Source organism: Mercenaria mercenaria, chromosome 14, assembly GCF_021730395.1.
Source record: "Mercenaria mercenaria strain notata chromosome 14, MADL_Memer_1, whole genome shotgun sequence".
In the NCBI taxonomy this organism is placed as follows: Eukaryota; Metazoa; Mollusca; class Bivalvia; order Venerida; family Veneridae; genus Mercenaria; species Mercenaria mercenaria.
In genome coordinates, this window is record NC_069374.1 from 53,179,092 (window position 1) to 53,300,987 (window position 121,896).

The 121,896-nt window shown below is 36.4% G+C and overlaps 3 protein-coding genes across 3 annotated transcripts; 2 read left to right on the top strand and 1 right to left on the bottom strand.

Moving 5' to 3' along the window:
* The first annotated feature begins 6,449 nt into the window (after positions 1-6,449).
* On the top strand, positions 6,450-28,915 carry LOC123527584 (uncharacterized). The gene is made up of 10 exons (XM_053523513.1): positions 6,450-6,640; positions 10,835-10,969; positions 16,018-17,239; positions 17,499-17,543; positions 19,189-19,496; positions 19,985-20,161; positions 20,918-21,137; positions 21,655-21,768; positions 22,429-22,538; positions 23,141-28,915. The coding sequence occupies exons 2-10, from the start codon at positions 10,835-10,837 to the stop codon at positions 23,276-23,278; spliced, it is 2,469 nt and encodes an 822-aa protein (XP_053379488.1). The 5' UTR covers positions 6,450-6,640; the 3' UTR covers positions 23,279-28,915.
* Positions 28,916-37,462: 8,547 nt separating this feature from the next.
* On the bottom strand, positions 37,463-45,776 carry LOC123527583 (uncharacterized). The gene is made up of 5 exons (XM_045307149.2): positions 45,573-45,776; positions 40,799-40,882; positions 40,077-40,406; positions 38,485-38,574; positions 37,463-37,832 (listed from the first exon to the last, which is right to left on the bottom strand). The coding sequence occupies exons 1-5, from the start codon at positions 45,700-45,702 to the stop codon at positions 37,528-37,530; spliced, it is 939 nt and encodes a 312-aa protein (XP_045163084.2). The 5' UTR covers positions 45,703-45,776; the 3' UTR covers positions 37,463-37,527.
* A 21,733-nt stretch (positions 45,777-67,509) lies between these two features.
* LOC123527581 (transketolase-like) lies at positions 67,510-120,205 on the top strand. Its single transcript, XM_045307148.2, has 12 exons — positions 67,510-67,678; positions 76,071-76,188; positions 91,404-91,517; positions 92,169-92,266; positions 94,131-94,322; positions 96,515-96,642; positions 101,604-101,803; positions 103,618-103,731; positions 111,612-111,819; positions 114,191-114,405; positions 116,643-116,859; positions 118,244-120,205. The coding sequence occupies exons 1-12, from the start codon at positions 67,572-67,574 to the stop codon at positions 118,432-118,434; spliced, it is 1,902 nt and encodes a 633-aa protein (XP_045163083.2). The 5' UTR covers positions 67,510-67,571; the 3' UTR covers positions 118,435-120,205.
* Positions 120,206-121,896: the final 1,691 nt, after the last annotated feature.

Below are 121,896 nucleotides of genomic sequence, written 5' to 3' on the forward strand. Positions count from 1 at the left end.
TAATGATCATATTATTTTTACCCAATTCAAATTTCGAATACCCAATTCAGACGAAAAGTGATGGGTAAATACCCATTTGCACCAAAAGCTTATCTGGAGCTCTGGGTTTAAGTTTAAGGTGAATTCTGATGAAGTCTTACTTGCTATTTCTTTTTCAACAAAATTTGAAATTTATGTAAATGATCCTTAATCTCTAGAAAATCGGAGGTCCGTACCCCTAGAAAACCGCTTAAAGGCTTGTAAGTTGTCTAGAGGTATGGATCCGTACCTCTAGAATCAGATTCTAGAGGTACGGATCCATACCCCAAGACACTTCATTTTTGTTTACAGGTCAGGCAGATGTATCCAATATTCCTGTTCTTTTACACAGTTCTAGTTCTAGGATGGATACAGTTATAGAGAATATTACACAAGTGTCTTTTCAGATTGAGTTTATTTAACAATTTTAAAAAAAATAAAAGAAGTGGCTATCCTTATGGTCCCTTAGGAATAGCCTTGCAGGCTATTCTTATGGCTCTCCCGTAGGAATAGTGAAAAACCCGCAGGTGTCTATTCATACAGCTGTCCCGTATGAATTATGAAGAGCCCGCAGGTGGTTATTCCAAAGAGCTATGAAAATTAAGTATAAATAAAGTATTTTCTACTTCTTTGCTTATTCCAGTTTTGTGTTACACATCGTACTGAATTTATTTGACTTTTATAATTTCACCCAACTTCTCTACTTTTCTGGTAAGGAAATCAAGAGAAGACAAAAAAGGGAAGTGATTTCCTCTAGTATTCCATATTTTATTACTTCTATTTGTTACATAAACAAACACAATTTTAATACAAATCTCTTACCACTCTAAACGTGTTTATTATACGCCCGGACGGCGTCCACAGACTTTGTCCGGAGCATATCTTCTACATGCATGGAGGGATTTTGATGAAACTTGGCACAGTTGTTCACCATCATGAGACGGAGTGTCTTGCGCAAGAACCAGGTCCCTAGGTCTAAGGTCAAGGTCACACTTAGAGGTCAAAGGTCAAATTCAAGAATGACTTTGTCCGGAGCATATCTTCTTCATGCATGGAGGGATTTTGATGAAAGTCAGCACAATTGTTCATCATCATGAGACGGAGTGTCATGCGCAAGAACCAGGTCCCTTGGTCTAAGGTCAAAGTCACACTTAGAAGTCAAAAGTCAATTTCAAGAATGACTTTGTCCGGAGCATATCTTCTTCATGCATGGAGGGATTTTGATGAAAGTCAGCACAATTGTTCATCATCATGAGACGGAGTGTCCTGCGCAAGAGCCAGGTCCCTAGGTCTAAGGTCAAGGTCACAGAGGTCAAAGGATACAAAAATGAAAACTTTGTCCGGAGCATTTCTTCTTCATGCATGAAGGGATTTTGATATAACTTGGCACAAATGTTCACCACCATGAGGCGGAGTGTCATGCGCGAGAACCAGGTCTCTAGGTCTAAGGTCAAGGTCACACTTAGAGGTCAAAGGATACAAGAATGAAAACCTTGTCCGGAGCATTTCTTCTTCATGCATAGAGGGATTTTGATATAACTTGGCACAAATGTTCACCACTACGAGATGGAGTGTCATGTGCAAAAACCAGGTCCCTAGGTCTAAGGTCAAGGTCACACTTAGAGGCCAAAGGTCAGATACAAGAATGACTTTGTCCGAAGCATTTCTTCTTCATGCATGGAGGGATTTTGATGTAACTTGGCACAATTATACACCATCATGAGACGAAGTGTCATGCGCAGTTCCCTTCTTTAGAATTACTTCCCTTTGTTGTTACTATAAATAGCTTATATTGTAACTTTTTCATTACTAGTCGTAGGGAAAAATCGAGACCACTTTTCTGTAGTACAACATGCATGCTACATCCAATTTTGAGGTGTATTTTGACCAATCTCTACCTGGTAAAGATTTTTGTGTGGACTTGTAATTTTTTTTTTTTATTTATTTTTTTTTGATTTTTTTTTTTCTTAAGATTAACTTCCCTTAGTTGTTACTATAAATAACTTATATTGTAACTTTTTTATAATTGACCGTAGGGAAAAACCAAGACCACTTTTCTGTGGTACAATATAGAACTTACTTTCCAATTTTTGGTGTATTTTAAGGTATCTCTCCCTGGTAAGGAGTTTTTTTTGTGGACTTCGAAAAACAAAATACTTACAGTGTTTACTAAACAACCACAAAATTAAAATTCAGTTTGCAAATACAGGTGCAAAGTAAAGAAATTTGCTGTGACGGGCATATATAAGTAAACTTTGAGGATATTTTTTGCTACATCTTGACTTAACTACAACAATGTTTAATGATAATCTGCAATACTTTTTTTATTCATTTTCTTTGTTTAGACTTGAAAAAAGGATTATCTAAACACTACCACCATGTAGCATAATGGCCAATACCCCCCTCACCGTAAAACCGGGAACAGGCGTTTATTGGTGGTTAATACCGGAAAACTGGATTTATTCTATAATGTCGATATCGAGAATAATAATCACCTGCGGGTTTTTCGCTATTCTTCAGGGTTTGCAACTACCCATCCAGGGTAACCTGCTCGGGGAAAACCCGGGTTGGGCAATGCTCTTAAAAATGAATGAAGTGGGCAATGCTTTATAGAGATTTAACTTGAAGTAAGGAGATAAATTTATGTTATAAATCATACACCGTAGAAGCAGGTAAGAAGTTTCGACAAGCTAAAATGCATCTGTTTTGCATATAAATAAGCATTTTGATAATTATTTTCATCAAAAATTAAACTTAATGCTCATAAATGTTATTTTCACGCATTATATTAGTGTTAGGAACTATTTGGGCCGAATCAGCCATGGTCCGAGTCAGCCTGTATTCCTAGAGGTTCAATTACCAGACCTCTAGACAACCTGTACTTGGCAGACTAGAGGTCCAGAAATCAATATGAATACTGAGAATCGTATTACATAGAGCAGACTAAATTATCTTTAAAATGGGAGATTATTTCAAAAGTTTTCATATTTTTTAAATAAATGGATTAGTCACAGGAAACAGAAGTATTTTTATTTCTTTAATCCCCGGAAAAATACGTCCACAAATTCAACAGATAATTAATAGTAATTTGTACGCTTTTATTATTTTTCTTGTTTTTAGCTCACCTGAGCAATGCTCAGGTGAGTTTTTGTGATCGCCCGATGTCCGGTGTCTGTCTGTCATCTGTTTGTCAACATTTAGCTTGTGTAGAGGCTGTATTTTTCAACTGATCTTCATGAAATTTTGTCAGAATGATCACCATGATGAAATCTAGGCCGAGTTCGAAAACAGGTCATCTGGGTTCAAAAACTAAGTCACTATAGGTCAAATCAAAGAAAACCCTTTTGCATGTTTGTATGCGATAGAGGCTGTATTTTTCAATTGATCATCATAAATTTTTGTTTGAATGATTATCTTGATGAAGTCTAGGCCAAGTTCGAATATGGGTCATCTGCGGTTAAAAACTAGGTCACTAGATCAAATCAAAGAAAAACCTTGTGTATGTGATAGAGGCTGTATTTTTCAATAAATCTTCATGAATTCTGGTCACAATGATAACCTTGATGAAATCTAGGCCGAGTTCGAAAATGGGTTATCTGAGGTCAAAAACCAGACCTGTCACTAGGTCAAAGCAAAGAAAAACCTTGTGTATGCATAGAGGCTGTACATGTATTTTTCAATTAATCTTCATGAATTTTGGTCAGAATGATTGCCTTGATGAAAGCTAGGTCAAGTTGGAATATAGGTCATCTGGGAACAAAAAGTAGGTCACTAGGTCAAATCAAAAGAAAAGCTTGTGTATGCGAAAGAGGCTGTATTTTTCAATTGATCTTCCTGAAATTAAGTCAAAATGATAATCTTAATGAAATCTAGGCCGAGTTTGAAAATGGGTCATCTGGGATCAAAAAGTAGGTCACTAGGTCAAATCAAAGAAAAACCTTGTGTATGCGATAGAGGCTATATTTTTCAGTTGATCTTCATGAAATTTTGTTAGAATGGTTGCCTTGATAAAATCTAGGTCAAGTTCGAATATGGGTCATCTGGGATAAAAAACTAGGTCACTAGGTCAAATCAAAGAAAATACTTATTTGTACTCAAGACTTTTGCTCCAATTTTAATGACAATTGGTCAGAATATTTTTTCCATGAAATTGGTAGGTCAAACATGTTTACAGTGTTATGGTGTATTATGGTGTGTTTCTCAGGTGAGCGACTTAGGGCCATCTTTGCCCTCTTGTTTTTTCTTGGGACTGATGATTTAAAATAATAAACTTAGTATCACAGATATGGAGTTTTGCTCATGACTTGTTGAATTTGTTTTACTGCTTGAATAAATAAGTTACTGGAAATTACTGTTAAAATTTCATTTTCAATATGCATCGAACCAGAGTGATAGCTAATTATCATAAGCATAATATGCTGTAAACAATATTTACAGAAATTAAAAGTAATAAAAGCAGTCTTATAAGAACTACATGTAATCGTAACTGTTACCAGCAATTACCTTATAAATGTAGTTGTAGTTGGCATTACAGTTCATAATACATGTAGCAAGTACATGCAAATTGCTAGACTTCAGGTCTTAACCGTTATCAGTTTTCTCAAACAGTAAAACAAAGTCAGCAATTCATGAGCACAAGCTGTTTGTTAAATACTAAAGAAAAAATAAGTTTATTATTTTAATTCATCAACCCTGAGAAAAAAACAATAAAAGCTTCCGATTATGGCGTAAAATTGCTGTTATTTATTAGTCAAAGTTGCAATTGTTTTTTTCCCATGGATTAAACAATTATAAATACTTCTGTTTCCTGTGACTTACCATATATTTAAAACGAGAAAAATATGAAAACAACTTTTTGAAATCATCTCCCATCTTTAAGATAAAATATAGTCTCCTAGCTCTTTGTGAATACCATTGTCAGTTTTTGCACGGGTAGTCTACAGGTCCAGTAACCGGATCTCTAGACTCGGGGTCTAGAGGTCAAGTTATCGGACCCCTAGCCTCTTCGTGAATCTAGTGTCGAAAGTCACAAAATTAATGTAATATTCTATTTTAGCTATTCTGATCACTCGTCGTCCGTCGTCGGTAAATTTTTACTTTAAACGACATTTCCTCATAAACCGCTAGGCCAATTTCATCCAAACTTCACAGGAATGTTCCTTGGGTGAAGCTCTACAAAAATTATTCAAAGAATTGAATTCCATGCAGAACTCTGGTTGCCATGGCAACCGAAAGGAAAAACTTTAAAAATCTTCTTCTCAAAAACCCAAAGCCCTAGAGCTTAGATATTTGGTGTGAAGCATTGCCTAGTGGACCTCTACAAAATTTGTTCAAATCATGACCCCGATTTTACATAGGAAAATCTTCAAAAAAATTCTAAAAATAAACCAGAAGGTCTAGAGCTTAGATATTTCACATGTAGCATTGCCTAGTGGACCCCTACAAAATTTGTTCAAATCATGACCCCTGGGGTCACTTGATTTTACATAGGAAAGTCTTCAAAAAATTTCTAAAAATAAACCAGAAGGCCAGGATCTTAGATATTTGACATGTAGCATTGCCTAGTAGACTTCTACAAAATTTGTTCAAATCATGACCCTCGGGGTCAAATTGACCCTGCCCCAGGGGTTACTTGATTGTACATAGAAAAATCTTCAAAATTTTCTAAAATAAACCAGAAGGCCTAGAGCTTAGATATTTCACATGTAGCATTGCCTAGTAGACCTCTACAAAATTTGTTCAAATCTTGACACCCTCCCCCCGCCTCCTGGGTCAAATTGACCTAGCCCCAGGAGTTACTTGATTGTACATAGGGAAATCTTCATAAATTTGCTAGAAATAAACCAAAGGGCCTATATCTTAGAAATTTGATATGTAACATTGCCTAGTAGACTTCTACAAACTTTGTTCAAATCATGACCCCCAGGGTAAAATTGGCCCTGCCCCAGGGGTTACATGATTGTACATCGGAAAATCTTCCAAAAAATCATCAGTTTGACATTTGAGACATGTAGCTCATATTACTCAGGTGAGCGATCCAGGGTCATCATGACCCTCTTGTATCATATGTTAGCTTTTCCTGCTGAAACATCACACTTTCTACTTTCTTTCACTATTTTAAACAAGTTTATAAACAACTTTTCTGCTTGATAAAAAATTATGAGGCAGTTGTTTGTGACATGGGCTTTTCTAAAAAGCATCTCTAGTTTTTCTAGGATTTGGTGTCTTCAATCTTTCTAGTGGTAGTACACAGGGGGATTGTGCTATAGTGTTGACACCTTTCTCAATTTGTTTCAGGTTCTTCTGTAGAAGTTTTCCATATAACAGCAGGCCATTCTCAGCTTCTCACCAAGATGAACTTCTCCAGGATTTGGTGTCTTCAATCTTTGTAGTGGTAGTACACAGGGGGATTGTGCTATAGTGTTGACATCATTCTTATTTTGTTTCAGGTTCTTCTGTAGAAGTTCTTCCATATAACAGCAGGCCATTCTCAGCTTGTCACCAAGATGTTCTCCAAATTAAAGTCATGAAAAGCCATTCTTTGATATGAATAAGCCCAGAATTGGCCTCAGCAGATAGTTGTTACTAAGCAGTACCAAGACGGTTCAGACTGAAAATCAAGGTAAATTGAATGTATGAAAAGGTTAACAAAAGGCAAGTTTTCAATATCATTTCGATGAAAATCATAATGCTTTTGCAGTAACCTCCCTCTGTGGGCATATTAATCTGTTCTATATTGTTGCTGATACTATTTAGAAGTGGGATGGTTACTCGGTTAATCAGATCCAATTTGATTACTGATTTAAATCAATTTCAATTTTGCAAAACCACTAATCGCTCTCAAACAATTAACATCACAAATCGTACTTTATACATTTCTTGGACCAGCCCATTACCGGTTGTGATACATGTAAATTCAAAATGAAATACACCAAAATATGACCTATTAATTATGTCTCCCCCAGGAGACATATTGTTTTTGCCCTGTCCGTCCGTACGTCACACTTCATTTCCGAGCAATAACTGGAGAACCATTTGACCTAGAACCTTCAAACTTCATAGGGTTGTAGGGCTGCTGGAGTAGACGACCCCTATTGTTTTTGGGGTCACTCCGTCAAAGGTCAAGGTCACAGGGGCCTGAACATTGAAAACATTTCCGATCAATAACTAGAGAACCACTTGACCCAGAATGTTGAAACTTCATAGGATGATTGATCATGAAGAGTAGATGACCCCTATTGATTTTGGGGTCACTCTGTCAAAGGTCAAGGTCACAGGGGCCTGAACATTGAAAACCATTTCCGATCAATAACTAGAGAACCACTTGACCCAGAATGTTGAAAATTCATAGGATGGTTGATCATGAAGAGTAGATGACCCATATTGATTTTTGGGTCATTCCGTCAAAGTCAAGGTCACAGGGGCCTGAACATTGAAAACCATTTCCGATCAATAACTAGAGAACCACTTGACCCAGAATGTTGAAACTTCATAGGATGATTGGTCATGAAGAGTAGATGACCCCCATTGATTTTGGGGTCACTCCGTCAAAGGTCAAGGTCACAGGGGCCTGAACATTGAAAACCATTTCCGATCAATAACTAGAGAACCACTTGACCCAGAATGTTGAAACTTCATAGGATGATTGGTTATGAAGAGTAGATGACCCCTATTGATTTTGGGGTCACTCCGTCAAAGGTCAAGGTCACAGGGGCCTGAACATTGAAAACCATTTCCGATCATATAAAGAGTAGATGACCCCTTTTGATTTTGGGGTCACTCCATCAAAGGTCAAGGTCACAGGGGCCTGAACATGGAAAACCATTTCCGATCAATAACTAGAGAAGCACTTGACCCAGAATGTTGAAACTTCATAGGGTGATTGTACATGCAAAGTAGATGACCCCTATCGATTTTGGGGTCACTCCATTAAAGGCCAAGGTCACAGGGGCCTGAACATTGAAAACCATTTCCGGTCAGTAACTTGAGAACCACTTGACCCAGAATGTTGAAACTTAATAGGATTATTGGTCATGCAGAGTAGATGACCCCTAACAATTTTGGGGTCACTCTGTGAAAGGTCAAGGTCACAGGGGCCCGAACATTGAAAACCATTTCCGGTCAGTAACTTGAGAACCACTTGACCCAGAATGATGAAACTTCATAGGATGATTGGTCATGCAGAGTAGATGACCCCTAACGATTTCAGGGTCACTCTGTTAAAGGTCAAGGCCACAGGGGTCTGAACATGGAAAACCATTTCCAATCAATAACTTGAGAACCTCTCGACCCAGAATGTTGGAACTTCATAGGATGATTGTTCATGCAGAGTAAATGACCCCTATTGTTTTTGGGGTCACTCCGTTAAAGGTCAAGGTCACAGGGGCCTGAACATTGATAACCAGTTCCGATCAATAACTTGAGAACCACTTGACCCAGAATGTCGAAACTTCATAGGATGATTGAACATGCAGAGTAGATGACCCCTATTGATTTTGGGGTCAGTCTATTAAAGGTCAAGACCACAGGGGCCTGTTCATGTAAAATCATTTTTTGGAAATAACTTGAAAACAACTTGACCTACAATGTTGAAACTTAATAGGATGATTGGACATGCAGAGTAGATGACCCCTATTTATTTTGAGGTCACTTGATCAAAGGTCACGGTCACAGGAGCCTGAACAGTGACTTGAGAACCACTAGGCCAAGAGTGTTGAAATTTAGCGGGATGACTGGACATGCCAAGTAGATGATCCCTATTACAGCCAACCATCAGTGTCTCTTTGACTTTCGCTCCTGACCCCTATTGACGTCTTGCCAATAGGACTTTGCATTGGGGGAGACATGCGCTTTTTTACAAAAGCATTTTCTAGTTATCACACTGCATGCAAACGAGTCCGTAAGTTCCTATATAGAAGTCAGCTTCTGGAAGTACCTTAATATGGACGTCAAGATAGAAAACAGCATTTTCAGTATGGCGGTCAGTTAACTGGTTTGATTCGATTTTATACAAATGATTAGCAGCTTTCAGAATTTTGAAATTGTTCCAGTCCTAATATTGTTGGTACCAGTCATGAAAGTAAATCCAGTGCACAGTGTCATGTATAAGTAAAATGTCCTTCCATTTCACGTGTAAAAGAACCCATTTAACATAGTACACATGTGCGTAATGTAAAAAATTCCAGGAATGTTTGTTGCCGAAACATTGTCGAAATACAGTCGAAACTCGGTATCTCGAATTTCAAGGGACCATGCTTTTTATTTCGAGATAACCGAAATTCGAGTTATTAGGAGGGACGCATATGACATTGATACACATATCAGTCCCACTATCCAAAGCGTGAATCTTTCTTGAAATACTAGTTTCCTGTAATTATCTTTTAAGTTCCTTATAACATCTTGATCCATAGGTTGCGTGACGCTGGTTGAATTCAGAGGAAGAAACACTAGCTTTACTGATTTCAGTCCATTTATCTTTGGATACGCAGGACAGTTGTCCACAGCTAACAAGATTGATCTCTGGTTTCGACACAATACGAAAAGATTTAATAAAAAATAAAAAACTTCTTCCTTGATTGTTGTATACTCCGTGCTGTTGGCACTTAACGCATACACGATTCCGTACAGTTTGTGTTTATCAAAGTTTTAAGTTTTTCGAAGGTCCCAACTGTTCAAACTGATAAATTCATTATTTTAAATCAAAAGCAATTTTCAGAACATCTCAAAAACAAATGACCGCTGAGTAAAGAAATCTAATGTTTACAGCAAACAATTACCATTATGGCACGTGCAAACATTAGTATGACATCATCTTATTTTGATAATCACTGCACCTTTGATATGTCTGCATCACGGGTTACTGGTTAGGTAACAGACATAGACATGTGTTAAAAACCAACCACATTCACAATGACATGTGTGAAATTTTATCGCATATTTTTCTCACTTCGACTTAACCGAGTTTACAATGCGCTTGAATTTTACTAACGGGACTAAAAATCCGTTTCGACACATCCGGAGTCTACCGTGTTTCGACTGTATTGACCTTTTGATTGTTGGAATTCCGCTTTAATTATATGGCACACAATGTGTCAAAATGCACCATTTTACCATTTTTATGCCCCCGGCATCTACTGATGCGGGAGGCGTATAGTGAATGTCCTGTCCGTCAATTTGTTCGTCCGTCCGTACAAGGTTAACCAAATGGGACCGTTTCGTCTAGCATCAATGCCCCTTATTAGAATGACTTGATACTAATGCAGATGTAACCTGTGACCATTCCTCATCTTCAAACATCACCTGACCTCAGTTTGACCTTGACCTCGTTTTGGACTTAGGTTGCTTTGTATGGGCCATCTCTTGGTTAACCAAATGGGACAGTTTCATCTAGCATCAATACCCCTTACTAGAATGACTTGATACTAATGCAGATGTAACCTGTGACCATTCCTCATCTTCAGACATCACCTGATCTCAGTTTGACCTTGACCTTGAACTTGACCTCGTTTTGGACTTGGGTTGCTTTGTATCGACAAGAATGCCACCGGGGGCATCAAGCGTTTATTGAATGCAGCTCCTTGTTTGATCTAAGTCTCCAGAATTTCCTGGAGGAGGCCCCGACCCCCTCCAGCAGGTGGGGAAAATCCCTTCCTCCACTAGGCACTTTGTGCCTTGTTATGGGTATCATTTTTTAAGCTTTAGAGCTCTTGCTTCGCCTATGCAAATGATTTTGACCCGCAAAATGACTGTCAGTAATACAAAATGTAACCATTGATAAAATTTAAACCAGTAAAAAACATTGATTCTGCGGTTTCAGATGGAGAAAAGGCATAAAGAATTGTTGATACTGCAGCGTGCAAACTTGGTAGAGGACCTGAATATGAGGAGTGGGCTCTTCACACAGCTTCTGTGCAGAAAAATAATAGATCAAAGGATGGTCAGAAAGATCAAGGTAAAGTTCAGCATTTAGAACAAGTCATAGCCTTATATGCTCTGTGTACTCAAAGAAATAAAGGACACCATCAGGTTTGTTTGTTTTTAAAGAAGATGGATAGGGGTTTGTTACTTTTCTTATGTCTCCAACCGCACAGGGGTGGGGGAGACAAATTGATTTACTCCTGTCTGTGTATGTCTGTCTGTGTGTCTGTCACAAAATTTCTTGTCCATACTCTAACTCAAACATTTCTCATCCGATGTTCACCAAACTTGAGCAAAATTTGTTTGCCAGTAAGTCCTCAGCCAAATTTGATAAATAGCCAAATCAGCCAAGGCACTTCGGAATTATGGCCCTTGAAACTTGTTTTTGGTAATCAAGCTCTGAAAGTCTGATAAGGCAGTTGAGGTCTTGGTGCATGGTTGACTCATATGCTACTAGGACTGGGAAGATTACACAGTTTATCGGATCCGATTCTATTATTAGTTGAAACAGGTTTCAATTTTACAAAACCTTTAATCGCTCTCAAACAATAAACATCACGAGTCATCCTTTATCTTTTTACATTTCTTTGACCAGCACATAAATCCACAGTATATTTCCGCTAAAACACATCAACTGAACATTATCAATAATTCTCGGATTTGCATGTCATGATATATTTAAAATAAAATACACCAAAATATGACTTATTAATTGTCACACTGCTTGCAAACGATAAAGTTGGTAAGTTTCTAATGAATTCAGCTGCTGGGAGTACCTTGATACAGTCGTCAGGAAAGAAAACATCATTTTTGGCTTGACTTTTCGAAGAAAAAATGGAGCAGCTATTGCACTTGCCCCGGTGTCGGCATCGCCGTCGCCGTTGGTTAAAGTTTTTGATAAAGTCAAATATCTCTGTTACTATCAAAGCTATTAACTTGAAACTTAAAATACTTATTCACTATCAAAGTCTACACCAGGAGAAAGAATCCCCATACTCTGATTGAATTTCGACAGAATTATGCCCCTTTTTAATTTAGAATGTTTTGTTAAATTTTTTGATAAAGTCAAATATCTCTGTTACTATCAGAGCTATTGACTTGAAACTTAAAATAGTTATTTACTATCAAAGTCTACACCAGGAGAAACAATCCACATAACACTGATTTAAATTTTTTAAGAATTATGCCCCTTTTTAACTTAGATTTTTTGGTTAAAATTTTTAATAAAGTCAAATATCTCTGTTACTATCACAGCTATTGACTTGAAACTAAAGAATACTAATTTACTATCAAAGTCTACACCAGGAGAAACAATCCCCATAACTCTGGTTTGAATTTTGACAGAATTATGCCCCTTTTGAAAATTTTTGATAGTCCAATATCTCTGTTACTATTAAAGTTTTTGACTTGAAACTTAAAACAGTTATTTACTATCAAAGTCTACACCAGGAGAAACAATCCCCATTACTCTGATTTGAATTTTGACAGAAGTATCCCCCTTTTTATGCCCCCCTTCGAAGAAGGAGGGGTATATTGTTTTGCAGATGTCGGTCGGTCGGTAGGTCTGTCGGTGGGTCGGTCGGTCGGTCGGAATGTAGACCAATCCGTTTCCGGATGATAACTCAAGAACGCTTGGGCCTAGGATCATGAAAGTTGATAGGGAGGTTGGTCATCACCAGCAGATGACCCCTATTGATTTTGAGGTCAGTATATCAAAGGTCAAGGTCACAGTGACCCTGAATAGTAAAACGGTTTCCGGATGATAACTAAAGAACACTTGGGCCTAGGTTCATGAAAGTTGAAAGGGAGGTTGTTAGTGGCCAGCAGATGACCCCTATTGATTTTGAGGTCAGTATGTTAAAGGTCAAGGTCACAGTGACCCTGAACAGTAAAACCGTTTCCGGATGATAACTGAAGAACGCTTAGGCCTAGGGTCACGAAGGTTAATAGGGAGGTTGGTCATGACCAGCAGATGACCCCTATTGATTTTGAGGTCAGTATGTCAAAGGTCAAGGTCACAGTGACCAGGAACAGTAAAATGGTTTCCAGGCAATAACTCAAGAACGCTTGGGCCTAATATCAGGAAAATTGATAGTTAGGTTGGCCATGACCAGCAGATGACCCCTATTGATTGTGATGTCATTAGGTCAAAGGTCAAGGTCACCTTGCCAAGGAACAGTTAAACAGTTTCTGATCTTCTTGTCCAAAATCATAGGGCCTAGGGCTTTGGTATTTGGTATGTAGCATAATCTAGTGGTCCTCTACCAAGATTGTTCAGATTATTACCCTGGGGTCAAATATGGCCCCACCCTGGGGGTCACATGGTTTATATAGACTTATATAGGAAAAAACTTAGAAAAACCTCTTGTCCAAAACCACAGGGCCTAGGGCTTTGATATTTTGTATATGACATCATCTAGTGGTCCTCTACTAAGATTGTTCAAATTATTTCGCTAGGGTCAAATATGGCTCCGCCCTGGGGGTCACATGATTTACATAGACTTATATAGGGAAGAACTTTGAAAATCTTCTTGTCCAAACCACAAAGACTATGGCTTTGATATTTTGTTTTGTAGCATCATTTAGTGGTTCTCTACCAAGTTTGTTCAAATTATCCCTCTAGGGTCAAATATAGCCCCGCCCCAGGGGTCATATGGTTCATATAGACTTATATAGGGAAAAACATAGAATCTTCATGTCCATAACTTACATCATTCAAATTTGGACCACATGTATAGTTTTGAGTGGCAAGATGAGCCTTGACACGAGTTGACCTTGATCTTGACCTAGTGACCTACTTTCACATTTCTGTAGCTACAGCCTTCAAATTTGGACCACATGCATAGGTTTGTGTACCGAAAAAAACTTTGACATTGTTATTGACCTAGTGACCTACTTTCACATTTTTGAAGGTACAGGCTTCAAATTTGGACCACATGCATAGTTTTGTGTTCCAAAATAAAATTTGACCTTGATTTTGACCTAGTGACCTACTTTCACATTTCTCAAGCTACAGCCTTCAAATTTTCACCACATGCATAGTTTTGTGTACAGAAATGAACTTTGATCTTGAGATTGACCTAGTGACCTACTTTCACATTTCTGAAGGTACAGGCTTCAAATTTGGACCACTTGCATAGTTTTGTGTTCCGAAATCAAATTTGACCTTGATTTTGACCTAGTGACCTACTTTCACATTTCTCGAGCTACAGCCTTCAAATTTTCACCACATGCATAGTTTTGTGTACCGAAATGAACTTTGATCTTGAGATTGACCTAGTGACCTACTTTCACATTTCTCAAGCCTAAGCTTTCAAATTTTGACCACATACTCGTTGTTTTGTACAGAAATGAAATTTGACCTTGATTTTGACCTTGAACAAGTCTTGAAATTTGGAACATTCAAAAATGGCTCAGTGGATGGCGCCAAGGTCACTCTGTAATCTCTTGTTAGGTTAATAGGTAAAGGGTCAAGGTCAGATTAAACCAGAATGGTAGAACTCTTGTTTATAGTGAGCATATAATTTCTGTTCCTTGTGCAATTACTGAATGCATCAAGGGGGGCATTTCGTGTTCGACGAGCTCTTGTTAACTTAGATTTTTTTTGGTTAAAATTTTTGATAAAGTCAAATATCTCTGTTACTATCAGAGCTATTGACTTGAAACTAAAGAATACTAATTTACCATCAAAGTCTACACCAGGAGAAACAATCCCCATAACTCTGATTTGAATTTTGACAGAATTATGCCCCTTTTTAACTTAGAATTTTTTGTTAAAATTTTTGATAGTCCAATATCTCTGTTTAGTGTTACTTTTAAAGTTTTTGACTTGAAACTTAAAACAGTTATTTACTATCAAAGTCTACACCAGGAGAAACAATCCCCATTACTCTGATTCGAATTTTGACAGAGTAATGTCCCTTTTTAACTTGGATTTTTTTTTACTGGCAAAGCTCTAATTCAGAGTTTGCACTGAGAAAAGTCGAGCGCGCTGTCTTACAGACAGCTCTTGTCAATATGAGGCCGATTAACTGGTTTGATTCGATTTCAAACAAATGAATAACTGGTTTCAAAATTTTTAAATTGTCCCAGCCCTGTATACTACTGTACAGATGATTAGGCAGTTGTGGGAGACATGCACTTTTCTCAAAAGCAGAGCTCTGTAGTTTTGGGGAAGAAATAAGTTTGGAATTTGGGCAAAGGGAAAATAAAGTCTCAATATACAGGTAATATCACTTTTAAAATGGGAAAACTGCACAGTTTGAAAGATTGTTTTTGAGTAAAAAACCCTTGGAAAAGGTCCATGCTAAGGAAGGGGGAAAATGCGTTATCATCAAGAAACTTTTCTGCTTGATAAAAAAATGACCTGGTCACGTTCATTTTCTCCTGTTTTGGATGGTTTTTATTCATGTATTGGTCAACATCCATACAGGATTTTGATATTACTTTTTCAATGTTTTTGTGACATATATACAAGACACTTTTCATGTGTTTCTTGTAAAATAGGGCTGTCATAATGACATTGATTGAAAACTTGTCTTTTGGAATCTAGGTCAAATTGGAAACTGGATAATCTGAGATTAAAAACTAGGTGGCTGGTTCCAAGAACAGAAAATATTTGTTACATATGTAATAATCAGTGGCAGTATTTTACTTGTTTTGGATGAAACTTGGTCAAAAGATCAGTCTTTACAATATCTGGGTCAAGTTTGAAACTCGGTATATGAGTTCATAAAACGGGTGGTACATTTATCTTATCATAGACAAAACTTATCACACTTGTTACCATGTTTTCCAGCTGATTTACTTACTCCCTGTCATAAAGTATTTCCAGAATATTAGTCTTATAAATGAAATCAATGGAAATTGCTTAACTGGGTCAGCTTGGCATAAAATGATATTAAAATCTGTGTCACTACATGTAGGTCCGATAACAGGAAAACATTACTAAAAACCGTTATTTCAAACATTAAAAAGTTTATACTTAACGCAGTAGTTGTCTCTATTTTACTTGTTGACATGACGTATTTTAAAGCTCAAACAGTCAATGTCAGGTAAATGGCCTGCTTGTTTATATTTTAGAATGGTAATACAGAAGATGAACAGGCCGAAGAATTGTTAGATTATTTGCCAAAATCTGATCAAGGAGCGAAGACTTTTGACCTTTTCTGCGAGGCCTTGATAGCAGATTCTCAAAGCAATGTTGTTAAGTCTTACCTCAAGCCTGAAAACAAGAAGGAGTCGGATGAAAACAAGACTGTACAGGAGGCCACGGAGAGTATAGGAGATACTTCATCTCAGGCTGGGGGACAGACATGTGTGCATGTAGCAGAGGGTGTAGAGTATAGGGACGGTGATCGTTCGGTCGCAAGTCCGAGCCATGTACCAAACATTGCTATCCGAGAAGAGTTTCAGAGTCAGATGTATAGGCGGAGTATTGAACCAAGAGATTTACATCATTCCCTGTCTTCCCCGAACTTGCCAAACAGTTCTGAACATGAAGCCAGATTTTTCTATCAAAATTCGTTAAGAAATCCAAATGCTGTATACACTGTTTTAAATGACCGGTGCATAAACAAAATGGAAAAAGAAAAACAGCTGTTCAACATGGGCTTGCCTGTTGCTTCTATTTCACAAATTATGAACGATTATCACATGCAAAACAATAATGATCCATTGTTAGTAAGAGATTCGGGAAGTAAAATACTTCCAAAATGTGCGTCTTCCAAAGATTTTTCCCAGAATGCATTTGCTCAACCACCACCTGTGTTCGGTTATTCTCCACATAAAGAGATTAATGTGTCTTCCATGAATTCTTCATTCGGACCCAGTCCTCAAAAATCATTTGCCTTTCATACGAGGGATCAAACTTATTCACCAGTATTACAAGAAAGCAACTTTCTAAGTGCTAAGAAAGGGTATGGTATAGGCACAATTAAGGAAAGAGAATTAGAAATAGAAAATATTTATAGTTCTAGTAAGCAAAACGAAAAGCTGTTTAATGAGAAAATCGGGTCATGCTATGAAGGATATGATGAAAGTATGCGTCATAAAGTTTCTGCACCACAAGTCAGTGAAATCCATTCCAGTCCATCCAGATTTTCTGATGCTCGTAATGTTATGGAGATGGACAGGTATATTGAAGTAAATAATAGCAGTGATGGTAGTCAGCATCGCAGCATGATCTCGTTTCCTCGTCATGTTACAATGCTGCCAGTTTCTCACCATCCAGACCTCCGCAGTGAAGAGTCATTCAGGGGAGACGATAGCAGATCACCAAGGCTAATGAGAAATGATAGTGTTGGTATGTACAGATTTATGATTAGGACTTGCAGTACCATTTTTGTAAATAATGAAAATTATTTTTTTTGATAAGTATATTTTTCCATATCACATACATGTTCAAGATAATGCACTACTTTTGTGTATATGCACAAATACTGTTCATTTAAGTGATAGTTATAATTCAAATAAATAGGAGTACTCTAAAGCAGTGAAATTACTAGACATTATGGCAGTACTAAAAACATGCACTTTGAAGAAAAAAATCCTTTATTTTCCAGATACAATGCAAAAACGACCATTAAGTGAAGAAGTCGAAACTGGAGGTAAATTTTTCAAACCAGTTCTAGTTCATTTTCTAGCCCGCCCGCTTAGCTCAGTAGGTTAGAGCGTTGGTCTATGGATCGCAAAATCACGAGTTCGATTCTCGGGCGGGCCACATGTTCTCCATGACTATTTGATAAACGACATTGTGTCTGAAAACATTAGTCCTCCACCTCTGATTCATGTGGGGAAGTTGGCAGTTACTTGCGGAGAACAGGTTTGTACTGGTACAGAATCCAGGAACACTGATTAGGTTAACTGCCCGCCGTTACATGACTGAAATACTGTGGAAAAACGGCATTAAACCCTAAAAACAAACAAACAACAAACAGTTCATTTTCTTAGAAGTAGTATTTAGAGAATATGCAAGTTACTAGCTTGTCTAATTGAAAAAATGTACTAGTTACATGTATTGTCACTTGATTGTCGGCATTGGGATTCGTGTCGATGTTGGTTAAGATTTTTAGTTCAAAAGTCCACTTTTTCTCAAAAACTATAATAAGAACTGTAGCTTTTAAACTTTAAATATCAATATTAGGTGAGTATGTATGATAAGAACCATAATTCATGCCTACCTAGCTGGGAAAGTATACATTTATCCGAGCACGCGCCGGGGACAGATATTCCTATCTTTCCCTAGCGGAAAACCTTGTCTAAAATAGCGTGCACTAAGGTGACGTCACATAGTACTGGTACCATTGTGACGTCATAAACTTTATAAATAATGTGAGGAAATACCAAAACCTATTTGTTTTCCACGATCTATTTTTAACATGATGGGCAAGAAAAATGATCTAACATGTCTGCCTGTGTAAGACAGTTGTTTTCCCTACCCTCGGGACAGCATGGATAAAAAACCTCTCTAACGCTCGGTTTTCCATTCCACACTGTCCCTCGGGTAGAGAAAACCCCGTCTTACACAGGCAGGCATGTAAGATCCTTATACTCTCACTTGCATTTTGTCAAGATTATGTCCCTTTTTGTACTCCGGAAAGGTTGAAATTTTTGTTTACATTCACTTTTCTTCTTGAATATAAGAGCAATAACTTAAAAACTTTGCAAACTTGTATATCATTAGTAAGTTAGTGTGTTGGCCAAGAATGATAACTCCAGATAATACTATACAGTTTATCAAAACTATGGTCTTTTATGTCCTTAGAAAACTGAAGTTTTAAAGTTAGGTTCACTTTGCCCAAATACTGTAACTTAATTTGAAACTTGATACATTTCTTTTTCACCAGTAGGGGAGTAAGAAGACCAAGAACGATTACTCTTTTCTTGTTTATTGCCTTACATCAGTCACTTACAGACGGGCATTTAACCCGCAGATGGTTCTCTTTTGTTGTTGTGACAAAAATGTGGATTCTTAGATAACATGTACAAGAGATTTTTCATGAAATTTGATGAATAGGGAGAAACAATGTGGAGAATTTGCCCATTATTTCATTTTGTCTATCCATTTGTCCATCTGTTCTGTAAGTCAGAAATGTGGATTTTGTCATACATATATACATTGTTAAAGTATAAGATTTTTTCATGAAACTTTAGACACAGATAAAAAGCAAGATGTAAAACATACAGACCATTTTTTTTTTTATTCCTTTATCCATTGTTGATTGAAAACTACATTTTGCTAATAATTTTCAGCCAAACGCTTTAGGGAAGATGTTGATACATGCAGTATACCAAATTTAGTAAAACCAGAGAAACTCCCTACATTACGAGTGCTAGAAGCCAGGGAGCAACAAACTATAAACATTCCAGTCATAGAAGAGCCAAGAAAACAGCATTCCATGCCAGCAGTTGTTGTAGAAACTGACAATCACCTTGAGAAAAGTCAGAGGTCGTCATTACTAGGGGCAATGGATGATCCAGAAATTGACCTTACTGATGGACCAATCAATGTGAATGTTGAGCTTAGTACAAGACAGTTCTACATGACTCACTATAAACAGGTGACTTTACTTAGCTGAAATATGAGTATTAAAAAATTTGCTCTGTTATCTTGAGGAAATTGTATGCTTGTATAAATTATCTCGAGATGTTACTAAATTCTGTTTATGAAAGAGTTGCTGTTTCAGAAATAAGAATACAGTTGAACTTGCCTTTGTGGCCACCTGTATTTAACAGTCAGTTAAATTCGCTAATTAAAAATCGTAAAAGCGGCCACTTGCAGCTGCCTTGTCTGGCTGCCAGGTAACGTTTGACTGTCGTATTAAACATGAGAACTAAAAACAAGATTTCTGGTCATATATGGCCGATATTTCATGACAGTATATGAAATGTAGTACATTTTACTTCTCAGGTTTTCTGGATGACATTTTGTGTTGTAATTTCATAGGCAAATAAGATCAGCAAATAAAAAAATTATATTGTAGATTTATAGTTGTCTTGTAGTGATATAATGTGGAATTCAGTGGTATTTTCTTATTTAATGTTGTAGGCATATGCAATGAGAAGAATTCCTCGGGGTAAGGCATTGATCATGAATGTGAATGAAGTTGTGGGTAAATCTGCTCGTAGAGGGACAGACATCGACCGAGACAATCTGCATAATCTGCTCTGCCAGATGCACTTTGATGTCACAGTTTACAATGATACTGATGGACTGACAGCCATGGTATGGTTTTTCTCAGATTTTGAATATGTTATAAGAAAACACTTTGATTTTCATTGAAAATGCAGTAGTTTTGCCAAAAATGCTTCAGTTTTGCTTATGAACCGATGCTGTCCTGATAATATTTGGTCATAATTACCATTCACACAAGCTATCTTAATTCATTTTTGATGTGCAAAGTATTCTTTGGATCTTTTTTACTACTCTCTTCAAATTACTGTAAAATCACATAGTAACATAGTTTCATGAACTTGAAATTTCATGGTTTTGGCGAAAATGGCTATTTCTAGGGGATAAGAACTTGTGAATTTCAAAATATTATCATTACATGTAAATGAATGGAAATTTTACTTGTTCATTTGGATTAAATTTCATGGATTGACTCAACGATTGAAATCCACAGAATTTAGTCCCCACCCCCCTCCCCCCCCCACCCCATGACAGTGATTTCACAGTATATGCATTTTGTTTTCAGATATTGAAATCCATGAATTGCTTATAGTAAAACAGTACTGATTAAAATTGCAAAAAGGAAGAGATAGGACAGTTTGGTCTATAAATTTTGGTGAGGAAAAAATAGGATACTACAACTGTTTAGGACATTATAATGACCATGATGTTAACCTGTCTAGAAAATCTGTGACTTTTTGTTAATCAAAGACTTCCATCAGGATTAAGTACCTAAATGAAAAACCTGTAAAATAAGAACATTCATTGATTCCGTATCCTTAGTTAATACGTCTGGTATAAATTTAATAGGAAATGGTTCAGAAACTACAAGATTTCTCACAACACACAGGCCATGCAAGCGGTGACTGTGCTGTAGTGTGTATACTCAGTCACGGAGAGGAGGGATATATCTTTGGTGCCGACGGCAAGAAGTTTGAGCTGGATGCAGTCTTCTCATTGTTTGACAACACATGTTGTCCACATCTTAGAGGGAAACCTAAACTGTTCATTATACAAGCTTGCAGAGGAGGTAGAGTATTTATGAAATTAAGACAAAAGCCAGTTGCATATTTTATCTGTCTTGGAGACTTTTTGGCAGGCATGAGTAAAAAAAAGAAAATGATTGCTAAAAAACCCAAAGTGATTCAATGAGTTCTAGGCAGTTTATATATCTGAAAACAAATTAAATCTGTAGAAATGTAGAAAATCTAGTCACATACCAGTAGTACAGTTTTGATATAGAATTGAAAATGATTTGCTAAATATTTTATTTGCATAATTGTAATAAAATAATGACTTACAATTTAAGATATTTTATACCTGTTTCTATCTGTTCAAAAATAATGATCTAGTGTTGGATGTATAGAGCATGCCTCTTTGATGGATTGTATTTTAATACATAAAGACCTTCATATTTTCAAAACTTGATCTTATTCCCGAACTTTTTAGCTTAGTATATTTTGGTACAAAAGAACCTAGAGAGCAAACTTTATGGATCAAGTTGTGTTTACCTTATCAAAGTTTAAATGTTTTTTGTCATGATTTAGGTGCACTTGATAGAGGTGTACAGTATTACCCAGATGAGCATGACGGGTCAGACGCTAGAGTTAGACAGGTTCCCTCAATGTCAGACATGCTAATTTGTTACCCGACGCAGAATGGTAAGTTCATTTGCAATTCATTACCCAGTTACAAGTAAATTATTTAGGCCAGCTAAGTGTTGAAATGTCGTGTTCTGAAAAATTAGGTGTTAAATACCCAGTCCATTATTTAGATGCACTAGATGGAGGTGTTTGTTTACAGAGCCCAGTATGTGAAGGCACTAGATCATTGCTTTCAGAAAATCTGTCCAGTATCTATAATTTGAGGTGTGCATTTACTCAGTTTGATTAAGGTATTCAGTAACCCAGTCAATTATTCAGATACACTTTATTTAGGTGTTCAGTTTCCCAGTATATTATTCAGGTGCACTTGTGCGCAATGTTTTCCATTACCCAGTACAATATTCAGGTGCGCTATGTCAAGGTGTTCAGTTACCCAGTTGGTTATTTCGGTGTAATAGATGGAGGTGTCCAAAAGTTCAGTCCATTGTTGAAATTATTTAGGAGCACTTGATGGAAGAGTTCAGTCGCCCAGTAGGTTATTCAGTGTATTATTGTATTTTACTAATCATGGTGTTCATTTAGCCACTGTGTTACTCAGGTGCATTAGGTCAAGATGTCAGGTTATCGCAGTTTGTTCAGCTAGTGACTGTTCTTGTAGATATCATGTTTACATTGAGTTATTTTTAAGTTTTTATTTGACATTATGTATATTTACAGGTTACTATGCTTGGCGGAATCGTGATCGAGGAAGTTGGTATGTGGAGGCCCTGGTACAAATCTTTATGAAGTATGCTAGATGTGAGGATGTATGTACCATGCTGAACAGGGTAAGATTACAGTAGCACCTTTTCACTTGGTGTCTCTAGTAATAGCTGAACTTTGTTGCTTTTGTATTAACATACGTTATTCTTTAGCTGTGAAGCTCATATTTTGCTTTTAAAAGTGCAGCTTTTATTTTCATGCAATACATTATAAGGCTTGGTGTGAAGTAAACGATTTCATATGCTGAACAATTTACCAGCCAGTTGTTCAAAATTTACTGTAGATGTGGAATAAGAAACCAGTCAGTTGTTCAAAATTTACTGTAGATATTGAGTAAGAAACCAGTCAGTTGTTCAAAATTTACTGTAGCTATTGAATAAGAAACCAGTCAGTTGTTCAAAATTTACTGTAGCTATTGAATAAGAAGGTAAATTTCTAGGACTGTTTTGAATGTAGGTAAATCTTCTTGTTTCAGAGCTTCTTGTTTCAATTTTCCGGTCAGTTGTTCAAAATTTTCTGTAGGTATGAAGGAAAAAAGTAAATTTCTAAGGGTGTTTTCGTTGTAGTTAAATCTTCTTGTTTCAAAGAACAATTTTCCAGTCAGTTGTTCAAAATGTACTGTAGGTATGAAAGAAAGGAATAATTTCTAGATTTATATTTATTTCAGGTAAATCTTCTTGTTTCAAAGAAAGTATCTCACTGTCCAAACATAGACATGGACCAGATGAGCCAGATGTCGGAATACAAGAGTACCTTGAGAATGCCTCACCTGTATTTCTTCCCTGGAATTGGAGGCTGCAGCTGAGAATTACTGCCAGAAATATCTTTTAACTTTGTTAATGGTTTTTGGTTAGAATCTGGATTTGATCTGTATATGCATTTAGAGAACATTACAATAAAGGGATATGTCGTTAGAAATACTTTTTTCTTTTCTTTTTTTTTTTTTTGCTTTTGGCAAAACGTAGGAACTACTGTCATATGTATTTGTAAAATAAATCCAAAAAAGGTATCTAGTGTATTATAGGCTGTTTATTTATGAAAACACACACATGTGGTCACATGCATGTAGTCTGTAATATATATAAAAAAAAATGTCAAAAGTTATGAATTACAAAGTAAATTTGTGCATGTAATGTAATGGGCATTTTACTGTAATTTGAATTGTCATAAACATCAATTTAGATAAATATTTTATGATTTTTAACATGCCATAAACTTAATCATATATGTTCAGAATTTCTGATTTTCTGTAGATTTCCCTTTAAGGCAATGTTTTTATTGCCTCTTTTTTTGTGTGCTAAACTACCATATATTTCTAAGATTTTATGTATCATAAAGAAAGCTGTGGCCTAGTGCAGCTGCTTAATATTTTTTAGGACAGTTTCAGGCATGTAAGATGCTCCAATTCTAGAAACTTACCAGGGTCAATTACGTGCAAGATGTGAAGTGCCAATAAGGACTTTTATGCAAATTTTAGTTGAAGGGGGTGTGGGGAGGGTTCAAGCAGACAACCGTTAGCTTGCTAGCCTGGTTTCTTACTACACTAATCTTCTGCTGGCTTTTTGGCATTTTTGTTCTGCTGGCTGTATTTGAAAAATACATGTATTTGTAAGTTTCTCACAATAGATTGTCATAAAATGTTTACTACTTTAGTATTGTTATATTGTATACAAGTTTGAAATTGAGAATGTTTAACTTATATAATCCCTCCGTTGTTTTATACATTCCGTCCCAAAAATATGTGTTCAGTTTTGTTAAATCTCAAAAAAAAAATATGTCTTGGTATATTAATACTGTAATTTTTATATTGAATTTTTACTTGCACTATTTGTAATGTACTGTTTTAATAGCATTTTATGAATTTTTGGGGATTACATGTATTTTTTGTATATGTACAGATTTTACGAAAGTTTACCGTATGAGCCGTGCCATGTGAAAATCAACATAGTGGCTTTGCGACCAGCATGGATCCAGACCAGCCTGCGCATCCGCGCAGTCTGGTCAGGATCCATGCTGTTCGCTTTCAAAGCCTACTGCAATTAGAGAAACTTGTTAGCGAACAGCACGGATCCTGACCAGACTGCGCAGATGCGCAGGCTGGTCTGGATCCATGCTGGTCGCAAAGCCACTATGTTGGTTTTCTCATGTCACAGCTCATTATAATTGTATATTTGTGAACTGGTATGTTTTTAGGTCAGGCCTGAATTTTTCAGGATTGGACCAGATTTCAACCTGTTGGCTGCCAGAAATTCCTTTCATAGGTTTATTGAAAAAGGACATTTCAGGCTCTAGAATGTAGATTTTTAGGCTTTTGAACATTGACTGATCCCATGCCGTACAGATGTTTATTTGGCGAGATAGTTGTTTATAAAAGGGATGCGGAAATGAATTCCTTTTGTTGGTCTTTTTTTAATGCCTACACTGTAGAAATTGTCTTCCGATTCTGGAAAAGAAATGAGGAGTTACATTACTCTCCACAAATGAATGGAATCTTTCTGATGGGTAGGATATATTTGTACACCATATTTTGTTCATTGGTTGTTGGTTATACAAGTTTCTGTACTGATTGTGTTTTGTAGAAGGAATAGATAAACAACATTTCCACATTTTGTTTCATGATTGAAGAGCTAGAGCCATAAGAACTTCTTTTTTTTTATCAAATCATACAGTTAAGAAATAGTAATGAAAGTTAAGCAGTGTTATCTATTCATTGACCCTTTGAAATTCTTAAGGTGTCAAGAATGATAAAAAAAATTCTGTGTCTTCATATATAGAATAGAAGCCATGAAGTGACACCTTTTAGATGAAGAAATGAAAAGGAGAGAGCATAGTAACCAAATACAGTTCTATAACACAGTGCTCTTTAGGCCAGGCTTCGTTAATTTCTTCAGGTGTTACACCCTTCATGATTAACTACAATATATTTAGAAAAATTTGAAAATGTTGGGTAAATGATTTACAGGAAGTTTATGCAATTTATGAAGTTCATCGCTAATTGTAAATTGTTGTTATGGAACTTTATTTACTAAGAACTTTAATTCACGTGGAAAGAAGGGATCCTAAATGTGGAGATGTTAGGTATTTTGAGGTGTACCTAACATGAGGTTGTTGCTTATTGTTCATTGTAGAAGAGATAAGTTCTATTCAGAAGTGTTGTAAACAACAGGTCATATTTAATTAGTACATTTTAGAGAGATGTGTGCTCTTGAGAGGTGTCATTGAGACGTTTTGTAACGTTCATTGAAATTTTATGTGCAGCGGGATTGTTAACAAGAGGTTATTTTGTTTTGTTCACTGTAGAGAGATATGCACTCGGCGGGCGTTGTTAAGAAGAGGCTATTTTACATCATTCATTGAAATGCTTGAAAGCTTAAGAGTCATGTTGTCAATAAAACTAGAAAGATCAACATTTCTTGTAATAAGGATTTTTGATAAAGGGCTATAAGATAGTATATATGTCAGAGGTAATTGTAACAAGAAGGGGTTAATATTTACAGATGTATCATTAGAATGTGTTTGGTTCTGTTAAATTGTGAAGAGAAAAGTTAACTTGTATCATTATGAAAAAAGATTGTTCAGCGTTTGCCAAAGATGTTATCTTTGTTTACCTTTACCCTGCTGACGGCAAGTGATTCTGTCATTTCTGCAGGCTGATATTAAATTGCACTGTTCGCTACTCAGTCAGTAAATTTCCAGTGAACACCCCTTGGAATAATTAACGGTACTGTCCAAATTGAATGATAGACCAGTCAATTTTAAAAATTTAGCAGGGTAAAGGTTAATTGTGTTATATTTTCTGTTATGTTTGAATGGTACCAGTAGCTCCCTTGCTTGTTGCTCAGCATTAAAAGGGGAACGGGTTTCTCTTCTCTCATACCCTCATGGTGATGGATTTTATCCGGAATGACGTGTTGAGAGTGATTAATATTAGTGTAGAACTTGATTCACAATTAACATAAAATAAATTAGTGTAAACTAACATTCCTCACTAATGATCGGGTATTAAGATTGTTAAAATATTTTACATGTGCCTATGTCTAGAAAAAAAAAAATGCCATTGCTTATTGGGTCACACGTTTTTTTCTAGTTATATTGTTTAAGCATAAAAAACACTGTTTTTTTCTGATTACCCAACTGGTCTAGTTTTTATGCTGCCAACCCAGAATGTTTTAATCTGATTTGTTTTGTAACATTACGGGAGATCCATTTTGTTAATTTTTTATTACCGGTATATATTTTTTTTTGCTGTTGCAGGGACAATACTTTAGATCTTTTAGTGCCATGTTTGGGAACAAACATTTTTAGACCTTAGTATTAGATAGAAAATTTGTAAATGAGCCGTTCCATGAGAAAACCAACATAGTGGCTTTGCGACCAGCATGGATCCAGACCAGCCTGCGCATCCGCACAGTCTGGTCAGGATCCATGCTGTTCGCTAACAGTTTTGTCTAATTGCAATAGGCTTTGAAAGCGAACAGCATGGATCCTGACCAGACTGCGCGGATGCGCAGGCTGGTCTGGATCCATGCTGGTCGCAAACGCACTATGTTGGTTTTCTCATGGCGTGGCTCAAATGTAGAAATTATGGGTGGAGATATTTAATACACTGTTAAAATAACTTATTTCCCTTGTTAAAAATTTGTTCATTGTTGAAATAATTTAAGTTTTTGTGTGTTTGTGTAAATTGTTTAAACTAATCTTGAAAATAATTCTTCAAAAGGACTCGACTGACTGTAGAGAAATGTTCACAGTTGAGTAGATAGAATGTTTGCTACACTCGTTATTTCCCTTTGTAGAAAACAAGTCATTGTGTAAATTTTATAGTAGGGCTTCCTTAGATTAGAAGATATAGCTTTGATCTATGGATTATGGGGTCAGGAGTTTGATCATTGATGAGGCAAGTGTTCTGTATGATTTTTATAGAAGGCATCGTGTCTGAAATCGTTTGTCTTCCATCTACAATTCATTTGAAGATATTTTGGCAATTACTTTTGGAGAACAGGCCATTACTAGTACAAAATATAGGACCACTGGTTAGGATAAGTGCACACTGAAACATTGGAAAATGGTGCGAAAACCTAAAACCATCTACAGTAGAGCTGCCGGGTACACTTACTGGCTACAACTAACAAAATTATCTGTATTTTCAATAGAAAATGAGTATGCTTATTATATTTACATAATCTTGCAGAAGATTTTCCATTTTTGTAATTTGAGTAATTTTGACCAGGAATAAAATTAATATCTCATTTTAAAGATTTGAATTTCATATTTATGAGTTTCAGATATATGCAGGTTCAGCTTATCTTTAAAATTCTGTAACAATTGTTAACTTACATTTTAAGGCTATAGCATGCCTTTAAATATTTTGAATATAATAAGGTTCATCAATATTTAGTTTTACTGCCAGCCTTTCTGGAAGATGAAATTTGAATGTATCAGAATTAGACAAAATATTATATTTGACTGTAAAAGATACATCAAAATATCTCCAGTGTCTATAACACCTATTCATTAATTCAGTTACATATCTGTTTCATAGATTTTAAAATTAACATTATACTATTCAGGGTGGACTATCTTTCATGGATGTGACAACCTGCAAAGTTAAATCTAAACAGATAATTTTCATATAATTTTAGATATAAAGTATGGAAATAGTACACACTATTATTGTGTATTACAATTTTAAGTATGTGTTTAATACAGCAGCAATTTTTTTCTGTCACTTTGGGAAAAGGTCGAGTACCGGCTGAATTGGGAAGAATCGTGGCATAGGCCAGTATTTATTATAAGATTGCAAGCAAGCAATTATTAATATCTGCAAAGTTAAAATTTCTTTTGCATGTACAAGTTAGTTAAATACCAAACCACTAGACAATTTGACCAGTTTTCTTTGCCTTTTTGGTAATTTTTGCTTGGAAATTGGGAAAAAAATGTCATTTTTTGAATTGAAAAAAGGTCCTTTTAAGAAGGAAACAAGTGCTGTACAGTCCAATCATTTAATTTTTTGTGGGGTATGAAACTTCTTGATTTTGGCCAAAGTTGCTTTTTCATTGGAGTACATGTGGAATTTACATCTTGAACATAAAATGAATGGGAATTTTGCTTGTTTGGATTTTAACTTTGTGGGTGGAGTCAACCACGGAATCCATGAAAATTAATTCCTCTATGAATATTAATGATTTCAGTATTAACTAAGTACATGTAGTGTGTGACTCAAACTAAATATGCTGATGATGCAGTATGTAAATTCATGTACAGAATGGTTTGAAATTGTTAAGTAATACCAATATACCATGACTAACCTTTATCATAGATTTATTTTGCTGTGTAGTTTAACCACTGGTTGGCAGTTGAAATCCATGGAATAAAATTTGAAGTACAGATCTTTTGTGAAACATTCCGTACAAAGTACAAAATAAAATATATTTTGCAAATATGTTGGAGTATTTGAGTCTCTATTTTTCCCTGCCATTTTCTGGGATAACAGTCATTCTGTAGGTGTAGACTGAGAAGGTTTCCAATAGAAATACAGGAACCCATTTTCCCCAATAGCCATTATATATCCTTGGATGGTTGCCTCTAGTCTTCAGACAACTTGTTGATTTTGGGGCTATAAGATCAAAGTGACTTTGAGCCTAATGAATAATTTATCCACAATTTTTTTTTTTTTGGTCAAGTTTAAGAATGACACAACTACAGGTCATAAAGAGACTTTCCAGATTTTGATTATATGGTAAAAGCCTGGTTGCCACTCTGGGCATTATTTCATCCCAAGTTGCCGCTTAGGTAGAACCAGATGATGATTTTGAACCAGGTAGAGCAAGACGAAGGTTTTGAACCAGGTAGAGCCAGACAAAGGTAGAGCCAGATAAAGGTTTTGAACCAGGTAGAGCCAGACGAAGTTTTTGAACCAGCTAGAGCAAGACGAAGGTTTTGAACCAGGTAGAGCCAGACGAAGGTTTTGAACCAGGTAGAGCCAGATGAAGGTTTTGAACCTGGTAGAGCCAAACAAAGGTTTTTAACCAGGTAGAGCAAGACGAAGGTTTTGAACCAGGTAGAGCCAGACAAAGGTTTTGAACCAGGTAGAGCAAGACAAGGTTTTGAACCAGGTAGAGCCAGACGAAGGTTTTGAACCAGGTAGAGCCAGACGAAGGTTTTGAACCAGGTAGAGCAAGATGAAGGTTTTGAACCAGGTAGAGCCAAACAAAGGTTTTGAATCAGGTAGAGCAAGATGAAGGTTTTGAACCTGGTAGAGCCAAATGAAGGTTTTTAACCAACAGCTGTGATCTTAACCAATCCACCACAGAGGCCTCCCTTTCATCTTAAATCTTGTGAAATTCAAAAACCATTTCCGAACATTATCTACAAGGCAGCATTAAAGTTGTCATGATGCTTGGCCCATCCCTACTGACATGGGTTGATATGACTGAGTTCAAGGACATAATAAATTACTGAAAAAACAGAGCTGTATTCAGTAGAAATAAGCGTAGTTCATTGAGTTGACTGCTGTTGTGACTGGCTGGTGGTTTCAACATTCAGACTATAGTGGTTCTCTTGTTAGGGACTGGAAACGTTTTCCCTGTGACCTTGAGCTTTGATTGAGTGACCCTAAAATCAATAGGGGTCATCTACTCTGCCTGTCCAATCATCCTATGAAGATTCAACATTTTGGGCCAAGTGGTTCTCAAGTTATTGACTGGAAATGATTATTTTCAGGCCCCTTGATCCAGTAACCACAAAAATAATAGGGGCCATCTACTTTGTAATCACCCAATGAAGTTTGAAGGTTCTAGGTCAAATGATTCCCCAGTTATTGATTGAAAATAAAATGTGACAGACAGATGGCCACTGTGGCCTTGACCTTTGATGGAGTGACCCCTAAAACAACAAGAGCTGTCCGTAAGACAGCCAAGCTCGACTATTCGAAATATTGTCACAGAAGCAGGAAATTATTACCCAAAATGTTAAATATCAGAAGAGTTTTAAGCTCGAAAGGGGACATAATTTGACCAAAATGCATATCAGAGTTATGGGACGTGATGCTATCAACTAGTTTTATAACCCCGAAGAAACATGTTAAGTTTCAATTCAATATCTGCATTTTGGAGATAGTAACTTGCATGTAAAACTTAAACCAGAATTTCAGAAGTCCAAAAGGGGGCATAATTTGCTTAAAATACATGTTAGAGTTATGAAACTTGACCCAGTGAGGTTGGTAATTGACCTAGAAAAAATAAATAAGTTTCAAAGCTATATGCCTTTAAAAGTTGCTGTATGTACTTGCATGCAAAAACTTAACCAAGGTGTGACGCCGACGCCGATGCCAGGGTGTGTAGAATAGCTAGACTATTCTTCGAATAGTCGAGCTAAAAACTTACTTTGTAAGTCCTATCACCCTTTTAAATTTGAAGGTTCTGGGTCAATTGATTTTAAAGTTATTGATCGGAAATGGATTTCCATGTTCTGGTCCCTGTGACCTTGACCTTTAATAGAGTGACCCCAAAATCAATAGGGGTCATCTGCTCTGCATGTCCAATCATCCTATGATGTTTCAAAATTCTGGGTCAAGTGGTTCTCGAGTTATTGATCAGAAGTGGTTTTCCATGTTCAGGCCCCTGCGACCTTGACCTTTAACAGAGTGAACCTAAAATCTATAGGGGTTATCTACACTGCATGTCCAATAATCCTATGATGTTTCAACATTCTGGGTCAAGAGGTTCTCAAGTTATTGACTGGAAATTATTTTCCATGTTCAGGCCCCTGTGACCTTGACCTTTGATGGAGTGGCCCCAAAAACAATAGGGGTTGTCTACTATATAAGCCCTACCTACCTATGAATAAAGTCCTAGGTCAAATGGCTCTTGATCAGAAATAAGAGTGACCGAAGGACAGACAGAGCAAAAATAGAGACAGAACATAAAATGTTCTATCTCCAAAGGTGCCAATGATCTTGGAGCTAGGTGTCTAGGTCTTGCACATCATATATTAACACATGGGGAATATTTGTGCCAAGTAATTCTAAAATCCCTTTTTGAAAGAGGTATGGAACGGACAAGAAACAGACCATGTTTACCTTTAACCTCTAAGTGTGGCCTTGACCTTGGTGCTAGGGGTCTGGGTCTTGCACATGACAAGTCGTCTCACTATGGGGAACATTTGTGCCAAGTAATTTCAAATCTCTTCTTGAATGACAGAGTTAAGGACCAGACATGAAGTGTGACAGACGTAAGGAAGGACAGACGGACGGATGCAACCTATTTCTATGCCCCCTTTCTTCTTCGAAAAAAGGTGGAGGACAAAATGACCTCGATAAATTATGAACCTAGTTTGATCAAGATAAAATTCGTAAAATTTCCCAAGGCTGTCTAGTTGTTTATCGTAGTGCTGGGTTAAATTTTCACCAGTTTCAATGTTGACAAGAAATATTTTGGACTAAAGCAGCTCCACTAACTGTACCCTCAACTGCTTTATTGTATATGTGTGTGCTGGTGGAAAAGATGAGGATTGTAGAAGAAACAGTTTACACAAAATATGAACTGGTACAAAAAACTTAACACAGTTTTGTAAGTTTAAAGGGGCAATAATTCAGTCAAAATCATTGACAGAGTTAAGTACTCTTGCCTTAAACTGGACATGGTGATGGTACTGGTGTTGACAGTTTCAAAGCTATACAACAAAAGATTTGTCAAAATGTTGACTGGTAAGAAAACTTAACCAAGGTGTGACGCTGACGCGGTGTTGAGTAGGATAGCTCTCCTTATTCCTTGAACGGACTAGCTAAAAATCACCCTGTGATACACGTTTGCTGAATAAATAAACAAAATGTAGGGGAGTCATAATGACGGTGGTAATTTCCATACAATTTATTTATTCTCTTCTGTAATTTTGGCACTCTCACTTTAAGCTCGCATGTGCAATGGTTTCAGTAACAGAGAATGCTGAAATCAAATATGGATATAACTGGAGAGAAGAACATTATGTTTTTACAAGTCAACTAAACCCCACCACCCTCCACCCTCAAGAACAGCATGCATATAAGACACTGTCATCACCAAATCAATGTTCAAAACAGCAAAATGTTTAAAATATAATTATAATTCATAAATCACTATTACATGTACATAAAATTTTCTGAAGTAATCTCCAATGTTTAGATCTAGCTAACTTCTTATTATCCTTAAATCCATCACCATTTTAATTATTTAATGCATGAATATTGTAGTAGAAAACTCCATTTTTGCTGTTTTCATAAATACCTACCTAAGAGGCAGGGTTGTTAATAATTACTTGCAAAAGTAATGCATTAAATTAGCATTATTTGGAGAAAGATGGCATTAAATTAGCATTAGCATTACTCATTTTTATCAAAATAATGCATTAAATTAGCATTACATAGGGTGCATTAGCATTAGCATTACCATTACTTTTTGAGAATCATTGCATGTTATTATCACATACACTGTTTGTTTTTCATTAAATCATTTTAGTTTACTTAGTCATCTACATGAATAGTTAAATACATGTATGACTTCCTTGTATTATATCTGATTTTTTCTTGTACCATTATTTTAAAGGTGCAAGATAAAGACAAATGAATAGACATAAATCTTAAAAAAAGACTTCACATTTTGTAATATAGTACTAAACATTATGATAGCCGTGCAATATTCCCTTGAAATCAACACAAGAACAGAGAAACAAATGATTGTTTCTGTATTTTCTTAGACTGACATGGGGGGTCATTTTGTCCTACTTTCATGTTTATCGTTTTTCCGTAATCGGTCGGAAATTCTTCGGGATCACGTGATTTTAAAATTGTTTCAAATGAATATCCATTTAAAGACGCGCGACAAAATAACTGTATTTCCATGATGGTAATTATACATGACTTGCACGAAAAATAAGAAATGTACAAAATTTATTTTTAAAATTGACAGTGACATATATTAGGCCAAGACAATGTGTTTAATACATATGTCTAAAATCTTATTAAATTAATGTAGCCATATGTACATAAATCAGTGTATTTAGGTAAATTTCAATCACATTTTGTTTCGGCAGTGTAAGACAGTTATTCATTTATATTCTTAAAACTATACTGAAAAGAGATTAACTGAAAAAGTTTGCAGACGAAGTTGTAAAAACACTTTTATTCGGGAAGGGCCTGAATTGTCTTGTAGTATAGCTGTTTATTACCTGTATTATAAGAATGATTTTCATGAAGGTTTTGTGAGTTACAAAATTGTTGAATTCCATGTGCTAAGTTTGTAAAAATCACGTTATTGTTTGGGCATATAGTATATTTTGCATCTATTTATAAATACACCTTATGCTGTATGTTGAAGTACAGCATGCATGAGCATTTAAATTGTTAGAGAAAGTCAAGTACCTGTTTAATGGCTCCCTAACAGCCTAATTTAATATGCCATGTAAAAGCTAGCTGCCTTAAGGTCTTAAACATTACTATCAGTGGCATAGTGTTAATTGATAAAAAGGTGTCAAAAGATAATAGGTCCTGTTTGATATTTTGGGTGACAAATCTAATTATGTCACACTTCTGTGGCTATTATAAATATGCACTTAGGAGTTGTCCCAGGTTTTAAATGTATTTTTAAAAATCTTTCAGGTGTACATTGAACAAAAGGCAATTATACCATTAGACAGTTTATTAAAATCAAACAACAATCTATTAGAGAACTGCTATAACCTGTGTAAATAACAGCATACATGTGTAAATTATGTTTTCTTCCAGTGATACAAAAATAATGCCTAAGTAATGCTAAGCATTAGCATTAGCATTACTTACTTTGGCATTAAATTAGCATTATTTTCAATGCTAAAACTGTGGCATTAATCATTACTTGGCATTATTTGAAAAAAATAATGCATTAATAATGCAATACCATTAGCATTAGCATTACTACAACCCTGCTAAGAGGATATCTTTTTTCTTCTTTACACAACAGATAACTTCCTCAATTAAAAAATTCACATGCTTTATACCAGTATGTGAATGTAATTGATATTTTATTTAAGGCAGTGGGTACAATATATTTTCACATTTGCTATTTGCTACTTCGGTATTCTTTGGCTACAATGAGCATATGTCTCTGTAACAAACTGGGAATGCAAAATCAGTATACTGAGAATGGAACAAGCAGATTGTTAATATGTGTGTATCACCTTAATTCATCTAGTGAAAATTTAACAGTATCTGTCCTGTTTGCCAGGAACCCACAGAATTGCTTTCAATTTCTTTCAGTATAAGCACACATTATAGGACCTTTTTGACACTTAGCCTGTTGGCTGCTAGTAATTTTGCCTTTGTAACCATCTGTGCAGGCTGATCATGGTCTGCAATGTTCACTGTTCAATCAGTAAACCAAGTTTCGCAAGGTTTTTCCATTTTTAGACCTACTGACCTAGTTTTTGACTGCACCTGACCCAGTTTCGAACTTGACCTAGATATCATAAAGGTGAACACATTCTGACCAATTTTCATGAAGATTCATTGAAAGATATTGCCTCTAGAGAGGTCACAAGGTTTTTCTATTTTTAGACCTACTGACCTAGTTTTTCACAGCGGCTGACCCAGTTTCGAACTTGAACTAGATATCATTAAGGTGAACATTCTGACTAATTTTCATGAAGATCCATTGAAAGATATGGCCTCTAGGGAGTTCACAAAGTTTTTCTATTTTCAGACCTACTGACCTACTTTTGGACCACAGTTGACCCAGTTTTGAACTTGACCTAGATATCATCAAGGTGAAAATTCTGACCAATTTTCATGAAGATCCATTGAAAAATATGGCCTCTAGGGAGGTCACAAGGTTTTTCTAGTTTTAGACCTACTAAACTAGTTTTGGACTGCACACGGCCCAGTTTCGAACTTGACCGAGCCATCATCAAGATGAATATTCAGACCAAATTTCATACAGATCCCATGAAAAGTATGGCCTCTAGAGAAGTCACAAGGATTTTCTATTATTTGACTATTGACCTAGTTTTTGATGGCATGTGACACAGTTTCAATCTTGAACTAGATATCATCAAGGTGAACATTCTGACAATTTTCATGAAGATCCATTGAAAAATATGGCCTCTAGAGAGGTCACAAGGTTTTTCTATTATTTGACCTACTGACCTGGTTTTTTGCAGGCATGTGACCAAGTTTTGAATTTGACTTAGATATCATCAAGGTAAACATTTTCACCAATTTTCATGAAGATCTCATTAAAAAATATGGCCTCTAGAGAGGTCACAAGGATTTTCTACTTTTAGACCTACAGTTTTTAACCGCACATGACCCAGTTTCAGACCTGACCTAGATATCATCAAGGTGGACATTTTGACCAACTTTCATACAGATCCCATGAAAAATATGGCCTCTAGACAGGTCACAAGGTTTTTCTACTTTTAGACCTACTGACTTAGTTTTGGACCGCACATAACCCAGTTTCAAAACTGACCTAGATATTATCAAGGTGAACATTCTGACCAATTTTCATGAAGATGCCTTGAAAAATATGGCCTCTAGAGAGGTCACAAGGTTTCTCTACTTTTAGACCTACTGACTTAGTTCTGGACCGAACATGACCCAGTTTCAAACTTGACCTAGATATCATCAAGATGAACATTCTGACCAACTTTCATAAAGATCCCATGAAAAATGTGACCTCAAGAGTGGTCACAAGCAAACGTTTACGGACGGACAACGGACGCCACGCAATCACAAAAGCTCATCTTGTCACTTTGTGACAGCTGAGCTAAAAAGCCTGCCAGCTTAGCTGAATAGGGAGATTGGTCTACGGATCTGGGCAGGGTGTATGATAAAAGACACTGCGTCTGAAATTATTCGCCCTGTGCTTCTGATTAATGATTAATGTGGGGAAGTTAGCAGTTAACAGGTTTGTACTGGTACAGAGTCCAGGAACGCTGGTTAGGTTAACTGCCTGCCGTTACATAATGGAAATACTGTTGAAAAACAGTGTTAAAACCCAAAACAAATAAACAAACAAGAGCTGGTAGAACATAAAATGCCCCTCTTGATGCATTCAGTAATTACACAGGAACAGAAATTATTTGGTTATTGTATACAAAAGTTCTACTGTTTTGGGTAAATGAACATTGATGTATTGGCCTTAAAATAAACAGAGGTCATCTGCTGGTCATGATCAACCTCCCTACTAAGTTTCATGAGCCTAGGCCCAAGCGTTCTTCAGTTATCATCCGGAAACCGTTTAACTGTTCCGGGTCACTGTAACCTTGACCTTTGACCCACAGACCTCAACATCAATAGGGGTCATCTGCTGACCATGATCAACCTCCCTGTCAAGTTTCGTTATCCTAGGCCCAAGTGTTCTAAAGTTATCATCCGGAAACTGTTCAGCTGTTCCAGCTGACCTCAAAATCAATAGTGGTCATCTGCTGGTCATAATCAAGCTCCCTATTATTTTTATGATCCTAGGCCCAAGTGTTCTCGAGTTATCATTCAGGAACCGTTTAACTGTTCAGGCTCACTGTGACCTTGACCTACTGACCTTAAAATCAATAGGGGTCATCTGCTGGTCATGACCAACCTTCCTGTCAGCTTTCATGATCCTAGGCCAATGCATTTTGGAGTTATCATCCGGAAACCGTTTCACTGTTCTGTCACTGTGACCTTGACCTTTGACTATTGACCTCAAAATCAATAGGGGTCATTTGCTGGTCATGACCAACCTTCCTGTCAATTTTCATGATCCTAGGCTTAAGCGTTCTTGAGTTATCATCCAGAAACAGATTGGTCTACATACCAACCGACTGACAGACATACTGACATCTGTAAAACAATATACCCCTCCTTCTTCAAAGGGGGCATAATAAACATTTAAGAAAAAAATCCGTGAAGTTACACCAATTCTGGAAAAATAAAATTAATTTGTTTGTTTTGGATTTTATGCTGATCCTGTCTTTCAACAGTAATAAAAATATTACACCCTTTATCAAAACTGTATCATTTAATAAGTAAATAAAAGAATGAAAATTTGACTATAAAAACATTCATTATCTCTCTGTCTTTGTTCCAGACATTTGATCAAAGTCATTATCCTCATCAATATCATTTTCTTCATCATCATCTTGATCTTTTGACAGAAGTGAAGAATAATACACTGGATTATTACGAACACAACCAATAAAATTTCCAATAATAGTTCTTCCTTTCTCTGGGATTTCTGTGTCATCCTTCACGTTCCTGTGTGCTGCCACAAATGCTCGAAACTCACGGAACTCTATGTTACACGGTCCAACTACATCCTTTTCAATGCATGTACAAGCCCAGTTAATTTCTCCGTTTGGTAAAACAGGTCCTGTGAAAGGTAAGGTGATAAATGTCTATCAATGTTGTTAATAAACGTGAAGTTACAATTCGTACACTTTTGAATTCAATTTTACATAAACATTACAGTGCTAGTTAGGAAACCCATACTTACAGTCAAATCTATACAATCAAGGAGTTGTGGAACAGTTGTGGAAGAGTCAAAAGCTAAGGCCTTTCACATGTATTTATACCTAAATTGGTCTTTTATCAACCCTTACCATGCTAAATATATAATGTACTTGTTCATCTTCCAATTTGGACAGTACCACTGACTGTTTAAAAGGGTGCTTACTAAAAAGAAACTGACTGAATGGTAAACAGTGCAGATCATGATCAGACTAACAGATGTGCTGGCTGATCATGATCTACACTGGACGCAAAGGCAGAATCAATCATATCCAGCATGATAATGGTTAAGTTGGTTTCTGTTCTTAAGTATTTTTTAGCCCAAGCTTGATCATATTTATAATTGTGATATCATACTGTGTCTTCTCAGCAGACTTCTTATGTCAATATCCAAACTGAAACACTGCACAACCAAGCCTTCACATCAGTTTTGATATACCAGAAAATAGGCGCAATTGAGAGAGTGTATAAAGGTCAAACAAACAACTACTTAAGTGATAATGCAAGATACCCACCTCTATTTTCCTCCACCTGTACTTTAGGTATCATCACTGTACTAGGTTTACTATTTTCCTCCTTTGTTATAAATACTACCTCATCTTTGCCTGTAAAACATGACTGTTATAATATGAGCCGCACCATGAGAAAACCAACATAGTGGCTTTGCGACCAGCATGGATCCAGACCAGCCTGCGCATCCGCGCGCAGTCTGGTCAGGATCCATGCTGTTCGCTTTCAAAGCCTATTGCAATTAGAGAAACTGTTAGCGAACAGCATGGATCCTGACCAGACTGCGCGGATGCGCAGGCTGGTCTGGATCCATGCCGGTCGCAAACCCACTATGTTGGTTTTCCCATGGTGCGGCTCATATTATACTTTTGATCAATGAGTACAAAGTTTAAAATGGCCACATCAAAACTGTACAATTCATTTAAGATGTGTAACTAAGGTGCTAAATAACAGTCTTTTATTTCTAAATATGATACAGGGAGCCGTGTTTGCACAACATAAAATCATGCCCACAGGTGTATGACCAAAGATGATGGGGTTTTTAGATTTTAAGTTTATTTTTTGGTAAAGATCAATATCTTTTTTTTGGTGAAGGTCAAGATCATCTGTACTTAGGGTTACATGTAGTTAGTAGGTCGTGCCACAGGGTATGTTGAGTGGAAGTATGAACTAAATTTGGTCATTTATGTGGACTGTAGGACCATAAATGTTGTTTATTAAGGTTCTAAGTTTGATGGTGAAGGTCATATGAGGGTCAAGGTCATTTATGTATAGGTCAGTTTTTAGGTCTTACCATAAAGGATTGTTGCAAGAGAGTATGAATTAAATCAGGTCATCAATGTAGGCTATAAGCAATCTGGTTGGTACGGACAAAAAAAGGCCACAGACAAATGGACAGACAGTTCCAATGCTATATGCCTTAAGGCATAAAAAGCAAACAAACTTTTGAAGCTTTTAGCAAATAAAAAATTGTAAAGCTTTATACACTTCCACAATTTAAGTAGGTGTCAAAAAGTATAAAACTTCAATTACAATTTACCTCTATGAACATTTCCAAATGACTTTCAAAAGCTATGAATTCAATCAAAACTGAGCACTGACATGTGTAAACAAATTTGGTATTAATCATTCCCAGAGAGCCAGCCAGTTCATACAATTACAAAGGTGCAAAATCTCGTGGAAATGGAAAAATTTGTTTTTTTGTTTTTTTTTATATTAAATTTACATTATGGTCAAACAGTTAAGACAATATGTGGTCCTAACAGCAGGTTTATAGAAGTTAAATTTATTTGGAGATTAACTTTAGCACAGGTATGAGAACTTTATACTGGGAAATCATTTAATTTCATGGCCATGAAATTTCATGGTTTTGGTCAAAATGGCAATTTCGTGGGGATATGAATTCGTGGATTACAACTTTTGAACATACAGTGAATGGGAATTTTACTTGTTTGTTGGGATTAAATTTTGTGGATTGAGTCAACTACGAAATTCATGAAAATTAGTCCCCCATGAATATTAATTATTTCACAGTATGCTAAATATCTCAAAGCAAACAAAACATGATTAAGGATATATCTAAAGTGGTAATATATACCAAAATGTCTTCTGTTAGCTTCTTTCTCCTTTCTCTTCCTCTCCTCAAGTTCTTTCTCCTTTTCTTCTTTCTTTTTAATTTCTTCCCTCTCTTCATCCAACATGCTGTCTTCATAATATACAGGATGGTCCATCGTACAAATTATAAAATCTTCAAACAGTCTGTCAAACTTTTCTTTCATTTCAGCATCAAAAGCCTCAATATCATCTTTAATGTTTTGAACATGCATAAACTCGCGTAGATTTCGGAATTCAACATTACACGGTCCTATAACATCTCTTTCGATACAAGCGCAGGCCCAGTTGAGATCTCCATTAGAAAGAACTGGATCTAAAAAGAACACCAACATGGTTAAACATGAAAGCTAACATAGCATTCAGAAAAGAAATTGTATTCCTTAGGAAATAAGATATAAGTTTTCATGTCTGATTCCTTAAATAATTTATGACTATTACCTAAACAAGACTAAAAGTTCGAAATAAAGGTCTGTTCTGTTCTGTTGTGTTCCTGAGAAATTAGAACTATTAGCAGTAAGAAAAGGAGTAATACCTGCCATTAATAGCAGATTTTTAAATAAATTATATTACATTTGTAATGCTAAAATCTAGAATATCATCATAATTTTATGTAAACTTGTACTACAAATAACATAGGAACGTGTTGTCTAAAAGACAATTATCTAGCTCCGATGATCACACATTTAATAATAGGCCAACATATACCTCTGTTTTCGCCAATCTCCTGCATAACGATCTTTGCTGTTGATGGTACAGCATTATCTTCTTTACTCATGAATAATATTTCATCTGTAACAAAAATGGAAACAACTACTATATCAGGTCTACATGTAGCATAATGTAATTTTATATAGTCTCTTTCAGTCGTTTGATATAAAATGTTATGCCTGCCTGCTTGAACATACTTCTCGAGATCCTTAGTGGCATCCTCACTAGATGGCACAATAGACTTAATAAGATCCGAGAAACTAGCAGTTACATACAGTTGAAACTCGACACTTCGATCTGGCGTATCTCAAAATTCCAGCTATCTCGAAGTCCCGTCCCGAAAACACGTGCACAGAGTACCATATTTTAAGTCAAAATTCCATTATCTCGATCAAAGTAAAACGCTCAATCATTTGGAACTCGAGATACCCAGTTTCAACTGTACAAATTAATTTGCCTGAATTCTTCCAATGAACAATCACACTACAGACAACAAGATGACTGCTGAAAGGGAGTCTTGCCATCCCGTGTCTAAAGAATTTAGCTAACTGACTGGTCGTTAAGGTTAATCTTTGCAAGATTTCTCCACTTTCAATGAAGTTGCTAAAATCTCTGCCAAATCTGTTTCATATTTAGTTTGACCCATTGTAAAATAGAAATGCTTTCTTTGTCTTAGATCATAATTCTAGTACAAATCCTTTTGCTTTTACCCTGTATACAATTAAACTGTTGTGCAGAAAGGAAGATGTTAGTAGGGTTAAAACAAGAGCTGTCAGAGGACAGCAACGCTCGACTATTCATCAGCCTTGTCAATTGAATGAATACAAATATCGAAAAAGGGGCATAATTTTATAACAAGAGCTGTCGGAGGACAGCCACGCTCGACTATTCAACAGCCTTGTCAATTCAATGAATACAAAAGTCGAAAAAGGGGCATAATTTTGTAACAAGAGCTGTCAGAGGACAGCAACACTCGACTATTCAACAGCCTTGTCAATTGAATGAATACAAAAGTCAAAAGGGGGGCATAATTTAGTAAAAAAGCAAAACAGGGTTATGGAACCTGCACAGTGCTTATCAGCTACTGACAGTGGACAAGTGTGTGAAGTTTCAATCCATTCACATTAGTGGGTACTGAGATACCAGCTTACATATAAGAATTTAACCAAAAGCTCCTAAGTTGAAAAAGGGGCATAATTTTGTAAAATGCAAAGTAGAGTTATTGACCCTTTGCACTGCATGTCATATCATGACAGTGAACAAGTGTGTGAAGTTTCAATCCTTTCCCATTAGTGGATACTGAGATACCAGCTTACATAAAAAACTTAACCAAAAACTGTTAAGTCGAAAAAGGGGCATAATTTTGGAGGGAAAAAAATGAATAGAGTTATGGGACCTGCTTTGTGCATGTCAGATCATGACAGTGAACTAGTGTGTGAAGTTTCAACTCATTCCTGTCAGTGAGTACTGAGATACCAGCTTACATACAAAACCTTAACCAAAAATTTCCAAGTCGAAACAGGGGCATTATTTTATAAAAAAAAGCAAAATAGAGTTATGGAACCTGTGCAATGTAAGTCAGTTTATCACATAAAATAAGTGTGTGAAGTTTCAATCCATTCCCACAAGTGGTTACTGAGATACCAGTTTACATACAAAACCTTAACCCAAAATTTCTAAGTCAAAAAAGGGGCATAATTTTGTAAAAAAGCAAAATAGAGTTATGGAACCTGTGCAATGTAAGTCAGTTTATCACACTGAATAAGTGTGTGAAGATTCAATCCATTCCCACAAGTGGTTACTTAGATACCAGCTTACATACAAAACCTTAACCAATCGGGATGCCGACACACAGGCGAGTTTAATAGCTCTACTATTCTATGAACAGCCGAGCTAAAAATGGGAAACTGGGTTATGGAACCTGCACAGTGCTTATCAGCTCATGACAGTGGATAAGTGTGTGAAGTTTTAATCCATTCCCATTAGTGGGTACTGAGATACAAGCTTACATAAAAAGAAACTTAACCAAAAACTGCTAAGTCAAAAAAGGAAAATAATTTTGAAAAAATGCAAAGAAGAGTTATGGAACATGCACAGGGCATGTCAGATCATGACAGTGAACAAGTGTGTGAAGTTTCAATCCATTCCCATTAGTGGATATGAGATATCAGCTTACAAACTTTACCAAAAACTGCTAAGTCAAAAAGGGGGCATAATTTTGAAACAAATGCAAAGTAGAGTTATGGGACCTACTTAGTGCATGTCAGATGATGGCAGTAAACAAGTGTGTAAAGTTCCAATCCATTCCCATTAGTGGGTAATGAGATACCAGCTTACATACAAAACCTTAACCAAAAATTTCTAAGTCGAAAAAGGGGCATTATTTTCTAAAAAAATCAAAACAGAGTTATGGAAACTGTGCAGTGTAAGTCAGTTTACCACAGTGAATAAGTGTGTGAAGTTTCAATCCATTCCCACAAGTGGTTACTGAGATACCAACTTACATAAAAAACTTAACCAAATCTGGACACAGACGCCAACGCACGGGCGAGTCAAATAGCTCTACTATTCTTTGAATAGTCGAGGTAAAAAGGATAATTAAGCAAAAAGATTTGTACTGGAATTATGGTGTAAACATCAATGTTAACTTAAGAAAACAGTGCTGATTTGATTCCAGAGACCATTTAAACACTGACTACATGTAATGGTAAGGTGTTCCCATAAGATCAAAACAAAATACATCAAAATAAGAACTTTGACGGAATTAGGACCTTGAATACATAATTTGCTGGGAATTATTTTTTTATCACAACTCACTGTCACTGACTGTTACGAAGCACTAGGTGGATTGAGTAGTCAACCTAATCCAATGTATACAGTTTGTTTTATATTGTGACGTCAAACTGTAACGTCGCGATGGCTGCAAGTCAGAAATTAAAAAGCAGCCACTTAGCGACAGTAACTTGAGTAAGCTTGTCTAATGGATTGAGTAACCTAGGACATCTGGCAGTCAACTTCAACTTTATACTGCCATAAAATCAACACTTTTACTTTCTCTTATCCTATCCCCTCCCCCCTCCCCCTCCCCCATGCAAGGCCATTATGGATCAGTATAAGTTAATAAGTGATGATGAAATGAAGGGAAAGATATTGTTAACAGGTCCCAGAAAAGTCACAAATTAGCTATATAGCTAAATCTAGCTATATATAGCTAGAAGTAGCTATAAAACCAGTACCAATATGGCAAAATATGTCAAAATAAGATGCAAAATGGTCATAATCATGTCCAAAAGGGTTGTAAGATGTAAGACAATGATACAAAACCAAGATCTTTGAAGTCACATTTTCAATAACCAGGTCAGAGAGATAGCCTGTTTGCACCAGCTGTTTCATTTGAACCAGGCTGGTCCAGTTGACCCATAACAAGGCATGTACAATGGGCCTAATGAACCATATTTGTCATAAATATTGCATTGTGATTAAAAACTTGTAAAAATATGCGAATAGAAACCTATTCGCAATCCTGTTTTGACGTGGACGCTTATTTTTTAGCATGAATTTCGTGCTGAGACAAGCTACATGAGCTGCATTGACTAGATTTTTGCCGCAGAACAAAGATAAAATGGAACAGATTTATAACTGTTAAAAAAAGCAGGAGTTATTTGCATCAAATTTACGGTATTTTTCAACTTTTATACGTTATTTTGCTGTGCTTCATCAGTTCGCCGCCATTTTGCAATTTTCCTAGCTGTATCATGTGACTGAAAGTAGCCATTTGATGAAAGCGAAACTGAAAGTAGTATAAAGGGAGCTAAATTTTGCCATATTTAAGTTACGGATGCAGGGAGATACAAATATACGGCTGCTTCTCAAATCAGCGGTGGTCAGTGTGTTTTCTTTCTCCTTTATCTCTTGGATTTTACAAATGACCGAAATTAAGATTTTCCAACAGCTACAGTATCATTTTTAACAATTTTGTAAACTTTATGGTGATCTAATTATATAAAATAATGTACCTGTTTGCAAAGCGATTCGCTGGTTGTTGTGTCAAATTTATTGAAAGTTAGTTGCATTGCATGAGTAAAAGTCCAATAAATCATAAAATATCCATACCATGATGCGAATATCAACATAAAGATTGTAAGTCTTCTTTTAAAACTAGAAAAACGTGTGTCCTGTGATTTATGGTTCATTAGGCCTATGTATACATGTCTTAATATGGGTCACTTGAACTAGCCTGGTTCAAAAAGGCCATCTCTCTGACCTGATAACTGCGGCAGTATTTTGCGATAAATCATTACTGAATTTTTCACTTTTGATAATCATCGTATATATGACAAATTTATAAATGACTAATCGCAGAAATTCGCAACATGTATTGAAACTAAAACTGCATATATCTCCATTCTTTGTGATTGTCTCATACTCCACTTAAATGGGATAATAACTATTTTATGTTCGATATTCACATATTTTGAACAATTGTGGGACACTTCCAGTTTAGCGGTCCCCGGTCGGAAACACTTCATGACCTCGCATTACTTTGGGTCTGCCGCCCCCACACCCCTGCTTTTTCCATTAGTGCTACTGGCCCCATATTTTAACAACAACTTAAACACAACCCTATACTCAAATAAATAGTAAATGTCAGTAGGGACCGCTAAAATGGAAACTACTCACAATTGTTATTGGTTTTATAGCTAGAAATAGCTAGATTTAGCTATAGCTAATTTGTAACTTTTCTGGGACCTGGTAAGGCTGGTTAAGTTACCTTTTCCGTCCAATTTTCTCTTTGACTTGCTCAAACTTGTCGCTGTTGCGGTGACAGCTGCTGCAGACAACAGTTTAGCACTACTTTTTAATGATTTAATGTTGTTGATAAACTTCCATCCAGCAGACATCGTTAATATTTTGTTGCATTAAATTTGACACATGTGTTTATAACCGGATGTACATGTCCGAAGATAGTGTTAGAGAATGGAAAATTCTGTTTTGTCACGTTCTCTTACCGGATTGGACAATGTTTAATGTCGAGGTTGAAAACCACTAAATCAGACTACTATTCACAATAAGGGGACAAGGGACAGTAGATTTGAAAATTCAACAAATCGGCGCTGATATGTGTGACGTGATTTCAGTACACTATGGTGTTCAAGCCGGAACAAGTAATAGAACATTTTACCAGTTAGTTTGGACATGGTTATCTCATTAAGGCTTATAGTCACTTATATATAAACACTACGGATAACTTATTGTTTGTTTCTGGTTTAAGGTCGTTTTTCAACATTATTTCAGTAATGTGACGACGGGCAGTTAACCTAAACCAGTGTTCCTGGATTCTGTACCAGTACAAAAAAAAAACAAAGACAAATATCAAACAGGGAATGTCACGTACCAAAAACGCAGCCTCCTCAAAACGAAACCCACAGCACGCAGACGCGTGCACCACACACACACACACACACACACACACACACACACACACACACACACACACACACACAGCCAACACATAGGACAAAACGAACGAACAAAGGAACACAGTGGGGCACCGCCTTGGAACGGTCAGTGGCAAAAACACCACTGGGGAGCTTAAACCGGTTTATGGTGCGCACCCAACCTCACTCTTACCCCCACCATGTTCCAAAGACACGGGACAGTGTAAATAAAAGTAATCCCCTCCAGGTGAATCTCTTACACACGTAAAGGAAACAAAAAGGCATGGCATGTAAAACACAAAAATGCTCGTATATAAATATATAAAAAGCAAACCTTAAGAACCAAAAACATATGTACTCAATGCCTTTTCAGAAGACAGAGCAACAAGAGAAACACCCTTAAGGGCCCGACGAAACAGGCCAGAAAACAAATATCAAAACAGTTCAGTCCTGGTAGGATTTATAAACTGCTTATCATAGAGTCCTCCCCCTCTTCCGTCAGACACAATCAAAGAGGGAAGCGTAGTGTCCAACTGTAAACGGGTTGAACACTAAACATGCGGTATGTCTCAAAACAGTTGGGTCGTAACCTCTTTTAATAAAACGTTTTATAATTTTACCAAATACATTTGGAAAATTACCATGACCCAATATCTTACGAAGTTTGTAAACCACATCCCCATAAAAAGCGGGTTTAGAAATACCTTGTTCTCCGCAAGAAACTGCCAACTTCCCCACATGACTTATTAGAGGTGAAGTACGAATGATTTCAGACACAATGTCTTTTATCAAATCGTCACAGAGAACATACAAATAACTTATTGTACTTGTACTGATTTAAAACGTATTACGTATTTATCATAGAGCCCGATCGGTTTTTTTTGTTTTTGTTTTTTTTTTCCTTTTGTTGGTTCGTTTTGGGTTTTAATGCCACTTTTCAACAGTATTTCAGTTATGCAATAACTGAGTAATAGCGAGTAGTTCACCGAACCAGAGTTACCAGAGGTACATGAATCTGTACCAATACTAACCTGTTCTCCGCAAGTAACTTCTGAATCAGAGGTGGACAAAATGAATTCAAGCACAGTGCCTTTTATCAAATCATTTCAAGAACAAACTTCTAGATGAGCGATCAAACTCACGATCCAGCGAAAAGTAGAACTGCTCTCTCCCATATTGGGCTAAGCAAGTGGACATCAGATCCTTAAGAAACATAAATCCTTACCTCTCATGAACAGACTCTATGCAATTGTTATTGTAGATCCTTTGAAGCAAACGAGACTTTTCATGAGAGGTAATGAAATGTTTCCCTTACGCCCCTACTAATCGCCTCTTTAGCCTTCCGCACGTTTGCGTTCTATTATGCAAAAAAAATGCATGTACTCTTTGATCCCATGTTCATTCCATAATCTCCGGGACGAGAAAATATAACGAAACTTAGACAAATACGGACAAACTATTATCTTCGGCTTGGATTTGACTTACAACAAGGGAACCATCTATAGTGTTGTCCTTTCTTTAATTAAAATTAAACATACAACATAAACATAAAATTCAAGAACATACATGTGTAAACATGCACAACAATGTTATGATTACCAAAGGTAACACATCCTGAGATCCTTAAAAATCTCTTTTTGTCCGTCTGGCCGTCCGACCATTTATTTATAATATATCGATCTTTGTTAGAAAAATACAATGTTTTATGCATCGAAATGCTTTAAAGTACTAAAATTGTGTCAGAAAAAATAATTATATTAAGATCTTTATCATGAAAAAATGTTAAAGAAAAAAAAAACAAGGAAGAATATCCAACAGGGAAAGCCACGTTCAAAAAGCGCAGCCTCCCCAAAGACACACACGAACAACTCTCGCACACCACACACAAAAATGAACACAAAAGGACAAAACAAACAAATACAGGAACACAGTGGGGCACCGCCTTGGAACGGTCAGTGGCAAAACTACCACTGGGGAGTTTAAACCGGTTTATGGTGCACCTAACCTCACTCTTACCCCAACTATGTTCCAAAGTCACAAGACAGTGTAAATAAAAGTAATCCCTGCCAGGTGAAACCCTAACATAAGTAAAGGTAACAGAAGGTATGTAATGTGAAACACAAAGAACAAAAGTCCTTTGGAAGCATAGAATGCGACCGAGCAAAATAATAGCAGATTCTGTTTGAGTCTCCCCTACTGAAGATTTCATTAGCCTTTCACTTGCTTGCCGTTCCTAAGCAGTGTATACTTTTCTTTTTCGAGCTGAAGATTATACAAGAGGGCCATGATGACCCTTAATCGCTCACCCGTGTACGATGAGCCACATGTTTAAAATGGCAAACTGATGCTAAAATATTAGAAAGTAGGTCAGTAGGTTACATTTATGGTCACTATATATATAAGTCAGTTTTACGATCGGTGTGCAAAACTGTACATGTAACCCAAATTTCAAGGCTGTATCTTTTAAAAAACAACAGGAAAGTCGGTCTGTAGGTCAAGGTCACAGTCAAGTGACCCCTTATCGCTTGGGTTCATCAGGTAATTACATTTTAACAGTTTAGGAAATATGATCTGACAATTTTGAAGTATTTATTTCTACATAACTCATATAACAAGTGACTCCCAGGGTAGGGCCTCTTTTCACCCCACGGGCATAATTTGAACAGTATTATTAGAGATCAACTAGGCAATGCTACATACCAAATATTAAAGGCATAGGCCTTGAACTTTCAGACAAGAAGGTTTTTATTGTTTCCCCTATATATGTCTATGTTAAATTTGGGACTCAGGACAGGGCCTCTTATCACACAGGGGCATACTTTGAACAATTTTGATAGAAAACCACAAGGCAATGCAACATACCAAATATCAAAAGCCTAGGCCTTGCAGTTTCAGACAAGGAGATTTTTTTTAAAAAGTTATTTCCTACATAATCTATGTAAAACTCGTGACCCCCACTGACAGGGCCTCTTTTTACCCAAGAGTTATAATTTGAACAATTTTGGCAGAGGACCACATGGCAATGCTACATATCAAATAGCAAAGGCCTAGGTCTTGTGGATTTTTAAAAGCTTTTTCCTATATACGTCTATGTAAAATTTGTGACCCCCGGGTTGGGGCCTGTTTTCACCCCAGGGGCACAATTTGAAAAATCTTCGTAGAGGACCATTAGATGATGTCACATGCAAAATATCAAGGCTCTATGCCTTGCGGTTTTGGACAAGAAAATTTTGATTTTTTTTTTCTTTCGGTTGCCATGGCAACCAGCTAGAGTTCTGCATGGAATTCAATTATTTGAACAATTTTGGAAGGGGGGCACCCAATGATCATTTATGTGAAGTTTGGTGTAATTTAGCCCAGTAGTTTTCAAGAAGAAGATTTTTTAGAAAATACTGACGGACGGACCACTCATGACGGACGACTGACGACGGACATTGAGCGGTCACAAAAGCTCACCATGAGCCTTTGGCTCAGCGGAGCTAAAAACACAGCTATATTGTAAGAACATAGAATCTTGATTTAGAAATGTCAAAATAAATGTCTGGAAACGTGACAAAATCGTTACCGCTCGTGAACAGACTCAATCAAACCGAGTCTGCAATTATTTTTTTGCTTGTATTCTAGCTATGCTTCCAAGGGATCTTTTTGCGGATCTTATTTATTACACGAAGTATTTATCGATGGGTTGTTCTTATTTATATCCAACTTTCCTTTATGCTATCGCATCGTTTTAAATAAAATCTGGAAAGTAGATCCCTCGGAAGCACCGAGAACGATGCAAACAGTGAAAATTGCAGACTCGGTTTAATTGAGTCTGTTCATGAGCAGCAATGGAAAATGCAACACTGCCCACGCCCCCTAGCACCGGCTTAAGCAGTATTCAATCTTCGAATCTAAATGAGTTTAAATCAATGATCCCGAAGGACCAGAAAATATAACAACACTTAGCTTAGTAGCGTCGTATAAAAATAAAAATTGCTGGAGACAGAAAATAAAACTTTTCGAATAATTTTCTCCCTGAGATTTCTTATACGGAGACTCGAGCCATTTTGGTTTCGGTGGCAGTTGACTATCTAGTTCCTTTCCGATTTGATCATCAACATGTTCAACGGTAAAGGGTTATAAGAGTGATTATGAAAAGTATCTGACAAAATAAGGAAATTTCGACCTCTTTTTATTAAGAAAACACTTTTTAAAAAGGTTTATCATGACAATTTTAACAAGACAAATTAGCCACGCTGAATAACATGGTTACAGGACTGTTCATTTCCATCTCCATCAACCCAGATCACATCATCACATCCACTACAGTAGTCCGCCCTGAAAAAGATATAAAAGAGTTCATGGTTTGGATGCGTTTAAAGCTTATAATTATATCAGTATTATGTCTTTGACAATGCTTTTTGAATATCACTGAAAAGCACTGAAACGCTCTAAATATGGAAAATATTATTATTCAGTTTGTGTTGCATACAAAGGCTTTAAAAATATGTGTGTGCATAATTGCGTTTTATTTCCTCTCAAGTAAATTTACTTTTTTCTAATATAGACTATTGCCCTCCAAAACATGATACCGCCTCGGTAGCCTAATGGTAGAGCGCCCGCTTCGAGTACTGGAGATCGTGGATTCGATCCCTGGCCGCGTCATACTAAAAGACGTAAAAATAGTACTTGTAGCTCCTTCGCTTGGCGCTCAGCATTAAGAGGATAGTGTTAGGACTGGTCAGCCCGGTGTCAGCATAACGTGACTGATTGGGGTATCATGTGACGTGTCTACGTCGTAATATTCCAGCGAGGCAGCACTATAAAGTTGAGCATTGTGCTCACTGCTATAAGCAGACACCGTCGTTTATATGATTGAAAAATTGTTGAAAAAGACGTTGAACACACACGCACACACACGCGCACGCGCACAACTTTCTAGAAACGTTGTTGCGTTTGGTTATATATATACATTTGCCTTTTATATACGACGTCATTTTACTGTTCATTGCTTATGTCCTTTTTCAACTTTTTAGTTTTTAGCTCGACTTGTCGAAGAAAAACTAAAGCTATTGCACTCGCCCCAGCGTCAGCGACGCCGTTGGTTAAAGTTTTTTGATAAAGTCAAATATCTCTGTTACTGTCAAAGCTATTGATTTGAAATTTAACATAGTTATTTGCTATCAAAGTCTACACCAGGAGAAACAATCCCCATAACTCCGATTTGACTTTTGACATGGTCATGCCCCTTTTCAACTTAGAATTGTTTGGTTAACGTTTTTGGTAAAGTAAACTATCTCTGTTACTATCAAACCTTATGACTTGAAACTTTGAATAGTTATTTACTATCAAAGTCTACACCAGGAGAAATAATCCCCATAACTCTGGTTTGAAGTTTGACAGAGTTATGCCCCTTTTTAACTTAGATTTCTTTTTTGGTTAAAGTTTTATAAAGGTTTTACTGGCAAAGCTCTAACTCAGAGTTAACCACTGAGAAAAGTCGAGCGCGCCAGCTATCACCAGACATCTCTTGTACATTTTTTTTTCATGAAGTTTGCTAAAACATATGTCTAACATATTTACCAGAAATGAAATGTGATAAACGCCTTTTTAATTTGGATATAGTATCATCAAATTGTAATCATAATAGCATTTCTGAAATAACATAAATTTATAAAAATGTGCATCATTTTATCATCGGACCACCTGGAGAACTTCGATATAGACAAATTGAAAACATTTTTTTAAAGAAGTTCGATGTTCTCTGCGATATAGATTACACACAACAGATGTATATGTTTAACACGGGTTACTGCATATTTCTGAACACAGACACTTAGGGACAGGGCCACTTCACCAACCACTCCTCTATCCCTGTCAACTGTGAGTCAATATCTCTCAGCATTTTAAAACGAACTGAGCATTGATGGAGGGTATAGACAACGTTTGATAAAATTTTAACATGCTTAAAAATGCCATTTTTACATGAAAAGTCTTTATATTACAAGATAGGAAAGTGCGAATATGACATTTCAAAACAATAGTCGATGCAACATTTAAATTAGCACCTACTTATCAATTCTCGGTAGCGATCGGCGGGTCTGAAGCCATTTCATCAAATGACACCGGCACTGACAACTGACTTTTGGGTTTCGGCGAGAAACTGATAACTAACATAAATCAATCAACTTTATTCTGTGAAACACTTCTGTGCGAATGGACATCAGCTTTATATATGCCACAGGCCAGCAGTCGCGTACTTAAGTTGAAACAATTTAACCGGTAGCTACTACATAGTGACTGTTTACTTCATGTATTAAATCTGGTACCTGGGACATGAGCAATGCAGAGTGGGTATCCAGCGCAAAGAAGCGTTCCCAGCTTTAATTTTACACTTTCCAATCTTTTAATTTAAAGGGAACTAATGGTAATATAAGTGCATTTTTGTAATGCGGTCATTGTAACAAACACAGTCTAAGAATATGATCTCTACCTATATGTATACTCAGTCCGTTCTAAAATGATAAAATATATTGGCTAACAGTTTGCAGAGACGAAGGAGAGATGTGCCCTGACCCTATATGTGTGTTTATGTTTCTGAACACAGTAACCTCGTTAGAAAATATTCCAAATTATTTACTGTTGGTTTCAAGTATTTGAATCGAAAAAGCGTACTGAGTTTATCTAAAACTATACTTTTATACGTGCGTTTGTGAGATAAAATGGCGGTTAAATAAAAATTTCAATGGGGTAAATGATAAGACATTTTTCATTGGTCAATAGTATCAGTTTAAATGACCGGTAGGGTCTATTATTTACTTGTAACAGTGATAGAGAAGATCTGTTTTACTATTGGTATACGGTTGTAATATACCTGCAAGACAAAGATGAGTCCTCGCACACCTTCCCGAGGCATGGGTCCGCCCAGCATCTATATGGTTGAGAGCATGGTGGCCTCACTGAAGCTGAACAAAAATAAATCTGAGTGTGACTGGTTATATAAGAGTTTAAGTCCTTTTTTCACTTCAAAATATTAAAAAATCTTCAAAATTAATTCAAACGTAGATATTCAGTAATACATGCCCGTGAGGTCAATTTGTAACGCATTTAGAAATGATTGCAGTACTCCAGTAGCCATTTACGAAAAGTCTGTTGCGAGAAAAACAATAATGCTTCAAGTTATAACTTAACTCATTTAGCCTGATGCAAACTTGTTCTGAAAACTAAAAGCTGGAACTAAAACGAAATTTGAAAACAATATCCTATTGTACTGTACTTACCAGAACTTACAGCAAGTAACGAAACAACTGTTAAGAATATCACTGTGCGTTTGCAATCCATCTTGTTTTCAGCAACTATTCCAAAATAAAATACTTCACATTATTGTTTTCGAGGTCTTATATTTTACCAGATGAACGCAAGTCCTTCTATTTCAAGTGGATACTTTGCTAACTTGAACAAGCTGGTATAATTAAATGTATAAACAGCACAACAACAAGCATTCACTCTGGCATAATGATGCCAATTATAACGATTCTGTAAAGGTCATTCAATCTAAATACTTATGCAGATCCGTTATACATATATTTGAGCATAACCATCCGCTTCCACTTCATCAGTATCACGTTCACCATCATCACCATTAACAGCAGCAACAACAACATCATTATCACCATCATCAGTATCATTATCATAATCGTTAGTGTAGTTAACGTCCTTGTCGACAGTGTTATTATTATTATTATTATTATTATTATTATTATTATTATATGCGGCAGCATTACTAGCAGCAGCAGCAACAGAAACAGAAAAACAGTACCGACAATAGATTTACACGCATCAGAAAAAAAAACTAAACAAGAGCTTTCAGTTAATTTATATATAATCTCCGAATAAATATTTGACACAGAAAGTGTACCAATATTTGTATAATAAAAATGAATGAATATTAAAATACAACTGCAAATAAAGAAAAGAGAAAAGAGCATTTTATAATTCATCCAACTGTGGTTAATTTGTTTAAACATTTTCTATATATATCTATGTTTATTAAACTTCCAGTTTTGATAAAATTTTCATATAAAATAATAAAAAAAAGTCGTCGCAAATGAAATGAGTTTGGATAAAATGATGAATATCTACGAAAGCACTGGTGGCTTGGGTTTTTGTCACTTTTGTCTTTCAGGCAAATTTATTGAACTTTAGAGAAAAAGAAAATAAAAAAAAATTTCAAAATGAATTCAACATCCGCTTTTCAATTATAGCTCTCATGTATAAAGTGTGCCATTTACTGTAATAAGTCGAATATCAAAATAGTCATTTATTTCCAAAAGCCACTACAACGAAAACATGAACAATTAATGAGAAACAAATATAAGTATATTATATTTGTAACAATAATAAGATTTATGTCGAATACTGGGCAACCTCACACCAAGATTAAACATTATCTAACAAGAGCTCCACCAAGTTGGGCAATATACGGAGGAAGACGGAAGCAAAATTTAAAGAAAAAGAACAAGCAAAATTCAAATACTTTTGTGGGAGGAGTGTGAGTGTGTTGGGAAGGGGGTGTCAGGGCGGGAGCGGGGTATGTGTATGTGGGTGCGGTGGTGGTGACAGGATACTAAAAGGCAACAAACTAAATGATCTTTTTCTTTTTTGTGCGGGTGGTGTAATGTAGAATCAGCACATTGTTTCTTCACCACCTGCCTATATTCCAAGTTTGAAGTCAATACCTTTAAAATTTTAAGTAATGCTCTGGACAAGAAATATGATGGGCAAATTTAACCTCGACCTTTGACCTACCACTCTACACATCGTCCCATCACAACACACCCACATCTCAAGTTTGAATTCAATACCGTAAATGGTTAATAAGTTATGCTCCGGACACTAAATATGACGGATAGATTTGACCTATCAGTTCCAATTGTGACATTGACCTTAAACCTACAGACTAGGTTCATGTTCCCTGTATATTGTATCCTCACTACCTTCCCACATACCAAGTTTGAAGTCAATACCATGAATGGTTGATTAGTTATGGTTTAAGGTTCACTCCTCATATCTAAAATAGTTTATCACAAGATTTGTGCTAATAAGCTCCCTTTGGGCCGTGCAAACAGGTTTTGGAAAATACATATTTACTTGCTACGGTCATAGGTTAAAGTATGAGAGATATTTCAGTAGAAAAATGAAAGAGAATGTTCTTTTTCGGTGTATGAAAGGTATAGTATCATGTATCAGGCTGGAGCATGATTCCGTAGTAAATCAATCTGACGGGAAAATCTGTCTTAGAAGATGTCATCTCATTTTCTCTTCGCTTTGTGACCATCGTCGTCACATTTTTAGTTTCGTTTTCTTATTCTGTTAAAAAGAACTGGGATGACGGATAAATTATTACAGCAAAAAATGTACCATGTACTGTCTTTAAACTGTTGATATTACATTCTTTGATATAACGGTATTGAAAATGCTAAGACTTTCTTTTGACTGCAATACAAATCAGTCGGGGAACTTTCCCGTTCGGGAAAGTTGGGGATTCCCCTTTTCACTTTCCCGATCGGGAAAGAAAATGCCCAGTTTTTTATATACCTTGGTGTATGGGCTCCGGGCATCACAGAATACGTTGGAGGTACATATTTATTGCTTGAATCCATTCTAAAAACAATTATCTAAAATTCTACCGAGGGCAAATATTTAAAACATTATCGTCTTTGAGATATTCAAGGTCAAAGTTGAAGGATATTTAAGAAAACTTACCATTTTTAGCACTTTCCCATTATTTCCCGAACAGGAAAGTAATGACAATTTCTATTATATACTCACATATATGTATTTCTAGGTTTGACACAGTTTACTTTCAGTTTTATGCAAGAACTCGGTGTTGATAATAAACCTTTTCACCCTGCATTCATATATTACAAGACATACCACTAAAAACTGGTGAGTTAGATTTACAGCATCGGCTTGAAATTCTGAAAACAACTTTTTAAAAGAATGTTTGATGAAACAGTAATCACTTTATGGGAAATGATGTAACTAGGAAAATGAATGGTGACATCGATGTTTTTTTTATTTCAACAATAAAATTTAGCCACCTTTTGAATCACTTCACAGCGTTGAAGTAGAAAAAAATAATACTGTCTTCCCATTTCTCACTTCTCCCAAATCAGATTCAGGGAGAGACCCCTGACCCATAATCATCAAACCTCACAGGATTATTATTCAGCATGAGAAATTGTGCACCTAATGTTTCAGTTTGAATCTTACATGGCCAGACCAGAGTTATGGCCCTTGACAAATAGTAAAAAGATGCATTAAAAGGGTCTGCAAGTTTTTGTTGCATGTATCTTAAAAAGCATTTGCCCTAAGTGTTTTAAATATTACCGAAATATTGTTCAGCATGTGAAATTGTGCATCTGTGTTTTTAGCTAACCTGTCACAAAGTGACAAGGTGAGCTTTTGTGATCGCGTGGCGTCTGCCGCCCGTCAGTCCGTCCGTGCGTCCATCCGTCCGTAAGCTTTTGCTTGTGACCACTCTAGAGGTCACATTTTTCAGGGGATGTTTATGAAATTTGGTTAGAATGTTTATCTTGATAAAATCTAGGTCAAGTTTGAAACTGGGTTAGGTGCGGTCCAAAACTAGGTCAGTAGGTCTAAAAATAGAAAAACATTGTGACCTCTCTAGAGGCCATACTTTTGAATGGATCTTCATGAAAATTGGTCAGAATGTTTAAATTGATAATATCTAGGTCAAGTTCGAAACTGGGTCTCGTGCCTTTAATAACTAGGTCAGTAGGTCAAATAATATAAAACCTTGTGACCTCTCTAAAGGCCACATTTTTCAAGGGATCTGTATGAAAGTTAGTCTGAACGTTCATCTTGATGATGTCTAAGTCAAGTTTGAAACTGGGTCATCTGCGGTCAAAAACTAGGTCAGTAGGTCTAAAAATAGAAAACTCTTTTGGCCACTCTATAGGCCATATTTTTCAATGAATCTTCATGAAAGTTGGTTTGAATGTTTACCTTGATGATATCTACGTAAAGTTGAAACAAGGTCGTGTGCGGTCAAAAACTAGGTCAGTAGGTATAAAAATAGAAAAACGTTGTGACCTCTCTAGAGGCCATATTTTTCATGAGATCTTCATGAACATTGGTGAGAATGTTAACCTTAATGATATCTAGGTCAGATTCAAAACCGACCACGTGCCTTCAAAAACTAGGTCATTGGGTCAAATAATAGAAAAACCTTGTGACCTGTCTAGAGGCCATATTTTTCAATGGTCGGATTTTTTACCTTGATGATATTTAGTCAAGTTCAAAACTGGGTCACATTAGCTCAAAGACTAGGTCACTATGTCAAATAATAGAAAAAACGACATCATACTCAGTTCAAAACTGGGTCATGTGGGAACAGGTGAGCGATTCAGGACTATCATGGTCCTCTTGTTTGTTAGTGATTTCATTCAGCCAGACAAGAGTTGTGGCCCTTGACTTAATACAAAATATTCATAAATTAGCATAAAAGTTTGTGTCGAAAGTATCTTAAATTTATTTTGGATCAAGTGTCATAGAACATCATAGGAGTATTATTCAGGCTGTGAAGTTGTGCTTCTGGGAATTTGTTGGGGCTTTCTTCAGTCAGACCAGAGTTATGACCCAGGGAAAAACATGCACTAAGAACATACAAGTTTGATTTGTATGTATCTCGAAAAGTATTTGAATTAGAGAAATCAAACTTTAGAGGTTTTATGCCATGTGAAGTTATGCTACTGCTGTTCTGTAGGATATCACTGAGCTAAACCAGAATTATGGGCCATGATTTGAAACATACACAGTGCTTTAAAGTTTGTGTTGTGCAAATCTTAAGAAATATTTCACCTGGAGACAGTGGCAGGAAGTGGGGCACTTGTATCTTACAGCACATAGTTTTCCATTTAGAATTCTAATATAGACTGAATTTTGATCCAAGCCACAGGCTGAAAGTTTGTAAATTGGAAAACTTGCGGAAAAACATGACCTTCTTAACTTTTTCGGGTCAAATTTGGTAACCCAACTATGATTTTTTAAAGCATGTTTTGTTTCTGATTTTGTTTAAACTTCTTTGTTTGGTTTCCCCGCACATTTGAAATGGCCCACTGTTTATAATCTCAAATTTTCAAAGATAACACATAAAAATAAAGCCTAGAAATTGATTACTAAGTCCTTCAAGTAACCAAAATTCTGTTACAAAATTGAATTTTATGATAGTTTTGTTACGTATCGGTGGTTGAATTTTGAGACTTTTTCTGTACTGAGAATGCCAGGAGTGTAGGTTATTATTAGGCCATGCGTTTGTTTAAAATGTGGCTATCCGTTATAAACATTAAATACATCAACTTCGTGTTATATCCTATTTACCATAATTGTTTCCTCTAATTTTTGTTAAAAGTTTGAATATTGATGAGCAAAATAGAAAACCTTTGGAACTTTAAAAACATTGATTTCAGTTGTGCTATCACAATTAAGTGAAAAATAAATTCTAATTTAGACCAAGTATTATTGTAGTTTTCAAAGTAAAGACAATTAGGAAATATTTGTAAGTGTGCTTCTCTGGTTCTGATGTTGTTGTGTTTTTTTTTCAGTTTATTTAAAAAATATATACAAATGTATAATAATTATTTGGTAATAAAGTGAAGTATCTTTTTGCATTTTTTTTTATTAAGGTTACATTTTTAGCTGGACTACTTGAAAGTTTTAAAGTTTTATTGGAGGTTTCTCAGAAAGTACTTGGCCAAATACTTACAAACTCACATGTCTTTGGCATCATGAGGTTACATAACTCTAGCTTTTATTGTGTCTAAATTTTGCCCCTTTTTAAACTTTTGAATTTTGGGTTAAAGGTTTGCATGTAAGCAATATGTACAGAAATGACTTGGCCAGATGTTAAAGTTTTGCATGTAAGCAAATTTCTCTAAACCTACAGTACCAAATTCTTTCAAACTTTTTATATGTCTTTAGCATCTTGAGATGAAAGGTGAGAACAAGTTATACAGCTCTAGGTTTCATTTTAGCAAAGTTATGTCCCTTTTTAACATAGACGTGTTTTAAAAGTATCGCATGTAATCATGCTTTTCAGAAACGTTTTCTTAAACATACATGCGTGCGTGCGTCCGTCCTGATTATTTTATCTGGACCATAACTTCAATATGCATGAAGCAATCTTGTGCCATGCGCAAACCCCAGGTTCCTATCTCAAAGGTCAAGGTCATAGTTGGAGGTTATATGTCATATCAGATCTTGCCCGGCCCATAATTTTGACATGCATTGAGAAAACTTGTTAATATTTGGCAGGAATGTTTAACTCAGTGATACGGAGTGTCCTGTGCACACTCCAGTTTCCTATCTCAAAGTTCAAAGTCACAGTTAGGGGTCAAAGGGCGGGTTCGATATGTTGCACATGGGCATCTAGTCATTTACAAATAGAAGCAGGACCTATTTTACTGAATGCTTTCGAAGTTGTAAAATGTCAGCATATAATAGAAATAATCATCACTTTCCTGTTCGGGAAAGTATATGTTCAAAACGGGAAAGTGCTGAAAATGGTAAGTTTTCTTAAATATCCTTTAACTTTGAGCTAGAATATCTCAATAATGATAATGGTTTAAATATTTGCCCTCGGTAGAATTTTAGATAATTGTTTTAAGAATGGATTCGAGCAATAAATATGTACCTCCAACGTATTCTGTGATGCCCAGAGCCCATACACCAAGGTATATAAAAACTGGGAATTTTCTTTCCCGATCGGGAAATTTTTCAATCAATATTTCCCGATCGGGAAAGTGAAAAGGGGAATCCCCAACTTTCCCGAATGGGAAAGTTCCCCAACAGCAAATACCAGTCCGACATTTCTATTTCATTTGTCAGAAACAAATCTAAACCGAAAGGTAATTTCAGTGCGTAAACAGCTATCCCACGACTGCTTCAAAATGTGTTAACTTTCAATCTCTCTTGTTAGCGCAACCAACCTAAGCAAAAAGGGTGTAATATATATATAATTAATATCATTAACTTTTTAATCATTTTTGTTACCCACAAGTTCGTTGGAATCTTTCTTCGCCCATGTCAAAACATGGTTGATCTCAGTGTGACCATGCCTGTTTTTCCGATCTTAACACATTTTTGAAGGAGAAGAATTTTCGTTCCTAAATATTTTTTCTTTATCATGTAATTTTCAGTACAAATATTTCGACAAATGTTTTAAAGTAGAAAAAGTGGAAACTCCACAGTCGCTCAACACAACAACAAAAAAAAAAAACGAAAATGTCGCAGACTCGGTTTGATTCAGAGCCTGTTCATGGACGGTAGTGGAAATGCATGCTACCGTCCATGCCCTCTAGCCCGGGGTTGACCAGAACTCAACATTTACAAATGCTAAAAGTACAAAAAACAATTTAGAGACATCCGCAGTGCACATGGAACCTATAATGTTACACTAATGTGTAATTCCATGAAAAGGGGCGTATGGTCCCCAATTAAAATGAATATAGTTCTTATATTCAAATTACTTATTATCATTATTTATGCGAAGTGTGTGCATCAAATTCATACTTTTAATGAAAATCCGATTCTACTTTGTGCGAACGCATTGGTCGAGAGGGCTAAGACGCTTTCCTACGGAGGTGAAAGCCATGGGTTTGATTCCTAGCTACTCCTATTGCGGTGTATCCTTCGGCAAGGCACTTTATCATAATTGTCTCAGTCTGTCACAAATTGACATATGGGCCTTATTTTATCTGTAGTGTAAATGCAGGTATTGCATCATCTTTTTGTAAATTTTTGAGTTATTGAGGTAAATGTCAGATTTCACGCATAAAATACCTCTCATGTTTTTCTGTATTTCATAACTTAAATTTCCATGTAAATTTCATTAAATTCGGTTCAGTAATAAGAAAGTTGATATTTTATAAACTTCAGTAATTTATGTTTTTATCCCCAAAACCACTTTAATGGGCCTCAAATTGTCAATTTAAATCCGCGCCAAAGTAGTTAGATTTCCCGGCTATATCGTGAATCCCGTGGAAACACAAATAGTCGGAGTCCACGGCTTAGCCGTGAAGCCCATGAAATTTAGTATTTGGCGGGACATTACCCTTTAAATAGACTGGACTAGATATGCCTTGCGCACACCACCTTCCGACTTTATAGACGAATCTATGTCTGATTAAATTTTCTTGCTAGAAATTTATGCTCGATCGAGGTAAGAAATTTATTTGTTAGATTTTTGTATGATTTTTGCATTACGATTTTTATTTGGTAAATTTTTGTTCATTCTACAGAATTCTGTAACATTTACTTTTTGGCACATGATTTTGGCTAGTTTCGGTATGTCAGGATGATTTATTAAATTTTTCAGACTTTTGTAAATTATTTCGAAAGAGGAATCTAAAACGTTTCGTTTATATAAGATGTTAGATTTATACTGAAATTTGTATCGTGATAATTGTAAAGCACTGTTTCAAAAACTTATGTCAAACATTTTGTTAATTATGGAACGCCATTACTGCATTGTATGGTTATGTATAAATCTATATGGCAAGTCTAGTGCCATGTTTGTAATATATTATTGTAATTTGTAATTGTGTGCCAGTCTATAGCACATCTAATTAATGTCCGTTGTAGTATATGGCATTAGATATTATATGGATGCCAACTATGATATAACGTTTGATTTATATTGAATTTTGTTAATTTGTAGTTGTAAATAATAGCTGCAGTTTATCATTTCCATATCTATAATGTTTCATCATATACTTTTCATATCATTTCATACTTTAACTTTAGTCTTTTAAGTAAGTGATTTTTGTAATAATGGAAGTAATAAGTGACGTATTTTAATCATGTGACGTTTGAACTTAGTAGCACATATGTTTTGTATAAGTAGCACGTATTATTTATGGGAGCCTACGGAGGTATGGTGTACCCAAAGGAGCAGTTTTATGCCCTGACTTATTTGTTTTGCTATGGTGCTTACCATATGTTATATATTTTTAGCTTCTTCCGCCAGACGATTTTTCCTGGTGATGTCATAACCCGGAAGTACAATGCCCGAGGTTCACTTGTCTTCACTCGCCTGGATGTGATATTCCCAGCGCAGAGCTTTCGTCCCATGGTTGTGCCGTAAACCGCAAAGACGATGATTTTTGTTATCCTCTGAAGTCAGCTCAGGGATGCAATCACCTACCACCATAGGGAGCCAACACGGAATCAACGTATTCACGGTTTAAAGGGACTGGATGAGAAGATATGTTGTCATATATTGTTTGTGCTACTTAAAGTTCGCAATTAAATTAAAGAACTGTACCACGTCAGAAGTAGAAAGGAACTATAAGAACTTTTGTATCTAGAGATACTGAACTTTCTTTTTTTTTTTCTTTCTTATAATCAGTTTTTTTTTCTTCATATCATCTATTCATTGTAAATAATCATCTTATGTAAATAAATTTGTAAATATTGTAAAGGGTGTTGATTTGTTTTGATGGTTACTGTCGCCGGTACGGCCTTTCCTGTCACGCAGTCGATAGAGCTATATATGTATAATTGGTTTTGAATGTTCTTAAAATATGGTCGCTCAAAAGCTCTACAGAGCTAATGTTCATTGTTTCACAAAGCGACGGTAAATAAAATTTACGTTTACCTTTTTTAGCTCGTCTGATTTTTGAAAAAAAACCACTACGAGCTATTGTCGTCACTTGATCGTCGGCGTCGGTTAAATTTTTTGTTTAGGTCCGCCTTTTCTAAAAAAAACCATAAGAGCTACAGGTTGAAACTTTCCACACTTTTTTGTTATCATATGGTGACTTAGTAGGCCAAGATCCATAGCTTTGATATGCAAAATTATGGCCTTTTTGTACTAAGAAAAGAGTTTCATGGTTAATTTTTTTGTTTAGGTCCGCCTTTTCTCAAAAACGACAAGAGCCACAGCTTTGAAACTTTACACACTTGACCCTTTTTGTGCTTAGAAATTCTGAACTATGCCTCTTTTCTTACATACTGACCAGCACTTGCAGACGAGCGATAACATCCGTAGGCGGTGCTCTTGTGTACCTTTACTTTGGTTTAGCAACCAGGACAAAATATTGAAGCGAAAATGCCTATTGAAAGTGAAAATTTAACATCGACTCTCAGTGTTGTTATATTTTCTGGTCCTTCGGGATCATTGATTTCAACTCATTTAGATTTGAAGATTGAATACTGCTTAAGCCGGTGCTAGGGGGCGTGGGCAGTGTTGCATTTTCCATTACTGCTCATGAACAGACTCAATCAAACCGAGTCTGCAAGTTTCACTGTTTGCATTGTTTTCGTTGCTTCCGAGGGATCTACTTTTCAGATTTTATTTACTTCACAACAGCGGGTGTTAAGTGCTGTGTGGCGGCCGTAAAAAGTCGCCCCGACTTCATCTCAGTGTTATATTTTCTGGTCCTTCGGGATCATTGATTTCAACTCATTTAGATTTGAAGACTGAATACTGCTTAATCCGGTGCTAGGGGGCGTGGGCAGTGTTGCATTTTCCATTACTGCTCATGAACAGACTCAATCAAACCGAGTCTGCAATTTTCACTGTTTGCATTGTTTTCGGTGCTTCCGAGGGATCTACTTTTCAGATTTTATTTACTTCACAACAGCGGGTGTTAAGTGCTGTGTGGCGGCCGTAAAAAGTCGCCCCGACTTCATCTCAGTGTTGTTATATTTTCTGGTCCTTCGGGATCATTGATTTCAACTCATTTAGATTTGAAGACTGAATACTGCTTAATCCGGTGCTAGGGGGCGTGGGCAGTGTTGCATTTTCCATTACTGCTCATGAACAGACTCAATCAAACCGAGTCTGCAATTTTCACTGTTTGCATTGTTTTCGATGCTTCCGAGGGATCTACTTTTCAGATTTTATTGTATTAAGCGCCGGGTGAACAAAAATTAGTGTAAATCACCATTACATAAACAAAAAAAAATTCATTTCCTTGTGACATTTCTCAGTAGTATCATGTTTTCTTTTACTTTACTGTGTTTCAGTCTGTATGTGTGGCATTCTATCTAAATCGGCATGTTCTTATCGCATGCTAGGTAAAAATTATGGCGTAAGAATTTCACGTAAACTGAATAATTTGATTATATCCTATTTTTATACAATGATTTATTCAATGGCATTGCACACACTAATATAAATAATAATGGTTATTATAACAATATTAATAATGACACCGTGTATTACTTTTATCCTCCTATCCAATCTACTTTTAACTTCTTGTACAGGCGCGCAGCTGCACATAATACTCGCAGAGAGGAGCGCTGCAGTATAAATAGATAGATAGATAATAATAATACAAATGTAACAAGGTTATTGTAACAAACAGTCATGATCGCACCCCGCACCTTGAGGTCATTTACCCCTATTACGAATACCAGTGCTTAAAGCATTTGGCGCGCCCAGACGAGCTGCATATAGAGGTTCAAACCCCACGGTTAATGGTGCCATCATATACTAAAGAAAGAAATACTACACACTACCCTACCCATAGAGCCTTACCAACAAATGCGTTTATTAAACAAACCTTGGAAATATAAATGTTGAAATGTAAAACATTTTACAAAAATTTAAGAAATAATTATCACCTGCTGTTTTTGCATGATAAACAGTTATCAAAAAAAAAAAAAAAAAAAAAATTAAAACAATGCCGCGAAATCTCTGAAATACAGTGTCTTTAGATTTTTTTAATGTGTCAAGTGATTTACTTTTGCGTAGTTCTAACGACAGTTCATTCCAAAGTTTTGGACCAATAGTACAGAAACTTCTATCATTGAATGTTTTGCACTTGTTCTATAGAACAACATAACGACATTCAGAATTTTCAGACGATCTCAAACCTTGTCTACTAGGAATATACTCTGTAAGCAATTCTTTTAAATACAGATGTGCTCTGCGAATGTGACAGCTATACATGAAAGAAAGTATTTTGAACTCAATTCTTGCTTTCACCGGCAACCAATGTAAGTAATACAATGCTTGTTTAGAACTGTCAAATTTCCTCTTGTTAAGTACAATTTAATCTGGAAAGTAGATCCCTAGGAAGCACCGAGAACAATGCAAACACTGAAAATTGCAGACTCGGTTTGATTGAGTCTGTTCATGAGCAGTAATGGAAAATGCAACACTGCCCACGTCCCCTAGCACCGGCTTAAGCGCACATGTTTTGAAAACGTTGTAGCTTACACACCTCACAGTTAGCTACACCATACAGTATGACATTGCAATAATCCAGGTGTGAAACAACTGGAGATAAAACTAAAATTTCAGTGGCTGCTTTCATTACGTATTTTTGGATGTTCTTAATTCGTAGGTAATTTAACATGGCTGTACGACATTTGCGATTTACATGATCTTTAAAGTTCAAGGTTTCGTCATGAAATGCACCGAGATATCTAATTGTGCTTTCACGTTTGACCTAATCACCAGCAATGTTAATGGAAGTTGTAAAACATTTGTTCAGTTGAGGTCTACTAACAGATGTAATAAATTCATTTTTGGAAGTGCTCATTTTCAGTTTGTTTCTATTTATCCAGTCATTGGTAATAACTGCGCACCTTTTAAGGTCTCCGATCGCTTGTGTCTACGGAAACAGATGTAGGACGAAAGGTTTTATTTGCTATATGATCATCAGCAAAACCGTAGACTGATATGGATTTTTGGAATGACATCAAAAAGAGTTCCAGCATAGGTGAGATACAGCCACGGACCAAGGCAACAGTGACTTCAGAAAACGTATTGGCAAAATATCTAACTCTGAAGACGTTATTGATGAGATTTTTCACTTCATCTTGAGTCAATTCAGTAAATTTGTTTAAATTTTGTATATCCTTTACTTGAGGTTCAAAGTTTTGGTATTCAGTTAGGAATTGACGTATTTTTGTGAGTTTTGCCATGAAAAAGTCAGCAAATTTTTCGGCCAGTGAATTATTGAGGCATTGGTTTTTCAGATTTGGTACCAGTTAGCTCTGAGCCAATCCATACAGAGTCTTGGAATCACCTTTAGCGTTCTCTATCTTTTCACTGAGTGAATTTCATGTATCGGAAATAGACATTGAAAAAAGTGAAAAACAGTAAATAAAGCGGGTTGTAGTTCTTGACGTGTAGCTTTCTTATATAACAGTTAAGTCCAAATAATATGACGTTTCGGGACAGCATGATAACGTTTGACTGTCGCTGTCCCCTTCACGTCCAAACTTATTCTACATATTACTGTTAGGTAATCCCCAACTGAAATCCGTTGGGAACGTTTTCTGGTACATGTACAAAATTTTTGTAATGATTACATCCCTGAAATGAATTTATGTTGACATTAGCATAAACTTGCCTGGCTGACGTTTTATGAAAGTATATTTTGTGTTCTGTAATTAAGGTCTCTTATTAAAAGTTATGAATTAAATCAGGGTCTTTCAAAAATTCATTTTGAGTGACCCTGATTAAATTCAACCCATTCGAAGTTCAATATCTACATGCATATTAATGTTTAATTTATTAAGGCAAGTAAGTCTGACCAAAGAACTGTGAAATACATATATTTTTATAGCTCTTTGGTCTGACCAGTATATTAATTGTGACTTTTTAAAAAATTTTTTAATGTCTTCGTATTCCTAACAGTAAAATGCAGATACGGGTAAAGGTAAATGTAAAAGGTAAAGGTAAGTTTTATTTACCGTCGCTTGGTGAAACAATTAACATAAGCTCTAAAGAGCTTTTCTGCGGCCCTATATTAAGAACATTTAAAACCAATTATACCTCACCCCCAGCGATTTGCCGGTAACCATTTACAGCTGGGTCAACTGAGGCAATCGTGATAAAGTGCCTTGCCCAAGGACACACCGCAATGGGAGTAGCCAGGATTCGAACCAGGGGTCTTCACCTCCGTAGGAAAGCGTCTTAGCCCTCTCGACACCAATGCGTCCACAAAGGCTTAAAGGGAGGACAAACAACTTTAAAATATCAGGTCATAAAACAAGTCATCCCAAGAAGCCAAATGAGTAAGGCTAATAACAGTTAACACCATCTTTTCTTTTTCTTTTTCTATAGTAGGGATATAGTTCTTTATGGGAAAATCTGTCTCTGAAAATCTGATACTGTATGCTAGAAGATGAGGAAACGTTATCAATTAATTAGATTTTATATGAAATAAAGAAGTCGTATTTAGGGGAGTTAAGCCTAAATATGGGGAATATGATTTAGTATATTGATACCTAAATGTATAATCGCCGAGGGACACCGATTAACCGATCATTTCCACGCAAGGTGCTTGTCTTACAGAAACTGAAAGATGTCCGATTATCATTGCCCAAGTTCCAGTGTTTTGCAGTCCCTCAAGGACATGGCAAATCAGTTAAGAATCGATAGTATCAATGCTACCAATGCGAGCAATTCGGGGTAAGTGACATATTATACTTTTGCCGAAATTCCACGCCGAATGAGGCTAGTGTAGAGGTAAAAATCTCCTAGTTAAATTTGCCCCACCTATTTTCAAACATTTTTTTAAGGGCAGATGCTGTCTGTAGCCAGTTGGCGAATTTTGTATTAGAGTTTAAAATTCCAAAACTGACCAACATGTTGATAATTTTAAAATCCGCTTGGGTTGGACTAGTCCTAGTTCTATAAATAAGCGTCGGACTTCAATATTTTACGATTTAGACATTTCATATAGTCCGACGTTTTATCGAAATTATAAATTTCCCTTTAGAGCGTTCCGCAAAATATCTTGCGGAAGGTTTTACAAGTTCAAGGTGGAACTGACTGAAAAGCGATAACTGAATACCAACAACGGACAAAGAAACCTAGTTTACACACCAATTGAACATACTGTCTTACTGAAAATATTGAAGATGTGTCCGCACTCTCAAAGTGAAATTTACATCCATACACTTTCACAACACAAAACGAAACTGTCAAATCTTCTGTATTATAAAGAATGATTTTAGACGAAAAAAAAGTCATGGTTGGCTTGGAATTAAATGCGGCTGGTTACTAACATATTGTCTATCTAGTATGCATATGTTTATAATCGATGGATGTAACCAGCATTTATTGGTTTTAATTTAATTAGAAGTTATTTCAATAAATTATTAGTTCATATCAAAGCAGTTTGAAAGGCTAGTCCACGTGTATTCAGCGGTACCCATGCGTTAGATAATGGCCGCAGATTTTTTACTAGTGCCCTAGACTAAACGTATTTTTTGTCTAAGCATGTACAATTGATTCTATACATTTATTCATTGTTGTATTGTTCATGATATTTCATTAAATTACGCTAGAAGAATCTATGTAATGTGTCGGGGAAGTGATTGGAGGTGCAGTTTTCATTATGGTAAACCAATATATCACGAGTTTGAGAGTTTTCCTACATTACACTTAAATTATAAGATAAGGTCGAAATCTGTGCTATGCAAATGGCTGTCAATCGATTAAACTTGACACAGGGATATGTTGAACGTCCAAATATTAAAAGGTCACGGTGCCCTGTGCAAGTTAAATGTTATTGAACTAGACTAGTCCTATCAATAAGACCTGACATGTTTTAACATTTTGACGTCTACTGTAGTATTGGTTATGTCAGGTCTTATCGGATTGCCATTTATAACATGTAGTGAGAAGCGAACACACTTCATGTCGCCTTTAATCTTCAAATTATGAACAACATAACCCAGTCCGAAGTGAAAGAACACTACTTACACCGAAAATAGTCCTTTTTTCAACTGCATATGTGAATAATTACAAAATAAAAGTTACTTTTCATGTATAAATATCGAGTTGTTTCTTTCCACTGTATGTATCGCCGTGTATCTGTATTATGGTGTGCAACATTGCCGGTCTATTCCGAATGTTGTGTAAACACAGTTTATTTTGAGAATCAATTTTAGACGAAATATTTTCCCTCTAGATCACATGGCAAATAGTTCACATGGAAAATTGTTTTCGTCTAAGTCGATTCTAAATATATTATAACCGGCTGAATATGCTTGAAAAATGGCGGAATGTGTATTCAAAACTGTACACAATTGACATACATTGGATATAAGGGTTAATATGAAATAAGGCAAAGCCTCAAAGCCAGCTCAAAGAAATTGGATTTAGCTAAAAATATTCGTATTATGCATCATTTATTTGTCACAAAGAAACTATTCACTACTCACAAGAATTCAGGAGAACCTATTCACTTGAAAAAGTGTACATTTAGTGTCACCATACCTGTAACAGTGAATATCATACGTTGCAAAATTTATGGGAAGCCGGTGTCACGGTGACGTCATTACCGCGTTCCCGTTTCTTTCTGCTTATTTCTGACATTTTTTCCATTTTCTGGCCGATGCTTGATCTTTTAAATGAAAATAATAGTGAGCTCGAAGAGCAGGCCCAAAGGGCCTGCTCGAGAATCGAGCTTTACGGTAACGCAAGTATACTTGCACACTTGGTGATGGATTTGAAAAGTTTCGTCGGAAGTTTTTAAAAAGCGCACCCTAGCGGATAGGTGCTCACAGGAAGTACTTCTTTCCGGAGTGAATACAGAACTTCATTCAATTGCTAAAAAATATTCATCACTCAACAATAATGAAAGAATGATTTCCAGTTGTTTGAAAAAAAAAATGTTTTCATTTAAAAGATCAAGCATCGGCCAGAAAATGGAAAAATGTCATTAATAAGCAGAAAGAAACGGGAACGCGGTAATGACGTCACCGTGACACCGGCTTCCCATAAATTTTGCAACGTATGATATTCACTGTTACAGGTATGGTGACACTAAATGTAGACTTTTTCAAGTGAATAGGTTCTCCTGAATTCTTGTGACTAGTGAATAGTTTCTTTGTGACAAATAAATGATGCATAATATATTTAGCTAAATCCGATTTCTTTGAGCTCGCTTTGAGGCTTTGCCTTATTTCATATTATTTTTTTCAAAGTTTGAAACAACTGGAAATCATTCTTTCATTATTGTTGAGTGATGAATAATTTTTAGCAATTGAATGAAGTTCTGTATTCACTCCGGAAAGAAGTATTTCCTGTGAGCACCTGTCCGCTAGGGTGCGCTTTTTAAGAACTTCCGACGAAACTTTTCAAATCCATCACCAAGTGTGAAAGTATACTTGCGTTACCGTAAAGCTCGATTCTCGAGCATTCGAGCTCGCTATTAAACTTTAAAGATAAATTTAAACGATATATTACTAGAATATGATAAATAACGGTAAGCTAAACTGTTTATACCTGCGTACATCGTATATTTTACATGTGAGAAAATGCTACATACTGGTTGGACACCTCAATCCGGAAAGTCGACAGATCTAGAAGTGTACGTTTTACATATAAACAACAATCTACTAAATTGGCATTAGAAAAAGATTATCAATTCTAACATATCTGAAAATGAAAGAATAGCAATCACATCTCTTTTTTAGCTCACCTGTCACAAAGTGACAAGGTGAGCTTTTGTGATCGCGCAGCGTCCGTCGTCCGTGCGTGCATCCGTCCGTGTGTAAACTTTTGCTTGTGACCACTCTAGAGGTCACATTTTTCATGGGGTCTTTATGAAAATTGATCAGAATGTTCACCTTGATATCTAGGTCAAGTTCGAAACTGGGTCATGTGCGGTCAAAAACTAGGTCAGTAGGTCAAAAAATAGAAAAACCTTGTGACCTCTCTAGAGGCCACATTTTTTAAAAGATCTTTATGAAAATTGGTCAGAATGTTCATCTTGACCGTGCGTGCATCCGTCCGTGTGTAAACTTTTGCTTGTGACCACTCTAGAGGTCACATTTTTCATGGGATCTGTATGAAAGTTGGTCTGAATGTTCATCTTGATGATATCTAGGCCAAGTTTGAAACTGGGTCACATGCGGTCAAAAACTAGGTCAGTAGGTCTAAAAATAGAAAAACCTTGTGACCTCTCTAGAGGCCATACTTATGAATGGATCTTCATAAAAGTTGGTCAGAATGTTCATCTTGATGATATCTAGATCAAGTTCGAAACTGGGTCACGTGCCGTCTAAAAGTAGTTCAGTAGGTCAAATAATGAAAAAACCTTGTGACCTCTCTAGAGGCCATATTTTTCATTTGATCTGTATGAAAGTTGGTCTGAATGTTTATCTTGATGATATCTATGTCAAGTTTGAAACTGGGTCATGTGCCTTCAAAAACTAGGTCAGTAGGTCAAATAATAGAAAAACTTTGTGACCTCTCTAAAGGCCATATTTTTCATGGGATCTGTATGAAAGTTGGTCTGAATGTTCATCTTGATGATATCTAGGTCAAGTTCGAAACTGGGTCACGTGCCTTCCAAAACTAGGTCAGTTGGTCAAATAATAGAAAAACCTTGTGACCTCTCTAAAGGCCATATTTTTCATGGGATCTGTATGAATATTGGTCTGAATGTTCATCTTGATGATATCTAGGTCAAGTTCGAAACTGGGTCATGTGCGGTCAAAAACTAGGTCAGTAGGTCGAAAAATAGAAAAACCTTGTGACCTCTCTAGAGGCCATACTTATGAATGGATCTTCATAAAAATTTGTCAGAATGTTCATCTTGATGATATCTAGGTCAGGTTTGAAAGTGGGTCATGTGCCATCAAAAAGTAGGTCAGTAGGTCAAATAATGAAAAAACCTTGTGACCTCTCTAGAGGCCATATTTTTCATGGGATATGTATGAAAGTTGGTCTGAATGTTTATCTTGATGATATATAGCTCAAGTTTGAAACTGGGTCGACTGCGATCAAAAACTAGGTCAGTAGGTCTAAAAATAGAAAAACCTTGTGACCTCTCTAGAGGCCATACCCTTGAATGGATCTTATGAAAATTGGTCAGAATGTTTACCTTGATGATATCTAGGTCAAGTTTGAAACTGGGTCACGTGCCATCAAAAACTAGGTCATTAGGTGAATTAATAAAAAAAGCTTTTGACCTCTCTAGAGGCCATACTTTTCATGGGATCTGTATGAAAATTGGTCTGAATGTTCATCTTGATGATATCTAGGTCAGGTTTGAAACTGGGTCAACTGCGGTCAAAAACTAGGTCAGTAGGTCTAAAATTAGAAAAATCTTTTGACCTCTCTAGAGGCCATATTTTTCAATGGATCTTCATGAAAATTGGTCTGAATGTTCACCTTGATGATATCTAGGTCAGTTCCTAAACTGGGTCACGTGCGGTCAAAAACTAGGCCAGTAGGTATAAAAGTAGAAAAACCTTGTGACCTCTCTAGAGGCCATATTTTTCATGAGATCTTCATGAAAAATTAGTGAGAATGTTCACCTTGATGATATCTAGGTCAAGTTTGAAACGGTCACTTACCTTCGAAAACTAGGTCAATAGGTCAAATAATAGAAAAACCTTGTGACCTCTCTAGAGGCCATATTTTTCAATGGATCTTCATGAAAATTGGTCAGAATTTTTATCTTAATGATATCTAGGTCAAGTTCAAAACTGGGTCACATGAGCTCAAAAACTAGGCCACAGTCAAATAATAGAAAAAATGACGTCATACTCAAAACTGGGTCATGTGGGAACAGGTAAGCGATTCAGGACCATCATGGTCCTCTTGTAATAATTTAGACATTATCATCAAACCAGCAGAGGAGCAGTTGTAATATTGAACAAAGAGGACTATATACTTGAAGGTCTTAGACAACTAAATAACCCGATGTTCTACCGTGAAATACCGCGAGATGTCACTAAAAACACAGCACAGAAAATAAATAATTTCTTAAACTATCTAAAAAATATGACCTTTTACAGTCTAAACACATACAATACCTGCAACCGAAATATTGCTGTACACCTGTTTTTTACATGCTTCCAAAAATACACAAGAAAAATAATCCTGGTAGGCCCATCATCTCCGCCTGTAATGGACCTGCAGAAAAACTTTCCGAGTTTGTGGACTTCTACATAAAACCGCTAGCACAAAACGTTCCGTCTTACATTAAAGATACAGTGGAACCTGTCTAATCCGAACCTGTTTGGACCAGAAGAATTGTTCGGATTATAAAGGTGTTCAGATTACAAAGGTTTTCTACGGGGGCGATCCAGTGAAAATGAACATGTATGTCTGAGGCCAGTGTTAATACCTGATTGTTTTACCATGTTATCAGAATAATAATTTTATTGAAGAAGACATTTTGCAAAATTACGTTATTATTTTTAATATTTTCAAAGATTTATCTTCACTCATTTTTAATCAAATAAAAAGCTGAAACAAATGCAATAGACATTCATTGTTGTGTTTTACTCGCATTCTTTTGATAGCAAGACTTCAATTACGGATCACACGATTTTGGCAATGCATTAAAATATTAACAAAAAGGCATCAATACGTCAAATTATTTTTAACACCCAATTATTGCAAACGTACGTTAATGACCCGTCTCTTTAACGTATTCCTTTGATTTGATGAGCAATAAAGGATGATTACACAATCAGGCATAATTAGTCGGCAATGCCTGTCCATATTCGTATTTTTCACACTTCTGTTAATGACACCGACGTTCACCGACTCGCATATTGTAAACAAACTTTTGCACTGCTTTTATAACATTTGTCGGTATTTTATGACACTTCGCACCTCATAGAATCTTTGTGTGTTGTCAAAATTTTGGGGTCCAGTTGGTGTTCAGATCCGAAAAGTAAATTTCAACTACTTTATATGGAACTGGACCAAAAAACTTGTCCGGTTTTCGGAGTAGCAAGGGTCCAGATTGCAAAGGTATATTTGTATTAAATTAAGAAGAAAAAAATATGGGACCACGAGAATCGTTCAGTTTAGACAGGTTTCCGGATTACACGAGTACGGATTAGCTAGGTTCCACTGTACCAGTGATTTCTTAAGGAAGTTGTGGAATTTAGGTCCTATACCTTCACACACCTTATTAGTTACAATTGACGTAAGCGCATTATATACATCCATACCACATAGGGAAGGCATCAAAGCACTTAAACATGCTTTAGACACAAGAACTACTGACACCCCAAAATCTTGGATCATACTCCGTTTCATGACCTTTATCTTAAAGAAAACATGCTTCCAATTCATACAAGAAACAAACATTAAAACCATATACGAACCGTCAAAAATCAAACCAGGAAAAACGCGTGCAACCTACCAAGCAACAGATACTACCCCGCCTAAGAAAATAAAATTCAGAGTCATTCCAGGGAAGAAAAAATGGCTTTTAGATGCACCAACCAGTACACCTGTGGAAAAATGCACATTTGAAACTCTACCACCAATATCACGTCTACCACTATCGCCAATCCCGGACTACAACAACACAGAAATTATGGGCCTGGACCTAAGAACCCAATTTCCTGATACTGACATAAGGAACCTCATAAACACAAACTTACCTCTCAAATCCAGCATGACTGAATTACTACTGCAAAACGGCAATAAACCCAAAACAGACAAACTTTTCGAAAACTGACCAGATCCCTTTTTGGGTTCCAAAGTTATGGCCCCTTAAAGGGCCAGAACTTGCTATTTTGGCTTTTGCAGCGATAAAGAGACTTCATTTCTGGTTTGATTTGATACAAACCTGCAGTATGCTTGAACAACAATAGATCTCTAAGATTCCATGATGAATCATAGGTTCCGTGGTTACAGCCCCTGATTGACCCTTAAAAGAGGCAAACTTTGTCCATTTTTACCATGTGAACACGATAGATGTGACATTTTACATTCAATTTAAACCAAACTTACTCACACTTAAGTCACAATAAGATCTCCATTCCTTTTCGAAAACTGGCTAGATTTCATCATGGGTTCTAGTGTCACTGGGCAAAATTTTCTATATTGTCACAATCAGCCATATAGCGGTCTCATTTTATGCTTTGATTTGATACAGACTTGCACAGAACGTTTATCTTAATGATCTAGGCCAAGTTCGAAACTGAGTCATGTGGGGTCAAAAAACTAGGTAAGGTCACCAGGTCAGATCAAAGGAAAAGTTTGTTAATACTCTTGAGACCACATTTTAAGACCCTATCTTCACGTAACTTTGTCAAAATGTTTATCTTGATGATTCCTAGGCCAAGATTGAAACTGGGTATGACATGTGGGCTAAAAAACTAGGTCACCTGCTCAAATCGAAAGGAAAGCTTGTTAACACTCCAGAGGCCATATTAAGGTCCTATCTTCATGAAACTTTTAAAGAATGTTTATCTTGATGATTCCTAGGCCAAGTGCAAAACTAGGGCATGTGGGGTCAAAAACTAGGTCACCACTCAAATCAAAGTAAAAGGCTTTTAACCAATGAAGAGGAGTTACTTGTGACCCTATGTTCATGAAACTTGGTCAGAATGTTTATCTTGATGATTCCAAGGCCAAGTTTAACAGGTGAGCGATGATCTTCTTAGCATTTTTGTTACATGCAGGTATGTTCTGCTGTAAAAGTTTATTTTAGCTTAAGGTTTTGTGTGAATTACTTACAAATGTAAGTGAATGGGAAAAGACACTGAAAGATTTAAAGATAATGGAAAGTTGTAATTACCAACTTTGTAGTAATTCAGAATACCACATGAAATGGTATTTCCTTGTTGCAGAAAAGGTGGAGGAAACAGTAGTTTACATATCAATGGTTAACCCTTACCCTGCTAAATTTCTATGATGGACTTTCAATTTGGACTGTACCATTTACTGTTAAAAGGTGTGCTCACTAACTGACTGGCAAACAGTGTTGATCTTGAACAGACAGAAAGGAAGTGCAGGCTGATCATGATCCACACTTGTCGCAAAGGTAGAATCAATCAGATAAGGGTTAAATGTCAAACATTTTGTATTTCAGACATCCAACATCATGTGCGTCTGCTGCAGAGATAATGTCTGTGTTGTTCTTTCATACAATGCGCTATGACATTAAATTCCCGAGAGACCCCAGGAGTGATCGGTTTGTCATGTCGAAGGTAATTTCGTTGTCTCATCTTTATTGTACCCCCCGACAACAAAGTTGTAAGGGGGTGTACTGGTTTCAGGTTGTCTGTCTGTCTGTCTGTCCGTAGATGCAATCTTGTGCGCACCATCTCTCCTTATCCCCTTGACAGAATTTAATGAAACTTCACACAAGTGATCAGTACCAACAGTAGTTGTGCATGGGGCATGTTAGGTTCTTTCAGAAAAAAAATTTGCAGAGTTATGGGACTTTGTTTTTTTTGTTACTATACTATATACATAGACACAATCTTGTGTGCACCATCTCTCCTCATCCCCTTGACACAATTTAATGAAACTTCACACAAGTGATCAGTACCAACAGTAGTTGTGCATGGGGCATGTTAGGTTCTTTCAGAAAAAAAATTTGCAGAGTTACATGTATGGGACTTTGTTTTTTTGTTACTATACTATATACATAGACACAATCTTGTGTGCACCATCTCTCCTCATCCCCTTGACACAATTTAATGAAACTTCACACAAGTGATCAGTACCAACAGTAGTTGTGCATGGGGCATGTTAGGTTCTTTCAGCTACAAAAATTGCAGAGTTATGGGACTTTGTTTCTTGTTAACATACTATGTACATACAGTCTGCATATGCAATCTTGTGCGTGCCTAATCTACCAAACCCTTGCACACAATTTAATGAAACTTCACACAAGTGATCAGTACCAACCCTAGTTGTGCATGGTGCATGTTACATTCTTTTAGATAAATATTCTGCATAGTTATGGGACTTTGTTTTTTGTAACTATACTGTATACATACAGTCTATATACATACAGTCCACATAATTATGCAATCTTGTGTGTGTCAAATTGCAATGTACTGTGTCAGTGCATGCGGGGGGTACATTCATCACCTTTAGTGATAGCTCTAGTTTTCTATGTTTTTTGTTTGTTCAGTATGGCCATAAACAGAAATTTGACATTGGTAAAATGTGTTTTGCATATAAAAGCTTATGAAATAAGGAGCTCCAGATTTGCTTTATAATAAACGTAATAATGCCATTATATGAAGTTATTTTGTCAAGATTGCTTGCTGTGAACTTGACATAGTTGGGTAAGTTGTTCCATGGCAATGTCATGAGTCATTAAATTGAATCCGTCAGTTTGAGTTGCAACCATCATATTACTAAAATTATGCAAACCATCATTGCATTTGAGTTTAGACAAGCAAAGAATTGCTGTCATAGAATTATCATTCACAAAGAAACTTTGAGGTGGTAACTGTGCTCATTAAGGGGGTGTTGGTGGCGAAATGGTTATGGTTGCTGACTTTAAATCACATGCCCTTCACAATTGTAGGCAGGGTTTTTTTTTATTCTATAGCAGCAGCCGAATATCGGCCTCGTCCCCCAGCCGAGGATTTCCCCCACAGCCAAGGATTTCCCCTACCGCAGTCCGAAATTCCCCTACGTCCGAAATTCCCCCGTCCGAAATCGTAAACAAAGCAAGGGAGATTACTCCCAGCGATTTTTTTCTTTATATAAGTAGTACCGAATATCGGACCCGTTCACAATTGCAGACGGTCTTTCACAATTTTCAATGGGTGTGTAAACCTTTAGAAATAGTAGAAAAATGTTAGAAGAGCGTTCAATGGACCCGAGGTTCCGGTTTTGACCCGCGAAAATCGATAAAAACTCGTATCTGACCCGGTAACGGCTTATGCTGTATTGTGTAATATGTGTTGCCAATTTAAAGTAATTATTTTGTGTGCTTGATTCGATTAAATAAGCCGGTCGGCCGTTACGCAAATTTATTATCTTTGCCCAAAGAAGTATAAAATACACAGAATGGCAACTGGCTGTAATCTCGCGTGAGCTCGTGTCAGAGCGTGATTCGGCGTTATCTTACTAAAAACAAACATCGGCGAGCATGGAGTTACAATCTGTACCTTTAAAACTACATTTAAAATACATGTTACTTCTAAAACAAAATTAGTTTAATGTGAAATGGTCTTAAGACACGAAGTACACGGTTTTTTTTTTTGCCATAGAAAGAAGCGTGGTCATACGGTGATAATTATTTTACCGATGAATAATTGCTTTCGCATACAAAATTGCGCGTGGAGAAAGCGCCACTTCCGGTAAACGAGATCTCGTTTTTTTGTCACGGGAGGTTTGCGAGATTTGCTCTATATGCTATTCAAGTTGCCAATCTATTTATTTTTATAGCTCTTTGCTTTGCCGAGGTATTTTGCTAGGGCAAAATAAAATATAAATGTTTTAAATAATCAGATATTATAAGTATGGAATAGTTCTGGTGAAAAGATGAAATTTAAAATGGGTATTTTATCAAGAATTTTAAATGTTTGCTTTCGTTTTTTCATATTTGTCACACGTTTTCGCGATCGTGATTTTCGGACTTTTTTATCCTTTCTTGCAAGATTTTCTAGTGCAATCGAAATAAAAAGCCAACAAAAGTATGCATTTAATAATAATATGATGACTCCTGCAAAAGCAACTCTTATTTTGAAGCATTTTTTGTGAATAAAACATGTGACCCTTAAATATTGAATGATTTCTTTCTTGTATACGGCTAAATTGAGCATTTCAACTCTCCCCACCCACCTTGTTACAATGATAAGTGAACATTAGTGTAAGTCCATCTATTGCTAAGTGACAGTGTGTATAGTTGCTAAAAGTTGCAGGAATATGTAATAAAAACATAGTTTAAAGTGTTTATTATGCGTAATTGTAAATTCCCCCCGTGTGAAAAAAATCCCCCAAAATTGCTCGTCGCGCGCTATTTTCTTCCCCCAATGACAGGCTGAGGCCCCTTCCCCCAGTCGTAAAAAAAAACCCTGGTAGGTTTGAGCCTTGCTAGGCGTGTAGAATTCTTCATGTAAGGAAGCCATCCACATAGCTAACGGAAGGTTGGTGGTTCTACCAAGGTGTCCACCTGTGATGAAATAATGCCTGAAGGGGACCCTGGGGTCTTCCAAGTCACCAAATGACCAAATTAAATGCATCAGTTTGGTGTGAACCCAACAAAAATGTGTGTTTTTAAGCTTTTCAGAGTGCAAGGAGATTAAGGTGAACCGTTAACATCTTCGCTATCCATCATCTGTTGGATGTTGGTTAACATTTTCCTAAATCGGCATCTTAGAAACCATAAAATTGGACATTAATATGTCTTAAATGGACCTTGTCCAAAACTGCTGATATAGATTTGCTCAGCTGCAAATAATAGCTGCCAGAAGTAAAAGTAGAAAAATTTGAAAAACTTTGTCCTGGCCTGATTTCAAAATAACTTTGCACAGATGTTTCATTGGTGACCTTCTTCCAGTTTTCAAATTACTTAGATTTGTCAAAAAACATGGCCGTAGAGGGTGTGGTCTCTTTTCCTAATAAGTCTATACAGGAAAAACTTCGTAAGTTGGTTACTCTCACACACATCAGTCGAATATTATAATACATTTCCATATCTGTGAAGTAACGGTAGTGGATACTCAACGCTGGTAAAGGAGCGTATAAGCTGGCTTAATAGCAGATTTTTTTCAGAGAAATTGTCAGCCTATCCAAAATTGTTCAAGCCATCTGGTTTCATCAGAGACAGGTCAACAGCCCTAATAGCAGTGGCAAATATTTTTTCCCTAGTTTGAAAGCCAAGACTATAAATATGAAAGTTTTAATCATTTAAAACATGAAGCAATTTACTAACAATAACATATGTAATTACTGAACCATTTTAAGAATTCCTAATAAATTTGGATCTTTTACAACACATCTTGTTCTGTACTTTAAGCGCCAGTGTTGCATTAGATCTAGAGAATGAGATTATGTAGAAGCTTTAGGACTAATTATGAACATCAGACTTAATAGCATATAGTCAGTAGAATGACCCCAATATAATTATTTCTAGGTGAAATGTCAAGGTCATAGCATACCTTAGCAGAAAATTATGCATCTTATAACCCCTACAATGCTAAATTTCTACAATGAACTTGTCCATCTTTCAATTTGGACAGTACAGTACCATTAACTGTTGATTAGGGGTGCTTACCAAAAAGATACTGACTGAATGGCAAACAGTGTAGATCTTGATCAGACTGCATGGATGTGCGGCTGATCTTGGTCTGCGCTGGCTGCAAAGGCAGAAGCGTATCCAGCATGATAAGGGATAAGCTCAAACGTGCTATGAGCTGTGCCATGAGAAAACCAACATAGTGCATTTGCGACCAGCTGGATCCAGACCAACCTGCGCATCCATGTAGTCTGGTCAGGATCCATGCTGTTTGCTTTCAAAGCCTATTGCAATTCGAGAAACTGTTAGGAAACAGCATGGATCCAGACCAGATTGCGTGGATGCCCAGGCTGGTCTGGATCCATGCTGATCGCAAATGCACCGTGTTGGTTTCCTCATGGTGCGGCTCATATCATGGTAGGTATATGTGATTTACAAAATCTTGTGTATGTCAGTATAAACTTAACTGTCTTACTTTTCTTAAATTCAAGATGATATTACGCCCACCAGTTGTAACTGATTCAGTAAAGATCCGCTTCTTTTGAAATAATTTGCACTATAAATATTTTACTATTGTTGTATGAAGAGTATAAACTGCATACAAGTGTTAGATAGCTAGTATATGTTATGTACCTATATGGACATTAGAAACCAAAGCTGAATTATTCAGCCATATCATATTCAGCGTAGGATTTAATTTGAATTGTACAGGTGTCTCACTTGCACTAGTAATTAAAAGTAATGTTTTAATTATTAACGGTAAGCAAGTCTATTATGGTTACAAAAACAAAAGCATAGCCTTTAAAGTTTCAAAGCATGTATTACTCACATGTACAACGTATAAAATGCTCTCATGTTAAAAGGAAAAAATGTCAATTTCAATGTTTAGCATTAATTTTCGGTACATACCAACAAACGCACTAGAATACTTTATCAGAAGCAATATTTTTTCATGTTGTATGGCTCCAATTTGAAATGGTCCTCAGAATTGCTTACTGGTATACTGTGAAATCATCAATTTTAATGGGGGACTAATTTTCAAGGATTTCGTTGTTGAGTCAATCCACGAAATTTAATTCCATTGAACAAGTAAAATTCCTATTCACTTTATGTTCAAAAGTTGTCATCCACAAATTCATATCCCCACAACATTGCCGTTTTGACCAAAACCACGAAATTTCATGCCCACAAAATTAGATGATTTCACAGTAACCAAACTGATGCTACAGTATACAGAATGTATCACAGAGCTGTGTAAGGTTAAAAAAGTACTTATGAATATTCACATTACCCTGTATAAATGTAATATGTTTATTGGAAAAACTTTCAGGTATAAAGAATTGTAATAAGAAAATTTGGTAGCCACAATGATGGAACAAAGAACTTTTTAAGGTTGGCCTTAAAGGTAAACATCCACTGCAAACATAACCTTAGAAAACAATAAAATCTATCAAAGTTCTAATCTTGTTCTGGCTTCTTATCTGAAACTGCTGAACAGAGTTTTTAATGGCCTAGTAACAAACCTAGTTAGGTATAGAATCAGCATTTTGGTTTTATTGTCGAGCCTGCTTGCAGAAGCAAAGACATAGTAGTCTAAATGGCTGTTTAGGGTATATGCGTCTGTGCGGCCATCTGGATTTGTTTGTCTGGACCATAACTTTGATATGCATGGAGCAGTCTGGTTTATATTTTGCATCAGCCACAGTGAAACAGAGTTTCGTGTGCAAACCCCAGGTTCCTATCTCCAAGGTCAAGGTCTTAGTTGGAAGTTAAAGGTCATGTCAGATCTTGTCCAGCCCATAACTTTGACATGCATTGAGGAATCTTATTTATAATTGCTGTGAATGTTAACCTTAGTGAGACGTAGTGTCATGCATGTGCAAACCCCAGGTTCCTTTCTCAAAGGCCAATGTCACGGTTGGAGGTCAAAGGTCATGTGAGATGTTGTCTGGCCCATAAATTTGACATGCAGTGAGGAATCTTGTTTATGATTGGCATGAGTGTTTAACTCAATGAAACAGACCCTAACTAAAGGTCAAGGTCACAGTTAGGGGTCAAAGGGCGGGCTCAACATGTTGCCCGTGGGCATCTAGTTTGGGCGAGTGGTTAAGGTTGCTGGCTTGGAATCATTCGACTCTCACCACCGTGTTTTTGAAACCTCGCTTAGGGTGTAGAGTACTTTCATAATTATGAGAAAAATATCCAGCTGGTTCTGGAAAGTTGAGGGTTCTACCCACTTTCCTGTGCCATAAGTAATCCCCCGGCGTGGCACCAGGGGTCTTCCTCTACCAACAAAAGCTGAAAAGTTGCCATATTACGTATCATTGTTAAACCCAACAAAAAAAGAAAAAATCTTTTATTTGTCTGGCTGCCTGTCTGAAAATTTTATTAAGATTTGTCCTCTGAAATTGTCAATAAATTATTGCATTTTCAGCTGTACTGGTATCAAATCACTTGCCCCTAAGCGATGTGGGTTCAAGCCTTGCTTCGGGCATTGTATTCTTCATGTGAGGAAGCCATCCAGCTGGCTTATGGAAGATTGATGGGTCTACCCATGTGCCCGCTTTGATGAAATAATGCACGAAGGGGCACCTGGGGTCTTCCTCCACCATTAAAAGCGGGAAAGTGGCCATATGACCTATAATTGTGTCAGTGTGACGTTATTAAACTCAACAACAACAAAAAGCACACAAAAATGCACTTGTATGATAGAAAACAGTATGGTTATACTAGCATGGCCTTTTCATGTTTGAAAATGACTAATTAACTCAGATAAGGCTATACAGTTACAGAAATAAGCAAAGTTATCTTAATTTCTATTGCTAAGCTTAAGTAACCAAGTCCTGATACTAGTTAGAATATCTATAAAAATTCATAATGTAGTAAAACAATGCTCCATTTAAACTAAGTGAAGCCATGGTCAAAAAGATAATATCCCTGGAAGATAATTATGCACCTCATATTTAACCACAGCTACACACATTACAACCAGAACTTTACACATCGTAAATTAAGAGTCCCGCCCAATGTTTAGTAAATCTGATTTCAAGTGATGCTCAAATAGCAATGCTAAATAAGAACATTATTTGTTTTATGTTAACTTCATTGGCCAAAAATCCATAAGTCAGATTTCACAAATATGCCCGTAAAAGATTAGGAAATCTTGTAGTATTATTAGCTTATACCCAGATAGCATTGATTTGTATACCATAAATTTAATTGGTTTGTTTAAAGGCACTGGCCTCCGGGTAGTAAGACAAAAAAAAAATTAAACAAATTTAGGTATCAGAAAGTTACTGCTATACTTTTTAAGAAAGCTTTGAAACTTAATTACAGACAGACTATAATGTTTGGCATGTTATGAAAACACAGGAGAATTTAATTTAGTTTTTTTTTCTAATTTTACACAAAAATTGAAAAGAAATTGTAACAGTTTTACTCAAGGTAAATTGCCTTAATTATAAATGTCTATATTTAATGTTCAGTAAATACATTTCCTTCGTGGCTGCATTGGTAAAGACGGGAAAAGTTCTTATTGCCATGGTGGCTCAGGTTCGATTCCTGATGCAGGCATTTTTTTTTCTTGATATGTCATTTTTAGCTCACCTGTCACAAAGTGACAAGGTGAGCTTTTGTGATCGCGCGGCGTCCGTCGTCCGTCCGTGCGTGCGTCCGTAAACTTTTGCTTGTGACCACTCTAGAGGTCACATTTTTCATGGGATCTTTATGAAAATTGGTCAGAATGTTCACCTTGATGATATCTAGGTCAAGTTTGAAACTGGGTCACGTGCCATCAAAAACTAGGTCAGTAGGTCTAAAAATAGAAAAACCTTGTGACCTCTCTAGAGGCCATATATTTCACAAGATCTTCATGAATATTGGTCAGAATGTTCACCTTGATGATATCTAGGTCAAGTTCGAAACTGGGTCACGTGGGGTCAAAAACTAGGTCAGTAGGTCTAAAAATAGAAAAACCTTGTGACCTCTCTAGAGGCCATATTTTTCATGAGATCTTCATGGATATTGGTCAGAATGTTCACCTTGATGATATCTAGGTCAAGTTCGAAACTGGGTCACGTGGGGTCAAAAACTAGGTCAGTAGGTCTAAAAATAGAAAAACCTTGTGACCTCTCTAGAGGCCATATTTTTCATGAGATCTTCATGAATATTGGTCAGAATGTTCACCTTGATGATATCTAGGTCAAGTTTGAAACTGGGTCACGTGGGGTCAAAAACTAGGTCATTAGGTCTAAAAATAGAAAAACCTTGTGACCTCTCTAGAGGCCATATTTCTCAATGGATCTTCATGAATATTGGTCAGAATGTTCAGCTTGATGATATCTAGGTCAAGTTCGAAACTGGGTCACGTGGGGGTAAAAACTAGGTCAGTAGATCTAAAAATAGAAAAACCTTGTGACCTCTCTAGAGGCCATATTTTTCATGAGATCTCCATGAATATTGGTCAGAATGTTCACCTTGATGATATCTAGGTCAAGTTCGATACTGGGTCATGTGGGAACAAAAACTAGGTCAGTAGGTCTAAAAATAGAAAAACCTTGTGACCTCTCTAGAGGCCATATTTCTCAATGGATCTTCATGAAAATTGGTCAGAATGTTCACCTTGATGATATCTAGGTCAAGTTCGAAACTGGGTCACGTGCTGTCTAAAACTAGGTCAGTAGGTCTAAAAATAGAAAAACCTTGTGACCTCTCTAGAGGCCATATTTTTCAATGGATCTTTATGAAAATTGGTCAGAATGTTAACCTTGATGATATCTAGATCAAGTTCGAAACTGGGTCACGTGGGGTTAAAAACTAGGTCAGTAGATCTAAAAGTAGAAAAACCTTGTGACCTCTCTAGAGGCCATATTTCTCAATGGATCTTCATGAATATTGGTCAGAATGTTCAGCTTGATGATATCTAGGTCAAGTTCGAAACTGGGTCACGTGGGGTTAAAAACTAGGTCAGTAGATCTAAAAATAGAAAAACCTTGTGACCTCTCTAGAGGCCATATTTTTCATGAGATCTCCATGAATATTGGTCAGAATGTTCACCTTGATGATATCTAGGTCAAGTTCGATACTGGGTCATGTGGGAACAAAAACTAGGTCAGTAGGTCTAAAAATAGAAAAACCTTGTGACCTCTCTAGAGGCCATATTTCTCAATGGATCTTCATGAAAATTGGTCAGAATGTTCACCTTGATGATATCTAGGTCAAGTTCGAAACTGGGTCACGTGCCATCTAAAACTAGGTCAGTAGGTCTAAAAATAGAAAAACCTTGTGACCTCTCTAGAGGCCATATTTTTCAATGGATCTTCATGAAAATTGGTCAGAATGTTAACCTTGATGATATCTAGATCAAGTTCGAAACTGGGTCACGTGGGGTTAAAAACTAGGTCAGTAGATCTAAAAATAGAAAAACCTTGTGACCTCTCTAGAGGCCATATTTTTCATGAGATCTTCATGAGTATTGGTCAGAAGATTCATCTTGATGATATCTAGGTCAGGTTTGAAACTGGGTCACGTGGGGTCAAAAACTAGGTCAGTAGGTCTAAAAATAGAAAAACCTTGTGACCTCTCTAGAGGCCATATTTCTCTATGGATCTTCATGAAAATTGGTGAGACTGTTCAGCTTGATGATATCTAGGTCAGGTTCGTAACTGGGTCATGTGCCATCAAAAACTAGGTCAGTAGGTCGAAAAATAGAAAAACCTTGTGACCTCTCTAGAGGCCATATTTTTCACGAGATCTTCATGAAAATTGGTGAGAATGTTCGCCTTGATGATATCTAGATCAAGTTTAAAAGTGGGTCTCGTGCCTTCAAAAACTAGGTCATTAGGTCAAATAATAGAAAAACCTTGTGACCTCTCTAGAGGCCATATTTTTCAATGGATCTTCATGAAAATTTGTCAGAATTTTTTATCTTGATGATATCTATGTCACATGTGCTGAAAAACTAGGTCACTTTGTCAAATAATAGAAATAACGACATCATACTCAGTTCAACACTGGGTCATGTGGGGATAGGTGAGCGATTCAGGACCATCATGGTCCTCTTGTTAAGATAGTAAACAAAACTCATATTTTAATTTTCATAACATGACTAAATTTTAAAGAAGTATCATTTTTAGCCAAATTTGGAGGTGCCTTTAATAGCTTTCGTTTTTATGCTCCTGGGCATATAGTGATTGAATTACCCATCTTTCTGTCTATCTGAACATACAAACAAGATTGCATACAGCCCACATTAATCTCTCAATTTAGTACATACTCAGACTCAACAATCTTTGAGGCAAGACCTTCAAACTGACCTGTATATAAATGACCTTTACCTCTTTTGATCTCCACCTTCAAACTTAAAACCTTAATAAACATTTTGGACATAATGATAGCCCACATTAATGACCTGATTAAGGTCATACTCACACTCAATAGTCCTCGTGGCAAGACTTACAAACTCATCTACCACCTCGGTAGCCTAGTGATAGAGCATCCGCTTTGAGTGTGGGAGGTTGTGGGTTCAATCTCCGGCCACGTCATACAAAAGACGTAAAAAAATGGTACTAGTAGCTGCCTCGCTTGGCGCTTAGCATTAAGAGGATAGTGCTAGGACTGGTCAGCCCGATGTCAGGATAATGTGACTTGGTAGGGTATCATGCCATGTGTCTGTGGTGTGATGTTCCAGTGAGGCAGTGCTATAAAGTTTTGTGCTCACTGCTACTGGTAGACACCTTCGATTATATGACTGAAAAATTGTTGAAAAAGACGTTAAACCGAAGCACACATACACAAACTCACCTTTATATGTAAATGACATTGACCCTCATATGACCTTCACCTTCAAATTTTAAATTTTGATTAACAACATTTTTATACCCCCAGCATCTACTAATGCAGGAGGCATATAGTGATTGTCTTGTCCTTTCGTTCGTTCATCCATCCGTATGAGTTTAACCAAATGGGACCATTTCATCTAGCATCAATACCCCATACTAGAATTACTTGATACTAATGCAGATGTAACCTTTGACCATTCCTCATCTTCAGACATTATAATTATGATCTCAGTTTGACGTTGACCTTGAACTTGACCTTGTTTTGGACTTGGGTGTCTTTGTATCGACAAGTATGCCACCAGGGGCATCAAGCCTTTATTGAACGCAGCTCCTTGTTAGTCCTGACTCCTGTAGCGCACATAAATGACACAGTTTAGTTCATACTTACTCTCAACAAACCTTGTGGCATGATCTACAAACTGACCTATTGATAGAGATGACCTTGACTTTCATATGATCTTCACCTATAAACTTAAAACCACAAAAAAAACCCCAACAGATTTTGTCATACACACAGGAGCATGATTTTGCATTTGAAAATGCAGCTCCTTGCTTTTGTCCAGCCGGCTGACAGAGAGCTCAACATAGTTGTCATGATAGCGGTTTGAAGTATATGCATGCATGTGTGCGTCAGTCCGAGTTTGTCAAGGCTGTAACTTCCTAACTTCCACGGATCAGGGGATTCTTAAATAACTTGGCACATATGTTTGCCTCTGATGGCACAGTGTGTCACATGCAAGAACAAGATTGGTCAAAGTCATACTTTGAGGTCAAAGGTCAAACTTGGTGCTGAGGGATTGAGAGATTCTTAAATACTTTGGCACAAATGTTTGCCACGATAAGATGATGTGCCATGTGCAATAACCAGATTGGTAGCCTAAAGGTCATTGTCATGCTTAGAGGTCAAAGGTCAAAACTTAGTACAGTTTTCCGTGTCTGGGCTGTAACTCAGCCATGGATTGAGGGTTTCTTAGATAACTTGGCACAATTGTTTGCCTCAGTGATCAGTCTGTCAGGCATAAGTAGTTGAAAGGTCACAGTCACACTTAGGGGTCAAAGGTCAAAAGTTGATGCAGTTTCTCATGTCTGCGCTGTAACTTGGATGGAGATGTTCTTATATAACTTTGCAGAAATGTTTGCCGCAATTAGTTTGCAATCAGTGCCGCCAAATACTATCATAATTGTTAGTCCTTTTGATAGCTGGCAGCTGGTGGGCTCCACATGTTGCTCGTGCATAAACATAGTGCATCATACCGGTACTTGCTATTGCACTTTTATTGTTATGCATTTGTTTTATACTTGTTATACCTAATACAAGTACTTTTTTTCCCAAGTATTTTCACCCGGATGAATTGAGTATCAGTTGTTCTAACAGTTAATTACTTTAGAGTTAAAACTTCTAATCAATGATCAAAATACACATACATGTACAAGTATAACAGTGAATTTCATGTGCATAACCTTTGATTTTTGAATCAAGCATGGATTTTGCAGTTTTAAAATGTTAATATATGACAGTTATAGATATGAGAGGTCATGGTTGGTATCAGTCAACTTTGAAATTCAATTTAAACATCATTTGAACTCAGTTAGGCAGTAAATGAGAGAAAGATGTATCAGATCAAAGAAGTATGCAAACAGTTTGAGAAATTTATATTCAGCCTTTACCCTGTTAAATTTCTAAAATGGACTGCTGGGCAGTACCATTTATTATTCGAAGGGGTGTTCACTGAAAATTAACTGACTGAATAGTGAACAGTGCAGACCATGCTGCACATCTGTGCAGGCTGATCATAATCTGTGCTGGTAGTAAAGGCAGAATCACTTGCAGCCAGCAGGTTAAAGGTTAAAAATAGTATTACAATAATTACCTAATCAAAGACCATGTTTCACTGCTTAATTTTGGCAGTCATCTTGTTTAGGATGATTAATATAAATAAATTTATTTTAATATAAACAAATTTATTTGAATGGTCAGTTATCTTGATGCTGTGAATATTTGATCTGCACAAGATGATTTCAAATGTAGCAAATGCATGTCTTAAAGCCCTGCTCCACGGCTATTCAAGTTATATTGTGGGTATGCAACCCATGATTACAAAAGGTAACAGTTAACGGCCACGTGCCACACTTAGCACACAAAACCACAGGTATTTTATATAGAATTTTATATAAAATAGACTCTATTTTGACAGGTGTCACTGTTCATAGTCAGGATTTTCATGCCTTTTCAGTGACAATTTAATGTTAAAAGGTAGGACTGGAGCAGGTCTTTAATTGAAAGCTATACCATTGATATTTATGAAATTTTGCATTAACAGCACCTTGGCTCAGTATGCTAAATATGATTTAAGTGTAAGAAATGTCAAATATACATTAAACAGTTTACAATAAATCCATCTGTTGAACAAGGTATCATATAAGATAGACATAAAACACCATAGTAAAGCTATAACTGTATTTGCTGACAAACAAGTCAGTATAAACTTTTTGAGTAGGAGTTTGGGAAGTCTGGTTACAGGATCTTTACACAACCAGTATAATTTATGGGCTGTCTAGAGGTCCCTAATATGAATACTTGTAAGAGCTGTGGGGGTGGATGTGAAAGACAGCATCCTCAACTTTTTCATCTCTGGATAGTGAAATAAGTGCATATTTCATTAGCCATACTACACACCATTATATGAAATCTTAACCAGATTCCCACTACGCAGCAGTAGGGTCTCGTCTAATAAACATGATCACAACTTTTCTAGATTTTCTTTTGAATTTTATAAAGTTCAGATAAATATATTTTATTTTTCCAAAAATGGTTGAAAATAAAATATATAAAAATAGTTTTTCCTGTAACCTCCCTCCAGAATGGTTACCATTATTAGTGCAGGTTGTGGGAGGGGAAAATGTGAGCATGCAGTTACTTCGCAGTATATCTTTGTAAACATAAAAAGAATATGTATGTAAAAACAGTAATGTGTGATAGCACTTAAATGAAATTTTATTGATAAATAAATTCTGTATAAACATCATCCGCCAGTGAAAAAAAATGGTATATTTAATAAGACATTAAGTTGTGTTTGCATCTCTGTATATACAGTTAATTAATATATTTTGCTAAGTTAGCTGTATTTTAGGAGTATAATTTTTTTTGCAAATTAAAGTATTTTAGTGAAAGATGATATCTTTTTAACTTTAATCATTTTCGAAAAGTTTTAAATCTGACAAGTTGTCCTCATATCTTAGATTTTATCAGGGACTGAGTAGCGGTTTAATTATAAAATACATTTAAGTAGGGCGAAGATGCAGTCAATAAAGCAAGTTTAAAGATCCAGTTTGATTTGTCCTTTCTGACGGAAATCTTGAATCATGTTAGAATGTAGTTATACAGGTGTACAAGTCATATAAAACCTTGTTTAGTAATTTATACATGAACGTTGATGAGATATATTTGTATACATCCTGTTTCTCAAGTTATTACTGAAATTCAAGTTTAATTTTTATGATTTTAAAAGGAAATGTTTTTAAGGCGTGCTGTATTTGTTACCAATATCCTGGTACGTTTGATAGTGTCCTATTGCTAGTATATTTTGCTGTATCATGCTATCACTCGGGCATTAAGTGGCCAGTATTGGTGTAATTTCCTAATCTGTGGCATGTATACTCACTCCTGCAGTATGTAGTCTCCTGTATGTGAAAAATGTACTTAATACACTAAAAATACTAAACTATTGATACTTTTAAATTCTTTGATAAAGCTGAGGGCTGAGGGGCTATTAATAGGACCCCTCAACCCAAACAGATTACACTGTTAAACATATTCAGAACTTTTCATCATATTTTAATAGAGGCTGATGTTTGGCTAATTGAAAATGGTTATATTTTCTAATTATGGCAGAAAAATTTCCCAAACTGTAAAAAAAAATATGTGATTTTATAGCTGACCTGAGTACAAAGTGTTGTGATTACTCTCTGACTGGCCACACTTTTGTTCAAATGACATCTATTCTGAAACCATGTGGTGGAAGTGAGAGCTTGGCCTGGATGTTCCTTGGGTAGTCCTCACCAAAATATATTCAAACTATTCTGTTGGGTTATATATAGGGCTGCCAGAGCTAAAACAGTGTACTGTAAAATCATTAATATTTGTGGGGAACTTATTTTCGTGGATTTCGTGGTTCAGTCAATCCACGAAATTTAATCCCAACACTGAAATAAGTAAAATTCCCATTCATTTTATGTTGTAAAGTTGAAATCCGCGAATTCATATCCTCACGAAATTTCCGTTTAGACCAAAACCATGAAATTTCATGCCCACAAAATTAAATGATTTTACAGTTTTATGTTTAACAACCAAATAAATTGTTTATTTACTTTATTGCAGGGACATGCGGCCCCTATTTTGTATGCTGTATGGGCCGAGGCAGGACTGTTCCCTGTGAAAGATCTGCTGAACCTGAGGAAAATGGATGATGATCTTGAAGGTCACCCCACTCCTGTAAGTGATGCTTAAGTTAAAAATTGATTGAAATTTTTGGAAGCAAAACGGCTCATTACAATATATCACACCTACCTATCCGTAAATCAGAAAGTTTATGTGCACACTCAGTACAGATAAAGTAAGCAACACAAAGGCACCAATTTCCTCCAGGGGCCTCCGTGGCTGAGTGGTTAAGGTCGCTGACTTAAATCACTTGCCCCTCATCGATGTGGGTTTGAGCCTCACTCGGGGCGTTGATTTCTTAATGTGAGGAAGCCATCCACCTAGCTTCCGGAAGGTCGGTGGTTCTACCCATGTGCTCGCTTGTGATGAAATAATGCACGCAGGGGGCCCCTGGGGTATTTTCTCCACCAGAGAGAAGTTTTAGATAAGGCATATTCCGGGTCACTTAGCCTAGTCCTTTGTAAATAGTCTGGTTCATTCACATGCCTCGTATAAAACACTAGTACATGAGAGCCCTCTTTCTTGGGGAAAAAACTAGAACTGGCCTCTTGGGTGGGAAGCAGTTACCTGTTTCAGAAATTTCCACTGCCAGGAATAGATTTCCAGCCAAGGACCATTTGAATGACAGTAACTGTTATGCATTTTAATGCATGCTTACAGGAGCAAGTATGATACTTATTTTCTGGAAATCTATTTTAATTGCAGAGGTTGAACTTCATTGATGTAGCAACAGGATCTCTAGGTCAAGGCCTTAGTTGTGCTGCCGGTATGGCTTATACAGGCAAATACTTCGACAAGTCTGAGTAAGTGATTTTCTTGTGTTAGGTTTGATTAGCTCCCTGTAGAAAAGGTGTATTCTAATGTCCATCACCTGTCATTCATTATTTTTAACTTGACATCAGTGGGGCGGGTGCTGTAATAGTGTCACACCTTGGTTAAAGTTTGCATTCAAGTTCATATGTCGGTATTACCTTTGCATGTATTGAATTGAATTTTTACACAAGACTTCATAGTCATCAAAGCAGTTGACATAACCAAGTTGGATAACTCTTAAATGAATGCTGTACAAATTATCCTCCTGTTTTTTTTTTTTTTACTATTTATGTAAAACTGGATAATAATTAAATACACTGATAGGTCCTCTTTGTGCCTTATGATTTCTTGATTAAAAAATCACAATTTTGTGAGAGAAAAAAAACAACATTTCACTGCGGATGATAAACAAAATTTGAACTATTTTGTTGCTTTTGTCTCTTTATGAATGTTATGACATACAGTCGAAACTCGGTATCTCGAATTTTAAGGACCATGCTTTTCAGTTCAAGATAACCGAAATTCAAGTTATGAGGAGGGACGTATATGGACAAAATGATGAAAAAAAGTTGGTTCCAACACGTGCTTTTTAATCTCCTGCTATTGGGCACACTATAAATATAATATACCTTGCAATAAGTCGTTCATAACGTAACACCAAATCATTATAAATTTGAAGTATTTTATTTCCATGTAAACAGAATCAGAAATACACAGTATATACAAACATGTACGTCAGGTAACATTTCCGGCATATGCGAATCAGTCATCATAAAAACGTCACACATCAATATTCAATTATACAGTCTCATCGCGATTACCTCTAATTAGTCCATATTCAAGATCCCAACTGTTCAAATTAATTAATTATTCATTAGTTTAAAAAAAGCTATTTTCATAACGTCTCAAAAACAGATGACCGCTGATTAAAGAAATTTAATGTTTACAGCAAACAATTATCATAATGGCACGTGCAAACAAATATGACATCATCTCACTTTGATAATCGCCGCATCTTTGATACGTCGGCATCACAGTTTACTGATTAGGCAATAAACATGGACATGTGTTAAAAATCAACCACATTCACAATGATATGTATGAAATTTATCGCATATTTTTCTCACTTTGACTTACCGAGTTTACAATGCACTTGAATTTTATTGACGGGACTGAAAATTCCTTTCAACACATCCGGAGTCTCGGTAAATTTTGACGTAACCGGAGTTGAAATACATACATAAAGAAGGGAAATTTGACGGGACTTGAAAGTTTCTTCCACTTAAGCGGAATTTCGAGGTAAGCGAGTTTGAGATACCGAGTTTCGACTGTACTTCCTTTGCTGGATGTAAAATTTGTGCGCTTTGTTGATATTTTAATGTAAGAACTAAAGTGATAATTTAAATCATTTGTTTGATTTTAGTCTGACTGTTATTTTTATTTCGTTGAATATTTCATGCAAGAAAAAGATTCTATCAGTGATTGTAGCTGAAGATGTTACACGAGAGCCAGATATTCCCATCTGCACCTACGACCAGTGAAATAATCTTATAATATTTGTTTGTTTGTTTTGGGTTTTATGCCATTTTTCAACAGTATTTCAGTCAGGCAACGGTCAGGGCAGTTAACCTAACCAGTGTTGGGTTCTTTACAAGTACAAGCCTGTTCTCCGCAAGTAACTGTCAACTTCCTCACCCAAATCAGGTGGAGGACTAATAATATCAGACACAATGTCTTTTATCACATTGTCACTTATAACACAGGGGGATCAAACTCACAACCCCACGATCCGTAGTATAAACAAAATTACAGCACATTGAATACAGAGGGAAATAAATTGTGGTATGTTTTCAGTTATCGTGTATACTGCCTGGTTGGAGATGGGGAGAGTGCTGAAGGCTCTATCTGGGAAGCTTTGGCATTTGCTAGCCATTACGAGCTGGACAATCTAGTGGCTATATTTGATGTGAATAGACTAGGGCAGAGTGACCCTGCTATGTTACAGCATAAAATGGATGTATATGAAGCTAGACTAAAGGCATTTGGGTAAGTGTAGCAAGGTTTCCAGATAGACTGAAGGCATGTGGGTCTTTGTGACAATGTTTACAGGTGCATGTAAAGGTGACAATATGATCAGGTATATATAAAGATAGACTAGAGGCATTTGGGTAAGTGACAATGTTTACAGAAGTATGCAAGGGTAACAGTAATACCAGGTGTATATGACAGTAGATAGAAGGCATTTGGGTAAGTAACAATGTTTACAGGTATATGTTAAGGTGACAGTAGGATCAGGTGTCTGTGAAGATTGAATACGGGCATTTGCGTAAGGTGTATTTAAAGTTAGAATGAAGGCATCTGGGTATTAAAGTTTTGATAATATTTGCCGATGTATGGAAGGGTGATAGTATGACCAGCAGTATATGAAGATAAACTAAAGGCATTTGGGTAAAGGTGACAATATGACCAGGTGTATATGAATATAGACTGAATGCATTTGGGTAAGGTTGTATGTAAAAAAAAAAAAGGCTAAAAGCATTTAAGTAATGTGTATATGAAAATAGACAAAAGGTATTTGGGTAAGGTATGTATGGATTTAAACAAGATATATTTAGCTAAGGGGTGTATGAAGATGGACAACAGGCATTTGGGTAAGGTTCATATGAAGACAGACAATGGGGCTAGTGGGTAAGGGGTGCATGAAGAGAGACAAATATAGCATTTTGTAAGGTGTATATGCAGGTAGACAATTACAATTTGGTAAGTTCTGTATGAAGATACATGTAAACTAAAGGCATTTGGGTAAGGTGTATACGAAGGTAGACAGCAGGCATATATAAAGGTAGACAGCAGGAATATGGGTGAATGAAGGTAGTCAGCAGGCATTTTGGTAATGGGTATATGAAGGTAGACAGCAGGCATATGGGTAAGGTGTATATGAAGGTAGACAGCAGGCATATGGGTAAGGTGTATATGAATTCAGATAGCAGGCATTTGGGTAAGGTGTATGTGAAGTTAGACAGATTTGGGTAAGGGTTATGTGAAGTTAGGCAGCTGGCATTTGGGTAAGGTGTATGTATAGCTAGACAGCAGGCTTTTGGGTAAGATTAATATGAAGGTAGACAGCAGGCATTTGGGTTAGGTGTATATGAAGCTAGACAGCAAGCATTTGGGTAAGGTGTATATGAATTTAGATAGCAGGCATTTGGGTAAGGTGTATGTGAAGTTAGACAGCTGGCATTTTGGGAAAGGTGTATGTGAAGCTAGACAGCAGGCATTTGGGTAAGGTGTATATGAATTTAGATAGCAGGCATTTGGGTAAGGTGTATGTGAAGTTAGACAGCAGGCATTTGGGTAAGGTGTATGTGAAGGTAGACAGCAGGCATTTGGTTAAGGTGTATGTGAAGTTAGACAGCAGGCATTTGGGTAAGGTGTATGTGAAGTTAGACAGCAGGCATTTGGGTAAGGTGTATGTGAAGTTAGACAGCAGGCATTTGGGTAAGGTGTATATGAAGTTAGACAGCAGGCATTTGGGTAAGGTGTATGTGAAGTTAGACAGCAGGCATTTGGGTAAGATGTATGTGAAGTTAGACAGCTGGCATTTGGGTAAGGTGTATGTGAAGCTAGACAGCAGGCATTTGGGTAAGTTGTATTCGAAGGTAGACAGCAGGCATTGGGGTAAGGTGTTTATGAAGAGCCATGTGAGAAAGGGTTATGCGAAGAGAGAATAAAGACATATAAATAAGGTGTTTATGAAGATCAGCAATAGACATTTAGGTTAGGGGTATATGAAGATGGCATTTAAATAAGGTGTATATGAAGATAGACAATAGACATTTAGGTTAGGCGTATATGAAGATGGCATTTAAATAAGGTGTATATGAAGATAGACAATAGACATTTAGGTTAGGCGTATATGAAGATGGCATTTAAATAAGGTGTATATGAAGATAGACAATAGACATTTAGGTTAGGCGTATATGAAGATGGCATTTAAATAAGGTGTATATGAAGAAAAACAACAGACCTTTAGGTAAGGGGTATATGAAGACAGACAATAGACATCTGGGAAAAAGTGACACCTTGTGCAGGTGTAAATGAAGATAAATTAAAGGCATTTCATTTAGGTTGACAATATACTCAGATGTGCGAGTATGGGGCCATCATGGCCATTTTGTTTAGGAAAATCTGGAGTGTTAAGCAGGAATTTAGTTTGGATGTTATACATTTCACTTCAGCTGGAATACATGTGTGGTGGATGGCCATGATGTTGAGGTATTGTGTAAAACTCTTCATGATGCTACAACCGTCAAAAGGAAACCTACCTGTATTCTGGCAAAAACGTTCAAAGGAAAAGGATGCCCAGGTATAATATTTAAAAAGTGAAGTAACAAAATAATGCTCTTCAGTGAAGAGGGGATAAAATCTGGTCAGATGGTTCATAATTTATCTTGAGAATGCTTAATTAAAAGCAATTGTATGTTCTGTGAAGTCATTGTAATTCGTAGGGGATTATTTTCATGGATTTCGTGGTTCAGCTTAACCACAAAATTAAGTCCCAACGAACAAATTATGCCCACTATAATGTAAATTGTACTCAATGTTGTCAAAAAGATACCATAGCCTGTCCAGTTTGGTCCGTAGGTGTGTGCATAGGTATGCATCGGAACAAAACCGACTATTTCATTCAGACATTTATGCTCGTTAAAGTAAAAGTAGATACTGAAAATAGAAGTTTGATGTAGCGTCACGTGCCAACCACACTATACTGCGGTTGTTAGCTGATTTTTTCAGCCCCGCTCTGCTGTTTATATTAACTGACATGTAGTAAACTACTACTACTTTGGGACTATTAAATATTATAAATTAATTGCTAGATTTGCTTCTAATGCATTATTACCCAATTCACATTACACGTTTCTTGGCAGAAAATAACACATGCACATGTTCAACAGCTTATAATTTTAGATGCAGACGTGCATTCAACAACAGGCATGTACGGAACTTTTTTTCATGATTCTAAACCATTTATATTTTATCAATTGTGTGCAAAACACACTTTTAGCAATATAAAATCGGTGAATCAGTAATTGTTTTTTTTTTAGCTCACCTGTCACGTAGGGTGAGCTTTTGTGGTCGTCCGTCCATCCACAATTTCTTGTGAACGCGATAGAGACCACATTTTGCAAGCAATTTTGATCAGACTTGTACAAAACTTGTGTTGGCATGATATCTCGGTTCCTTTGGAAAACTGGCCAGATCCCATCATGGGTTCTAGAGCTATTGTCCCTTAAAGGGCCAGAATTTGCTATTTTTGTGCGTCAACAATTTCTTGTCTGTATGATAGTGGTTTCATTTATGATTTTATTTAACCAAACTTGCACAAACAGTCTTTTTAGCTCAGCTATTCAAAGAATAAGTAGAGCTATCCTACTCACCATGGTGTCATGGGTAAACACTTATCATCATGATTTCCATTTGTAGGCAAGAGTACATAACTCTGTCAACTATTTTGGCTTAATTATGGCCCTTTTTGGACTTGTAAATTGGTATATTTTCGTACAAGTCTATGTTTTATCAAAAGTATTTGACATTATGGCTTTGAAAATTTGAACACTTGCTTATCATCATGATTTCCATCTGTAGACAAGAGTACATAACTCTGTCAACTATTTTGGCTGAATTGCGGCCCTTTTTATACGCCCGAAGGGACATATTATGTTATGACGCTGGTGTCCGTCCGTTAGCAATTTCGTGTCCGCTCTGTAACTCTTGAACCCCTTGAAGGATTTCAAAGAAACTTGACACAAATGTTCACCACACCAAGACGATGTGCAGAGCGCATGTTCCGGATGACTTGCTTCAAGGTCAAGGTCACACTTAGGGGTCAAAAGTCATATCAGGTTGTTTCGTGTCCGCTTTGTAACTCTTGAACCCCTTGAAGGATTTCAAAGAAACTTGAAACAAATGTTCACCACACCAAGACGATGTGCAGAGTGCATCTTCCGGATGACTCGCTTCAAGGTCAAGGTCACACTTAAGGGTCAAAGGTCATATATGACTTTGCTTTGTGTATATTGCTCTGCATTGCAGTGCTCTTGTTTTTATTTGGCAGATCTCTTTTTTGTACTTAAAATAATTTTTTTTTAATTACTTCCCTTTTATATTACTATAAATAGCTTATTTTGAAACTTTTTTTATTATTGGCCGTAGGGAAAAACCGAGACCACTTTTCTGTGGTACAACATGGATGGTACCTCCAATTTTAAGGTGTATTTTTACAAACCTGTACCTGATAAGGATTTTTTTGTAGACTTTGAATATTTTTTTTGTGGACTTAGATTTGTTTTTTTGAAGTTATCCTTTTGTTGTTCCAGTCCTTTGGGGCTACAACAGTCAAGTTCTTAAAATTTTGCTCCCATCCTATGATGTAAGCCTTCGGGCGTATATTGCCCCACTTGGCGGCGCTCTTGTTGGACTTGGATTAATTGGCATAATTTTTATACAAGTCTACGTTTTGTCAAAAGTATTTGACCTGTGGCTTTGAAACTTTGAACACTTGTTTATCATCATGAGTTGACTGCTACTACAGTGACTCTGACTGGGTGATCTGTTCGGTTATTCTAGACAGTAACAAACCTCCAAGTTTTTTTTACCTTGTCTGCGCAATATCAGCTTCATTTATGATTTGAATTTAATCAAACTTGCACAAAACTTGTGTCACCATAAGATCTTGGTTCCTTTCTTGAACCGGCCAGATCCCATTATGGGTTCCAGAGTTATGGCCCCTGAAAGGGCCAGAATTAGCTATTTTGACCTTGTCTGCACAATAGCAGCTTGCACAAAACTTGTGTCACCATAAGATCTTGGTTCCTTTCTTGAACCGGCCAGATCCCATTATGGGTTCCAGAGTTATGGCCCATGAAAGGGTCAAAATTAGCTATTTTGACCTGTCTACACAATAGCAGCTTCATTTATGATTTGATTTTAACCAAACTTGCTCAGACTTGTATTACCACAAGATCTTGGTTCCTTTCTTGAACTGGCCAAATTCTATTAAATTATCAGGGGCCATAACTCTGGAACCCATAATCATTATGGGTTCCAGAGTTATGGCCCCTGATAGGGCCAGAATTAGCTATTTATGTCTCCCACCACACAGTGGTGTGGGAGACATATTGATTTACTCCAGTCTGTGTGTGTGTCTGTCTGTCACAAAGCTTGTCCGCACTCTAAGTCAAACATTTCTTATCCAATTTTCACCAAACTTGAACAAAATGTGTTTGACCATAAGAACTCGGCCAAGTTTGATAACTAGCCAAATCGGTTTAGGAGTCTTGGAGTTATGGCCCTTGAATTACCAAAAATCGGCCTTTTTACTCTTGTCCGCACTCTAATTCAAACATTTCTCATCTGATCTTCACCAAACTTGAACAAAATGTGTTTGACCATGAGACCTCGGCCAAGTTCGATAACTAGCCAAATCGGTCCAGGCATTTTGGAGTTACGGCCCTTGAATTATTGAAAAATTGGCAGTTTTACTCTTGTCTGCACTCTAAGTCGAACATTTCTGATCCAATCTTTACCAAACTTGAACAAAATGTGTTTGACCATGAGACCTCGGCCAGGTTTGATAACTAGCCAAATCGGTCAAGGCATTTTGTAGTTATGGCCCTTGAATTACCAAAAAATCCGCCTTTTTACTCTTGTCCGCTCTCTAAATCCAACATTTCTCATCCGATCTTCACTAAACTTGAACAAAATGTGTTTGGCCATAAGACCTTAGCCAAGTTCGATAACTAGCCAAATCCACCCAAGCACTTTTGACTTATGGCCCTTGAATTACTGATTGGATCCATTCATCCAGACCATATAATTGGATCCACTTGTCTAAACCATCTAAAGAAACTAGACATTTTACATAGGGGCAGTTGTGGGAGACATGTGCTTTTCTCAAAAGCATCTCTAGTTTGACCTTGTCTTCATTTATGATTTGAATTTAATCAAACTTGCACAAAACTTGTGTCACCATAAGAGCTTGGTTCCTTTCTTGAACCGGCCAGATCCCATAATAGGTTACAGAGTTATGGCCCCTGAAAAGGCCAAAATTAGCGATTTTGACCTTGTCTGAATAATAGCAGCTTCATTTATAATTTGATTTTAACCAAACTTGCACACATCTTTTTATACGCCCGAAGGGATGTATTATGTTATCACCTCGGTGTCCGTCTGTTTGTTGGTTAGCAATTTCCCTTCCGCTCTGCAACTCTTGAACCCTTTGAAGGATTTCAAAGAAACCTGACACAAATGTTCACCTCATCGAAACGACATGCAGAGCGCATGTCTCAGATCGCTCACATCAAGGTTAAGGTCACATTTAGGGGTCAAAGGTCATATGACTTTGTTTTGTGTGTATATTGCTCTGCATTTGCATTGCATTGCAGTGCTCTTGTTTTTATTTGGCAGATCCTTCTTTTGTTCAATTACAATAAAAAAAATGTAATTACTTCCCTTTTATGTTACTATAAATAGCTTATTTAGTAACTTTTTTATTATTGGCCTTAGGGAAAAACCAAGACCACTTTTCTGTGGTACAACATGGATGGTACCTCCAAATTTTAGGTGTATTTTGACATATCTGTACCTTGCAAGAATTTTTTTTTTTCTTTTTGGTTAAAAAACTTCTTGTATGAAACTACTGGCCTGATTTGAAAATAATTTTATTTGAAGTAACTAAGAAAATTTCAACTATATTTTCTCATAATTCTTTTGATTGATCTTGATTATGATTTTTTGACCTACTTGTCCTTAAGAGTGATGACAACAGGTGAGCAATATAGGACCATTATGGCCCTCTTGTTGTTTTTGTGATCAGTTGATCAAAGGAAAAAAGTCATAGTGATTTTGGGAGGCCATCATAGGTGTGTGCATGTTTTACAAACACATCTTGTAGAATGTGGGGATCTCCATGGCTGAGTGGTTAAGGTTGCTGACTTCAGATCACTTTCCCCTGTCTTATGTGGGTTCAAGTCTCACTTGGGGTGTTGAATTCTTCATGTGAGCAAGGCATTCAGCTGGCTCACGGAAGGGCAGTGGTTTTACCCAGGTGACTGTCTGTGCTGAGATAATGCACAGAGTCTTCTTCCACCATCAAAAGCTGGAAAGTCGTCATATGATCTTTTATTTTGTCAGTGATGTTAAACCCAACAAAAATCTTGTTGAAAGAGGCTTTTATGTGGGATTTGCATTAAGAAACTTGCATAATTATAAAAAAGTTTCAGGTTTTTTTTTGCATTTAAATATTTATTAACTATTTTCCTTTTCAAGAAATGGAGGATGTAATGAATTGGCATGGCAAGCCACTTGGAGCCAAAGCTGAGACTGTTATACAGACTATACAGAGTAACATGAAGAGCCCCCAGGGACCATGGAAACTACAACCACAAGAAATCACTGCTACTGTGCCAGATATAACCATTTCCAACATTAAACTTGCTGAGCCACCCAATTATAAGTTGGGGGAACAGGTAACACAACACTGTCCATTTTTAAAATCTACTCTGTTAATATTAGCGGAACTATTATTATGTTTCCCACCACACAGCGCTCTAAGTCGAACATTTCTCACCCAATCTTCACCAAACTTGAACAAAATGTGTTTGACCATAAGTCCTTGGCCAAGTTCGATAACTAGCCAAATCGGCCCTAGACACTTCCAATTATTGTCCTTGAATTACCGAAAATCGCTCAGGTCTTGGGGCACAAATGACACGTATACTATCGTACAGTTACCTGAATCAGTGGGGCACCAGAATCGGTGTATTTTGTTTAAGCATGCTCCTTGTTTGAACAGGGAGTCGTATGAAATAATAAGTTTTTGCAGTGGTTGTATAAACTTATTAACTACATCACAGCTGTCAAACTTTGCAAAATGTGATTTTCAATAAAAAGTAATGATGGTTTAAAATACCCATGTGTAAATTTTCATGAATTTCTTATTACTTTTTTCCACTGTTACAAAATCTCCTCCACTTCCCACACTTTTTAACCATTTGAAACAATATTTTGTATGATGTAGTTTCAAGATCTGCCGAAATTATAAATATATGGTAAAATAATATGCATTACCCAGAATAAGCATACAGGGTATTCCCAGAATTTCATCTTATATATTTTTGTTGTAAAAAGTACTGTTTTACCTCCATTTGTTTCACATGTGAATGTAAATAAATCTTGTTTTTTTTTCTGCCAGAAATGGAAAGATTGCAGTTAAATAGTTGCATCTCATTTGTATTCACTCAGTTTGGAGAATGTAACCATAAAGGATGTCACCATCATCCACCTCTTATACTGCTGCTTGCAAATGGCGGCTAGACTGCTTGGTGGGTTTCACTGCCAGTGCTATGGTTAACCTTACTTGATACAGATATCACAAATCCCAGTAAATATATTCATTTTTATGATAAGAAAGTATTGCTTTTATGATAACTTTAATGTTTTGGACGTACTTTCCATTTTAATATCACTTAATCATATGACCTACGAGTACACTGATTCAGGTGTCGGCATTTAGACATACCGCTTATAGGGGTCATGTTATTAAAATGGCTCTGATTTTAAATTGAAAGCTAGTTTTAAAAAATTTGGATCTCTTTAGGATGCACAAGTAAATAATGTATCAAAATAAGTTCATTTTGATATATTTAACCCAAGTTTAGACAAATGCATAGGAGATGACTCTTTATCCCCACCAATACTGGTAACTCCAGGCTACTAATCTTGTGAATTGTAGTATTGGAGTCATTCATGCCCCAAGACCTAATCATGTCGGATGATTAGGCAGTTGAGGTCTTGGTGCATGGTTGATTCTATACTACTATTCAGATGATAAGGTAGTTGTGGGAGACATGCGTTTTTTCTCAAAAGCAGCTCTAGTCTTCACTGTCATTTATGCCCAGACCTCATTCATGTTTCATGGCTACCCCTCTACCAAGATTGTGACAGTTTGATAAAAGACATTGTATCTGAAATCATTCATCATCCACACCTGATTATTGTGGAGAACAACTGTGTACTGGTTAATTCCTGGAATACTGGTTAGTTTAAATGCCCGCAATTACATAAATACTGTTGAAAAATGGTGCTGAACCCAAAACAAATGTACTGAGATCTGAGATTGTTCAAGTTATTCTGATTAGTTGAAAATAAATAGCCTGTAGACACCTGCTGGGCATGGTCACTATTCCCTTCATGTATGTTGTGAAAAAAAAAATGAAGGTAATTCTGTAGGGGCATGCTTTCTTGTTATTTTTGTTTTCAAGGTATAAGTGTTATTTTCTAGGTTGCAACAAGGTTAGCTTATGGTATAGCTCTAGAGAAACTTGGGCGGAATAATTCAAGAGTTATAGCATTGGATGGTGATACCAAAAACTCCACATTTTCTCAGAAGTTTAAGGTAAGTTTTATAGGATTGCTTCTTAAAGGCACTGGCCTCCAGATCATACAACAACAAAAAATCAAAGGCCTGAAGGGCCTGAGTCGGCTAATGATTGATGTACTGACAGTATAGTCTACCAGTTTCAGTTTGTTTTTAGTTTTTTTTTCTTAAAATTTCATAACACAGCTCGATATTTACCCAAAATATTATATCCGGATACGATTACACTTTTCTCCAGTTTTCAACAATATATTTTACAAATTGTGATGATACGAAGACATTTAGTAGCAATTGGCAGTATCTGACATTGAAGTTTACGGTTAAATTACCTCTTATTTAAATCTTTTCATAAAAAAGTTGTTTCGTTTCGTGAAAGCAGCCAAACATAGACGATCTACTTTTGATTTCAAAAACTACAAGAAAATACAATTTAATGTTTCGCCGATTTGTTTATTTCTCGAAAAATAAGAATTAAAATCATTTTTAGCTCATCTGATTTTTTGAAAAAAAATGATGAGTTATTGTCATCACTTGAGCGGTTGTCGGCGTCGGCGTCTGCGTCGGCGTTGCCTGGTTAAGTTTTATGTTTAGGTCAGCTTTTCTCCTAAACTATCAAAGCTATTGCTTTGAAACTTGGAGTACTTGTTCACCATCATAAGCTGACCCTGTATAGCAAGAAACATAACTCCATCTTGCTCTTTGCAAGATTTATGGCCCCTTTTGTACTTAGAAAATATCAGATTTCTTGGTTAAGTTTTATGTTAAGGTCAACTTTTCTCCTAAACTATCAAAGCTATTGCTTTGAAACTTGGAATACTTGTTCACCATCATAAGCAGACCCTGTACATCAAGAAACATAACTCCATCTTGCTTTTTGCAAGATTTATTGCCCCTTTTGGACTTAGAAAATCAGTTTTCTTGGTTAAGTTTTATGTTTAGGTCAGCTTTTATCCTAAACTATCAAAGCTATTGCTTTAAAACTTGCAACACTTGTTCACCATCATAAGTTGACCCTGTACAGCAAGAAACATAACTCCATCCTGCTTTTTGCAAGATTTATGGCCCCTTTTGGACTTAGAAAATATCAGATTTCTTGGTTAAGTTTTATGTTTAGGTCAACTTTTTCTCTTAAACTATCTAAGCTATTGCTTTGAAACTTGCAACACTTGTTCACCATCATAAGCTGACCCTGTACAGCAAGCAACATAACTCCATCCTGCTTTTTGCAATAATTATTGCCCCTTTTGGACTTAGAAAATCATTTTCTTGGTTGAGTATTATGTTTAAGTCAACTTTTCTCATAAACTATCAAAGCTATTGCTTTAAAACTTGCAACAGTTTTTCACCATCATAAGTGGACACTGTACATCAAGAAACATAACTCTGTTCTGCTTTTTGTAAGAATGATGGCCCTTTTTAGACTTAGAAAATCATGGGTAGGACAATATTTCTATTACACAAAAAAAATCAGATGAGCGTCAGCACCCGCAAGGCGGTGCTCTTGTTAATATCAGTAGTAACTAAACAAACCAGTAAGAGCCTCTTCTTCCGATAATTTATCTGTTTACTGACTGCAAAATTCAACCCACGCAAAGTTTATAGAAATCATACGATGCGTGTTTACATTCAATGTGAGAGAATTAAGGCTGATCGGCTATGTTACCTAACGCATCCAGACGATTCAGATTTTGTTTTTAAAAAAGCATTGTGTGCGTTTCTGTAATTTTATACCGGTATACGTTTTTATACGCTTAGAAATTATTAGACATGCGTATTTGCATTATTTCTATACGTAATTTACGCTAATACGCATCTTATTTGGAGCCCTGTGGAACTATTTTTTGTCTTTCGCTGGATGTTACCCAAGCTTTGTAAGCCTGCGCAATTCTTAAAATGCACATTTATGCTTAATGAGTTACATTTGAGTATTGCACAATTACAAGTCATAAATATGACAGATTACATCGTATATTGGTCATAGCAAAGGGAATTGACACAACTTAACTTCATTCATGCAGTGAACTGTTTGAAGTTTGAGAAATCTAATGGAACTACATCCCTTCACGTGTTATTCGGTCCATTTAGAGAATCGCTGAACAGCAAGGACTCGTCAAAAGGCTTTCAGCCTTTAGCCGACTCAAAAAAATGTGAAAATTTTTAGGTATCAGGAAATTAATGCTGTGTTTCTTAAGAATGCTTTGAAATTTAATTACTGATAGACTGTATGTTATAAAAATGCTTGAGAACTAGGTCTTTACTAATTTTTACATTAGAAATTGAAAAGCAGTTATAGCGCTTTATTATAAAGCGCTTGGAACTATATTCAACAGTCGTTAAATACATATTACTCTATGAGCCAGGGGCCACTATCTCGAATGTACCTTAGTCCTAAGATGTTCATAAAGGGTTCGTAAGGTATTCGTAGCAGATTTTTTCTCTATCTCAAAAGCCTTGTAATTTAAGACATTTCGCAAATGTCCTCGTAAGTTAAGGCTGAAAAATCCACCCCTTAACGTTCTCGTAGTGTATAAAAAGTTATGTATGTCTGCCTGTCTGAAGGTGAATATGTTTCTTTCTTATTGTACCACGCTGAAACTGTCGTAAAAATATTTATTGAAGTTGTCATTCCGTTCGTTTGTGTCAACAAACATGAATATTATATTTCATATAGATGAATAAATTCAGTGCATAAAACGCACAGTTTTTTATTTCACAGAGAAGGAAATGCATTAACGTTTTTCCGTTTGTTCATCAGGGCTATCGTTTTAACGGTTTGTCAGATTTACATGGCATTTGAATTGTTAGGGCTGTGCTTTAGCTCAAACGGCCCTGTTGGAATCAACCTGTAACAATAATTTTTGGTAATTGGCACCGGCGGTATTTTGATATGATAAGAAATTAAAATGTGCAACTAAATGTTGACTTTTACCACTGTGACAATTACTGGGGTATATATTTACTGGCAGATGCTATTCGTCAAATGGTGTTGGAAAAACGTAAACGTTACAGTCATTTTTTTTTAAATCACATTGAAAACTTTAGCGCAGTACGATACACATTACCTACATATTTTGTATCCTTTGAGGAAGATATATCACAAATATGGTTGAAATATCCTATCACGGAATTACTGTATCATAGACATTTACCTGTGGACTGTAATAACTGGTGAGACTGAATTATGTTTCGGACTGCCAGCAGTAGAATTCGTAACAACGAAAGGAATTGCATTGTACAAGACTATATATTGATTTTCATACTGAACGCTACACGCGCATCCCCGGCTATACTAGCTTAATACTAGTAGATAGAATACACAAGACCTCAAAGTAGGTTCGAATACCGAGCGAGGCCTTTATAGTTTCCGTGATGATTTGCTAAAGACATTTAAGATCATTCATTTTCCACCTCTGCATTATGTGGGGGAGTATCAGTAAGGAATCCAGGAATACTAATGCATACTATCTCGAGAGCACGACATCTTATCTCAGTGCACGACATCTCATCTCGTGCGCACGACATCTTATCTCAAGCACTCGACATTTTATCTCGTGAATTGTACATCTTATCTCGTGCAAACGACATATTATCTTATGCGAACGACATCTTATCTCGTGCGCTTGACATCTTATCTCGTTCGCACGACATCTTATCTATATTTTATTAGGGCTTTTTTTGTGTATTCAGGTCATCAGTGAAAATATATTGACGAGTAGTTACTAATTAATGTTCCTCCTATTCAGATTTTATTAGCCCACCATCATCAGATGGTGGGCTATTCAAATCACTCTGCGTCCGTGGTCCGTCGTCCGTCTGTCCGTCCGTGCCCGCGAAATGATGGTTAAGTGACTGCATAACCGTACTTTCTCTTTGATGTCATTCATTCCGTTCTGTTTATGTGACTATTTTTCTTTTTATGTGACTGTTAGAACAATAGAGAGAACAATGGGGGAGTCACATAAAGACCGTTACGTTAGAACTTACGTCCTTCCGTCCGTTAACAATTTCTCGTTATCGCATCTCCTCAGAAAGTACCAGGGGGATTTTGACCAAACTTTGTCAGAATGATGTATTGGTACCCTAGTTGTGTCCCCCTGAAATTCAGACTGGTTCAACAATTTTTTAGTAAGTTATGGCCCCTTGTTTATTTCTATAATTTACATAGATTTATATAGGGAAAAACTTTGAAAATCTTCTTGTCCAAAACCACAGAGCCTAGGGCTTTGATATTTGGTATGAAGCATCATCTATTGGTCCTCTACCAAGATGGTTCAAATTATTTCCCTGGGGTCTAATATGGCCCCACCCCGGGGGTCACATGGTTTATATAGACTTATATAGGGAAAAACTTTGAAAAACCTCTTATCCAAAACCACAAGGCCTAGGGCTTTGATATTTTGTATGTGACATCATCTAGGGGTCTGCTACTAAGATTATTCAAATTATCCCCCTAGGGTCAAATATGGCCCCGCCCCGGGGGTCACATGGTTTACATAGACGTATAGGGAAAAACTTTGAGAATCTTCTTGTCCAAACCACAAAGCCTAGGGCTTTAATATTTGTAATGTAGCATCATCTAGTGGTTCTCTACCAGGTTTGTTAAAATTATCCCCCTAGGGTCAAATATGGCCCCCGCCCTGGGGGTCACATGGTTCATATAGACTTATATAGGGAAAAGCTTTTAAAAACTTCTTGTCAGTAACCTACAACATTCAAATTTGGGCCACATGTATGGTTTTGAGTGGCAAGATAAACCTTGACATGAGTTGACCTTGATTTTGACCTAGTGACCTACTTTCACATTTCTGTAGCTACAACCTTCAAATTTGGACCACATGCATAGTTTTGTGCACTGAAAAAAACTTTGACCTTGACATTGACCTACTTTCACATTTTTGAAGGTACAGACTTCAAATTTGGACCACATGCATAGTTTCGTGTTCCGAAATGAAATTTGACCTTGATTTTGACCCAATGACCTACTTTCACATTTCTCAAGCTACAGCCTTCAAATTTGGACCACATGCACAGTTTTATGTACCGAAACAAACTTTGACCTTTACATTGACCTAGTGACCTACTTTCACATTTTTGAAGGTACAGGCTTCAAATTTGGACCACATGCATAGTTCTGTATTCCGAAATAAAATTTGACCTTGATTTTGACCTAGTGACCTACTTTCACATTTCTTAAGCTACAGCCTTCAAATTTGGACCACATGCATGGTTTTGTGTACTGAAACAGACTTTGACCTAGTGACCTACTTTCACATTTTTGAAGGTACAGGCTTCAGATTTGGACCACATGCATAGTTCTGTATTCCGAAATAAAATTTGACCTTGATTTTGACCTAGTGACCTACTTTCACATTTCTTAAGCTACAGCCTTCAAATTTGGACCACTTGCATAGTTTTGTGTACTGAAATGAACTTTGACCTTAAGATTGACCTAGTGACCTACTTATACATTTCTGTAGCTACAAGCTTCAAATTTAGACCACATGCATAGGATTGTGTACCAAAACAAACTATGACCTTGACATTGACCTAGTGACCTACTTTCACATTTTTGAAGGTACAGGCTTCAAATTTGGACCACATGCATAGATTTGTGTTCTGAAGTGAAATTTGACCTTGATTTTGACCTAGTGACCTACTTTCACATTTCTCAAGCTACAGCCTTCAAATTTGGACCACTTGCATAGTTTTCTATACCGAAATAAACTTTGACTTTAAGATTGACCTAGTGACCTACTTTCAAATTTCTCAAACTACAGCCTTCAAACTTGATGCACATGCATAGTTTTGTGTACAAAGAACTTTGTCCTTGAAATTTATCTAGTGACCTACTTTCACATTTCTCAAGCTACAGCTTTTGAATTTGGACCACATGCACAGTGTTGTGTACGGAAATGAAATTTGACCTTGAGCTTGTCAATAAGTCTTGAAATTTGGAACACTCAAAATGGCACATTGGTGGGCGCCAAGATCACTCTGTGATCTCTTGTTTAAACTTTCCTGAAGTACAAAGGGGAGCGGTGGTCTAGTGGATAAGGTGTCGGCCACTCAATCCAGGGATCGTGGGTTCGAACCCCACTGGGGTCATGACCATGATTTCTCGTATGACACCAGTACTGGGTTTTCCAGGAAGCTGACTAGAGAGCGGTTCCAGTAAACTTGAAGCTTTCATTACAATTGAGCTAAAACAAATTAGTATAAACTTAAACTAAAGTACACGTTTATCACATCATTTTGGGGAGCAGTGCACACAATTGATCATCCTTTCATCAAAATTAAAACATAATCATCCTTACTGCATGTTAGAATAGCAACCAAATGCAGTTTGACCGATTTGCACATTGTGAGAAAAGTTATTAAATTGGATGCATGAATAATGGGGAAACAGAGAAATTCTTTGATATATGGGCGAAGCCTACATACTTAATCTTTATTTTATCCCGGATTTAAATTTATTCCTTTGTGTCACCCCGAATTTTTGGTGCATTTCTTATCAGTTCAATATTTATAACTATAACAAAAAATAAAGTAAATGTTCAAAACGGAAAATGTGGTCAGTTCCTAATTTGAAGACATTTTTTTCAAAACATCTACATTCTATAACCGGTAGTCTCACTTTGAGCCATTAAAAATAATTGTATACACACAAACAACACGCATATGCAGGCGCACATATGCAAGAACGTATATGCAAGCACGCACCCACTACAGCACACACAATGACGACCAATAAATCCACATACATGCGCACGCATGCACGCACGCACGCACAATGACAACAAATAAATAAACACATATTAATTGCACTTGTTTTTTCCTTTTTCATAACTTGGTATTACATGTATCATTTCAAAAAGATAAATGTCATATTTTAGTTGCTGACTATATATATACATGTATTATAATTCATGTTTTATATTCATAAGGTATGTAAATGTATATTGTGTATATTATAGAAAAAAATCAATTAAAAAAAAAACAATGTCATACGCTTGAGATAATATGTCGTGCGCTCGAGATAATTTAATCTTTAAAAAAAGAAATGCATATCCTAAACATACCACCGTTAAAATTCACTTAATGTGGATATATTTTCTCATGTTGTTGAGCAATAAACAGCTAGTGGGCTATTAGGTACACGCACAGTTGTTCGAAAATGACGTCATTAAATGGATTATCCATGACTTACGCTATCGTAACTAATTTACAATACCTTAAGTAACGAGCACTTTACGAGGGCGTTAAGAGGTGTTAGGAGATAGCCGAATAATGTTACCTTAGTCTTACCTTAGGTTTATCGTAAACCATACCTTAACTTACGATACGAATAAATTTTCGAGATAGTGGCCCAAGGTCGGCAGGTCAAAGGTCAAGGTCACAAATGGAGCTCAAATATCAAATTTGTCCTTTAGTTTTCATGTCTAGAGCATAACTTAACCATTCATCTTATTGTCTTCAAACTTTGTGTATAGGTATGTTGTGATTAGGCAATGTGCAGAGCAGTAGGTCTTACACACGCTCTAAAAAATTTCTTTAAATTTTCACTTCCTTCTCTGGTCTAGAACTTCAGGCATATATTGCCCGGCTTTGGGGAGCACTTGTTCCAACTTTCATCCATGGTAACACTAAATGAGCTGTGCCATGAGAAAACCAACATATTGGCTTTGCAACCAGCATGGATCCAGACCAGCCTGTGCATCTGCGCAGTCTGGTCAGGATCCATGCTGTTTGCTTTCAAAGCCTACTTAAATTAGAGAAACCTTTAGCGAACAGCATGGATCCTGGATTCTGGATCCGTGCTGGTCGCAAAGCCACTATGTTGGTTTTCTCATGGCGCAGCTCAAATACAGAGTATTGCAGGAAAGCGTTTTCTTTTGTAGGATGCCCATCCAGATCGCTACATAGAATGCTTTATTGCCGAGCAGAATCTTGTTGGTGTAGGAATAGGTTGTGCTACCAGGGACAGAAATGTTGTTTTCTGTAGTACGTTTGCAGCTTTCTTTACACGAGCATTTGACCAGATCAGGATGGGAGCCATTTCACAAACCAATGTAAACTTTGCAGGATCTCATGCTGGTATCTCCATAGGTAAGATCATTTTTACAGATTTTTAGCTGGACTATACTGCATGGAGTGCTGCCTGCTTGCCTGGGCTTAACCCTTACCATGCTAAATTTCTGTAATGAACTTGTCAGACTTCCATGATCTGACTGCACGGATGTGCAGGCTGATCATGATCTACACTGGTTGCAAAGGCAGAATCAATTGTGTACAGCATGATAAGGCTTGTGTCAATGTCTTTCATCTAGATTTTTTGCTCATAAGACCAAAGTCCTCTAGACGAGCTTTTATGTTCACTTATTGTCCAGTATTCAGTCATTTGAAATTTCGTCAGACATCTCTGAGACTGTTTGGTGGAAGTTGATAAAACTTAGCATGCATATTTAGTTTATACAATTTATTTTAGCTTGATTATGAAGAAAGCTTCAAGCTTATTTCAACCAGTCTTGAGTCCACTTCCTGGAAAAACCAGTATGGTGTCATATGAGAAGGTGTGGTAGTGACCCCATTGGGGCTTGGACTCACGACCCCTGGATTGAGCGGCTGACACCTTAACCACTGGGTCAGAGCTCCCCTTTCACATATTTCTTGAATGGTCTTCTACCGCACTTTATTGGATAGTTCTGCTGCACTACACATAGGGGTCACCAGAGCTAAAAGAAAGAAAAAATTTCAAGTAACATATTCTTTTGAATTGCTGGCCTGATTTTGAAATAATTTCACAGAAATTTTTCATGTATTACCCTATACCAACTGTCTTCAGATCTTTCAGATTTGTTAAAAACAGGGGCACCAGCAGACATGTTACTTTTCCCAACATATATATAGTGGAAATTTTTAAGAATTTTTTTTTAGAATCTACAGGCCAGAAATATTCTTAATGTTCCTTTGGTGACCGGACTCTTATAAGATTGTTTAAATTTGTTCATTTTTTTTCCAGTTTGTATGTATAGGGAAATATTAGCCCAATTCCAAAATAATTTAAGACAGAAGTATCTAGGGTGACCTTCTTCAACAGTTGTTCAAATTATTCCAGTTGGTAAAAATAACCATAGCCATTAGAGTTCTTGGTCACTTTTTCCGATATGTATATAGAAGGAACTTTGAAAATCTTCTCAGAATAATTTCACAGAATTGTTCTCCTGGTGACTGAAGACCAGGATTGTTAAAGCTTAAACATACGGTCATAAGGGGGAAGAACTAGTTTTCCCTTTATGACTACAATTTCCATGTACTAGTCTGATTATGATGTGCACTGTTTGCTATGCAGTCTGTGTCATCTTGGTAAGCACTCCCACCTCTCTCAAAAAAGTGTTTGAACATGTAACATTAGAGATTGTTATATGAGCCGTGCCATGAGAAAACCAACATAGTGGCTTTGCGACCAGCATGGATCCAGACAAGCCTGCGCATCCGCGCAGTCTGGTCAGGATTCATGCTGTTCGCTTTTAAAGCCTATTGGAATTGATGAAACTGTTAGCGAATAGCATGGATCCTGACCAGACTGCGCAAATGCGCAGGCTGGTCTGGATCCATGCTGGTCGCAAAGCTACTATGTTGGTTCTCTCATGGCACGGCTCATATATCATGGGAAGTTGAGTACCTGGTGTTCTGGTTGGGATTTAACTCTGTTAGACTATAGTTATGATCCTGGACTTAAAATAATGAAAAAGTACACATGAAGTGTTTTGAAGTTTATGTTGCATGTATGTCCAGAAGTATTAGACCTAGTGTCATAAAATCATGTAGGAATCTTATACAACATATGCTGTTTTTCACTCTGCAAGACCATAGTTATTGCCCTTGACTTAATCAAAAATAAAAGTTTGAGTCCAACATATCTCAAAAAGTATTGACCTGGAGTCATGGAATTTTATACAAATGATATTCATCATGTAAAGGTATGCACCTTGGGTTTTATTCGGGATTTAACTCCTTACATCCTAACCTTTCCTCCAGAAACAAATGAAATAAGATTTTACTCTTTTGATTGTTTTATTTTGTTTCTTGATGATGTATTGTTGTAGCAATAATCCCACCACCCCATGATGACTCAAACTCTCAAGCAAGGTAAACTAGAGTAGTTAAAGGTAATGGGAGCATCAGTGTCCTATTGAAACAGATCTAGTTCAACCTTTTTTGTCGAACTTTAATAATTCGTACACAACCGTTCTCTCCGACTTGTCTTCAGGGGCCGGAAAAATCCCTGTATAATGAACTTTGTGCAATAACTCGAACAACCGATCACCCGAACAAATTTTGCTTGTCCCGTCGTTTTCGAGTTAACAAAGTTTGACTGTATTTAGAATGCGAATACAGATCTTGTTAAACCTTTTTTGAAAGAGGTTGGTAGTATTTAGAATATGAATGTAGCTGTTCTATTACTTCCTTATTTTAGGTGAGGATGGTCCGTCCCAGATGGCACTAGAAGACCTGTCTATGTTCAGATCTGTGCCAGGATCTACCGTGTTCTACCCCAGTGATGCCGTGTCTGCCCAGAGAGCTGTTGAATTGGCAGCTAACACAAAGGGAGTGTGTTTCATTAGGACAAGTCGACCAAATGTTCCTGTTATATACAGCAATGATGAAGTATTTGAAGCTGGCAAAGCAAAGGTAAGGTTCCTGAAGCCTTCAATTCTTCAAAGAAGTTTACCCTTTCAGAAAGGCTCTGTTACATTAGGAATGATTTCACAGAGTTTTGAACCTTTGCAGAATAACATACATACATCGTGATTGCTATACTGAAAGTTTGATATCATTTTATACGTGGGTTGATCCATTAGTAATGTCACTGGGGCCATATAGACATGAAATGAAAAGAAACTAAGAAAAATTCATATCCATGTACCTTGATCTATTTGCAATATTTTCAGGGGAAAAAAAACATGAAAATATTTTGCACACTTAGCGAGATATTGGCTTTTAATTAAAGCATGATAACTGCAATAATGCCATATTTCACTGATGTTATTGATGTTAGAAATCATCATTTTTTGTCACTAAGCTGCATCAAGACTAAACACTATTTTGTGAACTAAAATATGCAATGACATCACAAAAGTTTTATCTGCAGACTACAGAGAGACATTACTTCACATTATTGCAATAGCATATGACTTTGTGCATTATTTTGAGATTAGTTGATGTCTATTTTTAGCTCGACTATTCATAGAATAGTAGAGCTATTGAACTCACCCATGCGTCCGCGTCCCAATTGGGTTAAGGTTTTGTATGTAAGCTGGTATCTCAGTTACCACTTGTGGGAATGGATTGAAACTTCACACACTTATTCACTGTGATAAACTGACTGACATTGCACAGGTTCCATTACTCTATTAAATTTTTGCTTTTTTACAAAATTATGCCCCTTTTTCAACTTAGAAATTTTTGGTTAAGATTTTGTATGTAAGCTGGTATCTCAGTACTCGCTAATGGGAATGGATTGAAAGTTCACACACTTGTTCACTGTCATGATCTGACATGCACAAAGCAGGTCCCATAATTCTATTAATTTTTTATGCCCCCAGCATCTACTGATGGGTAGGACAGTTTTTCTATTATACAAAAAAAAATCAGATGAGCGTCAGCTGCTCTTGTTCAAAATTATGCCCCTTTTTCGACTTAGCAGTTTTTGGTTAAGTTTTTGTATGTAAGCTAGTATCTCAGTATCCACTAATAGAAAAGGATTGAAACTTCACACACTTGTTCACTGTCATGATATGACATGCAGTGCAAAGGGTCAATAACACAACTTCGCAACAATTATGCCCCTTTTTCAACTTAGGAGTTTTTGGTTAAATTCTTATATATAAGCTGGTATCTCAGTACCCATTAATGGGAATGGATTGAAACTTCACACACTTGTCCACTGTCATGAGCTGATAAGCACTATGCAGGTTCCATAACCCTGTTTTGCTTTTTTTTCTAAATTATGCCCCTTTTTCGACTCGTATTCATTCAGTCGACAAGGCTGTTGAATAGTCGAGCGTTGCTGTCCTACAACAGCTCTTGTTGTTTTTCTGTTAATAAATGAACATATTCAGTGGCAAAAATTTCATAGGCCCTATAATATTCACTCATGTAATGAAGACTGAATGAATGTTTGTTAGTTTGTTTTGGGTTTAACGCCGTTTTTCAACAGTATTTCAGTCATGTAACGATGGGCAGTTAACCTAACCAGTGTTCCTGGATTCTGTACCAGTACAAACCTGTTCTCTGCAAGTAACTGCCAACTTCCCCACATGAATCAGAGGTGGAGAACTAATGATTTCAGACACAATGTCGTTTATCAAATAGTCACGGAGAACATACGCCCGCCCGAGGATCGAACTCGCGACCCTGCGATCCGTAGACCAATGCTCTTACCCACTGAGCTAAGTAGGCGGACCTGAATGAATGTATATCTTAATATTATTTTCATAAAAATACAAAAAAATGATTGAATGCACCACGTATGTAGTGACATTACTTTTGGATCAACCCTCATAGCTTTTAGTCTTGAATTGCACAAAATTTTGTTTTTATTTTACTAATTATTTGAAACTACAAATTGAATTTCAGCCAAATTTGGTTCAGATTTTTATTACCAGATCTAGTCTTGTTTCGCATAACTTTAGTTTAACAGTTTATTTTCATTACCTTATTATTCATATTATCAAGTTTGTCAATGTTTGAAACATACGAAGGTGTGTCATGGCTAGATCATTGTTTATTCTTTCACCCCGTACTTCTTAGTAGCATGGTGTAGAGTAACGTAATTGCTTTTATTCAAAGCGATCTCAAATTTTGGTGTTTGTCCGACATTGTTGCAGAATTTAACAAAATGATTTTTTTGACAACTTACATAACAGGTAGTGAAAAAAAGCGGCAGTGACCAGGTGACTGTGATTGGATGTTGTGTAACTCTAGTTGAAGCGATGAAAGCAGCAGATAAGTTAGCAGAAGATGGTATCAATATCAGAGTCATAGATCCATTCACATTAAAACCACTGGATAAAGATACCATACTGGCTAATGCAAAGGAAACTGGAGGCAAAATAATTACTGTGGAGGATCATTACGCAGAAGGTTTGTGCTGTGGTTACATTATACTTATTCAGTTCCTTCTTTATTTTTTTCATATAAACAATTTAATCTGGAGACCTCATTTTCGATACCTTGGAGCATTTCAGTGATATGAAAAGCATATATAGCCAGTTAGTATAAAATGTCTTCTTACAAAAAGTTAGAAAAAATATTGAGATGTTATGTTACATATAAGAAAAGAATTCTGTTCTGAAAATCATCATCCTCTGAAAATGCTCCAATGAAATTAAACATTTAGCAATTTAAGGTTATGTAGACATTTTCTCAATGAATAAATTTGAAACTAAGAAATTTGCAATGAAAGTGGTCTAGACCTTTTCTCAGTACAATAAGCAATAAAACTTAAGCCAAATTGTCACAACCTTATATGACTCATTTTGTTCGTCATCCGTCTGTTCACATTAAGTTTGTTTATTCTCTAGCATCCACAATTTTGAAGCAATCTTAATCAAACTTTGTCACAGTGTTTTTGGTCACAAGACCTTAGATGAGTTCGAATATGGGCTAGATCCGATCAATATATCTAGAGTTACGAGCCCTTGATTGACAAAATTTGCTATATTTCACTTTGTTTACAGCTAGTATCTTCATTTCTTCACCAATCCTTATCATATTTATAAAGAATGTTTATGACTTCAAGATCTTGGATGAGTTAGATTATTAGCGAAATTGGGCCAGTTGGACAAGAGTTATGTGCCCTTGATTGACAACATTTGTTATATTTCACCATGTTTACACTCTAGCATCTTCATTTCTTCACCTCACCAATCATCATATTTACATAGAATGTGTACGACCTAAAGATCTTGGATGAGTTCAATTATGAGTAAAATCGGGCTGGTAGGACCAGAGTTATATGCCTTTGATTTACAAAAATTACTTTATTTTACGTTGTTTACTCTCTAGCACCTTCATTTCATCACCAATCCAAAACATAGTACATGTATTGCCATAAAATCTTGGTTGAGTTCAATTTTGAACAATATCAGACAAGAAGGACCAGTGTTATGGGCCCTTGATTTTACAAAAATCCTTATATTTTACCTTGTTTACTCTATAACACCTTCATTCCTTCAGCAGTCCAAATCATATTTATACGGAAAGTGTATGAGCTTAAGATCTCAGATGAGTTTGATTATTAGTGAAATCTAACCATTAGGATTAGAGTAACTCACCCTTGATTTTACAGAAATTGCTATATTTCCTTTGTTTACTCAAGCAACTTTATTTCTACACCAATCCAAATAATATTTACACAGAATGTGTATGATTAAAAGACCTTGGATGAGTTCCAAGAGCTAAATCAGTTTAGTAGGACCAGAGTTTGTACATATTTAATATTTCTCTTTATATTTTGTATGAACAGGAGGTCTTGGTGACAGTGTGGCTGGTGCCCTGAGTGAGGAGACAGGTATCCGTATAAAGAAGCTTGCAGTGAGGGAAGTACCTCGAAGTGGGAAACCGGCTGAACTTATGGACAGATACGGAATCAGCGCCAGTTGTATTGTTAAAGCCGTACAGAGTATGATGGTTAGCCAAACTATTCAACAGCGTTAATATATAAAATACAGGACATGCAAGGAAGATAGACACATGGACTACATGTACATATATCACCCTAATAAAAACTTAAAAAAAAACATTGATATTGGTAACCTTAAACACATATTATTCTCATTGAATAGAGGTATATTTGTATTTTGAATTCCATTTGTGCCATTGTCGTTTGTGGCTGGATTTAGTGTATATCGTTTTGAAAGATGTTTTGTTTTCAGATTTTGATATAATGCTGTTTCAGGTGTGTTATTCTTTTTTTATTCCATTTATAGATATCTAAGCAGATTCTTTTGTTAAAAAAATGTTGGGGTACATTTAATTCTGTAACACGTGCATGTTCAACAATCTGGTTTCGCTATCATGTTTATAGCCATAAAGAAAGGTTTATTCAGATTTTGATCAAACCTTGTAGCAGTATATGACTTTCATTTTACTAACCTGCTCTATTCCTGTTTGTTTCTGTAGTTTAAAGTAGAAATTAGCTAAACTTTCAAATGTAAACATTATTTTGATTATTACTTTTTTAGCTCATCTGATTTTTTGAAAAAAAATGATGAGTTATTGTCATCACTTGAGCGGTTGTCGGCGTCGGCGTTGCCTGGTTAAGTTTTATGTTTAGGTCAGCTTTTCTCCTAAACTATCAAAGCTATTGCTTTGAAACTTGGAATACTTGTTCACCATCATAAGCTGACCCTGTATAGCAAGAAACATAACTCCACCTTGCTTTTTGCAAGATTTATGGCCCCTTTTGTACTTAGAAAATATCAGACTTCTTGGTTAAGTTTTATGTTTAGGTCAACTTTTCTCCTAAACTATCAGAGCTATTGCTTTGAAACTTGGAATACTTGTTTACCATCATAAGCAGACCATGTACATCAAGAAACATAACTCCATCTTGCTTTTTGCAAGAATTATTGCCCCTTTTGGACTTAGAAAATCAGTTTTCTTGGTTAAGTTTTATGTTTAGGTCAGCTTTTATCCTAAACTATCAAAGCTTTTGCTTTAAAACTTGCAACACTTGTTCACCATCATAAGCTGACCCTGTACATCAAGAAACATAACTCCATCCTGCTTTTTGCAAGATTACTGGCCCCTTTTGGACTTAGAAAATATCAGATTTCTTGGTTAAGTTTTATGTTTAGGTGAACTTTTTCTCTTAAACTATCAAAGCTATTGCTTTGAAACTTGCAACACTTGTTCACCATCATAAGCTGACCCTGTACAGCAAGCAACATAACTCCATCCTGCTTTTTGCAATAATTATTGCCCCTTTTGGACTTAGAAAATAATTTTCTTGGTTGAGTATTATGTTTTAGTATACTTTTCTCATAAACTATCAAAGCTATTGCTTTAAAACTTGCAACAGTTTTTCACCATCATAAGTGGACACTGTACATCAAGAAACATAACTCTATCCTGCTTTTTGCAAGAATGATGGCCCTTTTTAGACTTAGAAAATCATGGGTAGGACAATATTTCTATTATACAAAAAAAATCAGATGAGCGTCAGCACCCGCAAGGCGGTGCTCTTGTTTAAAATCTGATACGTTTAGGATCATTTGCTTTGGAATTCAAGCATTGTCATACATAGTTATTCAGCTCTTCATGAAATTTGGTAGTTAGCATTATTAAAAGTATCATTTAATTTAGTGTTGCAACACAAATTATGTATTTTCAAAACAAATCATTTCAGTGTGATAAATTATGTTGTTATAGTTTTAGACTAAACAGTCTAGTTGCAGATGAAATGTCAAATAAATGTAACCATGGAGTTTGTTTCGGTGCTTTTATTATACACCTGTTTTGAAAATTCAAGATACTGTGAAGCGCCTTTGTTTGTCGATCTGCCAAATATTTTTGTTTGCAGATCATCAATACTTTAAACATAGATTCATGCTGCTGAAATTTGGTTGAGCAGTGTCGCTGTGGGAAACACATGCATGCAAAGTTTCAGAATGATCTACTCTAGTTAGTAATATCGGAGCAAAAAGTTAGCACTTTAAAATCCAAGTCTTAATTTCAGACTTAAATCATTGATGGAAACTGGCATGGGCTCTTCATGAGAAAGTATCATAGCTACAGCTTTTGAACTTTGTACAATGACTAAGAACCTGTTAACTAGATCCATCTCTTGCGTTTGAGGTCAGTATGTCAAGTTCACTTCTGATATATCTGGACTCTTTAAGGTACATGCAGTTCTGCATGTTCAGATTAAAAAAATTTCTACAATGTAGAATTTAGTTAAATGGTGATTTGTCTAATCTTCAAAATATACTTAGGAATTGGGCAGATAAAAAAGATAGGGTTGTGGGCCTATGGTGCTCATGGTGAGGTATTGTGATCACGGTGTGTCTGTCGTGTGTGCATGCGTCAAGTCATCTGTCATCGGCATTTGTGTTTAAACAACATCTCCTCCAAAACTTCTAAATGGATTTTGATGAAATTTGGCCTTGATGTTCCTTGGGTGGTCCTCTACTAAAAGTTGTTCAAACGGTTCAGCTTGGTTGCACATAGGGGCTGCCAGAGCTAAAAATAGAGAAAACTTCAAACGACATCTGCTAAACCGATGGTCCGATTTTGAAATAATTTCACACAAATGGTCCATACGTCACCCTCTACCAAGATTGTTCAAATTATACCAATTCTTGACAAAACATCGTGGCAAGAGGTCGTGGTCACTTTTCCTTATATACATATATAGTGGAAATTCAAAAATCTTTTTGTATGAAACTGCTGGCCCGATTTTAGAATAATTTTACACAAATAGTCCTTGTGTAATCCTTTACCAAGATTGTTCAGATTTTTTTGATTCGTCAAAAAACATGACCGCCAGAGGGCGTGTTCATTTTCCCCTATATGTATCTTTTTTGTGTGAAACTGCTGGCCCGATTTAAAATAATTTTGCACAAATGGTTCTTGTGTGACCCTCTACCATGGTTGTTCAAATTATTCCGATTTGTCAAAAAACATGGCTGCCAGGGAGCGTGGTCACTACTCTTCTCTGAATCAATAGTAGCTAGAGCCTTGATACTTGACATGTGGTATCAGATTTGTAATTTCTATCATAATAATTGTTCAATAGTGACCCTCTTGTTTGGTAGACTGTTTTGAAAATTTGAAAATTTTTGATTTAACAAGTTTTCATAATGGGAGTTTTGGAAAATAACAATTTCGATAACATGTTCGCAAACAATTTAATTTTAATGAAACTTCTCAAAGTTGTAAATAACCACATTGCCAATAGTATGATGAAATAAAAAATGAGCTTGTTTTCGAGATATTTGCGCTCAGGTTGAATAAAGAGGTCCAAGCACATTGGGCTAATCTGAAAACGTTATAAGACATGTCAGATGTTTTCATATCATATTTTGAATTTAAGCAGGTAGTAACGTTGCTGTAATAAAATGATTTTTATTTCCATACGCCGAATCTTGGCTTCATTCTAAGTTTTCCGGATAAATG

What these genes read in the sequence shown, in the direction of transcription:
- LOC123527584 (XM_053523513.1), top strand. Translation starts at nt 10,835, where the DNA reads ATGGAGAAAAGGCATAAAGAATTGTTGATACTGCAGCGTGCAAACTTG. An exon ending in TGAAGAAGTCGAAACTGGAG is followed by an intron (nt 17,544 to 19,188) that starts GTAAATTTTTCA and finishes AATAATTTTCAG; the next exon opens with CCAAACGCTTTAGGGAAGAT. An exon ending in TATGTACCATGCTGAACAGG is followed by an intron (nt 22,539 to 23,140) that starts GTAAGATTACAG and finishes TATTTATTTCAG; the next exon opens with GTAAATCTTCTTGTTTCAAA.
- LOC123527583 (XM_045307149.2), bottom strand. Translation starts at nt 45,702, where the DNA reads ATGTCTGCTGGATGGAAGTTTATCAACAACATTAAATCATTAAAAAGT. An exon ending in GAGAAAATTGGACGGAAAAG is followed by an intron (nt 40,883 to 45,572) that starts GTAACTTAACCA and finishes TTTTTGTTACAG; the next exon opens with ATGAAATATTATTCATGAGT. An exon ending in AGCTAACAGAAGACATTTTG is followed by an intron (nt 38,575 to 40,076) that starts GTATATATTACC and finishes CATGTTTTACAG; the next exon opens with GCAAAGATGAGGTAGTATTT.
- LOC123527581 (XM_045307148.2), top strand. Translation starts at nt 67,572, where the DNA reads ATGTCCGATTATCATTGCCCAAGTTCCAGTGTTTTGCAGTCCCTCAAG. An exon ending in ACCAATGCGAGCAATTCGGG is followed by an intron (nt 67,679 to 76,070) that starts GTAAGTGACATA and finishes TTTGTATTTCAG; the next exon opens with ACATCCAACATCATGTGCGT. An exon ending in GCTAGACTAAAGGCATTTGG is followed by an intron (nt 94,323 to 96,514) that starts GTAAGTGTAGCA and finishes ATTTCACTTCAG; the next exon opens with CTGGAATACATGTGTGGTGG.